The sequence below is a fragment of the Sorex fumeus genome, unplaced genomic scaffold (genome assembly GCF_029834395.1).
Source record: "Sorex fumeus unplaced genomic scaffold, SorFum_2.1 ptg000044l, whole genome shotgun sequence".
NCBI lineage: Eukaryota > Metazoa > Chordata > Mammalia > Eulipotyphla > Soricidae > Sorex > Sorex fumeus.
This window is the reverse complement of record NW_026606101.1, coordinates 52,405,340-52,510,941: the sequence shown is the minus strand read 5'-3', so window position 1 is coordinate 52,510,941 and position 105,602 is coordinate 52,405,340. Positions and strand designations below refer to the sequence as shown.

General features: G+C 42.5%; 3 protein-coding genes and 1 non-coding gene across 5 annotated transcripts; 2 read left to right on the top strand and 2 right to left on the bottom strand.

The window, feature by feature from the left end:
• Nucleotides 1-20,172: 20,172 nt before the first annotated feature.
• Nucleotides 20,173-40,987, bottom strand: DNAJB11 (DnaJ heat shock protein family (Hsp40) member B11). The gene is made up of 10 exons (XM_056121447.1): nucleotides 40,756-40,987; nucleotides 38,743-38,899; nucleotides 33,887-33,984; nucleotides 31,885-32,017; nucleotides 25,817-25,959; nucleotides 25,067-25,149; nucleotides 24,151-24,208; nucleotides 22,134-22,245; nucleotides 21,596-21,755; nucleotides 20,173-20,636 (listed from the first exon to the last, which is right to left on the bottom strand). Exons 1-10 carry the CDS (start codon nucleotides 40,821-40,823, stop codon nucleotides 20,572-20,574), a joined length of 1,077 nt encoding a protein of 358 aa, XP_055977422.1. The 5' UTR covers nucleotides 40,824-40,987; the 3' UTR covers nucleotides 20,173-20,571.
• A 3,301-nt stretch (nucleotides 40,988-44,288) lies between these two features.
• TBCCD1 (TBCC domain containing 1) lies at nucleotides 44,289-62,435 on the top strand. Of its 2 annotated transcripts, XM_056121443.1 has the most exons (9): nucleotides 44,289-44,334; nucleotides 46,916-47,013; nucleotides 47,665-48,046; nucleotides 49,994-50,146; nucleotides 54,249-54,615; nucleotides 57,604-57,790; nucleotides 57,968-58,465; nucleotides 60,262-60,412; nucleotides 61,864-62,435. In XM_056121443.1, the coding sequence occupies exons 3-8, from the start codon at nucleotides 47,708-47,710 to the stop codon at nucleotides 60,389-60,391; spliced, it is 1,674 nt and encodes a 557-aa protein (XP_055977418.1). In that variant the 5' UTR covers nucleotides 44,289-44,334; nucleotides 46,916-47,013; nucleotides 47,665-47,707; the 3' UTR covers nucleotides 60,392-60,412; nucleotides 61,864-62,435. The 2 variants fall into 2 exon arrangements, with proteins under 2 accessions (XP_055977418.1, XP_055977420.1); XM_056121445.1 differs by lacking the exon at nucleotides 46,916-47,013 and having other exon boundaries at nucleotides 44,316-44,334.
• LOC130030851 (U7 small nuclear RNA) lies at nucleotides 46,280-46,343 on the bottom strand. Its single transcript, XR_008793525.1, has one exon. It is a non-coding gene; the product is annotated as a U7 small nuclear RNA (small nuclear RNA).
• A 1,405-nt stretch (nucleotides 62,436-63,840) lies between the features above and the next one.
• CRYGS (crystallin gamma S) lies at nucleotides 63,841-78,987 on the top strand. The gene is given in 5 exon segments (XM_056122036.1): nucleotides 63,841-63,847; nucleotides 77,005-77,140; nucleotides 78,672-78,804; nucleotides 78,806-78,866; nucleotides 78,869-78,987. Coding segments are annotated over 5 exon segments (456 nt in total).
• The last annotated feature ends 26,615 nt before the right edge of the window (nucleotides 78,988-105,602 follow it).

Sequence of the window (105,602 nt, the reverse complement as noted above, 5' to 3'; positions counted from 1 at the left end):
ATTTACTAAATGAAAAGGATACACAGATGAAAGTGTGATTCTTGCTTTCAGAATATTCACCATTAGGTGTGGCTTCATTGTATTTTGTTAGCTTTTGAGAGCACATAGAGAAGTATCCACTGTGGTTCCTGCCCTCAGTTTGCTTTGAGTACAGAGGAACACGAGTCAAGAGTTGGAAGGGTTCACAGAGGACAGCTGTGGCTTTGCCCTTCCTGTCTTGAGTCCACAGTCCCTGCCTCCTGCCCAGCAGACTGGGATCTGTACATGCCAATGGAGGGGCTCTAGACCACCCCCTGACTCAATTCAGAGACTCCCTTCAGGGTCTAATGTCTGCTGGATATCACATAGAGAACCCTCTCCACTATGCCAGTAGCACCTTTTATGTCAAAATCATTCAGTTAGGAAAAATACTTTCTTTTTTCCCCCTGAAAATATTTTGCCCCCCTTTTTTTATTAATCATGTCATCTAACACCAATTTAAAAACAAATATGTGACTGTGATATAAAAATACTACCTGGGAGTTTACGCACAGTTGCAGGCACAGTTCTCTCACAGAATATGTATTTGGAGAGCTGGGGGAAGGAGTTGATTTAGTTTTTTGCTTCTCTTTTAAAAAAAATTCACAGCAGTGCAAATTGGGCTTGGAAAGGGCCAGTGGGGTGGAGCGGGGGGATCAGGAAGAAATGAGTGCTGAAAGTAGGTAAAGGGATATACATGATAACCTTTCAGTATCTGTACTGCAAACCATAATGCCCAAAATGAGAGAGAGAGAGAGAGAGAGAGAGAGAGAGAGAGAGAGAGAGAGAGAAGTAAAGTGCCTGCTATAGAGGTATGCAGGGCTGGGGTGGGAGGGAAACCGGGGACATTGGTGGTGGGAAATATACACTAGTGAAGGGACAGGTGTTGAGACATCATACAACTGAAATCCAATCACAAGCAACTTTAACCATGTATCTCACTGCAATTCAATAAAATATAAAATATAGAAATTGAACCTAATAAAAAATGTATTTCCTTCATGTCCGGTCAAAATCCCCCACATTCTTCCCTCAAGAATTATGCAAACTGGGGTATCAGGCATCACAGCTGCTGGGGCTGGAGCAATAGCACAGCGGGTAGGGCATTTGCCTTGCACGTGACCAACCCAGGTTCAAATCCCAGCATCCCATATGGTCCCCTGAGCACCGCCAGGAGTAATTCCTGAGTGCATGAACCAGGAATAACTCCTGTGCATCACTGGGTGTGACCCAAAAAGCAAAAAAAAATAGAATTATGCAAATTAAATCATCAAATATGCCTAAAATTTTGATATTATAAGGCAGCTATATGATATCCTATTACTTTTTTTTCCTTTTTTTTGGTCACACCCAGCGATACTCAGGGGTTACTCCTGGCTCTGTGCTGAGGAATTATTCCTGGAGATGCTTGAGGGACCATATGGGATGCTGGAAATCAAACCTGGGTCAGCTGCGAGCAAGGCAAACACCCTACCCGCTGTACTATCGCTCCAGCCCCCACTTTTTGACCTTTATCAAACTTGTTCCTTCCGTTGCTTCTCCGTTAATTTAATCTGGGGGACCACATTGTCATCTTACTCAACAGGCAAGACTGGAGACAGTAGTAAAGAAAGCAGGAAGAATCACCTTGAGACTGAGAATCAAACAAATTATATAACTATCTAAGTGGGTGAGGACTTGAGTGTGTGCATGTGTGCAGGAGTGAAGGATGATAATTCAAGAAGACAGCAAGCCTTGCACTGTACAACAGAACTATCCTGGTTTCCAGAGATTTATGCAAACTCTCAAAACAATGAAACCAACAAACCACCTGAGAGTTCGTTCATCTCCACCAGTTACTTTAATTAGAGTTCTTGAATGTTGAGAAAGAAAATGTCTGAGGCTTATGAAAGATCTGAAAGGAAAAACCAAATCATGCCATCTCTTGAATCTAGCAAAACGTGTTTTTGTTCTGGTGTTTTTGTAGAACATTAGATGGCCAAAACTTGAAACTGAGACAGTTCTGATGATAGGACTGGAGAAAGTAAAGTACACAATTTTCTCTTATGTGCAAAGATTATATAAAACAAAGTGACGTCACTAGGTGAGTTGGTGGGTTAAGCAACGCTTGAGTCTGGGGGTGCTGCTCAGGGAATAGAGTAATTATAGGCTTTGCAAGTGTGAAGCCCTGGGCTTGATTACAGCACTATGAACCATCAAATTTCTAGGCATAATCCCTCGAGACCAATTTTAAGGCAACAACTAAGCCTCTAGGGCTCTGTCAGACTTATCAAAAGGGAGGATGGATAGGAGTAAGAATATGATGAGTAGGTGAGCAGAGAGCAAGAATGTGGGATCGGCTAGCTTGGCAAGAGGTGAAGCATAGACTGTGTTTCGGTTTTGTTTTCCTTTGTGGTCACACTCATCAAGGCTCAGGGTTTACTTCTGGCTCTGTATCAGGCATCACAGCTGCTGGGGTAGGGGCACCATCTGGCATTCTGGAGGTCTAACTCAGCTACGTCTCTAACCCAGCTACATCATGTGCAAGACAAATGACCCCCCCGGTGCACTATCGGTCCATCCCTAGACTGTTTAGGAAATGGCAAGAAATCCCAGTAAAGGTGGAGTCTTTATTTATTTATTTAATTTTTTTTTCTTTTTGTGTCACACCCAGTGATGCAGAGGGGTTACTCCTGGCTCTGCACTCAGGAATTACTCCTGGCAGTGCTCAGAGGACTATATGGGATGCTGGAAATCGAACTCAGGTCGGCTACGTGCAGGGCAAACGCCCTACCTGCTGTGCTATCGCTCCAGCCCGAGTCTTTATTTTTGAGCAGCTCCTATTTGGGTTCTTTCAAAGTGCCCAGTCCAGCTTGTCTTTCTGGGAACAGCTTTCTTCTTTATATCTTTCTCTGCTTTTTTCTCCAAGGCCTATTTGATTACCTGTACCTGTGCAACTAATAAATTTAAATTTTGGTACCTGTGCAAGTAATAAATTTAGTCATAAGAATCAGAAAGCAGGATAGAGGTGGGTTTAACAAAGAAAGAAAAGGAAATCTCAACTGAATAGTAGCACTGTAGCACTGTCCTCCCGTTGTTCATCGATTTGCTCGAGCGGGCCCAGTAACGTCTCCATTGTGAGACTTGTTGTGACTATGTTTGGCATATCGAATGCGTCACGGACGACTGAATAGTATTATTTTTAAAATAAAATTTGAAATATTGAAATGAATTAAATAACAAATCAAATATAGACTAGAAGAAAATCCAATAAGGAATCCCTATCTCTGACTTATTCCCTCTCCATCTTTTTTTATTTTGGAGTCACACCTGGCAATGCTCAGGGGTTGCTCCTGGCTCTGCACTCAGGAATTACTCCTGGCGGTGTTCAGTGGACAATATGGGATGCTGGGAATGAAACCTGGGTCAGTCGCGTGCAAGGCAAATGCCCTACCGGCTGTGGTATCACTCCAGCCCCCCTCTCCATCTTTTTATAACCTTTGTTAAAAAAAGAGTTTATTAGTAGGCAAATGGTGGCTGGAAGCAGAGTTTCTACCCAGTGTCCACCCATGTCCTCTGCCCACAGCTCCACTCTGCCATAACCACCATTTTTTCCTATAGAAATGAGCCTGAAGTGGTCCAGAAAACAGTAAAAGGGTTGGTACTCTTAGAATCACTTAGAATCATAATGCAAACCAAATGAGAGACACAATGCAAAGGATGTTTATTTCAGTGTCTGCCAACCTCTATTCTCAACTTTATTATCTTGAAGTTTACATTCACAATTTTATTTTGGGCTGGAAAGATAACTCAACAGGTTGAGTACATACTTTGCAAACAAGAGGTCTAGGTTTGATCCCTGGTATCAAATGGTTCCCTGAGCACAGAGCCAGAAGTACCAACAGAACACCACTAGGTATGGTCCAAAATAAAAAATTTAAATAAAATATTAAACATGTTATTCCTAGTAACAACATAGAACACGAATGATGTGCCAGCGCATTTTGTTGAGTTCCCATTTGATTTGCATAAAAATTTAATTCTGACACTTGATTGGCATATTTTGATTATTTCTTTTCCAATATAAATGTTGTATAGCTTGAACAAGTTTTAACTCCCACTCCTGAATTAAATGGGACACAGCTGCATGATTAGCTAGTAAGGTTTAGCCTGCATGCTCTAAGGTTAAATGGCTCAAGAAAAAAGTCTGGGTCACTCAAATCTATCGCGTGACTCATCCCTACTTGAAATCACTCTGAGTCCTGTTAGAAGAAGGAAATAAAGAGGGTCTGTTCCTAGAAGGTTTCAGGAAGTTATTGTTTTAATGCCTCAAGGCAAAGAGCAAAGAGACCGGTTCCCACAGTCCGTGCAGAAGCTGAACCTGGCTGTTTCCCTGGGCTCAAGTAGGGCAAGAGAGGGCAGTTCCAGCAATGGGGCAGGTGCCCAGGACAAGGGCCAGTGGTGCCCAGGAACAAGCAGAGAATCCCTGCAGAAGACAGTGCAAAACTAGACACGACAACAATAGTCTCTGTGTTATTAAGTCGCTGTTAGAAAAACAATATGCATTGACTGTGAACAGCTAATGACAGTATATGTTATACTGATAATAAGACATTTCACATACTCATGCATACACACATGTGCAAGCAACAAATTAGGAAGGACTGGGGAATTGGTGACCCATGAAAGATTAAGCTAACAGAGACTACACAAGAGAGAGTGGGTGGTAGGGCAGTCTCTTTGTACAAAATCCAAAACTAACAGTTCAAGGTTGATTTACTTTCTGATGAAAGAAATGCAAGTCCAAAGTCAATTTGTTATTCCTATATCCTCTGACCATGAGCCCAAAGATAAGGCCAGAGAAAATTGATTGACCTGAAGACCAAAGGCCCAAGTTGGAGGGCACACCAGGCCCCCCTTCAACATCCCCCAGCCTTGGATGTGAATGGCCGACATTTCCTCCATATAACATAAAATCCTATGGAAGAACCACTTCATGACCTGTCAGCTCAGCACCAACCCGCATCTCTCCCCTCCATGACATTTCTGAGTAGAAATCGCACCCTACAGCTCTTGCAGCTCTTCCGGTTCTCTTTGACAGCGCCCATCTCCCAGAGGCCAGTTCTCACCATGCACCGTGGAAGAGGCCATTTTCTCACAGCACACACGCACGTTTGCACATACCCACATAGACACACGTGCAGCTCTAAGGGTGTCTAAGTCAGAACATAGAACCTCCTAACATTCTTTCCACCATGATCATATGCCAACTATCTCAATGGCTTATTTTGTTCCTAGTAAAAGTAATTTACTCAGTATTTTAATAACTAGGATTTGCTTTTCACACAGTTATAACACCATTTAAAAGTAAATGCTTGGGACTGGAGCAATAGTACAGCGAGTGGGGCGTTTGCCTTGCACGTGGCCAACCTGGGTTCGATTCCCAGCATCACATACTCCAAGCACCATTAGGCGTAATTCCTGAGTGCAGAGGCAGGAGAAACACTGCACTATAGCACTGTCCTCCCGTTGCTCATCAATTTGCTCAAGCAGGCACCAGTAACGTCTCACAACAAATTGTGAGATGTGTTGTTACTGTTTTTGGTATATCGAATACATCACGGGGAGCTTGCCAGGCTTTGCCGTGGGGGAGAGATACTCTCGGTAGCTTGCCAAGCTCTCTGAGGGGGTGGAGAAATCGAACCCGGGTCGGCCACATGCAAAGCAAACGCCTTGCCCACTGTGCTATCACTCCGGGCCCTGTGCATTGCTGGGTGTGACCCAAAAAGAAAAAAAAAAGTAAAAGTAAATGCTTAAGTCAGGAAGAAAGTATCCTTCAGGGGTCAAAGAAAGAGTATAAGGATTAAGGCACATGCCTTGCATGTGGCTGACCCAGTTCAATTCCTAGCTCTATATGGTCCCCCTAACCCTGCCAGGGTGGCCCAGGTAATCCCCAGGGGTGAAGCAACACAGCATTCTCAGCTCCTTGCACTGAACCAGCGACCAGTTGTCTGAGAATCAGAGGAGAGTCTCAAAGCCTCCTGAACACCATCTGAGAGGCCTCCTCCTCAAAAAAAGTAATCCTCTTTCAAGAAAAGTGCCTGCCTTAGAGGCAGGGGTGGGGCGGAGGTGGGGGGGGGGGGGGGGGGAGGAGGGGACAGAGGGAAACCGGGGACATTGCTGGTGAGAAATGTACATTGATGAAGTGACGTGTGTTGGAACATTATATGGCTGAAACTTAATCACGAATAACCTTGTCACTGTGCTTTCATTAAAAAAATTAAAATAAAATAAATAACCATCTAACTTTCAGACCTTTACACAGAGGATTTGCATCCCTGGGAACTCACTTGGGGCCCCTGGCCGCAAGGACTGCATTGCCACGGCTCTTCTGCTCAGAACTGCTTTATGTGCTGTGTAGACAGCGGGGTGGTCGAACTCTGTGCCGTCTCTGAGAGGCACATGATGCCACTTCCACAGAAGAATATCTGTGGAGGAGGAGCAAGGGGAGGAGGGAGAGGAAAGCGCTATCAGGCTGTTCCAAAAGTGGAGGAAACATCAATGAAGAGTGTTGTGGCTGGACTCAGCCATCAGGGTGAGTCCAGGTAGGGACCCATGAAAGGGGGCGAGATTTCTCTTGTGTCCTGACTGGTTTGGATAAAGCTGAACATTTTCCCCTTCAAACTGCCTTCAGTAAGTAATTTCATAAGTTTCAGTATACTGAAAGAGTCAGTCTTTCCTTTTCGCACAGAATCCCAGCCTGATCTTTGAAGTGTAGATTCTGGGCTCTGACCAGCCTAGTCTTTGGGATGTAAATCTCAAATGCTTGCCCAGTTTGCAGATTTCAGGTGCCAGCCCACTTCGTCTTTGGGATACAAACCCAAATACTTGTAGCCCAAGGAAGTTTTCTATTTTGGTTGCATATTTCTTTCCTTAGGCCAAAATGCACTGGCCTGCGGATACAAGGAAACAATACATGATTTGCTGCCCCAATGTTCTTTCTGTAACTTCTTTTGATGACATCACAATATTGCACCCTTTAGAGGTACCACGATCAATAAAAGGAAATTTCTGGGCTCTCTACCTTTGTCGCAGGTCTGAAAGAACCTGGGCTCTCCATGACATAAATTTCCTTGTCTCAGTGCCTCCCACTGGACAATCATTCACGCAACGGAAGAGGATCCTCCCCTGAGACTCTCTTAGCAGGCCTGGGCTAAGGAGAGCCCCCTGGTGCCTCCTTGGACACCTGCATGTCTCTTTAGTAAGCTTTTAGTAAAGAGTTCTTTTAGCAAAGAGTTCTGTGGTGGGCAGGAGTCTGAACAGGAGAGCAGTCAAGAGAAGGGGCAACAAGTCTGCGTCCCGCCCTCCCTTCACACGGAGCTTCTTGAACCTTCCTGCAGGGACTTCATGTACACAGCAACTGCTTGATGAATGTTGAACAAACCATTTATTTCCTCTTATGTTTTCCTTTTTGTGTGTTTTTTTGATTTGGAGCCAAAAGTCTGTGTCCTGCATGCAAAGCATGCCCTTTTGCTACTGAGCCATGCCCCAATGGACCTTGTGTTTTCCCTTTGAAAAGTCACCAATTGCACCTAATTACTGCTCTTTTTTTTTTTTATGCCAGGGATAAAACCCAGACTCTCACCCATGTGCTTCATGTGCTGTATACTGTACTACGTCTTTAGCCAACCCTCTAATTGCTTTTATAGAAAATGTATCCTATAGAGTCTTCCAAAATCCAGTTCTCTCTTCCTCTTTGATATACCAGAGACTAGGTTTTTCCCCTGGCTGACCCCAGAACAAGAGGGGCCCCTTTCCATGTCATAGGTATGGGCTGGACACGTATGTCCAATCAATAAAGGCAACTAAATTGACATAAGCATAAACGGGACACTGGCAGCCTTCAGTCAGGATTCCCATCCAAGTGCTCTTAAAGCACTTGGCAGGGTGGACGTCAGCCCCATCACTTGCATAGTAGACAGCGCCCTCTTGTGGAAACAAGGGAACCTCTTTTACAAGGTTCCCAGCTGGGCTTTCTTCCTGTCCACACAACCTCTGTCTGTCCAGGACTCTGAGCCAGTGAGCTGCAGATGCTTCCTGTCAGGAACAAAGTGGGCTGGAACACTGAACTGGAGTAATATCACCATTCTCAGAAACAGGACCTGCATTTTATGACGTTAAATTGAAAACCCTAAATATGTGTCTTCAGAAAATGCCTGACTCACGACTGACTCTATGCTCAGGGATCAGTCCTGGTGGTGCTTGAAGAACCATATGCTGTGCCAGGGATTGAGCCCGGTAGGCCATGTGCAAGGCAAGTATCCTACCTGCTGTACTATCTCTCCTGGCCCCATGATCCATGATTGTTCTGCAGTGTTTGACACTGGAGAAAAATCACACAGCATAGGCATTTTTAAAAAAAATTGTGAATCACTGTGAGATAGACACTTAGAAAGCTGTTTGTGATCAGGTTTCAGTCATACAGTTTTCCATTACCAGTATCCTCAGTTCTCTCTCTCTCTCTCTCTCTCTCTCTCTCTCTCTCTCTCTCTTTCTCTCTCTCTCCCTCCCTCCTTCCCTCCCTCCCTTCCCTCCCTTCCCTCCCTCCTTCTCTCTCTCCCTCTCCCTCTCCTCTCTTTCTTTTGGGTATTGTGGTTTGCAATACAGATACTGAAAGGTTATCAGGAATGTACCTCCTTTACCTACTTTTAACACTCAGTTCTTGTCCAACGTGATCATTTCCAGGTATTATTGTCATACTGTTCCCCTCTTTATCTTACTTACCCTCCACCCCACACACACTTGTGGTTGATTCCAACCATTCATCAGTCCTCCTAGCCCCTGTTTTCCCTGGCCATGGATATTAGGCTTCTGATATATATATATTAGAACTGAATGCAGTCATTCTATATCTGCCCCTCTCCTTCTGATTCATTTCACTCAGCATGCTACTCTCCATGTCAATTCATTTATAGGCAAATTTTATGACTTCATTTTTCCTAACACCTTGTAGTATTCTACTGTGTAGATGTGAGCATTGGCATTTTAAAATCACAATGTTTTTCTGAACTACAAAAACAAACAAACAAACAAACAAACATTGTCCTCCCCTTGTTCATGGATTTGCTCGAGTGGGCCCAGTAACATCTCCATTTTGAGACTTGTTGTTACTGTGTTTGGCATATTGAATGTGTCATGGGTAGCTTGCCAGGCTTTGCTGCGCGGGCGAGATACTCTCGGTAGCTTGCTGGGCTCTCCGAGAGGGGCGGAGGAATCGAACCCGGCTCAGCGGGGCTGGCTTCGCTCAAGGCAAACGCCCTACCACTGTGCTATTGATCCAGCCTATGAACTATGTTACTTCAAAAAATAGTTTAATTGTAGTTATTCTTTTGTTGTTGTTTTGACACACCCGACTTTGCTCAGGGCTTACCTGGCCCTGTGGTAAGGGTCTCCTGGCCACATTCAGGGGACCATATGTGGTGCCGGGGATTGAACTCAGGTCGGTTGTACGCAAGGCAAACACCCTACCCACTGTACTATTTCTCTGCCCCCTAACCACAGTTATTCTCTCTTTTTTTTTAAATGTAGGAGTACTGCTATTTATTCAGCCATTGATTTGAATTGGGCATGACCTACACATTACTTTTTTTTATTGAATCACCATGAAATATAGTTACAAAGCCTTCATATTTGAGATTCAGCCGTACAATAATTGAACCCCCATCCTTCCACCAGTGCACACTTTCCACCACCAGTGTCCCCAGTATATCCCACCTCCCCGCCACCCCACCCCATCCCAGTCCTCCCCCTGCCTCCATGGCAGACAATTTTCCTGATACTCTCTCTCTACTTTTGGGCATTATGTTTTGCTTGAATTTTCCCACCACCATTCAAGCCTGCCTGCCAGGGGCCGATGCTAGATCATTTATTGTCCATTGCTCATTTTGAATTTCTTGGGTGCCACAGCCACACTTTTCTGTAATCCTCGATCATAAATGGTTGGGTTCCAGAGACATCTCTGTAGGGCACTAATCCAGTTTGGGATTCAACTGGGCGTCTCTGAACCTGGGCTGTTGGTACACTAAAATGGCCCCCAGAGGCACATTGTGGGTTTGACATCCAGGCGGGGTGGGCAGGAAGCCGGGAAGAGACAGCCTGGCACCTCTACTGCCATGTGGCATGGAGATTCAATCCCGGAACCCTCTTACCTGGACCTTGCTTGTGGAAGCTCTTGGTCGCTGAGATTCCATCTGGAGTAGGCAGCAGACTGCACCTGCTCCATCTGGGGCTCCCCGGTGAAATTGGCTCGGAATGGGGCCCAGAGAGATCTCTGGCTCAGTGGTGTCTTCCAGGACTTGCTGCTGTGTCTCTGGCTTTTGATCTCTTTGGAGATTTATTTATGGGTCTCTGAAGCAAGGCCAGTAATAGAGTTTATAGCGTGGTGCTGGAGTTGGTTCGTGGGAGTGACTTCCATGTGTGTTGGGAAGTGGGGAGAGGTAACCCACCCCAAGTCTGTGAAAGCCTGGGGATTTTAGTCACAAAACCCGCATACCCAAATTTTCAGCAGATTATATCTTAGAGTCATTTAATGAGTGTTTACTACACACCAGGGCCTATGCCACTTGTGGCACATTGCACTGGTGGTTCACACTTTAGATGTGTCTTTAACACAGATTGCAGTGTGCAGCAATGGGCGTTTAATCTTTGGAACTTGAGGTGGGTGAGAAGGCTGAGATATAGAATGGTTAACATCATTGTTGCCTGAGGTCAAGGACTGATTATTAGCAGAAGTACGATTTGAATTTGAAAAGTCTCCCTACAGAGGCAACCATTGGATTCAGAATAATCCCACAGAAGCAAATTGCTGAAAACTAGATCAGTGCATGGAACTGGGGATGGGGGGTGGGGCGTCATCAGGGAATGTCTCCCTGGATCTGTGTCACTGACCACTCAGTTTCTATGGCAAGCATTAAGTCAAAGAGATGATTAGCGTGCACTTTTGAACTTAAGGATCACCCAGGTTTTGACGAGACAATCCAACATTCCAAGATCATCCTGGAATTCACCAAAATTCCAGGGACAACATGTGTCTGGAGAGCAGCCTGTCATTACATCTTAGCTCTGCCAGCAAAGTGAGTCACAACTCTCTCAGATCTGCCACATGGAGTGAAGGATTAGGACAGGAGTTTCCAGGACTGACAGTCTTGATACCTCCTGAGATTTTGTCTCTCAAAATCATCAAGGGGCCAGAGCGATAGATAGTACAGTGGGTAAGGCATTTATTTGCTTTGCATGCGGCTGACCTGGATTCGATTTCAGGTGTCCCACATGGTCCCCAAGCACTGCCGGGAGTGATTCCTGAGTACGGAGCCAAGAGTAAGCCCTGAGCATTTCTGAGTATGACCAAAAAAGCCAAAAAACAAAAACAAAAAAAACAAAACACACAAAAAAACAAAGCAGCAACAACAAAATCATCAAATATTGAATACATTTAAAAAATATGTTTGTGATGGGAGGGTCACAACAGTGTTCACGGGCTATTCCTGACTCTGTGCTTGTTGGTGAGCTCTTGTGATGCTCAGGAGAACATATGTGATGCTCAGGGATTCAAACCAGGGTCACAACCATCGTAGCCACAAGCAAGGAAAGTACCTTAGGAAGCATGGTGTGTTTTGTTTGTTTGTTTGCTTGTTGTTTTATAAACTGCTAGAGTGCTCTCTTTTACATCCCCCTCCCTGAAGAAATTCTCTGCATGCAGCTCAGGTGACCTATGTTTTGGGTTCTTGCCAAGAGTTTTGGAGTGTAATTGCACATCTTTGGAAAGTCTCCTTTTTGTACACTGTTGCTTATGAGTTTGTTAGCAAACCATCCTCAAAGATCTTGATCTTGGGGTTTCTTTTTTTTAAAAAAAATCTCTGGACTTCTTTTATTTAAATAAGTATTTATTTCTATTAGGGTTCGTGATTTACAAAGTTATTCATAATTGAGTTTTAGGCAGGCTGGAGCAATAGCAAAGAAGTAGGGCATTTGCCTTGCACGCAGCCAGCCCGGCCGAGCCAGGTTTGATTCCTCCACCCCTCAGAAAGCCCGGCAAGCTACCGAGAGTATCTCGCCCACATGGCAAAGCCTGGCAAGCTACCCATGACATATTCAATATACCAAACACAGTAACAAGAAGTCTTAAAATGGAGACGTTACTGGGCCCACTTAAGCAAATTGATGAACAACGGGAGGACAGTGACAGTGAGTTTTGTGCATGCAGTGTTTTAGCACCAATTCCCCCATCCCCCCACCCAGGTTCCCTCCCATCCCTCAACCTACCTCCTCGATGGGCACAGTTTTAATTCTGATGATTATTGTTTGGATTGTGTGCTTTCTTTGTTGATGGCTTTCTAGTTTGGATATATAGATATACCACCCCTCATCTCTTTTCCTCCCTCAATTGCTTTCCTTATTTATCCTTCTCCCTCAAGTTCTCTGGGGCCAAGGGTGATCTAGGTATTCTCCCTTTAATGCCTTGTATTCACTCATGCAGTTATTTTATATGCCACAAGTAAGTGAGATTGTCCTAAGTTTGTCCTTCTTCTTCTGACTTAGTTCACTTTATGTATCTTCTAGTTCCATCCACGTTGTAGTGACTTGCATATTTTTGTCCTTATTTTGAGGTCAAACCTGATGGTGCTCAGAGCTTACCCCTGGCTCTGCACTCAAGGATCATTCTCAGTGAGCTCAGAGGACCACACGGGGTTCTAGGGATTGAACCCCCGTGGGTTGCGTGAAAGTCAAGTGCCCTGCCAGCCACACTATCATCCCAGTCCATAACTGCTACATTTTATCATTCCTTGTAGCTGTATAGTGTTCCACATCTTCACTATCCGCTCATCTGCCATTCAACACTAAGATGCTTTCATAACTTCGCTATTGTACTAAATGCTGCAATGATAGTGATGTATATATGTCCTTTTGAATGACAGTCTTTGTGACCTTGGAGTAGATATTCATAAGTGGAATCTATAGGTTGTATGGCAGCTCAGTGTTTTCTTTACTGAGAACTCTCCATGTTTTCCATTCGGGTGGAGCCAGAAAAAATTCCCCTAGCAGTGGATAAGAGTTCCTTTTTACCATATCTCCTATACCGATGGTTCCCAGGGGGGTTGTTTATTTGTTTGTTTATATGTATCATTCTCACTGGTGTGAGATGACATCTCAGAGTCATCTTGATTTGGACTTCCTTAATAAGTGATGACAAGCACTTTTGATGTGCCTATAAGCCATCCATCTGTCATCTTCTTCTTTTTTTGTAGAAGTACTGCTATTTATTCAGCCACTGATTAGCTGATTGAATTGGGCATGAACTCCACCTTACTTTTTTTTTCGTTTTATAATTTTATTTATTGAATCACCATGAGAGCAGTTACAAAGCTTTCAGATTTAAGTCTTGGTCATATAATGAAACACCTGTACCTTCACCAGTGCCCATTCTCCACCCCCCAAAACCCCAGTATACCCCCATCCACTCTCTCTACCTGTGGGGCAGATGATTTCCACATTACTCTCTCCTTTGATTACATTCAATATTTTGACACCAGACCCACCATTATTATTTGGGATTTTACCCCAACACTCAGATCGGCTGAAAAGGCAACAGTAGACAATTTGCTTTCTATTGCTGGTTATGAATCGCGTGGCTGCTGCAGTGGCTGTGCGATTTTGAAATTCTGAAATTTTTAACAATTAAACCTGGAGGGATTTCTGCAAAAACCTGCTGGGTTCCAAGATTTGTTCCTGAGTCTCTTGGATCATGGCCGTTAAGCAGCTTGATCAGGGGCCAGAAAGGCCATTCATGGGCGGCGACTTGGGTTCTTGTTGGTTAGGGGAGAAAAGGGCCGGCTCCACCCCCATCCCGTGAAGCCCCACATGTCTCATCACTGAGGGCCCGAAACTGACTGTCCAATGGCCTCTGGAGGATGACAGCCACCGAGCCACCTAGGGGGAGCAGGCGGACGGACAGCACCTTTCTCCCCCTGGAATGGCCCGGCAACGGTAACCTACTGAGTGGTCGGGATGCATTTCTGCCAAAAGCCACTGGGTTTCGAGATTTGTTTCAGAGTGTCTGGGATCATTGCCGTTAAGCAGCTTGATCAGGAGCCAGAGATGCCATTCATGGGCAGCGACTCGGGGTCTCATTGGGATGGGAAGGAAAGGGCCAAATTCACCCCATCCCGTGAGGCCCCACGTGTCTCTTCACTGTGGGCCCAAACCTGACTGTGCAGTGGCCTCTGGAGGATGGCAGCCACTGGGCCACCAGGGGGAACAGGCCAAGGGACAAAACCTATTCCCACCTGGGGTGGCCCAGCTCCCATAATCTACTGCAGAGACTGGACGCATTTCTGCCAAAAGCTGTTGTGTTTCTAGATTTGTTTCTGAGTCTACGGCCATACCACCCTGAATGTGCCCGATCTCGTCTGATTTGTTTCTGAGTCTCTGCGATCATGGTCATTAAGCAGTTCGATCAGGAACCAGAGAGGCCATGCCTCCAATTATATAGCTGAGCCAAAGGTGGTTTGTGGGTTTGTCTCCCACATACCTAACTTTTGGCTGTTTACTTTCTTGGTAAACATTGCCCCGAGTTTTTGGGGTCTGGCCAAAGGCACAGCAGCAATTTTGGGGTATCTGGAAGTTTGAAGGTGCCATCAGGCTGCTGATGCACTCGCCTCACAGGTACAGATTGACCTGCTGGTGGCAGGTCATACCCCCATGTCATCTTCTTCTTGTGGTTAGCTTCTATTTTCATGGTATTGTATGATTTCTAAATTTAGGCAGGTTTGGGGTTGGAGTGACAGCACTACGGGTAGGATGTTTGCTTTGCACGCTGCCAACCCAGGTTTGATTTCTCTCATCCCTCTTGGAGAGCCTGGCAAGCTACAGAAAGTATCCCGCCCATACGGGAGAGCCTGGCAAGCTCCCAGTGGCGTTTTGATATGCCAAAAACAGTAACAACAAGTCTCACAATAGAGACGTTACTGGTTCCTGCTCAAGCAAATCGATGAACAATGGGAGGGCAGTGCTACAGTGCTATGCAGGCTTGAGTTACGCCGTCATGTGATATATGCTAGGAGATATTCCATGGGCACTAGAGAAGAATATGCATTCAATTATGGGGTCATGAGAAACCCTGTAAATTTTTTTTCATCCTAGTTCTTCTAGCTTCTCATTTAGGGTCTTGTATCTTTAGTGATATTCCCTCTGCTAGATCTGTGTAATGGGGAAAGTGGAGTGTTGGAGCCTCCTGCTACTAATGTGTTTCCATTGATGTATTTCTTGAAGTTTGTGAGCAGAAGCTCTGTGAACTTTGCTGACCCTTCATTCAGTACATAAATGTTTACAAGAATTAGTACTTTTTGATCAATTGTTCCCTTAACCAATAAGTGTTGTTCATCCCTGTCTACTCACTTTAGACTGAGTGCTAGTAGGTCTGATAAAAGTATGACTGTACCAGCAATTTTTTTGTTTTTTGGTCTATGATTGGCTTGTATAATTGTTTTCCATCCTTTTACTCTGAGCTTGTTAGCTAAACTGAGTTTAGGTGTGTTTCCTGTAAACAGCACGTAGATTTTCTTTCCTCATCCATTCAGCTACTCTGCCTTTTGATAGAAGAATTTAGTCCACTAACATTGAGAGAGATTATTGATATAAATGACTGTGCTGCCATGGGGGGTTGTTATATTTGCAAATGATTGTTTGCTTTTTTATGGGTGCCCTTTAAGTAATTCTTGCGGGATTGTTCTAACTGTTGTAAGTGTTGCTGAACTTTCTTTGGGAAGGTTTGTACCCCTCCTCCAAATATAAATGGGCACTTTCTAAAATCTAACCATTGAAGTGCACCAAAAAATTCATCTTCCCTTTTTTTCTTCTTTGTTGTATTTTTTTAATTTCTTTTTTCTTTAAATTCATATTCTCAACGTCTTCAAAGTCTTATACTTAGCCTCAATGTCTAAAATGCATCCCATCTAAGTCCAATAGGGCATTTGCCTTGCATGCAGCCAACATGGCCAACCCGAGTTCGATTCCTCCGCCCCTCTCGGAGAGTCCAGCAAGCTGCCGAAAGTATCTCGCCTGCACGGCAGAGCCTGGCAAGCTCCCCGTGACATATTCGATATGCCAAACACAGTAACAACAAAGTCTCCAATGGAGACGTTACTGGGCCCGCTCGAGCAAATTGATGATCAACGGGAGGGCCTTTACCTTTACCTTTACCTAAGTCCAATGGATGCCTCACAAGAGGATGGGACAGAGCTTTAGCTGTTTACTGAACAGCAGACTGGACTTCTCAGTTTATGGCACAAATTCTGTGAGGGTGGTTCGGGGGATGTGGCATAGCAGTGTTCTCTCATTCTTAACTAGATGTATAGCTCACATTGTATTTGTGTTTATGGTGCTGTGGCAACCAAGTCATTGCTCATCGTGGGAGAAATTGACTGGTACCTTGGGATAAAGGGTCTCCTGATCACCCCTATGCAATAACCTTTCATCCAATTCAATCCTGTGGTTCAAAGTTAAGATGGGATACCAACTCAATCATGCAGTACCTGTCTGTGCCTCTCCACTCCATTTTATCTAATCTCTGTATTGGTCGAAACATCAAGACTTTTGTCCAACAGTGAATCAAAATGCTGACCAAAGAATGATAACTGACCCCTTGGACTTTGCTTCTAAAAACTTCTCAAAGTTGTCATTACCAAATCATTGGGATAAAGTCCTATCATTCTCCTTGAAAAGAAATTTTTCATTTAGCCTTACTTACTGTGTGCAAGAGCTTGCTGAGACACCGTGTTGAAATACTAGTATAACAGTCCTGTCTGACAGGACTGTCTCTGTAAGCCCATCGTGGGTCCTACGGGCCAACATACTCACATATTTTTTCCTTTTCCTAGAAAACTGGAGTTCCTGGTGGCCAACTGGCTTGCCCAGTGTCACAGAGGTGAACTTCAATCCCAGGGCAAGAATCCTCTCTGAGCATTATGTTTCTCACTTATTACCTATATTCCTTGCAAGATTGAAGTCACAATTATCTATTCTCCTACCATCACGATCACAATCACGATCATCCTGTTGTTCATCAATTGCCTTGAGCAGGCACTAGTACCGTCTCCTTCTTCCTAGCCCTGAGATTTTAAAAGAGCCATATTCAATGCTCTTTCAGGTTAGGAGAATGAGACCCATCATTGTTACTGGTATTTGGCATACTGAGTACAACACGGGAAGTTTGCCAGACTCTGCCGTGTGGACAGGATACTTTTGGTAGCCTGTCGGGCTCTCCAAAGGAAAAACGAGATAATAAGATGTTGCGTGGCCACAAATGCAGCCACACGCTTCCAGGAGCTGGGTTTTATATTCTCTGCGTCTTCGCCGTTGATGGGACCAACCTGGTGCTGGCAGCAGCTGGTGAGTGTGACGCCTACCTACTGGAAGATGGGGGATCTGGGTGGAGAAGGCCCAGTCCCAATCCGAGCAGGCTTGGAGATCTCAGCCCGGGGATCCACATGCCTGGGTTCCTCTGCCAGTTCCTTCATGCATGAGGCTTCTCCGGACGTGTGGAGAGAGGTCTCAGCATGACTGTGGCTGGTTCTGGAGGTCTTTGACTGCTGGGGCTCTGCTGGGGGGGAGGGAGGGAGAAATCAACCCACCTCCCTCCATGGGGCCCCGGCGAGGACAGCCAGGCATGGGGGCAGGAGACTCTCCTACCATCATGAACTAGAATTCTCCTACAGTGTTAACTTTTCTCCACGTAATAGATTCATGGCAAGAGAGACGTGCTTGAGGCAGACCTGGGTTCAAATGCTGGTCAATAACTTGTAACTTATGAAAGGTAACCCAGTTTCTTCAGTTTGTCCCTTTTCCATGAAAACCAGCTCATCTACTTGAACAGACTGTAGTGCACAGCACGCATGTTTTGTTACTCAGTACATACACATTTATTTACTTGAAAACCCTGTAATCCAGTGTGGTGGAATTATATGAGTAATCATCACTAACAGTAATGTAAACTACAGAATCTCAATAAAAATTAAAAAGAAGACCCTGCAATTCATAGAACCTTCTGGCACTGCGGCATTTCCGGTATTACTACCACTTTGTAAGCCAGGAACCTCTCTGCAACATTCCTGGATGGATAGGTATTTTTCATCTCTGGTGGGGAACCTTTCCATTTTCGGACAGCTCTAACCATAGTGTAAAAAGCTTGGTTTGCAATCCTGGTTTTATGACCTTTCCATCTTCACGCCCGTATCTCTATTTTATAATAAAACGAAAGGATCTTTTGTTACTGTTCATACCTGTTGGTGTTCAAGGGCAGCAACTTGCAGCACGTTGCTCAGGGGTAGTTCCTGGCAGTGTGAGAAATAGCACACAACACCAGGGATTAAACCCAGGCTTCCTGCACCAAACACAATGATCTCACTTGCAATCACTTTGATTAAAAAAAAAAAAAAACTTTCACTTTAAGCATTCAAGGGCAAGCTCAATGCAGTCAAATGATGAATTAGTTTTTTTTTTTTTTTAAACATGGTAGCCTGCAGATGGGTAGAGATAGTATAGGGGTTAAGGTACCTGTTTAGCATACTGCTGCCCCCATTCAATCCCTGGCACCAGAGATGGAAGTAGCCGCCAAGCACTGCTGTGTGTGACCCCCAAACTACTCCCCATCCCCCGTCCCCAAAAAGGAAAAAGGGAGATGAACTATGAATGAGTGACAAATTTCCAAGAGAACTTTTTTTTTGCTTTTTGGGTTACACACAGTGATGCTCAGGGGTACTCCTGGCGGTGCTTTGGGGACCATATGGGATGGCGGGAATTGAACCCGGGTCAGACACATGCAAGGCAAATGCCCTACCTGCTGTACTATCGCTCTGGCTCCTCCAAGAGAATTCTTATTTGTACCAAGACTCTAGGGTTTTGATTAGTAATGGCTTTTAGAATGTGAATGATCTGCAAAATTCTTGGATACAGGGAGAATGAGTAAATGCAAATAATGATTCACAGTTGTGAGTTAAGATTGTAGAGCAGTTTAAAAGGCTGCGGGGAGCAAACTCTTAAACTGTAAATCAGCCTTTGGCACTCCCAGAAAGAATTCAGAGATAGGGCTGTCACCCTAGCAACTCATAGTGGTGGAACTCACACTTTTATAATTTGAGTATGAACAAAGGGGAGTAAAATGAGGCTAAAGAGAGCTGGGGGCGGGGGGGAGGTTGTAGGGGAAATATAGCAGACTTCTGATATCTATTACTCTAATTGTCCAATTAGGACAACTCAGTACATAATATAAAATGTATAAAAGATTCACAAAACATATATATGAGTATGTTGTTTCATTTGATTTCTAAGAGTTTAGCATTTTGAATAGGTTGCATTTTGTTCTTTACCTTCGCAAGTAAACATGGTTGGACTACTCAAGGCTAACAAAAAATGCAATGACAAAGGTAAATAGTAGAGCTGGCCCCAGAATAGTCAAGTGTGGGAATGTTGCTAGAACTACAATGATGACTGGAAGGCAACTCCACAGACATTGCGTAAGAAACTGTTCAACATCACTGAGCATCACTAGCTGAAGCGAGAAGTCTGAAAGTATATGAAAAGTGGGGTGTGGTGTGACTGTAAAACAAAGTGGAAGAGTTAACCAGTCAAAAGCCCAATCTTTTCAAGTCACATAGCATCTAGGTGACAGTGGCAGAGACAAATGCAATTTGCAACTCTGCTTTAAATTCATTTTCTAGAGTCGATGGAAATCTTAGCTTTGAACACAAGCTAGAGGTTTTTAATCATGAGGCAAATTGAGATTAGGTAGGAACAAAGTACTTTCTAAAGAGTAAAGTACCAGAGCAAGCCCCACTATTTCCAAATTAGAGGACAATAGAGCTTTGTGTACCCTGAATTCAACTACCCCCACCCTAATATAACCAGTTCCTTCAAGCTCCTTCCTAGAAGATGATGTATATGTTTAATTAGCTGTGGGGAATGGTCTGCATCAGTTCTTTGCAGGACTGTGAATCCACCTTGTTTGATGGGAGACAACCAAACTAATGTATAAGCACTAAGGAGGGAAACCAAACAAAGGGAAAGTGACCAATATGGAGATGGAGGAGACAACAGAATAGCTAAATCAACAAGAAACAGGAGTCAAGGAAAAAAATAACAATAAAATGTATTTAAAACAGGCTTATCCAGTTGGCATTTTAGTGAAATAGCTAACAATGAACTCCAACCCTTTTTTTTTTGTTGTGTTCCTTTAGCTCCTGAAGTCCTCTTGCTTCTTTAATTCTGGAAACTCAGGTGGCAGCACCAGACATTAAATCCCCAAAGGGAGAGGTATTATTGAGCCTTTTGCTGGTCATTCTTTTCTGAATTCAAATGGACAAATTCTTAGGCCCTCTTATTCACTTCATGATGATCGTTGGAAGAAAAAATGTAAGCCAAACTTGAATATTGAAAATAAAAACACACCAACAAAACATAACCCCCTGCAGATAATAAATATCACTGATTCACTTATTTTAAACAAAGTCCAATTTTATTCACTTAGTATCCTTGCAGTCCATTGTATACCTTCTGCACTGATCCTTGTTTCAGTAGCTGTTTGATACCTGAGGAAAGAATGAACAAGACTATATTAACAAACAAAAACCATACGTTCTAGTTTAAAGAGCTGATTTGGAAGCTGGAAAGACAGAACAGTAGTGCTTGCCCTGCAAAGGACCGACCAAGGTTTGTCTCTGACACCACATATGGTTTCCCTGAGCACCACCAGGAGCGATTCCTTGGGCACAGAATCAGGAGTAAGCCCCAAACAAAGCCCGGTGTGGACCAAAATCCAAAAAAGTGAAAATCAAAACGATAATAAAGAGCTAATTTCACGGGGAAGCTCCATATGGCCTTTTGACATCTCTGAACTAGAAAGAAACAGCTATCAATTTCCATTTCTTCTTAGGCGGCTACCCAAGACATGCACATTCATGGGGATCCTTTTCTGTCTCTTAGGCACATACAGCCCACACCAGCCCACAAAAGCCTAACACAGGAGTCATGAGAAGAGGTGCCCAAAATAGAAAGAAGGCTCTCCATATGCCTTTCCTTCTTTTGGTTGTGTCCTCAGCTCTGACCTCTGCTCCCACACTCTTTTTCACTTAGGGCCCAGTAACTGGGTCTGCTTCTCAGACATCCAGACCTCATGCCTAAGCCTCACATTAGTTTCTCTTTTTTACAGTTCAGACCAGCTAATTAAAGTGATTCTGTTTTCACAGAAAACACAACCAGAAAACCTACCACTCCCTGAGTTTCAGAGTCCAGCTCACACCATCTTACACCATCCTTGTGACATGGTGACACAGGGACTTAAAATGCCTTTACAGAGAATGGTGAGTTCACAGCTTGTTCTATGTTCACTGGTGTTAGTGGGACACACTGGATGTCACTGCAGGGGTTTATATAGCCTATCCTCTTTTAACTGCACCTTTTTCATACACTATTCAGTGCGCGCGTGCGCGCGCGCGCGCACACACACACACACACACACACACACACACACACACACATGCATACTTACCTTCTCTGGCTTCCTCTGTTAACTGTTCTTTTGGAAAATCCACATCAAAAGTGATGATCAAAGAGCCCTTGATGTTGTTGTTGTCAAAACTGGGGAGTCCTTCCCCTTTCTTCCATAGCTTAGCTCCTGGTTTAGTGATCTTATCTCGGGAAATATGCACCTGGGAAGGAAAAGGGAATGGACTGGAGCAGGACTGGTACTTTCAAACCAGAGCTTTGAGTGAAGTGCTGCCCACAGTTCATATCACAGCTGAGTGAAGAAGCCAAGATGAAGGGGCAAGGGAACCATCACCAGAACACCGTGAGCTCAAGAAACAGTTTTCAAAGGAAAAACCACACTGGCAACCATTACGAACAAAACTGCCTAACCCAGACAACCAGTCCTGGGCAGCTGAAAGGTGTGAGGCAATGTTGCTGCAGTGGAGTGAGTGAGAGAACAAAGACTGGGAGAGGAGCCTCCACAGACAATGGTGACACAATCACAAAACCGCAGACAGGAGGGCTTTCAAGGGCAGAAGGAAGGAAGCGGGTTTGCTTACCTTGTGACCATCCAAGTGTGCGATCTCCATGTCAAATCCCACCAGAGACTCAACCAGGGAGATGGTCACATTCGTGTATAAGTCATCTCCTCTCCTTTCAAATATCGGATGTCTGAGAAACATAACAGGGCATGAAAATCATTGGCTTGTTTCTTTGGAAGTTCTTCTTTTCAGTTCCCTTTTAAGCAATTCTAGCCCTAGAATTGCCCAGGGGTCACCTCCTGAGACACTTGGCCAACTGAGCTGGGTGCTCAAGCCTGAGAATGAGCTGTTTTTAGACCCTGTGGTGCTGGGAAACCAGTTGTGTTTGGGGATTCCCGCAGGGACCTGGTAGTGCTTAATACGGCATAAGTCACAAAAATCTTAGGAGAGGATATATACCACACAAACCATACATGCTTACTTGCTAGCCACTCCACTGAATAAAGACTATAAAATTGCATGAAATTTACTGAAACCTCTTCTTAAGGGGCTGACAATCAGAAATAAAACTGCAAGTATTAGGCAAACGAAAAAAAATATTCTGGCACTGAGGGTTGAGGAACAGGTTTGGGGAAGTTTCCTGAGCTGGGCTCGGGAGGTCCTGTTGGCTATAAAGAGGCAGATAAGATGCGTGCAGGGAAGGATGGGATCAGCCGACAGAGAATTCTGTCAAAGACAAAATAACAAGGACTTGAGAAGATGTCATATTTACAGAGAATGACTCCTGCATTCATGTTAAGTTTCTCTGTTGAGGTGTTGAGGAAGACAAGGTGGGTATGGAAAGCTGAGGAAAAGGTGGCTTCAATGAAAGAGAGCTGGGAGGCGGGAGCCCGAGGCACTGGGGACCCACTTTCCCAGAGTAAGGAAGAAACTTTCAAAGAATCCCAAGAAGTAGAGGGATCTCTGCTTTCCAAGAAAAACAAACAAACAAACAAACAAACAAAAAACAGAAAGTGTGACTCCCAGGCAAAATTCTCCTTTTCCTTTTTGGTAATTTTATTTTAGATACCAGTAGGGTTTCGTAAATAAAACATTCCAACACCACAACCTCCCCCAGAAGGTCGGCTTCCCTCCACTATGTCCCAGGGCTTCTCCCCACCACCCCCCTTCAATGATACGCTTAGGAAGTATCAGGTCTCAGTTTCCGTTACCAGGTAAAATTCTTATAAAAGGGCACCTCACACTTAAGAGAAGGCAATAGAAAAAAATGCCTTCATTGCAGAGAAGCTGCAGGTTATGGGATAAGAGGGCCTGCCTGTGTGAGGTCTTACATGGAACCACATGTTTTTTCTTTCTTAGTTTATTATTTTTCTTTTTTGGGGGGTAGGGGGTATCACACCTAGCAGCGATGCTCAGGGCTTACTCCTGGCTCTACACTCAGGAATTCCTCCTGGTGGTCTCAAGGAAACATACAGGATGCTGGGGATTGAACCCAGGTAGGCCACACGCTAGGTAAGCGCCCTCCCCCTACCATACTATAGCTCCAGCCCCATGAAACCGCATTTCTGCAGCTGCAGTCTCACATCTCCTGCATGCCTTTCTTTGATAAGGCCTCACTTGTCTTACTCATTCATTTGTACCTTCTCTCAGTTTTTTTGGCTCCCCTGCCATGGGGCCTCCCAAACTGTGCTCAGCGGGTCTGAGGGCCAATCCCAGCAGCTGGCTGTGGGATCAGTGCTCGGTCCTAGTGATTTGGTGCCACTCAAGCCCAGTTGGTGCTGGTGGGGAAGAGGGAGGCACATGCTGCCTGGGACTCAACTCAGGGCCTAGCCTTGCCTCAGGCATGCCACAGCCCTTTGAGCTATTGTCCCTGCCTCTCCTTTCAACAGCTTTTCGATTTGCACACCATGACCTTAAGAGAGAACTAGGATCGATCCTTCAGTTTAAGTCTTGCTGTAGAGTTATCCATAACCATTTAGGGGAATAGCATGAGACAGAAAATTCTTGTAAGAGCTCTGATTGTTCCCCGTATTTCCTTAATATAATTTATCTAGAAAGTGGAGCTATAAATGCGCCCTGGAATTAGATGACTTACTTGACAACTTTGATTCGGAACCGTAAGTCTCCTGGTTCCCCATCCACGTGAGGCTCACCTGGTCCAAAGAGATTATAGTCCATTGTGATTCACAACAAATTTAGTGCAACACTAAAAAAGTCTACTAGGCACATGAAATAAATTTTGTTTATTTAAAATTAACTTATTTTGGGGGCTATACCAGGGACTATTCCTGGCTCTATGCTCAGGAGCGACCTCTGGTGGTGCTTAGGGAACCTTATGTTGTGGGGGACCCAATCAGGGTCAGCAGGATGCCAGGCAAGTGCCTTAAATCCTATACTAGTCTCCTTAAGAGAGGGTACATCCAGAGGTGCTGAGGGGCTCAGTGATTGAACATGGGCAGAACTTCAGGAATACCAGGGCCACCATGGTGCTTAGTGCTAAAACTGCTGTTAAAATACAATCAGGCCACACACCCTAATTTTCTCCCCTCTTTTTGGGGTGAAGGGGGTACATCTTGGTGGTGCTCAGGGGACCATGTGGGGCCCCAGCTCCCTTATGCAAAGCATGTACTTCTGTCCTTGGAGTCACCTCCCTGGCCCATGGACACCCTAAATTTTGGGTTGACTTAGGCTACCTGAGAGTAATTACTGGCCATGATAATCCAAGGATAAGCAGTAATGCTACTGCTTAACAGATTGGTGCTGGCACTTACCACTAGTAGCTCACACTTGGATGTAGCTTAATTAACACAAATTGCAGTGCTGGCTGTCAGTGTGCTAAGATTACTAACTTGATGACCACAAAAACTTTCCTGCACTCTAGACCTAATGGAAGATTATTAGAAATTATATATGCATAAACTCTGAGGCCATTAAAATAGCTAACAGGTGGTACTGACAAGCAAGAGAGAACAGAAAGTTGTGATAATAAAGCATAAATATCACTATTTCACCTTCTCCAATAAAGGGGTATTCCATGCCATCTCTCACCCCAGGTTCTATTTCTACCTCCAGTGTTCGTTCTTCATTCACTAATCTGAGACAAAGAGAATATTAAAAAAAAAAAGTGAAAATATAAACCAACCAAACCCCAAACAAATCATTCCAGTTTTACCAATTTGACCAGTTTTTTCTTGGGACAATCCTGCCTCTGGAGATATCGGATATCCCGTTTGCATCTTCTACACACCAAGGGCCAGGCAAGTTACTAATAACTGTGTATCTGCTACCTGCATCAGACTGATTACTATAAAGTGAATGACAGAAACAGATACAACCAGTCATATATGCACTAAGCAATCATTTGTAGCTGGAAGGCAAGACCACATTATCATAACCCAGAAGGAAAGGTTATCCTACCTGATTCTGTTCCTAATCCTAGAACTAACTTGATAGTTGTGTTGCTAACAATCAACAAATGGTAATTCTCTAATCTGAAATGTTACCTGGATTTATAAGATTGTTCTAGTATTCCAAGTAAGAAAAAAATGAAAGATTAACATCTGTCATGTATACTCAGAAATAAAGGGCAATTCTTACTAAGTTAAGAAACATAAAAGGAAATATTTAGAAGACAAGCTTTTAGAAATAAAAATGAAACCTCCATTTCTTGGTTTTATCATCATCCAGGCAGGGGCATTAGCATTTTATTCGACACATGAAAAGGGCAGTGTCGCTGATAGAACGAAGATGCTTGCACTTACTTGACATTAGGACACTCATCACACACCACCTCTTGGGTCATCTGGAAACGCCCTGGGCCCAGCTGGGTCGTTCGCATCTCTTGACGACAGTTGCATTTTCGTTTGCCAGGAGCCTGCCTTGCCACAGGTTTGTTTCTAACTACCTAAAAAAGGCACAAATAATGTCAGCTCCTTGTGCCGGTCAAACAGGCTCCACATGCCCCAGTCTGTGAGAGTGCCAGGGATTTCTGGCCAGCTCGGAGAGACCGAAAATCAACAGAACACTTGGAGAAGTTACCAATCTGCTCTCAGCTGGGAATGCGGGAAACAGATATTTCAATGACCCGATTTCCAAAGCTGGAGAAAAGAGAAGGGAGTTTGAAAGAAGAGAACTGAAAAATACTGTGTCTGATACTCACCATTTCTTAGCCAGAACTCACTACTGAGTTAAAGTAGTTCACAGCATTACTGTCTTGTAGGAAATCCGAGCTGTGTGAAGCAAACACCGTTGTCTAAAGAACAACCACAGCCTTCATAAACTACTATCAGAGGCTTAGCTCTGATTAAACTCATGAAAATGCCTCCTTGTTTCAGGCCACAGAACCTATGACTGTTTCCCAGTGCTAATCTTAATTCAGAGACTTTCAACATAAGTAAGCATTTCTTTGCACCTGACTATAGTCACTCTGCCCCCTCTGTGTACGTGGACATTAAAACACACGAAGAAGGGGATATTTGTTTCTGCCTGTCGAATTAGTAGATGTCTAATTGCAAGACACATGCCCATGTAGCAGGATGACATAAGTGACTGGACAACATGGAAAGCCAGTTCCACAGAACAATGGCAGTAACGAGAGCACACGATGGCAGGTACTACATTGTCAGCAATGCTTGAGTCACTTTCACACACATGGCCTATCAAATCCTTCCACCCTGTGAGGCAGGTACTTTTCTTAACTCCATTTCACAGAAGAAGGCAATCGAAGCATAGAAGGCTTCGGAAACATAACCAACCTTACACAGCAGAGCCAGGATCCGAAACCAGGAAATCAAGCACCAAAAGCCCGTGTTTCTAATCACCATGCCCTCTCAAGGAAAATTTTTCTTAAATGAATTTGTCATGGGTTATTTAAGTAGCAAGGTCATTATGCCTTTTACAATAAGTAGGTTCAACAAGAATTTATTCAGGAATACAAAAAAAAAAAAATGACCGAAGGAAAGAGGTCTAGAAGGGAACAGAGTTAATTTGGCTCACCTTTTCTGTTTCATCTGAACAATCTCTAATAGGTATTTTGGGAAGAAATGGAAGACGGTAATTTGTCTGTCTAACCTCTTTTGTCTCACTTGAACAACTCATGACAGGAAGAGATGGAAGAAGGTCCAAATATCTTTAATACCCTTTTCTGCCATTCTGAACAACAGTATTATAAGTCAGCTGCATCTCCTGGAATAGACAGTGCCCTCCTTCCAACTATTCAACAGCCACGCTGTGAAAACACTTCTCGTCAAAATGACACATATGCACAGCACTGGCTACCTCCTCCAGAATCCTGGAAAAACTCCAAGAAAACATGGCATCCAGGGCAATAGTTACAACACAAAATTTATAGGAGAACTCCAGGGATAGAAGGCTATTTTGAACCGTGGGGGCTATAGTTAGGGTAACAAGGAGGTGAGGGATTAGGAAAAGGCAAAGTTCTGCTCCTACCCCTCTCCTAACTAATCCTTTTCCCCAGAAAACAATAGACACCCCTCCCAACCTGCCCTCAGATACTTCATGAAAGCAAGTGCTCCGAATTAACCACTACATCAGTTTAATAAATCTTATGAGAGAAAGAGAGTGGCCAACACACATGGGAATGCAGACTTCAAAATCAAAATAGCTACAGCCCTGAAGAATCCAATTCTCAGACCCAATGACCACAAACTGCAATAATTTTATTTTAAGCAAATATAACAGAGGACAGATAAAATCTGAAACAACATGGTAATAGTTAAAAAGGAAAGACATTAGTGAAATGAAATAAGAAATAATACACAGGGGTTGAAGCGATAGTACAGCAGGTAGGGTATTTGCCTTGCATGCAGATGACCCGGGTTCGATTCCCACCATCCCATATAGTCCCCCCTGAGTGAATGAGCCAGGAGCAACCCCTGTGCATTGCCGGGTGTGACCCAAAAACAAACAAAAAAATAAATAATACACAACTGAGCCAGATAGTAAAATGAAGCAACAAAAGATGAATGATGTTCTGAAATATTTCGAACAAAATATGGTATGGTAGGTTGTTAACTTACTTTTAACATTACATGTTTGTTATTTCAAGTAAAAGCTTTATGAGCAAATAATAATTAAAGAATATAACACTTGAGCAGAAATGCTATGTATAAATATGAGCTGAAATAAAATACATCTGCTGCCATATTATTAGTGTGGCCAGAGCTGGAGACAGAGGACTGAGCTGGAGGAAGAATGCAGCGACTCCTAAAAAGAAGCAGTGAAAGAATAGGAAAGACAAAGAATTTTGTTTTTCAGGGCCAGAAAGCGTAATGTAAAAGGTGCTTGTCTGCATGTGGTTGCTCTGAATTCGATCCCTGACACCACCAAGAGTGATCTCTGAGCACAGAGCCAGGAGTAAGCCCTGATACCATTGGTGTGGCCCAATAACAACAATAGCCTGGTTTTTAAATATTTATTTTTTTAACTTTTTTATTGAATCACTGTGAGATAGGCCCTTACAAAGCTGTTTGTGATTGGATTTCAGTCAGACAGTATTCCTGCACCCATTCCTGCACCCATCCTGCACCAGTGTACATTTCCCAGCACCAGTGTCCCCAGGTTCCCTCCCATCACTCCCCAACCCCTGATTTTTAATATTTAAAAGAAAGGTAAAAGCAGACAGAAGTAGAAGGCCCAATGAAGAGAAACACGTTTAAAAATAACAGCAATAAATTTCAAAAACGAAACAAGATGAATACCCTCAAATTAAAAGATCCTTAAATTTTAGTAAAAAATATAGGTGCATCAACTGTGGTAAATAAAGTAACAGAACGGGAGTCTAACACCCAAGAATAGTAGAGATAAGGACCAGGAGGTTTACTCCAGGGCTTGGAAGCTGGCCTCAAATGCTGGGGGAAAAGGCAGCTCAGATAGAGAAGGGAACGCCAAGTAAAGGGTGTTTGGAGGACCCGCTAGGGTTGGGAGATGCGTACTATAGATCGTAGTGCTATAGATGCGTGCTCTAGATGTGTAGACTATTGACTGAACACAATGACCACTCAATACCTCCATTGCAAACTATGACACCCAAGGAAAGAGAGAACTAAAGGGAATGCCCTGTCCCAGAGGCAGGGTGGGGTGGGGGGGGTGGAGTGGGGGTGGGATACTGGGATCACTGGTGGTGGAGAATTGACACTGGTGGAGGGATGGGTACTCGATCATTGTATGACTGAAACGCAAGCATGAAAGTCTGTAAGTATGTAACTGTACCTCAGGGTGATTCCTAATAAAAATAAATAAATAATAATAATTAAACAAGCAAAAAATATATATATAGGTGCAATGCTTTCTGATTTGAGGAAAAAGAAGAATTTTTAAAACTTGACTCAAACACTAACAATAAAAGACTAGGGGCTGGAGCAATAGCATAGTGGGTAGGGTGTTTGCCTTGCACGCGGCCGACCTGGGTTAGATTCCCAGCATCCCATATGGTCCCCTGAGCATCGCCAGGAGTGATTCCTGAGTACAGAGCCAGGAGTAACCCCTGTGCATCGCCAGGTGTGACCCCAAAAAAGCAAAATAAATAAATAAATAAAAGCCTAATAAATTTGACCACATTATCATTCCTGTTCATTTAAATAAATCTTCAGTATGATAAGAAAACAAGTTATAAACTGATGGGAATATAATTTATATCATATATAACAAAAGATTAATAATAAAAATACTTTTCTGAGAAATCAATAAGAACAAATGAAAAATGGCCAAAAACAGGTACATATTGTACAAGACAAAAAAAAGTATATCCAACACACATATAAAGATACATATTCTAAGTACATATTCTATTTTTGGGGGGGATGGAGGGATGGGGTGGGGTTGGACCACATTCCATGGTGCTCAGGGCTTACTCCTGGCTGTGCTCAGGGATCACTGCTGGTGGGTAGCCATATGGGATGCTGGGGACTGAACCCAGGTCAGCCATGTTCAAGTCAAGCATCTACCTGCTATACCTATTGCTCTGGCCCTACATATTCTATTTATTAATTAAGAAAACATTAATTATTACTATAATGAGGTATCATTTTATATTCCTTAAATGGGCAAGCATTGAGACATGTAATAATTACAAGTATTAGGGAAGTGGCAGCTCTACTGACTCTCTTATAACTTGCTGGTGGAAGCATTGGTACCGATCGAGAAACAACCATGTATTTTAAATTGTATAAATTAACAATAGTTCACATTACCCATTATTGCTAGTCTTGCATACAGTCACTCAAGAGAAATTCTTGCACACAGGCACTTGGATATACACACAAGAATGTTCACACAGGGCTAGAGAGCTAGCACAGGGGAGCTAACGAAGGCTGCCCTGAGTGTGGCCAATCCCAGTTCAATCCCCAGGATGGTACAGTTTCCCAGCACTTCTGGAAGAAACCTCCAAGCATCACCAGCTATGGACCTAAGCCCACTCTTTCTTCCACAAAGGAAGAAGAACGCTCATACAAAGTGAAGTTTGGAATTGAAAAAACACTGGAAATGACTTTCAAGTCTATTGAAACATGATGATGGTAACATGGTAATGACAATTTTAGTCATCAAAATTATAGCTATTGTTAGAAAAGACGAAGTCATGAAATTTACATACAAGTGGTACTACATGGAAAGTACCATGTTAAGCGAAATGAATCAGAAAGAGAGGGATAGACATAGAAAGACTGCATTCATCTGGGGAACATAAAGTTAACAAAATAGGAGACTAACACCCAAGAATGGCCAAGATTAGTACCAGGAATTCTGCTCCATGGCTTGGAGGCCAGCTACACATGCTAGGGGAAAAAGGAGCTCAGATAGAGAAGGTAGCACCAAATTAAGGGTGTTGGGAGGATCCTCCCAGGATGGGAGATGCATTCTGAAAGTAGACTATAGACCAAACATGATTTCCACTCAGTGCTTCTTTTGCAAACCACAACACTCAAAAGGAGAGAGAGAACAAAAGGGTATGCCCTGCCACAGAGGCAGGGTGGGATGGGGGGGCGGGAGGGGGCGGGATACTGGGATCAGTGGTGGTGGGAAATGGGCAACAGTGGAGGGATGGGTACTGATCATTGTCTAATTGAAACTCAAGCACAAAAATTTGTAAGTCTACAACTGTACCTCATGGTATCTCACTAATAAAAATTTAAAAAAAAATTATAGCTATCAGCAAAAATATTATGACTCTTGGTAACATAATAGTGGGTGAAAAAAAGTAAGTCCCAGGGTCTGGAGCGATAGTACAGAGGGTAGGGCGTTTGCCTTGCACACAGCCAACCCGGGCTCGATTCTCAGCATTCCATATGGTCCCGAGCACTGTCAGGAGTAAGTCCTGAGTGCAGAGCCAGGAGTAACCCCTGAGCATCACCGGGTGTGACCCAAAAAGCAAAAAAAAAAAAAAAAAAAAAGTTAGTCCCAGAAGATAATGAATGAAACAACCTATTTTAATCATTTTCCTATATGTAGTAAACAAGAATGCAAAGGAACAATAAAGAGGAAATTAAAGATAAAGTTACTTCTGAAAGGGAGTCAGTGAAACGGGTGGGGGAAGTTTATAGATAGATGAAATTTGTGATACTGTTGTTTTCAACTCTTGAGCTGCATGATGAATTCCTGAAACAGTAACTCTAACATGAACAAAGGATTATGACTAACTCAACTCTGTACATCTGATATTCTCCCTTCAAAGACAGAGAAAGTACCCAGAAAGAAGTTAAAAGAGGGGCTGGAGTGATAGCACAGCGGGTAGGGCATCTGCCTTACATGCAGAAGAACATGTGAAAAGGAATAAAACAATTCAGAATATGCATAGCTTTATTGTTGGACTTACTTCCACAAAATTTCCTGCATATACTTCTTCCAAAGTGACTTCTAGATCTACAATAATATCACTTCCTCTTGGTATATTTCTGTCTTGTTGACGAGGGTTTCCTCCAAACATGAAACCAAAATCTCCAAAGAAGCTGTAGGTAAAGTTTAAAATTATCAGGAACAAATACCAGAATTCATGGCTTAAAATTTAGTTTTCTTTATACTGAAAAACCAGGGCTTTATCTACACGTCGTACAAAACTAAGACTTTTTTTTTATACACTGGAATCATACATCTTATAAAATTTTCAATTTTGTCCTTACCACCAAAATTTTTTTTTTTTTACTTTTTAATATAGTATGGTCCAGACACATAGTTCAAACACAGGTTCAACCACTGAAACTATAATTTATGTCAATATCAAGAAGTATTTGGGTATGATCCTGAGAAAGGGTACAGTCAATAAAACACATGGTAACTTTGTGTACTGTATTCACTTTAAATCCTTATTAGACATTATATTTGATAAAAGTAGCTACTGCTCTGTATAAAAATCTTGGGTCATAAACATGCTAAAAAGTTTCACCCTTGGTGAAACCTCTAGACCTTAGAGAACAGAAAGTATTAGCATATCCACTTGATCAAAGTGAGTTTTTTTTTAAGTAACAAACAAAACTTCAGGATGAATACAAACAGTGGCTTAACTGTGCAGGCATTCTAATATTAATTTTTGGTGTTAGGAAGCATCAGCTATTAGCATAGTAATGATGGCAACTACATAATTTATCCCCCCAAAAAACAATTCTATGGAATTTTCAAAACCTTAAATAAAAAACCTAGAGGAAGGATTGAGCAGAGACGGTGAGGGGAATAGAAACTTGTTCTCTTTCTGCATCCCTTGGTAACACTTTTAATAGCTAAGGGAAGGAAAAACACCCTTCCACATTGGGCTAAAACAGTTAAAATCAACATGAAAAAAGAAAAGAATATCCCGATCCTATGTATTCACACATCTTCAAAAGTTCTAAAAATTTAAACTGGTCTCTTTAACAATGACTATGGTAGTTACATATCCCACAGTGACTCTTACTCTTGTGGAGATTTCACAAAACCTTTGAGAATCTGAAGAAAGCAAAAGAACTGTTCCTATAGAAATACAAACTCAGCCATCCTTTTATTATACTATAGGCATACTCAAATATCTTGTGTTTGTCTTGAAACTCCAGATGAGTTCCTGGTATATGGCACCATTAGAGTACATGGAAATTCAAAAGCTCAACAAAGAAGGGTTCAAAGAGCAGAAAGGAAAGAAGTATTTATTACTCCAGTCACCCAGCATTCCCTAGAGGCTGCACACAGCAGGAGATAATGGTATATATACCGTATACCCTAAAACTTTCTCCCAAAGCCTATTAGCATAATCATCCCTCTCCTCTGAGTACAATGTAAGAGAAGCAGTTCTCAAGGTCCAACTGTATGTATGTATATCCACATGTATATATGTATCCTGCCTTACATGTGGTCAACCTGGGTTCGATCCCCAACACCCCATATGGTCCCCCAAGCCTGCCAGGTATGATCCCTGAGTGCAGAGCCAGGAGTAAACCCTGAGAACTTCCAGGTGTGTGTGTTTGGAGTGGGGGAGGGAGGAGAGGGAGGGAGAGAGAGAGAGAGAGAGAGAGAGAGAGAGAGAGAGAGAGAGAGAGAGAGAGGAATTTCTTACATCAGAGTAGGAACTTCTCTCTCTGCCTACAAGAGTAGCTCATGAAATATTTTGCAGGTTCTAAGACAGCAAGAAGCTAAGCCTGAACAGAATTTCTCCATATGTCCTCTTCAAAATTGTCAGAGCTGATCTGACTTATACGATTGGCTACAGGGGTCATCCTCTCAGTGGAGCCTGTCTTTTCTGGGGCTTTGTGAGCATTAAGATGAATACTTTCCACTTTTGATCAATATCAAATCTTCTGAACAAGAAAGCAGTGAGAGCTCCTCTATATATTTCAGGTGGGTAAATTACTTACTGTGAAAATATGTCTCCATGGGAGCTCTGATGACCATCTTTTAAACCTTCTTCACCGTAAGTGTCATACTGTTTCCGTTTCTCACTATCTGACAGAACCTGCGGATAAAAACCAAGGAAGGAAAAGCTCTTCCATAAGTTATGTTACAGTAAGAAATGTAATTTTCCTTAAGTATGGCATTAAGTACATTTATAAACTTGTTTTAATAAATAAATTATTCTATGCTCTCTTCATTAGTAATTTCCACATTGTCCAAAAACGTTTTCAATCAAGTCACCTAGTCACATAAAAATCTTTTCTGAGGGTCAGAGAAATAGTAGACGTGTAAGGCATTTGCCTTACATGCAGCCAACCCTGGTTTGTTCCTCTGTACCTAAAATGTCCTCTGAGCATCACCAGGAATCACTCCTGAGGACAGAGCCAATTATAAGCCCTGAACACTGCTGAGTATGGTCGAAAATGACCAAAACAAAATCCTATCTGAGATTAACAATGTGGCTCTGAAGGAGAAGGTGGTAGTAGGAAAACGTGAGATAAATTACTGAGACTTATTTCCCTTGTAGTTAGATTCCAGTACTTATGCTATTCATTATTATGCTATATTATCAAAGGATCTGACTATGATAGGTGGTCATCTGGTGACAGAAGCAGCAAATTAGAACACTCCTAAAACTTTTTCATCCCATGAATCTGCTGAAAAATCCATGTGGGACTTGTGACTGAAATCTCCAGGCTCACAAGGAGTAGGGAATGCCACCCCCCCCCCAATCTCCCTGCACTTCTGGGTCCCCAGCAGTCAAACCCACAAACTGCCTCTGGGCATCATATTAGCACATGGTCATGATCCAGAAACTCACAAATAAATCTTGGAAGAGAATAACACACTGCAGAGATGCCTCCAGATCCCCAAATTACCATCAGTTAAAAATTTAACTCTAGTTCTAGCACCCTATTTAAAATTTTTTGAATTCTTGGAGCACGTGGCCACTTCCACGACTGTGTAACATCTCATATTTTATGCCACTGATGAATATAATAAATTGTGAACAACTTCACAAAAATAAAATTTAAAATAAAAAAATACAATAAAAATTTTTTTTCATTCCTCCATTTCCATACCATAAACCTATCTTTCTTCCTGACCATACTCTCCACACCCTACAAACTCATTAAGAGATTGGCAAGTCATAGGAATTAAATTATAGGCCTTCTAAAAGCTCTATACAGCTATGGTTTCATATTCTTTTTTCATTTTGGGGTGAATGAAGAAATCCATTTGTGGAAAAAAAAATATATATATATTTGCCATACTTTTGTTTGGAACATCCTGCATTAAAATTTCAGAGTAAAAAAGGACAACTGCTCCATGAAGTGTGTTCAAGGTCAATTTCACAAGTTGAAAAGACTTTCTGAAATTTCAACAGGTGCAGAAAACTATAAACACAGACACAGCTCTCATTGTGTCCACACCATATAGACCTCTGAAGAATGCAAAAACAAAAGTAAACTTCCATACCTTTCAAAATTTGCCTTCACTATGCTAATAAAAAAACTTCCCTTCTGTTGTGAACAGTTTGATATGTATTATGGACCTGTATTATTTATTTATTTTTGCTTTTTGGGTCACACCCGGCAATTCACAGGGGTTACTCCTGGCTCTACACTCAGGAATTATCTCTGGCAGTGCTCAGGGGACCATATGGGATGCTGGGAATCGAACCCGGGTCGGCTGCGTGCAAGGCAAATGCCCTACCCACTGTGCTATTGCTCCAGCTCCTGGACCTATATAATTTAAAAATAATTATGTGCTCAGGCTCTTTCTTTGACCCTTCTAATGTCCTATTTAAACAGCCAACTCTAAGTTATTTTGAATACACACTTATGTTGGCTCAAGAAAGTGTTTAGAAGTAGATAGGGCTTGCTGAAAGCAAGAAAGAGAAGATCTGATTGGTATATTCCAGTAGGACATATATTTGGCTAAGTGTTCACATGATGTGTAAATAGCCACAGCAAAAATTTACTGTGATATTTTTAGAAGGATAAATAGAAATTGAGTGTACAAGAGAGTGAGTACTCTTGAGAGCAAAGACAAATAAATAGATGTGTTCAGAAGTGACTAGAGGACTCCGTAAAGCTATCATGGCAGGCCAGCTAAGAAGAATATTTTGGTAAATGTCCTAGTCTCTTTCCTTGGTCTTACTTTGGCAAAGAAATGAATGTCACATTTGGGTTTAAAAAAACTTATTTCCAAACTTCTAAACAAAGACTATTTTTTTTAAATATTTTTTGCATTTTGGGGCCATATGTGATGGTGCTGACACTTGGCTCTGTACTCAAGAGATCACTCCTGGAGGAGCTAGCAAACCACCTGTAGGGGCCAAGGATCCAACCTGGATTGGCTTCCTGAGGGCAAATGCTCTACCTGATGGTATATCACCCAGGCTTCAAGACTATTTTTAAATCAGTTACAAAACAGCATAATCTCTCCCTCATAACCTTAACATTACCTATCACCATTCACTTTTCTTCCTCACTGTATTTGGGGGAAATTCAGGTGGTTGGGCCACACCAGGTGGAGCTCAAAGGCTATTCCTGGCTCTCTGCTCAGGAGTGACCCCTGGCAATGCTTGGAGGACCAGATGTGTTGCCAGGGCTTCAAACCGGTGTCAGTCAGTCACATGCAAGGTAAGTGCCTTACCTTCTCTGCTATCTCTCAGCTGCTCTACTTTTCTCACACCTAAGGAATTCAACTATAGCCCATGTTTTGGAATTTTTTTTTTAAGGTTTTTCAGTTGATTAGTCAGTCAATCTCACAGAGTCTCAACTAATCAAAATGCCAGTAGCACATCATTAATCTCAGTTCAGCAGAAAAACCAGATGCGTACTTAGAAAAAAAGTCTTCAGCTTTACTGGAATCCTGATTTGCAAACACCAATTTATCTAAGAATCAAAGGTAATCAAGTCTGAACAGAACTAAGGAAAAAAAGTAAATTTGAACCAGTAATTAGGCAGTTTCTTAAAGCAAAGATGCAACCTCATGAACAGCCCATGAAAACAGTCTGCTAGATCATGGCTAAAGAACACGGTAGATTTTTAAAAAAGCATAATAAGGCTGGGAGATAGCCCACAAGGCCTGGAGGTTTCCAAACTTCCTTGGTGTACCATTCCCTATTCAAAAAAAAAAAATAATTTACTTGGCATTCCTCGGAAAATTTATCCTTTCTTTAAGTAAACAAACAGAAACTGCACCCCAACTGTACCTGAGCATACTATCATGTCTGCCACAGTAGCCTAAATCATTTCAGCTCCCCACAAGGGGCAGTAATACCCACTTTGAGACTGTTCAAGGTGTGAGTTCCATCTGTGGCACCATGTGGCCCCTTGAGAATGAAGGGTGTAGCTCTGGTTGGCTCCCAGTGCCTCTGGGTCTGCACAACATCACTGAACATAGTCCTGACAAGAGTGGGCCCTGCTGGGGCCCTGCAGCACTACTTACTGGGTAGTGCACTGTTGCCTCTAACTGTTCCCCATTGCCCCCAGTAAAGTACACAGTAAATTCTTAACAGTTTTCCAAGAAAATACTTTTTGAGTGTTGGGATCCTAGCAAAGAGCGAGACTGTTCATGGGAAATACAGTGCAAATTATCAACAAGAAATGAAATGTTATATAATTTGATTGTTCATGAACTAATTAGGAATTTCTGTCTTTAGGATTCCTGAAATTATCAACACAAGAAGAAGGGGGAACCCATTAGTTCTAGATTTTAACTGGGGATAAATCATAGCTTTCATTCAGCATCACCCTTAATTTAGGAGAGCTTGGAACTCTTCTTTCCTTTCCATCCTTTTCACTACTGAAATATTTTCCATATTTGTTTCTAGTCTTATCACCATATAAGATTTTTTTTTCTTTTTGGGTGACACCCAGCAATGCACAGGGGTTACTTCTGGCTCTGCACTCAGGAATTACCCCTGGCGGTGCTCAGGGGACCATATGGGATGCTGGGAATCAAACCCGGGTCGGCCACGTGCAAGGCAAACGTCCTACCTGCTGTGCTATCGCTCCAGCCCATATAAGATTTTTAACTTAATTCAGAAACTCTAGTTCTATGACTTTTGGGGCTAAATTAATTTTGTATCCTTTCAGATAATGAGAATGGTGACTATAATTGACAACATGGTATTACATATTGGACATGTAAAGAACTAAATGAAAGAATCCATAATATATTTCAAAGCATCTCAATGTACACTTGAAATATATTATACTTTAATCTGTCAATTTTATTTCAATAAAGCTGGAAGAAAATAAGATCACAGATATATTATTCTTTTTTAAGAGGAAAGGCAAATACCATATATATAAAAAAGTTAATAGATATGAAAAATTATGAAAAGCCAATTTAGTATTTTTTAACTAGTGATGAAATAGATTGTATATAGTAGTTTTTAAGGAGCAGTTCACTCAGAAATTAATACCTCTGTATTGATTTAAAAAAGAGAAATGAAAACAAGAATAAGTCCAAATCAACTATACTTCATGGTTTCCTAGTGAAGATTAAATTAGATGATATGTATGAAGGCAGATCATTAGACTAGAGACCACAAATTCAAACTATACTCGCAAGTAAAAAAACTGATTTGGCAAGAGGGATTGTACAGGCCTTGCATGCGGCCCACTGGCCCGATCCCTGACACTGCATATGATGCCCTGAGCAGAGTGATAAGAGTAAGTCCTGCACACCACCACATGTGGCTCCGAAATCAAGGAGGGAAAAATCCAAAAAAGGAAATATTTCTATTTTACATGATTGTTTCTATATCTGCACTTTTATTTATACTTTATTCCCAACTCACCTCATAAGCAGCACCCAGATCTTGAAATTTTTCTTGAGCTTGTGGATCATCGGGGTTCCTGTCAGGATGAAGCTGCAGGGCTAGTTTTCTGTAGGCCTTTTTAATATCCTTTATAGAGGCACTGCGAGGCACACCCAAGATCTTATAGAAATCTCGCCTGGGGAGAAAATAGGAGAGAACACTTTATTTTATTTTTTCGTTACATCGAGATTTTTGTCTAAGTAAAGAGGTTAGAAAAATGAAGATGTGATACACACACATGACAAAGAACTAAAAAGGAACACACTGGAATGTTTAGAGTCATACATCTATACTGAAGGCATCAGAATGAGAGATTATGTACTTTGAGCAAGGTTACAATTATTCAAAACACCTGCAGCATTCTTTAATTGAGAAAATCATTTTATCTTATGGCGACAGGTTATCTTCAAGAATAATCCAATAACAATTTAACTCTCCCCTTTCCTCTACTTAGGACTTCAGATTACCTTCGCTTGCAAAAGTCAAATAAACACCCCCAAATCTGATTTTCCTATGTTATACATATGTTCAAATAGTTGTACTCTTCAAATGTTAAAAGATGAAGCAACCAAAGTTAACGTCAGAGGTTATAAGGCCAAAGGCCAAATAAAAACTTTGATAAGAGAATACAATTGGATAAATGAGTTACAGTATTTCTGCAAAAAGAAAGAGAACGTATCAATTTTTCAGTCATTGCTAGTATATTTGTGTAGGATGAGTCTTAATCATATAGACATTTGCTAAAGCCCACATGCACAAACCTGAACATCTCAGGGCAGCAAATATGCATATGTCATGAGCTGGAAGATTAGGCAGAGATCCACTGGCCAAGGACTACGGTTGGATCTAAGTTGACTGTAAAGAGGCACTTTGAAAGAAAGGCAAATGGGAAGCTAGCAAAAGAGGAAATTAAAGTGTCAAGGCAAGGATCATACCCAGTTCAAAAAAATAGCATCAACCAGAGTTCCCAAGAGCCTCCTTTCTGAAGTTTATGGCTGCAGTATTAACATTTACCTTGATGTTTCGTTTAAAACCTCTTAGGATGCTTTTTAAGGGTAAAAACCATAAACAGAAAGCATTTAGGAAAACCAATAAAACACTGCTTAGGAGGTGATTTTAAAGGCAAACCTAAAATCATTCGTAAAGAAAAAACGAGTCATTTATTGAACAGAGAAAACGCATTTGGACATTATGGATTTTTGAAAGCTCTGCACTAAGGTGACACTTTCTCTAGCACAACCTACACAGAGTTAAAAAGCTGAGACTTTACTCTTCCCTGCGTTCCAAAACGTGAACTTGGCAAATCTCATCCTGTGGCTACTGGACTTCGAGGATCATGAATCTTAAAGGCTCCCCAGGCGCTCACGTGGTCCAACTCCCCTTCTCCCAGCCGGAGCATTATCATCAAGTTACCCAGGACGATTGAGGTGGCCCCTTCAAGGTCACACCATTCACGAGTGCGGGACGGGAGTCCACGGGCTACGATGCTCTGACCCTCATAATAACCCTCAGGAGTCCCCAGGATGGACCTAAGGAGCCGCGAAGCACGATGACAACCGAGGCTCCAGGATCGCAAGAAGCGGCGAACTTGCAAGGTTCTCTAGCGGGTCGGCCCGGGCTCATTCGACCCAATCTCCTCCGGTCCCAGCTCGGTCCGGGCACCTGCTCTTCCCACTTGGAACGTCAGTCCAGCCCCCGCCCCCAGGGCGCCTGGCAGGCGGGGGACCGGATCGTCCTCGTCCCCGGCTCTGCAGCCCCCGACGCCGCTCCCACGGCGGGAACGTCACTGCACCCACCTCCCACTCCTCGGGGTAGTCAGGTCCAGCTCCCCTCACCCTCCGGCTCCGTGGCCCTGTCACTCGCGCCCCCCACGCCGCTGGGCCCGGTGCACCCCGTTGCCCGGCCCCGCCGGTGGGTCGCCCCCGCCCGGCAACGTCCCGCGTCGCCTCCCCAGCCTCTCCCGACGGCTCGGACCGGCCGCCCGCTGCTCACCCGGCGAGGACGGCCCCGATGAGGTACAGCAGCAACAGGCAGAAGGTGCCCAGGTTCTGCGGGGCCATGGTTCCCGTACCGGTTCGGCGCCGGCCCCCGGCCCCAGCCCCCCTCGCTCGGCCTGCGTCCGCCGCCGCGTCGGCTGGCCCGCCCCCGAGAGGCCGCCTCACGCCGGGCTCGTCGCTCGCTCCCTCGCTCGCTCGGGCCGCGGCGACAGCTGGCTGGCGAGCCCCCCTCCGCGGCCCGTCCACTTCCCGGGAGTCCCGAGTCCCGGCCAGAGAAGCCCCCCGGGAGCCGGGAGCCAATCGCCGCTCGGGACCTCACGAGCGCCCGGCGCGGCGCAGCCAATCAGCGCAGTCCACTTCACCGTCGAGGCGGCGCGGGCGGCCAGTGAGGCGGCGGGACTGCGGCCGCAGCACGCGACCAATCCGGAGAGGACACGTCAGAGCATCGCGCCGCCGCAGGAACGCTCTCGGCCCCGGCGTCCGCGGGTCGGAGGAGATTACGTAAAAGGGAGCCGGGGAGAAGGAGTGCCCGGCCGAAGCACCCGAGAGTCGCAAAGTTTTCCCGGCCCGCCCCCTTGGACTCTTCACCAATCAGGTGGCTCTTCTTCCAAACTGTCCAATGACGGGGCAGAGACTTTATCCGGGCTACGAATCTCGGAATTTCATTCATTGAGAGCGGGATGCGGGAGACCGGGGCTTGAGTGACAGGGGCGGGGCCAGTTACTCCAAATTGCTGACAAGACTCCCGCATCACATACGAGATCTTATTGGGCCTTTCCTGATATGTCCAACAGGTTCTTAATCGGTCTTTCCGGACATGTCCAATAGAACATTTTTTTGTTTTCTGGAGACAGAGAGGTTGCAATTCAGATCGCAGCCCAGTCTCAGCCTAAGCTTTTAAACATTTTGTGGAAATGTGAAAAAAATCGGGGGTGGGGGGCTTTTTGGGTCACACCCAAAAAGCTATGCTCAGGGGTTACTCCTGGCTCTGCACTCAGGAATCACTCCTGGCGGTGCACAGGCGACCATATGGGATGCTGGCTATTGAACCTGGGTGGGCCGTGTGCAAGGCAAACGCCCTACCCACTGGACTATCGCTCCAGCCCAGTGTGAAATTTTAATGAGAGAAATATCTGCAAGTCGTTAGCAGAGTGTATGGATAACCTGACAAATGCATAGTAAACACGCTGTGAATAATTAAGGCAAGAGGATACTTCTGATCTCTCTGCTCAATCTGTTAAACTGCTACGCCTCCTCCCCCATGCCTCTACTTTCAACGTCTTAGTTCTGCCCACCTCCCATATAGAAGTCTACTCACGCTATTCCCTTAAAAGCCTGGAATGGGTTTTCCTGCACTTAGAATTAAAACACCAACTTTTTCTTCTTTGCTTTTTTGGATCACACCTGGCAGTGCTCGGGGATTACTCCTGGCTCTGCACTCAGGAATTACTTCAGGCAGTGCTTGGAGAACTATATGGGATGCCAGGGATGGAACCCAGGCTGGCCATGTGCAGGGCAAATGACCTACCTGCTGTACTATCTCTCCAGCCCCCCCAACTTTTTTTTGAGGGGGGGAGCACACTCTGAGGTGTTCAGGGATTACTCCTGGTTCTGCACTCAGGGATCACTTCTGGTGGGCTCAGAGGCCCATATGGGGTGCCTGTAACTGAACCCCATGTGGGCTGCATGCAAGGTAAATGCCCTGCCTACTATACTATGGCTCTGGCCCCAAACACTAACTATGCTAGCTTTTAAAACCTTATCTGTCGCAATGAAGTTAGATGTGTAATGCATACATTTATCTAGTGTACTCCTTACCATATTCCAGCAAAACTGGTTTCCTACCTCTTTTGGAATGCACCAAGCTCATTTCTGTACACAGCATTTATTCTATCTCTTCCCTTGTATTCTAACAACTTAAAAACTCCTTAAAAACTCAATTATCAAACTTAAGTACACCACTGCAGAGATCACTTCCATGACCAACTAATAACCCCCCCCCCCCTTATCGAGTCCTTTATCCTTACTGTACCTGACTAATTTCTACCTCATCCCCTACATTCGCACAGAATGCCAGTTTCCTGAGAGCCTGAATCTGGACTGTTCTGTTGAGTATTATAGACCAGCACCTTAGAACAAAGCCTGCCACAGAATAAAGTTGCTTTGACTGTGATCTTCCAATGCTGGCTTATTTTCAGGCCTCAGCTCAAATTCAGCACTGGGTATACCCCTCTCCCCCTCCCCCACCAGCATTTCTTACTACTAGAAAGTATCCTTTTTTATTTTCTCAATATACATTATCTATTCCCTCTATTGTATATACACACCAAGGAAGCAAGAATCTTGTTCCTGTCCCCACTGCCTACTACTCTGATCTTAAGTGTCTAGCTCTGTGCTAGACACAATAATTACTGTTGCAGAAAACAAAGGTACAGATGAGGACATCTGCTCATTGTCACGATCCACTTGGTGGTGCAACCTGATCTTCATCACCTGTTGGAATCCAAGTCCCCTGCTCTTTACCTCTTGACACTATGCAGAATGGTTACTGCTTCCAGGAAGACACTCAAGGTGAGAGGTCAATAAAAGAGAAACAAATTTCGTTATGTGGTCTTATTTACCTTTGCAGCTTCCACACCCAGAGAAGCCATAAATGGACTAAGGAAGTAGGAAATAATCCAACAAATCAGGAAGCAGAGGTTTGAAGGACACTGTGATTTTTCCCCCACTCCCAGAGGGATTTCATGAACGGGGTACCAAGGAGCGAAAGTTAACAGAACAGAGTGGGGGAGTTAATGACCCTGGATCCTGCTTCAGATGGTCTGAGCTTTTATTGATTCAGTCTGGGGCCACACCAGGAGGTGTTCAGGGCTTACTCCTGGCTCTGCATTCAGGGATCACTCCTGGTTCAGGGGGACTATATGGGATGCCCAGCAATCAAACCCGGGTCGCAGATGGGCTGAGTTTTTATCTTTGCCAGTCTTTTGCAGCGTGGTCTTGTTAAAACTCTGACTCTGTGGTAAAATTTTGGGCACCTGCCTAGCCAGCCTATAAACAGTCTTGGGGGTGGGGGTGGGGGAATAGGGGTACTGCCGCTTTGAATTCTCTATAGGCAAATTCCTCAACAGTGGTGATACTTTTAAAGGGCTTTTGGGAAGACGGCGAGAATGCATGCTAAAGATGAAGCATACTGTCATCCCACAGCAAGCATTTGATAAATGCCATCAACCCCTAATATTGCTGATCAAAGCGTGCTGACTTTCCAGTAGCTGTTGAGTAGCCACAGTGTTATGGAACAACAACCAAACTTCGTACCCTCACCGGGCCTCGCCTCGAGTTGTAAAACCAGACACTCTGGAAAGCGTCCGCTTGTCTTCTAGCACGCGGCACGCGGAGAAACCGAGGACACTCGGCCGCCCTGGCGGGTCCGTCTCGGTGCAGCCGAGTGGCCGCTGGCCGCTCTAGCCAGGCCGCCCGCGGGATCTCGATGGTGCGCGACGCGGCGCCTGCGCAGTGGGTGCGGAGGGTGCGGGCGGGCCCGGAGCGGGGCGCGGAGGCGCGCGGGCCCGTGCAGGTAACCGGGAGGCGGCTCGGGCTGGGTTGAGGAGGTCGCTGTGTCGCTCGCCGAGGCGCGGGGCGGAGTTCGGGGGGGTCCCTGAGGGGCACTTAGGAGCCCACTCGCCCGCGTTTGACTGCTTGTTGCGCACGGCCGGCCGGCCCACGCCGCGTTGTCGCCGGATGCGGGGCGACGTCGCTTCTCGGCCGGAGTCCCGGCTGCCCCCGCCTCCGACGAGTGTTTGAACGGGAAAGACCACCCTCGTTCCGACTCGAGCTGGCTCACGAGCCCCCGCGTCAGACTCGAGGCTTCGTTCGGACCGCGGGCTGTGGAGACCTCCTCACGTCAGGGGCCGGAGCGCGCTTCCCTCAGCTCACTGAGCGGCCGATTCCGAGCTCCCTCGCCCAAGTTTCCCTTCTTTGGTGGCTCAGAAGGCTCCCCCCGCGCCAGTTCCAGCCCCAAGACAAGGTCCTGTGCATCCCGGGTCCCCCGGAAGCCTTTGCGTTCATCCCTCCGCTTCCCGCATCTACTAAATCCTCTTCTGGGTCCATCCACTCACAATTTTTTTTTTCCCTCCTGAATTCTAAAACTCTGTTATTTTTTTTCCTTTCTCTTTTTTTTTTTTTGTTTCTTTTTGGGTCACACTCGACAATGCACAGGCATTACTCCTGATTCTGCACTCAAGAATTACTCCTGGTGGAGTAATGGGACACTGGGAACCGAACCCCGGTCGGCCACGTGCAAGGCAAACTCCCTACCTGCTGTGCTATCGGTCCAGCCCCTAAAACTGTGTTCTTTAGCAACTCAAGTCAGACAGACTTGCATTGCACTTCGTGCTGGGACCGCTTAAAGATGTAACTGGATTGTCACTGTCACTGCCCTCCCGTTGTTCATTGATTTGCTGGAGCTGGCCCAGTAACATTGTGAGACTTGTTACTGTGTTTGGCATATCGAGTACATCCTGTGTTTCTCCAGGTGTTTCTGAGGACAGAGGAGGTGAAGTATGCAAAACTGGTGCAGCAGCCCTGAATTGTTGTCAGTTCTTGTGAACCGATAATTAACCCCAACGAAGTACAGTTTGCTTAGAATCAGATACAAAGTGCAATAGTATAATAACCAAGAAACATTTTCCTGTACAAAAGGACTTCTGGGTGGAGGTGGGAGTGGGGGTGGGGGTGGGGAGTTGAGTGAGTTAGGCGGCACCCAGGGGTGCTCAGGGCTGATTCTTGGCTTTGTGCTTCAGGGATAACTACTGGGATTGTTTTTGGGATCTCAGTGATCCGAATGGTTGCAAGACAACTGCCTTAACACCTGGACTGTCACCTCTCCCCCCCCCCCCCAAGGCAATCACATTTTTAAGCTTTGTTATTTAATGTTGAAGAATTCTTCCTGAAGAAGGTACTTTGGCCACATACAATTTGATGCATTCATTTTGGAAAACATTTTAGATATGTCAGAAGCTTCAGAAATATCAGTTACTTCACAATGCATATCTGAATTTTTGCTGCAAAGAATCAGTATAGAAGACATACAGAAAGGGTAACTATAGCGTGTGTAACAGTGAAAATCTGAAAACTTTTTTATAATAGAAAATTTTAACACACAAAAGTGGAATAGGGAAGTGAACCCATGTGCTTATCACCCAGCTTAGTGGTTGCCATTCCTGTAAGTTTAAAAAGAGAATAACTGGAATAAGGTTTTATATATATATATATATATATACACATACATACATACATACAGAACCTGGCAGGCTACCAAAAGTATCCTGCCCGCTCGGCAAACTTCCTGTGTCGTACTCAATATGCCAAATACCAGTAACGATGATGGGTCTCATTTTACTAATCCTGAAAGAGCATTGAAATGGCTCTTTTAAAATCTCAGGGCTAGGAGGAAGATGTTATTGGTGCCTGCTCGAGGAAATCAACGAACAATAGGATGATCCTGTTACATATATATTAATGGGGGCACTTTCCGATAGAAACTGGAAAACCTGCAAGACAAGTTCTCAAAGAGCTTTAACGCTAAGATATTTAGGGTTTATGTACCTTTCAAAGTAAAGTAAAGGCCCTCCCGTTGATTATCGATTTGCTCGAGCGGGCTCAGTAACGTCTCCATTGGAGACTTTGTTGTTACTGTGTCTGGCATATCAAATACATCACGGGGAGCTTGCCAGGCTCTGCCGTGCGGGCGAGATACTCTCGGTAGTTTGCCGGGCTCTCAGAGAGGGGCGGAGGAATCGAACTCGGGTCGGCCATGTTGGATGCGTGCAAGGCAAACGCCCTATCGCTGTGCTATCGCTCCTTTCAAAATAGTACAGAATTAGTCATATGGTATTACAAAACTATAAAGATTTGAAAATATTTAGTTCCTGTATAGATAAAAGGTAGGATGTACCATAAAGTTACTAACTGGTTTCCCATTGATGTTAGGTCTGAAGATAATTTCTTTCCCTTCAAGTTTTAGATATTTTATAAGTATCATATAACAATAAAACAAGGAAAAGTACTGACCTGAGCCAAGCATAATAGAAGTTGATGTAGCAACTTCACTGTAGCAGAGTAAAGATGCTTTAATTTCTCTTGATTTCTTTTTGCAGTTTATGTAAGTGTTCATGTCTCCTGGCTTTATTGCTTCATACTGAACTTCCGTGGCCAGCGAAGACCCCCAAATCTTAAACCAGTCAAACTCTTATGTGTAAGTGATTTGACTATAAAATTTCATTGTGCTTATTTTAACCAGCATCCATCTTCAAGGAATAACAAGATTTCCCATGTAAGATGACTTTTTTTTTTTGAACCTTTTATCCTGTGCAGGGTTGTAACTCATATCTCATGCATTCACACACTCTGCTTCATCATCCACTTTGAACAATTAAAATAATTTCGTTTCTTCACAATAAATCATCTTGCTCAGGAGCCAGATACAGGGACTAAGGCACTTTCCTTCCAGGCAACCAACCCAGTTCAGCAGTTCAGTCTCCATCACAGCATGGATCCTGAACATTGTGGGGGGCATTGTCAGGTGCACCTCCCCCCATCTTCCTGAGCCCTGCTTGGGAGTTTCCCTTACCCCCTGTTTTCTTACTCAAAATAGATCATATAAGATCTGACCCAAAAACTTGATTCTGGTTTTAGTTGATGAACTAGATTAAGCTTTTAAAAAGTCATCTGTGCAATGCAAGACCTGCACTTTACTACTGTGCATAATCCCCAGCTGCCCCCCCCCCCATCCCCCAAATGACTTTTAGAAAGATACAGCACATTTAAAAACAGAGGCTCATCATAAGGGAGAATACATAAAAGACCTTTGTTGCTGCACCATTTGTGAAGAAACTTTGTTTCCTAGGTATGCAAAGAAACCTTTTTACACAGATGTCCTTAAAGATATTATGGATCAATGCAGAGGAGTTCTCCTTTGGGTGAAAGCAGAACCCTTTATTGTGGGCGCCTTGCAGGTGCCCCCTCCATCCAAGTTCAGTCTTCACTATCTCAGGAAGATAGCTACTTATGTGCGAGCCCGAGCCTCCGAGGGTGCATACCCACGCCTGTACTGGTCTACATGGAGGCACATTGCGTGTGGGAAGCTGCAGTTGGCTAAGGATCTGGCATGGCTTTACTTTGAAGTATTTGATAGTCTGGCCGTGAAGACACCACAGGAGCGCCTGGAATGGTCCGAGATTGTGTCCAACTGCTTGTCTGAGGAGGAAGTTGAACAGAGGAGAAATCAGGTATGGGTTTAGATGTATGTGCGTATATATAATTATTGTGGGGAATGAACTGTTTATTTTGGTATTAGCTGTACAGTGTTTCAGGTTAGTGACTGTTGTGACTCCAGAGTACTATTTGAGCTTTAGCAGTTTCCAGTTACAGTGCTTAATGACTTAGTCCATACTTAGCAATCCTTATTCACCTACTCCCAAGACAGTAATACTACAAAAATTCGTTAATTGAAAGAGAGAAATGTTTTCATTGACTTGAAAAATATTTTGAGTTGAGGGTCTGTGAACCAACCATTGATAATACTTTACTATCAGAACTCCGGACCATTTCATTTTTTGTTGAGGGGGCACACCAAGGTTACAATGCTCAGGGGTTACTCCTGGCATTGCTGGGGGCCCCATCTGGGATGCTGGGATCAAACCTGGGTTGGTCGGGTGTAAGGCAAACCCCTACCTGCTCCACTATCATTTTTAAATGTCTTTACCATGTGCTAGGGTTTAGAAATGAGTACATCGGCATCTGTGTCCCCATGAAACTCATAGACTGTAAGGAAAGCTGGTGTGCAAAAATAAATAAATAAAAGTGCTGTTTAGGGTCCAGGAGACAGCACAGAGGACTAGAACACATGCTTTGCATATGGGAGGCCAGGTGTGATCGCTGACAGCACTTGTCCCCAGGCACTACTGGGTAAGACCTAAAAAGAGCCAATAAAGTGCTATTACTAGTGTAATATATACAATAATAACAAAACAAAAACAAACACTGTCTTCCCGTTGGTTGTTCATCCATTTGCTCGAGCAGGCCAGGAGCATCTCCATTTTGAGACTTGTTACTGTTTTTGGTATATTGAATATACATCACAGGTAGCTTGCCAGGCTTTGCCGTGTGGGCGAGATACTCTCGGTAGCTTGCCGGGCTCTCCGAGAAGGCCGGAGGAATCGAACCCGGTTCGGCTGGGCTGGGTGCGCACAAGGCAAACGCCCTACTGCTATGCTATCTCTCCAGCCCATATAATAATAAAACTACATGAAATAAGATACATTAAAAAAAATAATAATCCCGTCAGGAAATTTTGATGATCAGAAAAGATTTTTCAGAGAAAGTATATTAATCAGATTAGGCTCATCACATTAACAAGCAATCCCAGCATTTCATTGACTTAGCACAATAACTTTCTCATTTGTGCTGTATGGAAATGGGTTTATGAGCATGAGCACAGTCTTCAAACAAGAGGTTAAACCATATACTTCAAAAAAAAGAAATGACTTATAAATACTTATCAGACCAGTAGTTTTTTTCTTTATTAAATTAAACACTTCTTTAAAAATTTGATGAGAACTTAAAGTTCTCCTGAAAATGCTTGAATACTAGAAATTTGCATGTAATTTCAGACAATGCACTAATATCTGAAACTTCCTTGATACATCTCTAAATCTTCAGTTTAATTAATCCTCTTTATCCTAACTAAAATTTTCTTATTCCATTCCTTCATTTATTTTTCAAATTACTGAAGGTTTTGTTTTTGTTTTTGGTGATACCCAATGTGCTCTGGGGGTCATAGACCACACAGTGCCAAGGATCAAACCCTGGGCTCCCACATGGAAAGAAGGTGCTCCAACCCACTTAACTATCCCTGACCCCGAAAGGTTTTTTGTTTATTTGAACAGTTTTAAATTTCTGAAATAATGTACTTTTAATGTCTGGATTTTTTTTTAAATCCATTTTCTAGAGAAAAGACTTGGTATTAGAAGGACAAAGGTAGCCTGTGGAGGAGGTAAATGATTATAAGTCAGTTCCAGAAGCTCCTACATTGGAATATCAGAGACATCAAGTGCTGACAACGTTTTTACAGTTGTTTTAAGATTAGTAATCTGTTGTAACTTTATTTTACTGTATCTACTTGGTGTTGGTTGACTAATGATTGATGCAGTCATCATATACTTTGTTTTTTACAGCTTTCAGTGGACACCCTGCAGTTTCTGCTTTTCTTATATATACAGCAATTAAACAAGGTCTCTCTGAGGACCTCTTTGATCGGAGAAGAGTGGCCTAGTCCTCGAAACAGATCTCAGTCTCCTGACCTCACTGAAAAGTCCAGTTGTCCTAAGGTATAGTTACATTTTCAGCTCATCATATAAAAGGGATAATTTATAAGCAAGCTGGGGCTTGTTGGAATTGCTTACATAAGCCAGTGATTTGCTTGCTTTTATTTGCTTTTTACTTTTCTGCATGAAATTACAAAACAAAATCCTCCCTTGTTCATCAATTTGTTTGAACGGGCCCAGTAACGTCTCCATCATGAGACTTGTTATTACAGTGTTTGGCATATTGAATACGTCACAGGTAGCTTGCCAGGCTTTGCCATGCAGGTGAGATACTCTCGGTAGCTTGCTGGGCTCTCCAAGAGGGGTGGAGGAATTGAACCTGGGTCACCCGGGTCAGTCGTGTGCAAGGCAAACGCCCTACCCGCTGTACTATTGCTCCATAATCTTAATCAAAATAGAGACGTTATTTTTGTTCCCTCACTGACACAGAAATCCCATACACAATTTTGGGAAATCATTTCCATACTTTTTTTGCATTCCATTTTTTTTGTACATTGATGAACTTAAATCTGCTTCTTTGATGAAGTGTACATGAGAAGACATAGTATTTACAAATGTTGAATTTGTTGAATTTTCTGGCACATTTTAGAAAAATACTCTCCTATGCATAAGTAATTTGCCCAAACATATTTAAACTCAGCATGCTTGAATAATTATAAATGATGTGATAACCTAGATGTTAAATTTAACTCCCTTACATTGTGAGTTTTAGAAAATGTTCTCTCTCTTTTTTTTTGCCCCTTGTAATATAAAGGACATCAAACCTACTTTGGGAAAAGTATTTTCTGGTTTTTTGTTTGGGTTTTTTTTTTGGGGCGGGTAGGGTGGGGAGTGGCACACCCAGCAATGCTCAGGGGCTCTGTACTCAGGAATTACTCCTCTTGGTGCTCAGGAGACCAGATGAAGTGCCAGGGATTGAATCCGGGTTGGCCACATGTGAGGTGAGCACCCTACCCACTGTACCATCACCCAAATTTTCTTTTTTGGGGCCACATCTGGCAATGCTCAGGGGTAACTCCTGGCTCTGGATTAGGAATTATTCTTAGTGGTGCTCGGGGAACCATAGGTGAAGCCTGGAATTGAACTTTTTGTGGGCAGCATGCAAGGCAAGGGCCTTACCTACTGTACTATCACTCCAGCCAAATGAATCATTTGTTTTTAATTTGTTTTCTGTATTTTTTTTTTATTCTTTGGGCCATACCCTGCCATGCTCAGGGCTTACTCCTAGCTCTGCACTGAGGAATTAGTACTAGCATTGCTCTGGAGAACATATGTGATGCCGGGGATTGATTCCACTTCGACTGTGTGCAAAGCAAACACCTTATCTGCTGTACTATCAGCCCAGAGTTTGGGAAAAGTATTTTGAAAAAACTAATTAAAATTTGGAGTTCAGTTTTATTGCCATGTATAGGCTCTTTAAACATGTTTTAGGCCTTAATTTTTTTTATATTTGGTTCTTTCATAATCTTTTTAAGTTCTGTCTTATTTCATGACACTGTTCTCCAGTTCTGCTTTGAATTTTTCTCACTCTTCTTAAATCCCTGACAATTACTTGTTACTTCTCCTTCAGGATTCTGCCTCTTGCAAATTTCTCTCCTTTATGTGGCATCGTAGTTTCTCTTCTCACACTTCATATTTCTCAGTGACTCCTGAGTTTATGTCCAGTCTTATATTTTCCCCTTCACATAGATGTCCATCTTTACCTCAAATTCAGAATATTCAAATTCAGCATTAGAGATCTCAAATTCAGTATTAGAGGTGCAATTCATTGCCTACTCATTCCACATGTTGTTCCTGCTAGATTGTCACCATAAGAGCTAGAACTATTGTAGCCTATATTCAGATCTTGTTCTGCCTCTAATTTTCACACAACTTGAGTTATCAGTTAACTTCTCCAGTCCTCTGCTTTCCTCTTTAGAGGAGAAGGATAATAGTGATAAAATTTCAGTAAAATATTAGTATAATACTTCTTTGCATTCCTATATTAAAATCTCCCTTTCTTTAAACTATATTGCCTTTATAGATCAAAGTGGACCACCAGCCACTGAGACTTTTCTTTTAATCTATCTAGTATCTAGTTTTTATATCTCACAATTCTACTTCTGAAATAACTCTTTAAAAACCTGTTCTTTCTCTCCTTCCCCTCCTCCTCCCTCTTCTCTGATATAGGTACTAATGACTTTTGATGGGCGTTGTGAGAGGAGGGATTGATCTCTGTAATTAGATCCTAGCTGGTCCCCAGTCTGCAATCTTCAAACTGTTCTATACTTTTTAAATTGCATCTCCTATCTAAACTCCATCTCTGGATTCTAGTTGTCATAGTTATTTTCCCAGTGTTCTTCAAGTAGTCATCCTAGGGCCTTCTGTGGTTGGGACAAGGAAAGGGGGCATGTGTAACAAGAACAGGGGAGGATGTGAACAGCTCTGCTTTGGTAGGTTTTTTGGCCTCTGAATGGGAGTTTATTAATAACATAAAGTACAGCTATTTAGAAACTAGTTTGAAAGACCCTGGCATGCAAAATAAAGTTCTGCTATTTTAGTATTTCACACAAGGCATAATGTGTTTGGTCCCAGCTTACACAGCCCCTTCCTATTTTTTTTTTTTCATTTCATCATCCTGTTATTCGTCGATTGCCTCGAGCAGGCCCCAGTAACGTCTCTTTCATCCAAGCCCTGAGATTATATTCAAGGCTATTTAGGAGAATGAGACCCATCATTGTTACTGGTATTTGGCATATTTGGTACGCCACGGGGAGTTTGCCAGACTCTGTCCTGTGGGCAGGCTACATTCGATAGCCTGCAAGTTTGTCCAAAGTAGGAATAAGACAATAAGATGTCATAAAAAAGTTTTGTTAAGATGTCGCGCGGCCGCGACACATACCTTCATGTGTGCGGAGAGTGGTCTCAGCATGGTGGTGGCTGGTCCTGGAGGTCTTCGGCTGCCGTAGCCCTGGTCGGGGCGGGGAGGAAAGCTCAACCCGCTCCCCTCCAAGGGACTCCGGGAAGGAACACCCAGGCGCGGGGGCAGAGACTGCACTGTTCTCGTCCGGGATCTGGATTTTATAGTCTCTGAGTCTTGGCCGCTGATGGGATTACACGGCGCCAGGGGGCCAGGTGGTGGGTGTGACCCCCGCCTACTGGAATTTGGAGGATCTGGGTGGAAGATGCTCGACTCCAATTCGAGTAGGCTTGGAGGTCTCGGCCCCGGAACCCGCGTGGCTTTGTCCCTCTGCCAGTACCTTCATGTGTGCAGAGAGTGGTCTCAGCATGGTGGTGGCTGGTCCTGGAGGTCAATTAAGAATCTATTCAAACAGGACTCCACTGTGGGTTTTTTTTTCTCCAAGTGCAGTTCATTATTTTTCTCATGCTCATAAAATTTCTTTATGACTCTTTGCTATATGATTAGTTGTTTTTGTTTTATTGTTTTTTTTTAAAGTACATTATATAAACTTGAGTTCCTGGAGGTCAGAACTATTTAATTTTCATAATTCATCACTTGATATGGCTCATAACATGAAAGAGGAATTCAAAAAAATATGTCGAGTGAGCCAAATCTGGGAACATCTGCCAACAACAGGAAGTTTATTCCCAAAGTTGTCCTTTTCTCTTAAACTTAGTCACTGTAAGACCAGTTTCTTTGTTTCATCCAGTAGAATTTGAAATCTGTTGATTTGAGAAGATCAATAAACCCTCTGCTTCATGAAATAAATGAGATGGTTATTTGAATTCTCTTTTTAAACTTTAAGGAGTATTCACTAGGCATGCGACTTTGAGCAAGTTCTTTACCTTTTCGTATGTGTATTTCCTCAATGATATAATGAGTGTGGTAATGGCATTTATCTTAAGATTGTAGTTAGCTTAAAACATTAAATTTATAATATTGTGTTTTGGCACACGGAATTGTTAGTATTGCTTTTGAATTTTCTGAGTTGGAAAGAGAATGTTTATACCTACCATATGCACAAAAATTTCATAAGGTTTATATTCCCACCTTCAATACTTCTTTGGGAATGAGGCAAAGTCAAACACAAAATAATGAAAATATTATGTTTCAGGTCTTAGAGAACCTGTTTTGTTAAGCATGCTTTCTTTTGATATTTTTTAGAACTGGAATGATTACAGTCATCAAGCTTTTGTCTCTGATCATCTGTCAGATCTTCTTGAGCTGCTTTTAGATCCAGAACAACTCACTGCATCATTTCATTCAACCCATAGTAGTCTAGTCTCTCGAGAGGCTGTTACGGCACTTAGCTTTCTTATCGAAGGTACAGTAAAGAAAGGCAGGAAGATATATCCACTTCATGAAATTGCGCTATGGCAACCACTGCATGCGGAAACTGGTTTCTCAAAGTTCTCTAAGACCTTTTCTTACTACAAGCTGGAAGCCTGGTTGAGAGCCTCTTTGACTGGTAATCCCTTTGGTACATCTGCTTGCCTCAAGTCTGGAAAGAAATTGGCTTGGGCTCACCAAGGTACTTTCAAAATGTTTTCAATGATATTCAACTGAATGACAAGTTAGGAACCTAGTGTTTTCTGATGTATTAATACATCTTCTGTAGGAGACCTAAAATAATTGCTACTGTAAAAGAACAGAGCACCATCTCTCTTTTGTATGTGACTTTCCTCTCAAGGCAGCAACAGCTCTGGAGTTGATTTATTATCCCAGGTTACTTTGGTTGTAGTTAACAGAAATTCTGGCTTTAGTGTGCCTTCTCTTTCCACTGCTTTTCTCATTTCTGACTTTGGCAGGGTGGGGTAGGCCTGGCACATCCAGTGCTACTGTGGGAACCATAGAGTGCTGAGGTGCCACCTGAAACTCCCATAAAGCAAGTACTTCAGCCCTTTGAGCCATCTCCTTGGCCCCAATTTTCTACCTTTGTCTCTCTCTCTCTCTCTCTCTCTCTCTCTCTCTCTCTCTCTCTCTCTCTTTCATATGCTTATTGACTTGAGGTTATTTTCCACACAGCATAGCAGAATTTGGTCATTCCACAGTTACAACCTTAGAGACTTGATTAGAGATGCGTTCCCTTTTTAGCTACACAGATACAAGTAGATGAGAGGTTTCTAAATTGGAATTTAAATTTAGAGAGAATCTGACCTTGGTTCTATCTGTATCTATTTCTGAAGCTCAGTAACGGCTAAAGGGGTATGATGTTATAATCTAAGTGTATATTGGAAAAAAAAGGGACTGGGCACACATTTCAACACTAAGGCAAATGCCAGGCAAATTAATGGGAAGAAAAGAAACCCAAAACACTAGAATATATTGACACAACCTTTCAATTTCAAACATAAAGAAATCTCTGCTCTAAGTAAACATTTAGAAGAAAATATGAGTTCTGTACTTGTATAAAAAAATCCATTTTGTATCAGATTTTTATAATACAAAAAATAAAATGTATTGAGCAGTTATCTTTAACAGAATCTTGAAGCAAAGAGTCTGTGATCCTGCAATTTCATTTCCTACCAACGTATTACTCTAGTATGAGGTCAGAAAGTCTTATATTTGTAAGGCTCCCATAGTATGGAAAAGCTGTGACATAATTCTTATTATTCAGGTCAGGTAAAGTTTGAAACATTGTTAGGTTAGGCACTTCTAGGATAAAGGAGGTGTAGATAACATTTTAGGATTATACTGAAATGTTACTGCTGGAAAATAGTAGGGTTACAAATAATTTTGTTTGGTTGTGAGTCATGTCCAGCTGTCCTCAGGGCTAATTCCTGGCTCTGTGCTCAGGGATCACTTCTGGAGAACTTGCAGGACCATATGGGGTGCCAGGGATCGAACCTGGGTCAGCTGTGTGCAAGCCAAGCACCTTACCTGCTGTCTATTTCTCTAGGCCCCAAGATTTCAAATAGTTCATCTTTTACTACTGTATTTAAATTTTTCTACAATAAATATATTTTTAATGAAGAACTGATAGAAATTATTGCATAATCTTTAAATTACTTATGAAGTAAAATTAGCGTATAAGAATGCAAATGTTTACAGGTTTTATGTTCCTGTTACCCTACCACACCCACCACCTGAGGCCAGTAACCCACTACCATAGTCCATAGACCCTTCTTTCCAATCCCCACTTCTGCAGACTCTTTTGTGAAAGTCTGTGATTTTTTTCTCATTCGATTTGTTTATTCCCTTGCTTTATTTCTTTAATATATTGTCTGTAAGTGGGGTCACCAGGTATTTTTTGTCTTCCTCCCATTGTCTTACTTAACTTGGTACAGTACCTTACAATTCTGTATTTTGTAGCAAAAAAACAAAACTTCATCTTCTCTTGCAGCTGATTAGTATTTATAAATTAATTTAAAAGAAGAATACGCCCATTACCCAATGCTGGAGGATCATATGGCCAGAGCAGGCCTAGCTACAGTGCTTAACTATTGGGATAACCCAATGCTTGTGTGCAGGGAGAACAGAGACCCACATGTCTTATATAGGTCTTAACATTTGGCTACTTTTCTTCACAAGATTGTGGGGCTTATGTTTTGGGGGGACATACAGTCTGCGAAGCAAATCACATAATTGCAGAACAGTATTTTCAGAATAACGTACAAGGATTTATTGTGTATCTGCTTTTGCAAGATACCATGTATGACAGGAAGATGTGCTCTTTGTACTTTCTTGGGAATAAATACATGAACCCAAATGGAAATGGCACAGTAATTAATTCAGGCGAGGCTTAAAATTAGTATTATAAAATGGGTATTCGATCATTGTATAACAGGAACCCAAGCACAAAAATTTGTAAATCTACAACTGTACCTCATGGTGTTTCACTAATAAAAATCTAAATAAAAAAAAATGGAATAAAAGGAGACCTCTCTGAAAGTCGCAAAAAAAAAAAATTAAGATATTGCTTAGGGGTTGGGATATAAGTTAAAACTTGTAAGAGTAGACATCATTAGTGAGTCAACTCTGCCATTTGTTGGCCATATGGCCCTGGGCATTTTGCATAATTTGAAAGACTAGCACTGTAGCACTATCCTCCTGTTGTTCATCCATTTGCTTCAGCGGGCACCAGTAACGTCTCACAACAAATTGTGAGACTTGTTGTTACTGTTTTTGGCATATCAAATACGTCACGGGTAGCTTGCCAGTCTTTGCCATGAAATTGAGATACTCTCGGTAGCTTTCCGGGTTCTCCAAGAGGGGTGGAAAAATTGAACCTGGGTCAGCCACGTGCAAGACAAATGCCCTACCCACTGTAATTTTCAATTTATGGGCAATACTGAACAAACTGGAGATATAAAATTGGTGTTTTTTTTTTAACAAAAGTTGTGAACTATGGCAAACATAATAGAGAAGTGGTATAGGAGAGACACCACCTGACTCCCAAATATAATGTTTTTGTAGCTTCACGTGCATTTAGATTTAAACATGTTTACATGAAGATACTTGTAATTGTGTATAGAGTTGTCTTGAATTGAAACTGTCCCACTCATTTATTTTTAAATAGTTGAAGGGGCAACCAAAAGAGCTAAAATTGCTTGTAATATTCATGTGGCCCCTCGGACACACCGCATGGTGGTGATGAGCCAAGTTTACAAGCAGACATTGGCCAAGAGCTCAGATACTCTGGTGGGTGCACATGTGAAGATCCATCGCTGCAACGAATCTTTTATATATCTGCTCTCTCCCTTACGGTAAGCACTGTCTTCATACTGTTCTAACATTATGACATTTTCTTTTGACTATGATTGATCTTTCTTTTGCCATCAGAGAGTAACATTATAATAAAAAATTAGTAATGTTATAATGAGATATTTTGTATCTTACCTCCTATACAGAGGAATTCACTTTTTTTCCCCCCAACGTTTTAGATCTGTAACAATTGAGAAGTGCAGGAATAGCACCTTTGTCCTGGGCCCCGTACAGACTGCTCTTCACCTCCACAGCTGTGACAATGTTAAAGTCATTGCAGTTTGCCACCGTTTATCCATCTCTTCTACAACAGGCTGCATCTTTCACCTTCTGACACCTACTCGCCCACTTATTCTCTCTGGGAACCAGGCAGTAACTTTTGCCCCCTTTCACACCCATTACCCAACGCTGGAGGATGATATGGCCAGGACAGGCCTAGCTACAGTGCCTAACTATTGGGATAACCCAATGATTGTGTGCAGAGAGAACAGAGACCCACGTGTCTTCCGGATTTTACCCCCCTGTGAATTCTATGTGTTTGTTACTCCCTTTGAAATGGAAGGGGACACAACTGAGATCCCTGGGGGTCTTCCATCTGCATACCAGAAAGCCCTGGGTCAAAGAGAACAGAAGATACAGATCTGGCAGAAAACTGTGAAGGAGGCTCGACTGACAAAGTGAGTCTTTTCTAGAAGTAATTCTGTGTTCAATGTACAACTCCATGGGAAAGCAAGGTATTGTGGATGTGCTTAATAGCTGTGCTGAAAACAACGGTGTATTTTGCTAAAACTTTTGATTGGAAAATGAGAATGGGTATTTGAGTTTTGGGTTCCCTTCTTTTATGAAGCTTTGGTTTAGTTTGCAGATATGATATATAAATGAAGGAGCCTATATAGAATATGCCACATAATCCAATAATTGAATTAGTTTTAGTTTTGTATTTCTCTGCCCTACCCCCGGAGATTCTCAAACTTGCTTGTGCAATATAATCATACGAGGAACTTGTTAAAAACAGATTTCTGGCTTCTCCACTTGGCCGACAGATTCTCCATGGGTGGATTCCTAATGCAGCTGCTCCATAAACTAATGCCAGTTTTTTTTTGTTTTGTTTTGTTTTTAGGTTTTATTTATTTTTACACATAATTAAAGTGATATTACAAGGCATATATTATTTACAACTGTGCAAATGTTACATAATGTGAGTTTTTAGCAGAGTTTTCCTAAATCAATAGTAAAGAGTAAAAAATAAAAACAGTATTTTAAAAGCCAAATTTAGCCATTATAAATATTATCTTTTATTCTGAGATTGTTTGCTTCTTTCTACTGGTGTACAAAATATTTTAAATAATAAACTTGTGATAGTGGATGGTTGCAGTTTATTATGTCTACCATGAAATTTTATTTCTAGGATATTGGTCTCTGGATTTTAAAAGCCAGGGACATACTCTATGGTCCAATGATTCAGAAGACATCAGTGTTGTTAGTCAGACATTCAGAGGATTTATGGAGGGAGCAGGATTTGTTTTTATCTTTGAAGAGTTTGTGTAGAAAATGAGGACTGATGAAATTTTTTTTTTAAGGCTACTGGACTTTTATTCATTTTTTTACAATTTTGGACACTGGCATTTACAGTACTATTAATAATAGGGTTTTGTGCATGCAGCTAATACCCCCAAAAAGTAGGCGGTAAAGCAAATAAGTTTGGAAACCTCTTGTCTAGAAAAAGAAACTGGAACAGATAATAGTTATACCAAGACCTTACTGGTCTTGAAATGGAAAGTGGGGCATCTTCTCTTTCTTATCTTGAATGTTTATAAATATTCAAATTTAGAGTCTTGGCAGCTTCTTGTTTCCTCTGTCTGGAATGTTCTTCAGATATGTCTTTTACTAAATCTATTACTTTGATCAGATCTCTGCTTTACTGTCATTTTAGGAATGAATCTATTAGGTGTTCACTTGTTTTCTACAGTAGTATTCCTGATACTCTTTTTTTTTTTTTAACCCTGATGTATTTTTCTCCTCTTAAGTATTTAAAAAATACTAAATTGTGTGTGTGTGTGTGTGTGTGTGATGCTTATCTTTTCTGATAGAATATACAATCCCCTAGGAGTGTAGACTTCACCCATCCCAGTGTGAGCTGTACCTTCCAGAGTCATGCAGTTCCTGTCTCTTCTCTTTTCAGTAAGCACTTATCCCTGTCAGAGCACTATAGGTAAAACGCTGGTCAGCACCACTGATCCTCAGCAAATGTTTAATGAATAATCACAGCAGAACAAAATGTGTAATTACTAATAAGACTTTATAAGGAGTACATTGTATCTGAACAATCCACAGTGCAGAGTTTTACAGGGCAGCTGTTTGTAGAAAACAAATGTATAACTAGAAATCATTTATCCTGTTTTATGAACACTTGGCATAAAGTCAACAAGAAATCATGTTTTTCCACCTCCCCCCCTCCCCATTGCAATCTTAGGGAGCAAAGAAAGCAGTTCCAGTTGCTTGTGGAGAACAAGTTTTATGAGTGGTTGGTCACTACAGGTCATCGTCAACAGCTGGATAGTCTCGTGTTGCCTGCAGCAGCCTCAAAACAAGCAGCAGGATGAAGTTTCTACAGCAGAATACTGGTAGGCACTTATAAAGTTAACTACTTAAAAATAAACTATTCAGGGAAATCTTGGTAGTACACAGCAAACTACACAGAACAGTGCGTTACTGACCAGTACCAAAGTTTTTTACCACCATTTGCTTCACTCTTACAGAACTGATAACTATTTCTGTTTTGGTCATTTTATTTCCTGGTACATTTTACCAAGGCTCCTTCCTCTGCAGTCCAAACTTCAATATTTTCTCTTCTCCACAGTTCTGTGTAACCACAAACCTACTTTTTTAGTTTAAAAAAAAAAAATTATGTTTTTTGTTTGGGGGCCATGCCTGGCAGTAACCAGGGCTTATTCTTGAGTCTTTGCTCAAGGTCACTCCTGGTGGTTCTTGGGGAACACAGGTGATGCTGGGGACTGAGCTAGGGTCAAAGCCAGGGTAGCTGCATGCGAGGCAAGTATAAGTGCCTTATCTCCTGTACTGTCTCTCTGTGGCACAAATCTACTTTTCTTTTATCAATTCTGAACATTTCATGTGAATGGAATCATATAACATGAGGCTTCATGCTTTCATTTAGCATGATGTTCTCAAGGTTCATCCACATAGCAAGTCCCAATTACATAATTTCTTTTATGATGTAATATTTCCATCGTGTGAGTATGCCATATCACCTTGTTTGTGTGTTTATTTTTGGTGGGCATTTAAGTTGATTTTACTTTCAGCTACGCTGAAATAGGTCATGTGTACTTGTTTGCAAGTTTCTACCTAAGCTTATGTTTCATTTCTCTTGGGCACATATCTAGAAGTAAAACCGCAAAATCATGTTTAAGGTTTTTAAGAACTATTCAAACTGTTTTCCAAAGCTACAAAAGTTTTTATTTGTTTACTTTTTATATTATTTACATTTTTAAAAGCATGTACAATTTATTGTGCATTTGACAATATTTTGTTAATGTTGAGATTAAGAATTAGAAATCTAATGAGAATTGGAGCTAAGGAAATGGAGCTATGTGAGGGTAACTTTTTAATTTAGACTAATCCCCTGCTATGTTTATATATCTTTATGAATTTCTTCTATTATAATTAATGTGACAAGCTAAATTAATTACAGGGTAGCCTGGCAAGCTACCCATGGCGTACTCAACATGCCAAAGACAGTAACAATGATGGTCCTCATTCCCCTGACCCTGAGAGAGCCCCCAGTATGCCATCGGGCTACACTAGCACGTGACAGGGATGAATGGAGACGTTACTGGTGCCCGCTCGAGCAAATCGATGAACAGTGGGATGCTAGTGATAGTGATTAATGTGACCCTCAGGAAAAAGGAATATAATTAACATTAAACTTTATGTGCCTTACTGTTCTAAACTACCAGTAGTTATTGTTTTATGTCATTTTATAAATGGAAGCTTTTTCTTATTATTTCCATGAAGACAATAGAAAGTTGAGTTATTGGTATTTTTCTTTTATCTTCAGGACCTTGGATTCGTAAGGATGCTTGATAGATGGTGTGCATCTTGAACCTCAATTGGAATGGTGCTCATGCTTCTTAAAAGACTTTGGGCGTTGAGGGTATTTTTCCCTTTGTTTAAAGATACTCCCTGGATTTCTGTTCCATACTAATTTATTCCTGTTTAGGTTGAATTGTAACTAATATATTACTGTTAATAGGTCAGCAGAAGGTTCATCTTTGCAGTACTAAATAGAAAAGGTGAATGAAATCAGTCTTACTGTTTACATGTTAATATTGACCTGATTGTAGGTTTGCCAGTGATTCACATTTAAATGTGTTATTAAAGGGTTCCAGCCTTTCTAGAATTTAAAGAAGAATTTTGTTTTTTATAACTATATAAAAAATTGTTACTACTTTAAAAAATAATTAGAAGGAAATTTTGATGTTTGATGTATAAATATAGTAGAAATAGTATTTTACAAGGTAAAAACAATGAAATTGTGTGAAGTTTTTCATTTTCTGGTTCAAATTTTCAATAAACAAAGTAATTTTTTCTTTTGATAAGATAAAGCTTTATTTTTAAATTTTATGTTACAGCAAAATAAAGTTTACATTTGGTTGGGAGAAGGACATGCTCTTTTATTTCTAAAGTGAAAAATAACCCCATAATATTTATTCATTTTAATTGAAGTTTTCATTTTTTCTACTATAAGATAAAATTCAAGAAAACAGCATTACCACATGAAGTAATACAAGTCTATTTTAAAATTAATAGTATTTAGTAGATGTTACTGGACCCGCTCGAGCAAATTGATGAACAACAGGAGGACAGTGCTACAGTATTTAGTAGATGCTTTTTTCTCTTTTTTTGCTTTTTGGGTCACACCTAGTGATGCACCGGGTTTACTCCTGATTCATGCTGGGAGTCAAACCCAGGTTGGTTGGTTGGCTATGTACAAGGCAAATACCCTACCTGCTGTGCTATTACTCCAGCCCTGTAGATGCTTTTATAAGTTTATAAAAATTAGAAAACCAAGCATTAACATTGTTACTCAAAGTTTCATTTCTTAATTTTTATGTTAAGACATTTGCCATTTTCTGAAATGATTGAAATGTATCCTGAGTGTATCCTATTTAGAAAAATATTTGTTGAGGGAGCTGGAGAGAGAGTACAGAGTTTAAAGATGCTTGACTTGCATGAGACTGGCCCTGGTTTGGTCCCCACCACCACATATGAACCCTTGAGCACTGCCAGGAATGAATCCTGTGCACTGAGTCAGGAGTAAGCCCTCCACACTTCTGGGTGTAGCCCAAACATTCTCTCTCTCTCTCTCTCTCTCTCTCTCTCTCTCTCTCTCTCTCTCTCTCACACACACACACACACACACACACACACACACACTTGAATTTTTGGTATAACTTTGTTAGTGCAAAGAGGAAGCTTTTCTTTTGACAAAATAGTTGAAAGTTATACTGAAGAAAAGTTGATTTGGGGACCATACGTGTTTTGTTTAAAATTATAATATCTTTCCTAAAATCAGAGGTGCCAGGAAATATTCTCTAAATAGGTGCCAATATGATATCATAGCAGAAAAGGGCTACCTACCAAGTAACAAAGTGGGCTTAAATATCAACCCTTTGTAAATTCATGATTTGCACAGAAACTTTAAGTCTATCAAAGTTACTTACTGTACAGCACGATTTCTTGTTGATTAGAACTTGTATATGTTTGTGTGTTTTGGAAAAAATCAGAGGTAAGAACAATGACAAGAACCTAAATTTCCACAAACCCTTTGTCTAGAAGCACCAATTGCTAACATTTTGCCACTGTTACTTTCTACCACCAAATAGTAGTACTACTATTGCTCCCAGTTTTAGAGTAGGTAATCTTGGGCATTTAGTCCTGCATACTCCTGCATACATTGGCTTGTTCTTTCCAAAGATAGGGGTGTTCTCTTACATAGTCATAGTACAAATGATTGAATTCAGAAAGCTTAACAATGGATGGTATAATAATCTTATCTAATTACTGTCCAGTTTAAAATTTTCACTAATCATCCCCAAAATGTCATATATTACGATTTTTTTCTGTGTGTTTCCTTGCCATATCATTGTGTTGCTTTTGAACATGTTCTTTTCAGTGCATGGGGGCTGCTCCTAGTTGTGTGCTTGGGCTTGCTCCCAGCAGTGCTTGGAGACCACATGGCAACAGCCACTAAACTCCCACATAACAATGCATGAAGTTAGATATTGAATTCCCTCTTTTGGCCCAGCACATGTCACTTTTTGTTCAAAAATACAGGGTGACTTTTGACTCATCTCCTGCAAACTTTAAAGAAAACAAAAAAGGGATTTCGAGGTGGCTATTTTTTAGAAAACCAAATTATGTTAGGAAAGAGGGACTTTTTGTTATGTTTTTTAACATAAAAATCTGTGCTGGGTTTTGCAGAAAACCACTCAGCAGTCTATAGTTATATGCAGCAATGTCTAAAATTGGAAACTAGGTAAGCAAAAGGTTACTCAGATGTGAGCCTACCGGCAGAGACAGATGAAAAGAGAATCAGAATAAACTACAACTAATACCTACCAGCCTGGCCCTCATTCCTTCCTCCACCTGACCATCGCCATCGACCTCTCCGGGGTGGGAGAAGGGTGAGACTACCGAACGCGGGTGGTGGGAGAGATAGAGCCACCGCCACTGTGTGCTGTGCCCCGCCTTGTGCAGCCATTCAATGTAAAGCTGGGGATAAAATGCTCTCCAGGTGTCCCCCGAGATGCCTGAAGAGAAGCAGTTTTGAGCGTCTGCCCTGCCCTCTTCACTCCTGACCGCGGCGCCCATCTCATCTTAAATCCAGGACCCCAGGTGTCCCCCAAGATGCCTGAAGAGAAGCAGTTTTGAGCGTCTGCCCTGCCTTCTTCACTCCTGACCGTGGCGCCCATCTCATCCCAAACCCAGGGTTCTGTAGAGGTGTGACCTCCTCAAAAGTGGGTGTGGCCTCAAAAGTGGGCGTGGCTTAATTTCCGGCGGTGTATTGTTCTCCCATACTAAGGAACCTAGTCCCCAAGGAATCTAGTTCCCAACCTACTCAGCAATTTGAAGAAACAAAGAAAATCCCCACCACAAGGGGAGAGCAACGAAAACAATCTAGAACATTCCGTTAATACAGCTCACCTAAGGGACCTCTCTGACATAGAATTCAGATATGAAGTCATCAAGATGTTCAATCAACTCAATGAAACAGTCAGACAGACAGCCAGTAACACCACAGAAAAAATCGACAAATTATGAGAAGAAATGAGAGCAGAAATGTCACAATTAAAAGATTCCACAGATGAAATGAGAAACTCAGTTTCTTCTCTTAAAAATAGAATGACCACAGCTGAAGAGAGAATCAGTGAGCTGGAAGATCAGCTGCAACAAGCCAACACGCAACAACAAACAGTGGCAAGGGACCTCAAAATGGCTCTACAGAGAATCAGAGTCCTAGCAGATGATTCCAAGATGAACAATATTAGAATCATGGGACTACCTGAAGCTCAGGGAAACAATCCCAACGAAAAAAACACCGTCAAACAAATCATTGGATTTATGACCTCAACATCAGACCAGAATCCATAATGTTTATTGAAGACAAAGTCGGCAAAACTCTCCATGATATTGAAGCTAATGGTATCTTCAAAGATGTCACACCACTGGCCGAGCAAGTGAAAACTGAGATAGACAAATGGGACTATCTTAAACTAAGAAGCTTCTGCACCTCAAAAGAAACAGTGACCAAAATACAAAGACAGCCTACAGAATGGGAAAGGATATTCACCAAGTACACATCCGACAAGGGGTTGATATCAAGGATATACAAGGTACTGGTTAAACTCCACAAGAAGAAATCACCCAACCCCATCAAAAAATGGGGTGAGGAAATGGACAGAAACTTTCGCAAAGAAGAAATTCGAATGGCAAAAAGGCACATGAGAAAATGCTCTACATCACTAATCATCAGAGAGATGCAGATCAAAACCACAATGAGATATCATTTCACACCACAGAGACTCACCCACAACCACAAGAACAAAAGCAACCAATGCTGGCGCGGATGTGGCGAGAAAGGGACCCTCCTTCACTGCTGGTGGGAATGCCGACTGGTCCAACCCTTTTGGAAAACAGTATGGACGACTCTCAAAAAATTAGAATTTGATCCGCCATTTGACCCAGCTATAGCACTCCTGGGAATATATCCCAGAGAGGCAAAAAGGTATAGTCGAAGTGACATCTGCAATTGTTTGTTCATTGCAGCACTCTTTACAATAGCCAGAATCTGGAAAAAACCTGAGTGCCCAAGAACAGATGACTGGTTAAAGAAACTTTGGTACATTTACACAATGGAGTACTATGTAGCTGTTAGAAAAGATGAAGTTATGAAATTTACATACAAGTGGTACTACATGGAAAGTATCATGTTAAGTGAAATGAGTCAGAAAGAGCGGGATAGACACAGAAAGATTGCATTCATCTGGGGAACATAAAGCAACAAAAAGGGAGACTAACACCCAGGAATGGCTGAGATTAGTACCAGGAATTTTGCTCCATGAATGGAAGGCCAGCCACACGTTCTAGGTGAAAAGGAAGCTCAGATAGAGAAGAGAGCACCAAATGAAGGGTGTTGTGAGGACCCTCCCAGGGTGGGAGAAGCATGCTAAAAGTAGTCTATAGACCAAACATGATTGCCATTCAATGCCTCTCTTACAAAACACAGTACCCAAAAGAAGAGAGAGAGAACAAGGGGGAATACCCTGCCACAGAGGCAGGATGGGATGGGGGGGGATGGGGGGGGAGCTGGGACCCGTGGTGATGGATGACGGGCACTGGTGGAGGGATGGGCACTTGATCATTGTATAACTGAAACCCAAGCACAAAATTTGTAAGCCTATAACTACCTCATGGTGTTTCACTAATAAAAAAAGAAAAAAAAAGATGTGAGCCTACCCACTTTTTTTTTCTAATGAAGAACATGGAGCACTGTAGCACTGCCCTCCCTTTGTTCATCGATTTGCTTGAGCGGGCCCAGTAACATTTCCATTGTGAGATTTGTTGTTACTATGTTTGGCATATCAAATACATCACGGGTAGCTTGCTAGTCTTTGCCGTGCAGGCGAAATACTCTCAGTAGCTTGCTGGGCAGAGGAATCAAACACGATTGGCCCAGTCAGCAGCGTGTAAGGCAAACATCCTACCCGCTGTGCTTGGAGAACATTGCTTTTTTTGTCTAAAGGTAAATATGCAAGTGGGTAGAACACTGGGATTGAGAGAGAAGAAATCTTTTTTTTGCTCTGCTAGCATCTATTCTAATAAGTACTTTGTTGTGGGTTTGTTTAAACAGTTTATTAAAGTGTTATAAATTAAACACTTTCCTGGTGTGATGTTAAACACTTTATTGGTATGCAATAGGTAAATATCACATGATTTTTGTCTTTCAGCAGCTAGCATTCTGTGAATTTTCACCAGAGGCAGACATGCTGATAAGAGAATTATGTGAAGCAGAAAATTTAATATTCAATTAAAAATGTATGAAATTTAGCCTCAGTCATTAATGTTCTAAAAGATATATCAACCGATCTTTTGACTCAATCATATGAACCAAACATATGAATATATGAACCGGAAAAGGGTATATGAACTAATCAAGCTATATTCTGCATATCCCCTTCTTTTAAGCAATTACTGCCATTCTGTTCCCTAACATGCTTAAGTTAGGAAAGTTGCCCCTAAAGTACTTGATTCAGTTATTGAACAGAAAATTAATCTCTCATGCAGGCAATATATAACTTCATTCTTTTTTTGTTGAAGGTTCTGAGAGGCCCACATTGGGTAGTGTTTAGGGCTTAGTCTTGGCTTTACACTCAGGGATCACTTCTGGCAGTGCTCAGGGGACTATATGCCGTGCCTAGAATTGAACCCTGGTCAGCTATGTGTAAGGCAAGTGCCCTACTCTCAATACAATCTTTCTCTGACACGGTTGTTTAAAAAAAAGTCATCAGTACTTGATTTCTTTTTTCATCCTAAAGATTCACTTTCAAACTTTAAACCCACTGAGTTGGAAATATTGGACAAAATATATTTATATCCTTCACTTATATTCTCTAGTTAATATTTTATCCTATTCAGTCTCTTTGCTGAACCACCTGAAAACAAATACCAGACTTCCATACAGTTCTCAAATATAAAGACATTCACCCATATAAACTTAATTTACATTCATATCTCAACTATCATAAATGCAGTAAGTGATAAGCTAGATTCAGACTTCCCCCAATTGTTCTCCAGAATGATCCTCACAAATCTGGGTTTTCCCTGCTGTAAGATCCTGCAAATGACCATGTTTGGTTTTGGTTGTTGTGTTTCTTTTCTTTTTTCTCTCTCTTTTTTTTTAAGCCCCTTTGATATGCGGTAATCTCACATGTCTTTGTTGTTTGAGACATTTGCAAATCTCAGACTAGGTTTCTTGAGGGTCTTTTCCTGAAACCTAGATTCATTGATTGCTTCTGGTTTTGGCCTATCCGGTAAGAATTAGTGACGTAGGCAGTGCCTGTACATACTTTATCCTTTCAGGAGACATACGCTGTCCAATAGTGGGTCAGTGATTGTTTTGTTTTGCATTTGGAAAACATCTAGGATCCATACTGTCATCCAAAGATTTGGGGAGAAAAATGAAACAGTATCTTTGAAAATCCCTAGAAGGATATCCCTGTCCTTTGAGGGTTGTTTCAGAACCACTTTAGGCAAAAACTGTGCCACTTTCCAAGATTTCCAGAGTTACTGTGGGCACTTTTCTTGTCTCTGGGCTGAAATAAGTTTGCTTACTACACCAGAGGAGATAGTAAATTCTCATATGCTTACTGTTTTTTCCTTCCCCCTTTATCTTGATAGCAATTTAGAACTAAATTTAAAGCAGAAGACTTTTACTAAGTTTGTTTTATCATCTATGGAATACCCAAGGCACTTTTCTTTCTGATATATGGGAATAATATGCTATTTTTAAAAAAATATATCTGAAAATGAGAGAAAATTTGTAATAATTTCTGGGAAAATTATGTTCACATCTCTGTCTTCTTTGCAAAATAATTTTTTTTTTAAATAGGAGCCTTTCTCAGTGGACCTGGGAAGGGAACTACCCTAGTGATGCTTGGCTTTGTTGGCTCAGTGCTCCAACCTGGCACTGTGGTCTTCAGATTCAGTAGTATGTGGGCCACCATGGCTACACGCAGACACAAATGCTGCAGAATGAACTCAACGGTGTGCCCAGGCAAGGCAGGTGCTTTATCCATAGTCCTCATCCCCTCTGCAAGAAATTTTACCCGAGTTTTCAACCAGACCGCCTCTGTGCTTACTGGGTACATTTCATGATCCATTAAACATGTGCTCAGGGTTTGTCAAGGGCTAGTTACAGGAGCTTCAAATTTAAGTAATCTGAAGCCTTGTCCTTAGAAGAAGTCTGGTAAGAAGAGTCTGGGAGGGGAGGCAGACAGAGAAGGGGAGATAGATAGATAGATAGATAGATAGATAGATAGATAGATAGATGTATATATATATATATGTATATATATATATATATGTATTATAAGCACAACAAGAGGTGAGAATAAAAAGAAGGAAATGAGTAAATCCAAAATTGCTGAGTATATGTAGGTCTAACATTCTTTGGGCCCTGAGATTTGGCAGGATTTTGACAGTACTTGGAGTACTTGGTCTAGAGCAGGTAATGGTTCTAGAGCAATGCTTGGGCTTGTTTTAATCTTGGGATGGTTGTTGGCTGATGGGCTAGGAGGGTGGGCAACCAGGTGATGGTTGTTGGCTGGTGGGCCAGGAGGGTGGGCAGCCAGGTGACCTTGTAGAATAGAATGTGTATTTCTACCTCTCAGATACTGATGTTAGCCTGGGGGAAGGTATGATGAACAATAACTCTAAGAAACAATGAAGAAAGAAAGTAACAATTTCCTGTAGCCTATCCCTTACTAAAACTCTCTGGGCTGGGAGGAATAAATCTCAGGGCTGGGAGGAATAGAGACATTACTGGAGCCTGCTGGCGTAAATCAATGAACAACGGGATGACAGTGATTCAGTGATTCCTTACTAAATCTGTGTTGGTGAGTTGTTGGCCAAACCCAAAAGTAAGTTGAACTCAGGGGTTGAAAATCTATTATTAAGAAACTACTGTAGTTTTTCTTAAAAGAATCTCCATGGTTTTTTTTTGGGGGGGGGGGGTTTGAGTCACCATGAGATAGACAGTTAGAAAGCTGTTCATGATCAGGTTTCAGCCATACAATGATCCAACACCTATCCCTCCACCAGTCCATTTCCCACCACCAATGACCTCACTTTCCCTCCTACCAACCCCATCCCCCAGCCTGCCTCTATGGCTCTATAGCAGGCACTTTCACCTCTCTCTCTCTCTCTCTCTCTCTCTCAATGTTTAGCTGACATTGTTACAGTGTTAATATTTATGTCTTATGACATTGATATACACATTAATTGTAGCTTTATGGACAGCTATATGCCCAGGATCTTCTATCACAGTCATTATGTCACTTTTAGTCTAATTGCATATTTTGAAAACTCAAATTTCTCAAGTGCATTCTACATTGAAAATATATTGCATGGTTCCATAGACTAAGTAACAATCATTACCATATTTACTATTAAAATTTACATATATTTGGCTGGATATACAAGAACAATAGTTTGAGCATGGATTTTTTTTAGAAAACTTCCCTGAATTTGAGGTCCTTAGACTCAAGACAGTTTCATTCTAAGCGTCAGTGCTATGCATTTGAACAGATCCGGCTCCACAGGTTGGAAGATAGCAAAGGAAAATGAACCTCAGATTACTAATTAGGAATTTTCTCCTCAGCTACACTGGTTCTCTTGCCATCAACAATTTGCAACTGAAGAGATGGCACTTTGCAGAGTTTTAATGGCCTGTCCAAGTCACAGGGATTACCTAGTACTGGGATTTCTTTTTTCACCTGTAAACTGGGGTCATGTATCTTTAAATCTGTGCTTTGCTGAAAAGGAAAAGGAACCTGGAAGAAATGAAATGAATTTTGTAATAGAAGAAAGGAGATGAAATAGGTGATTTGCGGGTTGAAGTGGGAAAGGTCTCTTTGGGAGAACAGGAAATAGAAGTGTTAAGAGAAGATGTGAAAGGCAAGGCAAAGATTAAGGAAGAATAAAATATTTGTTAGCAGATTACTTTCAGGAAAGACCTGGGGAAGAAGGGAATAAATTTTTATGCTTGTTTGCAAGTCATACTTAATTTCTTTCAGTCCTTCATTCTAACATCCAATTAGCTGCCAAATCTTTAATTCCTTCTGATTGTTTTCTCATCACCACTCATGTTGCAGTGCTTTTTGTTTCTCAGACTAGCCATCCATCCTCAGGAAGACTCAAAGGGGTTCTGCTTATCTCAGATGAAATGGCTGATAAGAGTTTCTCCTTTTGAACTGATCGTGTAAATTATCCACAAGGTGGCAGCCTAGTGCCAGTAAATTACTGGAATTGAGGCTACCTGTGGTTTCAGTTTATCACCCCTACACCACCACTAAAAGTGAGATTCCCGGTTGCACCACAGCAGCAGAGAAGGGAGAAAATTACAAACCAGATTTTCAATCTTTTGTCCTTGGCTTGTTGGACAAAGAGAGAGAAACTCTATGTTCCACTTGGTTGAGTGGGTTTAAGAAACTGCTTCAAAAACTAGAATTTCCTGTGAACTCCATCTCTTTCAAACAGAAAGGTTAAATTTTATTTTGCTGTCAGTTTCCAATCTAGTCCTTTCACTAGACAGAGGGAAACTGGAGCCTGAGAGAAAGTTTGGCTAACATTAAAGATCCGCTGGAGAGATTCAACTGCAGAACCCAGGTCAGTCATTTCCAGTTTCCCAGTGGTCTGTGTGAGTCCCAGAGCTTATTTGCCAAAGTAGAGGGCTGGTAAGGGTTCAGAGAAAATGCCTTCTTTTCTCTTTTCTCTTTTTGGTTTTATTTGGCTCACACTCAGCTGTGCTCAGGGATCCCTCTTGGTGGTACTTGTGGACCACATACAGTGCCAGGAGTTGAGCCTCAGGGAGACAAATGCCCTGTACTATCTCTCCAACTTCTGTTGCAATAAAATAATATAGGACACAGCATGCTGTACTTTCATGCATCTGTGCTCTCTTCTACATCCATGTAAAATAAACTTTCTGAAGCTGAGTTCGGAGCCCTATTTATCAGCTGGTCAGCTCCTCCACATCACCTAGAATAAATTTCTGCGTTGCGAAACCACCCATCTTCATCATACATGTGCTCAGGGTTTGTCAAGAGCTGCTTAAAGGAGTTCAGAGCTGAAATAAGGCTGAAGCCTTGTGGTTAGAAGTCTCATAAGAGTCTGGCAGGGGAGGCAGACAGAGAAGTGGAAAAATTATATTTATTATATAATGTAAGTAGAGCAAGATGCAGGAATAGAAAATAATGAATGTCTCAAATTTCTGACATATTTAGTGCCCTCTTGTTCTGCTATATTTTAACATTTTTATAAAGAAACTCCTCACTCCAATTGTTGACAACCAAAGTTGTCTGCTGGAAGGTAAAGGTTATGAGGAGAAAGGAGTTTTGTCAGCAGATAAAGCCACCCATCTTCGTTCTCATTGTCTGCACTGTGCTTCAGATTACCTTGTATGACGGGAAAAGATTTTCAAGGCCACCCCTAAGGAAAGAAATAATAAAATTTAGAGCAGAAATTAACAACATGGAAACCCAAAAAACAATCCGAAAAGTCAATGAAACCAAGAGCTGGTTCTTTGAGAAAATAAACAAGATTGATAAACGACTAGCAAGACTCACAAAGAAAGAGAGAGAGAGAACCCTAATAGACCGAATCAGAAATGAAAAAGGGTGGAGGTATGGTGCCGCCAGTAGGTCAATCTGTACCTGTGAGGCGAGTGCATCAGCAGCCTGATGGCACCTTCAGACTTCCAGATACCCCCAAATTGCTGCTGTGCCTTTGGCCAGATTCCAAAAACTTGGGGCAAAGTTTACCAAGAAAATAAATGGTCAAAAGTTAGGTATGTGGGAAACACACCCACAAACCACCTCCGGCTCAGCTATATAAATGGAGGCATGGCCTCTCTGGTTCCTGATCGAACTTCTTAACGGCCATGATCCCAGAGACTCGAAACAAATCGCAAAACCCAATGGCTTTTGGCAGAAATGCGTCTGGTCCCTGAGTAGGTTACCAGTGCCAGGCCATCCAAAGAGGGAATAGGTTTTGTGCCTTGGCCTGTTCCCCCTGGTGGCCCAGTGGCTGTCATCCTCCAGAGGTTACTGGACAGTCAGGTTTGGGCCTGCAGTGATGAGACACACGGGGCCTCAGGGGATGGGGTGGAGCCGGCCCTTTCCTCCCCATCCCAACAACATTCCAAGTCACCGCCCATGAATGGCTTCTCTGGCTCCTGATCAAGCTGCTTAACAGCCATGATCCCAGAGACTCAGGAACAAATCTCAGAACCCAGCATGTTTGGGCAGAATTCCCTCCAGATGTAAGTGTTAAAATTTCAGAATTTCAAAATTGCAGCCACTACTGCAGCCACACGACATCTTATGTTATTCATAACCAGCAATAGAAAACAAATTGTCTACTATTGCCTTTTTGGCAGATCTGAGTGTTGAGGTAAAATCCCAATAATAATGGTGGGTCTGGTGTCAAAATATTGAATGTAATCAAAGTAGAGAGTAATTTGAAATCATCTGCCCCACAGGTAGGGGGAGGGTGTGAGATGGGGGTGTACTGGGGTTTTTGGTGGTGGAGAATGGGCACTGGTGAAGGGACGGGTGTTTCATTGTATGACCGAGACTTAAAACTGGAAGCTTTGTAACTGCTCTCACGGTTATTCAATAAATAAAACTATTAAAAATGAAAAAAAAGTAAGGTGGAGTTCATGCACAATTCAATCAGCCTAATCAGGGGCTGAATAAATAGCAGTACTCTTACATAAAAAAAGAAAAGAAATGAAATGAAAAAGGGGACATCACAACAGAAACCAATGAAATTCAAAAGATCATCAGAGACTACTTTGAGAGTCTGTATACCACGAAACAAGAGAACCTAGAAGAAATGGATAAATTCCTGGATTCCTATAATCTCCCAAGATTGAACCAAGAAGACTTGGGATACCTGAATAGATCAATTCATATCAAGGAAATTGAAAATTAATCAAAAGTCTTCCCAAAACAGAAGCCCAGGCCCAGATGAATTCACTAGTGAATTCTTGCAAACATTTAAAGAAGACCCGTTGCCAGTTCTCCTCAAGCTTTTCCAGGAAATTGAAAAAACAGGAACTCTCCCAAACAGCTTCTATGAGGCACATATCTCCATAATACCAAAAGCAAACAAAGACACCACCAACAAAGAAAACTATAGACCAATATCTCTGATGAACAGGATGCGAAGATCCTCAACAAAATATTCGCACATAGAATCCAACAACTCATCATACACCACGACTAAGTGGGATTCATCCCGGGGATGCAAGGATAGTTTAACATTTGGAAATCAATCAACGTAATCCATCATATTAACAAAAGAAAAGATAAAAACCATATGATCATATCAATGGACCCAGAGAAAGCTTTTGACAAGATCCAGCACCCATTTATGATGAAAACTCTCACCAAAATGGGTTTTGAAGGAACTTTCCTCAAAATAGTCAAAGCCATCCGTGACAAACCCAAAGCAAGCATTATCCTCAATGGGGAAAAACTAAGATCAGGGACAAGACAAGGATGCCCACTATCACCACTTTTGTTCAATTTAGTACTGGAAGTACTTGCATTAGGCAAGAAATTAGAGATTAGGCAAGAAAAAGACATTAAAGGCATCCAGATAGGAAAGGAAGAAATAAAGCTCTCACTATTTGCAGAAGATATGATACTATATCTTGAGAATCCTAAATCCTCTACCAAGAAACTCCTAGAAACAATAGACTTGTACAGTAAAGTCTCAGGCTATAAAATTAATGCCCAAAAATCCATGGCCTTCCTATATGCAAATAATGAGAGAGAGGAAAGTGACATGAAAAAAACAATCCCGTTCACAATTGTGCCCCAGAAAATCAAATACCTCAGAATCAGCCTTACTAAAGAGGTAAAGGATCTCTACAATGGAAACTACAAGACGCTACTCCATGAAATAAAAGAGGACACGAGGAAATGGAAACATATCCACTGCTCATGGATAGGAAGAATTAACATTGTCAAAATGGCAATACTCCCCAAAGCATTATACAGATTCAATGCGATCCCTATAAGGATACCCATGAAACTCTTCAAAGAAATCGATCAAGCACTCCTGAAATTCATATGGAACAACAAACGCCCACAAATAGCTAAAGCAATTCTTGGGGGAAAGATGTGAGGAGGCATCAACCTCCCCAAGCTCAAAATCTACTACAAAGCGGTAATAATTAAAACAGCATGGTACTGGAACAAAGGCAGGGCCGCAGACCAATGGAACAGGGTGGAATATCCATACACACAACCCCAAATGTATGAACATCTAATCTTTGATAAGGGAGCAAGAAATGTGAAGTGAAACAAGGAAAGCCTCTTCAACAAATGGTGCTGGCCATAATTGGACAACCACATGCAAAATAAAATGGGCTTAGACCTTGACCTAACACCCTGCACAAAAGTCAGATCAAAATGGATTAAAGATCTCAACATCAGGCCAAAATCCATAAGATACATTGAAGACAAGGTCAGCAAAACCCTCCACGATAGTGAGGCTAATGGTATCTTCAAAGACGATACTCCACTGACCAACCAAGTGGAAACAGAGATAAACAAATGGGACTATCTTAAATTAAGAAGCTTCTGCACCTCAAAAGATACAGTGACCAGAACACAAAGACAACCTACAGAATGGGAAAGGATATTCACCCAATACCTATCCGATAAGAGGTTGATATCAAGTATATACATGCACTGGTTGAATGCCATAAGAAGAAAAAATCCAACCTCATTAAAAAATGGGGCAATGAAATGAACAGAAACTTTCTCAAAGAAGAAATCCGAATGGCAAAAAGGCACATGAGAAAATGCTACTTCACTAATCATCAGGGAGATGCAGATCAAAACAACAATGAGATATCTCACACCACAGTGACTGGCCCACATCCAAAAGAACAAAAGCAACCAGTGCTGGCACGGATATGGCAAGAAAGGGACTCTGCTTCACTGCTGGTGGGAATGCTGACTGGTTCAGCCCTTTTAGAAAACAGTGTGAATGATTTTCAAAAAATTAGAAATTGAGCTCCGTTTGATCCAGCAATACCACTCCTGGGAATATATCATGGAGAGGCAAAAAAGTACGGTCAAAATGACATCTGCACTTCCATGTTCATTGCTGCACCATTCACAATAGTCAAAATCTGGAAAAAAACTGAGTGCCCGAGAACAGATGACTGGTTAAAGAAACTTTGCTACATCTACACAATGAAGTACTATGCAGCGGTTAGAAAAGATAAAGCCATGAAATTTACATATAAGTGGTACTACATGGAAAGTATCATGCTAAGTGAAATGAGTCAGAGAGAGACAGACATAGAAAGATGGCATTCATCTGGGGAACATAAAGTAACAAAATAGGAGATGAACACCCAAGAATAGCCGAGATAAGTACCAGGAGGTTCACTCCATGGCTTGGAGGCCAATTGCACATGCTAGGAGAAAAGGCAGCTCAGATAGAGAAGGGAGAACCAAGAGTGTTGGGAGGATCCTCCCAGGATGGGAGATGCATGCTGAAAGTAGACTATAGACTGAACATGATTGCCACTCAATGCCTCTTTTGCAAACCACAGCAACCAAAAGGAGAGCGAGAACAAAAGGAAATCCCCTGCAACAGAGGCGGGGTGGGGGGGGGGGGTGGGGGGGATGGGAGGGTGGGAGGGATACTGGGATCATTGGTGGTAGGGAATGGGTACTCGATCATTGTATAACTGAAACCCAAACACAAACATTTGTAAGTCTATAACTGTAACTCATCGTGTTTCACTAATAAAAATTTAAATAAAAAAGATTTTCAAGGCCACCACTGTGACCGTGACAGCGATGGTGCAGATTTCCACATGCCCCTTCAGAGTGGAAGGAGGTAAACTGGGCTGTGTACAAAAAGCCTCACTTGGCCGGGTATATGTATGTCTTGCCTCAGAGTGAGAACCCTGACTACCAGTATTGGCTGGGCCTCAGTGACCACCTGGGCTCTGGGAGGGCTATCTGTCTGCTAAGTGTGGAGGCATACTTTCTCCTTCCTCCCTTATTATTATGACTACTATCATTGCTTTTATCTTGGCCTGGGGTGGGGGCAGAAAAGAGGGGAGGGGTTGGACTGAGGGACGGAGGGGGAGAGAAAGAGATTGATTCAGTGGGAACACAAGCTCTGCATGCAGGAGGCATAGGTTTGATACCCAACACACATGGTCCCCTGAGCATGACTGGAGTGACCCCTAGCAATGAGCCAGAAGTAGCCCCTAGGTAGCTCCTAAGTAGCCTCAGGTGAAAACAACAAAAACTGTCCTGCTTTCTTACTGTTGAGGAGTAAGAGGAATAAGTAACTTTTTTTTTTTTAATATTTGTTGTTGAAGTGATATTACACTGTAACATAGTTTCAGATGCGCATCATTGTAAATTGACATTGTTAGCTAATGTTTTGCTGTAGAAGAAATCCTTTCCAACTTTTGCTATGCAATTGACTGCTATTTTTGTTTTTGTTTTTGAGTCACCCCCAGCCTATTCTGAGCTTACTCCTGCTCTATATGCTCAGGGATCTCTTGTAGTTGTGCTCAGGGAATTGAATGCAGAGCTGGGGATCAGAACCTGTCACCATATGCAAGGTGAGCATCTTAGCTCCTGCATTATCTCTCTGGCTCCTGCAGTTGACCACCTTTACCCAATTTTTCCCATCCGAAAACTCTTAGCTCAGGGGCTGGAGTGACGGTACAGTAGGTAGCGTGTTTACCTTTCACGTGGGCAACCCAGGGTCCATCGCAGGACCATATATGGCTGTGTGAAAACTACTGGGAGTGATCCTTGATCTCAGAGTCAGAAATAAGCCCATATGCACTGCTGGTTGTGGCCCCCAAACAAAACAAAAATAAAAAACAAAAACCTTTAGCTCAGTTTATCATGAGATTAAATAAATATATTTCAGTAGTGCTTTCTCCACATTGAAGATATTTTATGGAGTGAATTTTTTTCTAGCAAAAGTCAGCTGTTTCAGTGCACAGTGAGGATGGGGGTGATGATCAACTAGTTTTCAAGATGACAGGTTCTGACTCATGAGCTTCTCTGAGTTCTTCACCTGCTGGTGATTTCTGCCATGGTTGCTGTTCTTTTCTTCCTGTGTTTTTTGGTTTTGTTTTGCTTTGCTTTGCTTTTCTGTTTTGTTTTGTTGTTGTTGTTGTTGTTGTACCGAGAGTATTCCACCTGCATGGCAGAGGCTGGCAAGCTCCCCAGGGCATATTTGATAGGCCAAAAACAGTAACAACAAGTCTCACAATGGAGACGTTACTGGTGCTGCTCGAGCAAATTGATGAACAACGGGAGGACAGTGCTACAGTGCAGTGCAGCTGTTTTTTTTTTTTTAGCTTTTTGGGTCACAGCCAGTGATGCTCAGGGGTTATTCCTGGTTCTGCACTCAGGAATTACTCCTGACTGTGCATAGGGACCATATGGGATGCCGGGGAATTGAACCCAGGTCAGCCACTTGCAAGGCAAATGCCCTACCTGCTATACTATCGCTCCGGCCCCATCTTCCTGTGTTTATTTTTAACGGAAACCAATATAAGATTCAGATTTTTGAGAAAGGGGATTTTAATTGTAAGATGAATGAAAGTACTGAAGACTGCCCTTCCATCTTGGAACTGTTTCACATGCATATGAGAGGTTCACTCCTGTAAGGTGCTGGCAGGGGAAAGGGTCTGACTTTCTTATGACCTACCCAATTGCTGTGTTGGCAGTACCTCCTGGACAGGATGAAGTGCCAGAAGCCCATTGATTGGGGTGCTGCCTCTGCAGGTGTCCAGTCCTTCTGCTGCATTGTGGACTATGTAGATGGGCCATAAGCTTTTTCTTGGAGGCCAGACACTGGCTTTCCTTGTCATCTCAGTAAGCAGCATAAATAAAACAATTGGCAATCATTCCACTGTTGACTGTAATGCTTCTCTTTAAACACTTTAGGGCCAGTCAAGTAGGCAAGGGCCCAGTGAGCAGCTAGACACAGAAACTCATATTTCAGCTTCCAGTCAGCCACTTGGTGCCAAGGAAAATGGGATTATGCCCAACATCAGATGAGTGGACAAAGAATTGCATTAAAGGGTTAGAAAATCATACTGCCATGTAATGCTTCTTGATTAGTTTTTTATTCAATAGATATTTACTTAATGGCTAGTTATTGAGTGCCTTTATTATCTCATTTTCTTCTCACAACAAGCTGTCGATGGAGGAGGTTTTCTGCATATTTTCCAACTAAGGAAGGAGCCTTACAAAAATTTATACTTACCCAAGAATACCAACGTGGTGAATTGGTCCAGAATATTTGTTTCTAAAAAATACTTCCTCTTTTCTCTTTATTTCCAACTAACTCTTCCGACATATATTGGCTAGGGTTTGTGAGCATAATGTAAGTATAAAACCCTGAAAAAAAAAAGGTGAAAAAAAAACCCAGAGTTCTTTGATGGTCTGGCCAAGACATAATGCCTACCAAGAATGACCAGTGAAAACAGGGCTGCCCTGGAGAAGAGACACATGCCACCAGAAAATCATTGTTTTAGAGCCAGAGAATCCTGTGTCAGTTATTTCTCAACTGTCCTTTCTGTTTTTCTGTAAAAGGAAAGGACAGGAGAGTTTTCAGAGTTTTAGAACAGAGCTTTTCTTTGACTCTGCCATCCCACTCCTGATACCCCCAAAACACTAGAGCTTTAATCCAAAATGACATATGCACATCTGTATTCATTTCAGCATTATTTACACTAGTCTAGATCTGGAAACAGCCAGGTGCCCAGCATCAGGTGAGTGGTAAGGAAACTATAATTTCTGTACATACTGGAATATGACTCAGCTATGAGATAAGATGAAATCATGCAGTTTGCTGCAATTTGAATGGAACTGGAAGAAGTCGTGATAAGTGATGTGCGTCAAAAAGGAAAAGTGAAACATCAGATGATCATTAATTTGTGAAATATAAGGAGACAAAGCAAGGGATTGAACAATTCTCAATGGAAACAACTTTGAGATAGGGTCAATAGAACCGTGATTTTGTGGCTGTGGGGTGAGAGAATAAAGTTGGGAGTATCCAGGCACTTTGGTGTAGGTATAGTAGAGAAACACTGCACATATAAAACAATAAAACAATGATGTTGCGGGGCTGGAGCAATAGTACAGCAGGTAGGGCATTTGCCTTGCATGCAGCCAACCCGGGTTCGATTCCCAGCATCCCATATGGTCCCCCGAGCACCGCCAGGAGTGATTCCTGAGTGAGAGTCAAGAGGAACCCCTGAGCATGGCCGGGTGTGACCCAAAAAAGCAAAAATAAATAAAATTGAATAAAATAAGAAATAAAATTAAACAAACAAAAAATATTGTTGGTTCTATTGCTAAAGAACAAATCATTAAAAATAAAAGGCAAACATCAACAATGCATCTCTATCATAGTTGAAATGGCATTTTATTGAGTTTTACTTTGAACAACCACTGAAAATTTCTTTCCTTAATTTTAATGAAGAGAAAAATAGCATCCCTGGGAATATTTAGTGAGAATGCATGTCAATTTTGGGATGTACTAAATACACCTGTCTTTAAAGGAAATGGCAAGCCCCTATCTCTGAGTAACATCACCAAAGGACAAACTAGAATTGCTAAGGATTTTCTTTGTTTATTCTAGTTTATACTCCAGTGTGTGGGGCTTACTCTCTCCCAAACATTTTCATTCACTTTGTTAACTTTCCTGCTTTTTTGTTTGTTTTTGAACCACACCTGTCAGTTCTCAGGGTTTATTCCTGGCTTTGTGCTCAGGGATCACCCCTTACGGAGACCACATGGGGTGCGAGGGATTTAGTCTGAATCTGCTGCAAGCAAGGCAAGCTCCCTACTCACTGTACTATATCACTCTGGTCCCGAGTTTACTGATATTTTGTTCTGTCTGTTTTGGGTGAGGGACTAAGAAAATTAAGAGGAGGTTGTGGTAGGGACAGTGGAGACACAAGGAACCAAAGCAGAGGAATGGAGGCCATTTGAAAGGTTGTTCAAGTTCTGGACCTGGTCAACCTATTTTGAAGCCAACTTTCCTGATCTCCAAACTGAGGGGCTTGAACAGAATGAATGCTTGCTGAAAATGCTTATCTGTCAAATCTAAATGTTCTAAATCTCTGGAGGACCAGATACTAAAAGACACTGCTGAAAACCAGAGAGCACTCATTTTTATTATTTTTTAAAATTTTTTCATCTTATATTTTTTTATTTATTTATTTTAAATTTTTATTAGTGAAACACCATGAGGTACAGTTGTAGACTTACAAATTTTTGTGCTTGGGTTTCAATTATACAATGATCAAACACCCATCCCTCCACCAGTGCCCATTTTTCACCACCACAGGTCCCAGTATCCCTCCCACCCCCCCCCCATTCCCCCACCCCACCCTGCCTCTGTGGCAGGGACTCCCTTTTGTTCTTTCTCTCCTTTTGGGTGCTGTGGTTTGCAAAAGAGGCATTGAGTGGCAATCATGTTAGCTCTATAGTCTACTTTCAGCATGCATCTCCCATCCTGGGAAGATCTTCCCAGCACCCTTTATTTGGGAGAGCACTCATTTTTAGAGGCAGTTTCTAAATGTGGTCTCAGCGGCCCTGTCCTTCCTTTTGTACTGGGGAAACTTAGTTCGTAGTAACAGAGCTGAGGACTGTCTCTTTTCTCGTACCAATTGTCACCATGTTCCATTCGCTGGTAAGTCAGTCACAGTCTGTCCAAAACAACAGAGAAGCAATTCTGGCAGCAAGCTAAGAAAATAAGTGTCAGGATGACTAAGCACAGTCTCAGAGAAGCAGCAAGTGGCTTTTGACAGATAGAGAAGAACTGTAATTTGAGGATGTTGTATGCTTCTTGGTTCATGCCCTGACCCAAAAAGAGATCACCCCCATTTTCCCCAGCTGCAGACAAATCAGTCAACATGCACTTAAAAGGGCATTTTACTAGTGATTGATGTGAGAGGTCGAAAGCACTACATCATTATCAATCTATCCCAGTTCTGGTAGAGCCAGAAGTCAATGTACCACACCCAAAGTTTTTATTCCAAGATAATATCCCTCTACCATTTTGTATTGTTGGACTGAAATGGGGGCCTGGACAGGGTACATTCAGATCATTTTGGCCCTTTTTCCATCTTGAACATTTCTTACAGAAGAGTCTGGAAATACTTCTCAAATATGTAGCTCACTTCCTCAAAATGCAACATGAGGGCCTCCTGTTTAAAGCCCCTAGAGTAGGATTACCAGAATAAGTAGTTCAGTCTTCTTCATAAATCACAAGTATCACTTGATCAGTTCATACCCCGTTACTCATCAATTTGCTCGAGCGGGCTCCAGTAAGGTCTCCATTCAACCCTGTTGTGTGCTAGCATAGCCCAAAGGCATCTGCTCATTCTAGGAACATGAAGAGCCTCAAACCAATCATTCATGGTCCTGACGAAGAAGTCTCACCATCTCGTAGGTGGGCGTCCACGCGATCTTTTGACGTGCCGTAGAATCCAGTCTGTAATGGCTCTAGTCCAGCGGTCGTCTCTAAATCTCGTTACGTGTCCAGCCCATCTGATTTTCAACCCCTTGGCAAACGAGACAGCGTCCCTGATTCTTGAGCGTTGATGGAGGTCAGAACTCCAGATTCTCTCATTTGAGTGAAGCGTGATACTCCAAGCATAGCTCTTTTGATTCCTCTTTGAGAGACCCGAATAGCGTTCTCATCCTGCTTTCCTAAGGCCCAGGTCTCTGAGATGTATGTTAATGCAGGAAGAACAGTGGAATCAAAGAGATGTGCTTGGAGCTGGAGGTTCTTCGTCCTCTTTGTTATTTCTTCGACGCTCACAAGTATAGGCACATAAATTTGAATATAATATAAAAAGCATGGCAAATATTGCCTGGATCATAATTAGAGTACAGTAAGTTATTTATCTTTTGCAATTCAAATTTATCTTTGCATCTTTGTCTTTTTATGTATTAAGTCTGTCCACCCTGATTCACAAGCAAGCATGTATGAGTGATGTGGAAGTCTCAGAGAGGAAATATTGGCTGTGAAAATGATAGTACGTGCCCCACAAAAGGGCATTCAAATGAAATATTTAGGGCGAGGAATAGGGTCAATGGAAGATCACCTGCTTCACATACATGGATCTTGCTTCAATTCCCAGAATCACACACACAAAAATATATTTCAAACAAATACTTGGAGCAAAAACAAACAAAAAACCAGAGAGAAAATGTGTATTGAGATTTATCTTGTGAACTATCATGCAATGAGCAAAAATCTGTTCCCTGTAACCTTCAATCGGCTACATAAGTTTTTGTTTTCTATTTTAGTTATGCACACAAACTAGGTCTTCCAGTAAAGATCTCACTTATTCACCTCGACGCTGTCATTTCTAGACTAGCATTTCCTCTTCCTTCAGTTATTTTCCTCTTGATGTGGTTAGTTCCCAGATTCTCCCCCTTTCTGGTGCCTCAATTTACTGATTGCAGGTTGTCTTTCTCACCTGTTGTGCTGTGGTTTAGCTAGAGAAGACTCTTTGGAGTTCAGTTTCATTCACTTCCTTTCCCTTCCTTTCTCAGATATTCAGCTGCTAACGAAGCTCAGATCTGACTGTGCCCTCTTACCTTCCCTAAGACAGCCTTGTCACCCTCTTGCAAGGACTGGTACAGTCCAAGGTCTCGAGCATTCCCTTCTCCTCTGGGGAGTTAGAGAGAAATGGATCCTAATTCTGCCACTTCCTGGTGGTAGCTCCAAATCACATAATCTACTGAAAATAATCACAATTTCCTTATTCATAAAGCAAATCACAACATATGGGCATTAAAATGAGATGAGGTGTGATTCTTGTTATTTGTAGTGGTTACATCCTACAAAAACTCTGAGCACTGGATGGTGAACACCGAACCAGTATTGCTAGAGGCAATAAAGGGCTAGGATTCTATGGGCCTGTACTCACATGTTTATCAACCATTCAGTTCATAGCATTTTTCCAGGGGCCTCCTAAGTGATACCTAGGAGTCCCAGGGATCCCCCCCAGAAATTTTCTGCCAACTGGGCTGGCAATTCAGTGAAGGGCCTGAGGTTGCGGTACGCCACTGTGATGCTGAGAATTACCTAAGGCCACAACAGGGGTGCTCTGGAGCCTGCAGAGTTTTATATAGCTGCTCATGATTAGGTTTCAGTCATATAGTGCTCCAACACCCATCCCTCCACCAGTGTACATTTCCCAGCGCCAGTGAGCCCAGCTTCCCTCCCATCACCACCTCACCCCGAGCCTGCCTCTATGGCAGGTACTTCAATCTCTCTCTCTCTCTCTCTCTCTCTCTCTTCTTCTCTCTCATTTTAGACATTGTGGTTTGCAATACAGATACTGAAAGATTGTTGTATATATCCCTTTACCTACTTTTAACACTCAGTTCTTGTCCAGCATGATTATTTCCAACTGTTATTGTCATACTGGTCCCTTCTCTATCTTACCTACCTTCCACCCCACATACAGTTGTGGTAGATTCCAACCATAGACCTTTTTTTCTCCTGGCTTTGGATATTAATCTTCTACTATGTATTTGTTATACACTACAAATGAATGTCATCATTCTATATCTATCTCTCTCCTTGTGACTCATTTCACTCAGCATGATACTCTCCATGTCCATACATTTTATAAGCAAATTTAATAACTTCATTTTTCTTAACAGCTGTGTAGTAATCCATTGTGTAGATGTACCATTGGTTTTTAACACATCATCTGTTCTCTGGCACTCAGGTTGTTTCCAGATTCTTTCATAACCTTTTTTTTAAGTATGTGTTTCTGTTTAAAGAAACTTATTGAATATAGACTCATGTTGATTGATTACATTGTATTCATAGCCAACATGTACCTGATGAAGATTAACATACTCTTTTCTCTGAAGAAAATCTTCGTGGGGCAAATTTCTTGTCCTTAAGAACAGTTGACGGCATTTCAGCATAGCTTTGGGATTGTTATATACAATGAAAACACCAAGAGAAAACAATGCAGAAAATAAAGGACTTTGTACACTGCTCAAAGGACACTGGTTTATAGTATGAATAGAGAGAAAAGAAGGCAGGGTGTTTACCCTTATCTGGGAACATGTACACTGAGAAAACTCACTTTTCCACTGCTCTACACACACCCATTATCAATGAACTAGAAAGCCCAATGACTACTGGTTTGGGGATTATAAATATGTAATCAGAGAGGTAGTACAATAGGTTAGGCACCTGCCTTGCATTTTGCCAAGTCGAGTTCAACCCCCAGAACCACAAGAGTGCTCAGAATTCTTTCATGACCGGTCTCTGAGCACAGATCCAGGGTAAGCCCTGAGCATAGCCAGCTGTGGTCCCAAAACTATATACATTAAAAAAATGCACAAACAGTATCAGCAAATAATGAAGATCAACAATACTATTCTCCTATAGTTACTTTAGGGCAAGTTCCTCATACTTAAGTTCTCTGTTACCAAGTTGTTTGGTTTCCTTTCTTCTTGTTTCTTTAAACTTGTCTAGCAACTTAATTGGAAAGGGGGAAAAGCCAAGCCACCCTTCCTCATGGCCCTGATGGCATGGCCTCAGGATCAAGAACTCCAGGTGTCCAGGTGTTTAGTTTTTTCAAAAATGCCACTTTCTGGGGCCAGAGAGATAGTACAGTGGGCTTGGCGCTTGCCTTGCACACAGCTGACCCAAGATTTTCCCCTGGTACCTCATATATGGCCATCCCAGACTGCCAGGAGTATTCCTGAAAGCAGAGTCAAGAGTAAGCCCTGAACACAGCCAGGTGTGGCCCCAAACAAAACAAAGTCTCTTTTGTTCCCCAGTTTCTTTCAAAAGAGCATCTATGTGTTTTTTGGCAGATGCTTTATTGTTGGGAAGAAGAGCAGACACCCAACACTACCTTTGAGAAAATGTCACATTTTACTAGGAGTCAGGCTATCACTTGACTTCTTCCTGGTTCAAGCTCCCTACTGGTTTCTAAGGTCAGCAGGTTTTCCTAGAGTCCATACAAAGCCTTCTGGTCATCTAACTTTTATTCAGTGTCCCTTCTTTGATATCAGCTCTCAAGTGACAGAGGCAGTGAATCACCCAGATCTCCGTCCAGCCCTTTGGTGGGTCATCCCGAGAGAGGATCTGAAGTTTGACTTCAGTATAAGAAAACCACTATGTCCCTCATACAATGTCCATCCTCTACCTCTGCATTCAAGCCTCAGATCTCAAATTCATGCCCTTTTTTTGAGGGGGAGGGGTTGGGGTCTTCGACAGGCATTGTTCAGGTCTTGCTCATGGATCTGCACTCCGGGATCCCTCCTGGCAGGCTTGGGAGACCATTTGGAATGCCAGGGATTAAACCCAGGTTGTCTGCATGCAAGGCAAGTGTCTACCCCCTGCACCATTGCTCTAGCACTTTCGTGTACTTTTAGAACTAGAGGAGTGATACCGGGGTAGGGTTGGCTTCCCGTGCACTGTATAACAGAGGTGAGATGAACTTGCTTCCTCATCACAGACAAGGATCTAGGGTGCAGAGAAGCTAAACAACTTGTTGAAGATCACTAGTTCTAAAGCTTCTGTTTCTCAACCTTCACCAGATAGAACCTCACTCCCTTGTCAGTTCTCAAGTCAGATAGCACTTGTAGCACTGTCCTCCTGTTGTTTATCAATTTGCTCAAGCGGGCACCAGTAACGTCTCCATTGTGAGACCTGTTGTTACTGTGTTTGGCATATCGAATACACCAGGGGGAGCTTGCCAGGCTCTGCCGTGAGGGTGGGATGCTCTTGGTATTCTTTGATAATAGCTTTATTGAGATATAATACCTGGTTCACTCATTTAGAGCATACAGCTCAATTTTGTTAGTAGATTAACAAATACAAGCAAATAATTTTTTTCTCTGTTAGAATAAATTGGGTTTTAAAATTCGATAAGATCTGATCCCAGTGATTGGGGAGAATTACATCCTATAAAGGTGGTGTACTCTGATGAATGTTGAACCAGGGATCCTAGAAGAAATCAAGGATTAGGGCCTTTCATCAGCCAATTTTAGAACATGTTCTTTCCTTTTTTATTTTTTTTTCTTTTTGGGTCACACCCAGCGATGCTCAGAGGTTACTCCTGGCTCTGCACTCAGGAATTACTTCTGGCGGTGCTCGGGGGACCATATAGGATGCTGGGAATTGAACCTGGGTTGGCTGCATACAAGGCAAACACCCTACCCGCTGTGCTATCGCTCCAGCCCTTCTTTTCTTTTTTAAAAGAAAACTTTGTCTTTCATTTTATTCAATTTTAATGTCTTTTTGGTAATATGTCTTTTTAATATGTCAATTTTAGTATGTCTTTGTGTTGGGGGCCACACCATGTGGTGCACAAAGGCTATTCCTGGCTCTGTGCTCAATGTGACCTCTGGCAGTAGTGATCAGGGGACCATATAAAGTGCTGGGGATTGAAGTGGAGCTGGCTGTAAGGCAAGCCTCCTGTACTAGCTCTCTGGACCGAATTTCAGACCATCTAGGAAATAACTCTGTATCTTTTAGGGTTCACCGCTGGTGCTCGCTCGAGCAAATTGATGAGCAACAGCATGGCAAGTGATACAAGTGAATATTTTATATATAACATTTCCACTTCTCTTAAGTATATGCCTGAAAGTTCAATTGCCAGGAGCAAAAGCCCTGATTGATTTGAGACTCTTTGTGTTCCTAGAACAAGCACATGCCATTGGGCTACACTAGCACATGACAGGGATGAATGGAGATGTTGCTGGCACCCACTTGAGCAAATCGATGAGTAACGGGATGTCAAGTGATCAAGTGATCAAATTTTATTGAATCACCATGAGATAGTTATAAGCTTTCATGTTTGGGTTACAATCACACAATGATCAAACACCCATCCCTCCACCAGTGCACATTCCCTACCACCAATATCCCCGGTATATCCCCCTTTTCCCTCTGCCTCCATGGCAGACATGATTCCCCATAATCTCTCTCTACTTTTGGGCAGTATGGTTTGCAATACAGACCCTGAGAGGTTATCATGTTTGGTCCTTTATCTACTTTCTGCACACATCTCCTATCCCGACCGATTCCTCCAGTCATCTTTTTCTTAGTGATCCCTTCTCTAGTCCAGCTGCCTTCTCCCCTTTGCTCTTGAGGCAGGCTTCCAGCTATGGAGCAATCTATTTGTACCGTGTATCTACTGTCCTTAGGTGTCAGCCTCATGTTATGTTGTTTTATATTCCACAACTGAGTGCAGTCCTTCTATGTCTGTCCCTCTCTTTCTGACTCATTTCACTTAGCATGATACTCTCCTTGTCTATCCATTTATAAGCAAAGTTCATGACTGCATCTCTCCTGACAGCTGCATAGTATTCCATTGTGTAGGTGTACCAAAATTTCTTTAACCAGTCATCTGTTGTAGGGCACTTGGATTGTTTCCAGATTTTGGCTGTTGTGAACGTGCTGCAATGAACATATAGGTACAGATGTCATTTTTACTGTGTTTTTTTGCATCCTCGATATATATTCCCAGAAGTGGTATTGCAGGGTCATATGGAAGCTCAATTTCTAGTTTTTGAAGGACTGTTCATATTGTTTTCCAGAAAGGCTGGACTAGTGGGCATTCCCACCAACAGTGAAAGAGTGTCCCCTTTTCCCCACATCCACACCAGCACTGTTGCTTTTGTTCTTTTGAATGTGTGCCAGTCTCTGTGGTGTGAGATGATATCTTATTGTTGTTTTGATTTGCATTTCCCTGATGGCTAGCAATGTGGAGCATTTTTCTATGTGCCCTTTTGCCATTTGTATTTCTTTTTTGAGGAAACTTCTGTTCATTTCTTCTCTCTCTCTCTCTCTCTCTCTCTCTCACACATACACACACACACAAACACACACTTGATTTTGGTGCTTAAACAATTTGGTGGTATGTTTGCTGCTGTGGATTGCACTTCTTAACTCTGGTGCTTGTGCAGATACTGGTTATAGTGTTTGCCTGGAGTTTCTGTGAATATGTCTGAGCAGACATATTCCTGGTCACAGAGCTCCAACATCTTCAGTTGCAGTGCTCACCAGGGGTATGCACCTTAGCCAAGGTGCTCACAGGTACCTGGCTGCAGCGCTCTGGAGATCACACACTGTGTTGACCCTATTTTGGCTCTGGGGATGGCAGGGACAGACAGCAGAGTTGTGCATGGAAGAGACACTGAGCATTGAGCACTGAGTCTCATGCTTGCCAGTCAAATGCTCCATGCCATTGAGCCATCCCTTGGAGCCCTGAGCTTCCTTCTTAAACGTGAGCAGCATGGTGAGGTCCTGAAACCATCCAGATTCCATTCAAGCTTCCAACTCTCTGTGTAGGATTTCATTCCAACATTTCTCCCTTTACCATGACTCTTTCATATGTGAAATCCATATAGTAATACCTACTTCCCAGTGGTTTTGTTGGCACAGAATGAGAAGAGCATTCTTAGCTCAAAGAACCAACCAAAGGAGCAGGTACTCAAAAAAGGCAGCATGGGTGAGGAATTTGCTGGTCTCTCTGGCTTTCCCATTTCATGGGCAATGACAGAGGTATCTGGAACTAGATCCCATTTAGAAAGTGGAGGGAAGGGAAGAGGGGGGCTTGCAGAGAGCCAGAGAGCTCTATGCAGCTGAGAGCAGAAGCAAGTTGCCCAGAAAATGGCAAATTAATTCCTCTCATTTCATTCTTGCCCACCTAACATGGCCCTCTTGGTCTTTAAGGATCTCTGCTACATGATCCCCTTCACTTCCATCCTGTCTCTTCAGTACCAGTGGGGCCCTTTGTGAGTTCGGCCTCAGAGGGACCATCCTGGTTGAGTGACTGACTGGAACTGATGAGCTCCCAGAGAAATCCTGCCGGGAGGTTGCCCCTGGGAGCACAGCTGGCGTTGTTATGCACGGCAACAGGGCATTGTTCGTGCCCTGTTGCCGTGAACTGGCCCATTAGCTAGTCCACTGAACCACAGGGCTGCACAATGGGAGGCCCAGCTCTACTGCTGAGCGCTGTGAATTTTCAGGACATGCCAATGCCTGGCTGAGCTCCAGCCAACCTGATGAGCCCACCCAGACTGTGGATTTCAGGATCCAGAAGAGAAATCTTTAGATGAGGTTCCTGTCTAAGGCCCTCCACAGAGGGTCTGCCTGGAGGAAAAGGGTGCCCTGCACACTGGTTCCAAAGGGAAAATAAAACGGACCCCAACTGCTAACAGTTTTGGGGTTCTGCTAATTCCTTTCAAGGGCAGGAGTCACGTTTGCGTGGGCCCTGGCTGCGTCTTACATCCACTCAGCACCAGCCACATTGACGGGCATAATTTCAGAGTGCGTAAAGCACTTCCCCATACAGTATCTCCTTTGACCTTCACTTATGAGAAAAGGAGAGACAGTTACTGAAAAGTGACTCACGGAAACTGCCTGACATTAGGGGGAGGGGCTGCAGACTTCCTGGATCCCTTGCTGTCATGTGTTCTTGCCAAAAGGCTTCCCTATGAGATCACGTTTTTTAGAAGCCATTTCTCCCGTTTTATCAGTACAAAGCGTTCTTTCAGAGCAAGTGTCACCCATGATTATAGGTAATATTAGTGAAATGCAAGTGAGTGGTGAAGAGCTGGGCAGGGGGAAATGTATCTCTTTCAGTGAACAGGCATCAAATGTGTGGTGTTGTTTGTGTTTTACATTACCTCCTCCTGTTCTGGCCTCCAATCTCTCTGGTTTCCTGTAAGGTTTTGCCATAATGAAAAGACACACAAAGAGTCTGTTAAGCAAGTAGGGGCTGGGGGAGGGGTACTGTTCTTAAAAGCTTACCCTTCGTGGATTTTTTTTTTTCTCTTTTTATTTTGTTCTTTAGGCCAAACCTAGCTGTGCTCAAGGTTTATTTCTGTCTCTGCACTCAGGGATCATTTGTGGCTGTACTCGGGAGACCATATGAAATGCTGGGTACTAAACCTGAGTCAGCTACGTGCAAGGCAAATGCCCTAGTTGCTGTACTATCACTCCAGCCAGACACTTACCTTTTAAGCAAATGCAATCTATGAGAAATTCCAAATTTCAAGACAAGGAAATTAGACAGAAAATTTTTACTTAAAATGACTATTCAATCCCTCTGCTTTAAAAAAAAAAAGTGGAACTCTTATAAAATGCAGATCTAGAATTTGAATCAAAATTTGGTGCTCATAAAAGGTTTATTTTTAAGAGCTGTGTGTGAAATGAAAGAGAGTCTATTGGGTGGCAAAAGTTAAAGCAGACCCAGATCTGAGTTTCTTCTCTACAGCATGCTCATATATTCTCAGACCCTGGAAAGACGGCAGTGGGATGACTCAGGTCCCACACTTAGGAAGTTTCTAGACTTCACAAACTCCAAAATAAAAAATCATCGTGTTTTTTCTTTTCTATTTCTTATTTTATTTTCTTTATTTATTCTTGCTTTTTGGGTCACACCCGGTGATGCACAGTGGTTACTCCTGGTTCTGCACTCAGGAATTACTCCTGGCGATGCTCGGGGGACCATATGGGATTCTGGGAGTCAAACCTGGGTCGGCCTCGTGCAAGGCAAACACCCTACTTGCTGTATTATCACTCCAGCCCCCTTTTCTTTTCTGTCTAAATCTGTCTCTATCTCTATCTCTTACTCCTCCATTTGTTTTCTCTCTTTTTGTATCTTTCTCTGCTTTAATGGTCAATAGATTAAAGAGTAATTTCAGGAAAAGTTTACTTGGATGAGAATGGAGCCCATAGATTGGGAGATTCAGCTCGGAATAGTGAAACAGAGGATTGAGAATATCAATTTTTGTCCTCAAAACCAGAGGGAGGGAGGGATGGCTGATCAATTGGTCTACATGTTTACTTTTTGGGGAGACTAACTTTATTCAGGTATCATTTATAAACTATAAAATTCACACAGGCTGGGAGATACAGCAGGGGTGAAGGTATGTGCCTTGCATGCAGCCAGCCCTGGTTCTATCCCTGGTGCTTCACCTAGTCCCCTCAGCACCACTAGGAGTGATCCCTGAGCACAGTACCAGAAGTAAGACCTGAGCACTGCCAGGTGTGGCCCACAAACAAAAGAACATATAAAATTCAACTTTTTTAAGACTTCAATTTGATGAGCAATGACAACAACACACATTTGCATAACCACCAACATAATCAAGATAAGAACATTTTCAACATCCTTTGCAGTGTGACCCTTGATTTTGCTTCCTCACAAACCATTACTCACCCCACCAAACTTTCCCCAATGTCAGGTAGGTACAATAATGAGTTTGTGCTTCCTTCAGTTAATATAATGCTTTTGAGATGTACCTCTGTCATTAAATATCTCATCATTTATTATTACCATTGAGCCACATTCTTTTCTATGGATGTAGCACATTTTATTTTACTCTTTACCAGGTGGAGGAGACTGAATTATTTCTAGAAGTTCTGCTTTATTTATAGTTACTTCCAGTCACTGAAAGTGAGTAGTACCTATGGAAGTTTTCACAAGGCAGCTAAGTTTTTTCCCTTCTCCACCTGGTGGATGTGCTTTGCTGAGGTGCTTAGCTCTTCCTGGAAAGCAGCAGCTGTTGACAAGACATGCAAGGAGGAAAAAGCCAATTTCCTTGGCTTCCTGGAGCTTGTGTCAGTTTTGACCACGGGCTTCGATGGTCTGTTCATCAGTGGGTGTTCCTGCACCAGGTCCAAATTCTGTTCCATCACGACTCAGCAGATCTGGACCACCCCTCTGGCTCACGGGGCAGAGAGAACCGAGGGAACATTGGCCACTGTTAGGTCCCTGGGAAGGATTGTGAGGTTGTGGATGGAAATCACTTAATTTATAGTTTATAATGTTCAGACATTCTGTATAGTTTATACTCTAGCTGGAGCCTTCTTTAAGTGTGCTGATACAAGCAAGTCACTGTCGTGGTGGGTACCACAGGGCATCAGGGAGCTGGATCAAGCCTCTGTCTGTGCAGTTAGCAGCTAGCTGCAGGGACACCAGCAGCCTCTAGTGGCTTCGAGGTTCTGATTCTGTATCTAAAAGTACCTGCTCTGCTCCCAGTATGGAGCTTCTGTGCTGGCAGAATCTCACCTCATTATTCCATCTGGTACTCTGAGTGACAGCAGCTGTCAGGCCAGGAGAAAACAATCCGTGCTTGGCAGTCCTTCCCGTGTCCCCAATCAACTCCCTCACCCACTCTCATGGCAGCTGTTTCCTCCTTGTTCCCTCAAGTTCCCCACTCTCCCCTGCCCCCCTCCTTTGCCAACTCCATGGCTGGTCTCTACTGCTCCCCTCTTCTCAGTGGGAAGAAGGTACAAGAGGGTCAGTGTTTGCTCAGCTCCTTGCCAGTTCAGGCCACATGATTCCAGCTCTGAAATACCAGCTTTGTTCTGCATTCTCTTCCCATTTTTCTTTCTAATGGATTTAACTGATCTCTCCTCCATAGATAGGGTTCCTGATCGCTGTCTGCTCAGACACCGTATTTGAATCCCAGCACCCAGCCATCATCCATCCTCATCCTTTCTTTTCCCTTCTCCCTTGGTTACCAAATCCTGCACGATCTGCCTATGACAGATCACTTCAAGTCTTCTTTCTGCCTCAGCGCCTAGCCTGTGCTTCTGCTCTCACTCCTCACTGGGTCACCACCTCTCTGCTTTTCACTTAGTCTATCTGAACACAACTGTGACTGCATCACCTTCTTGATCCAAACCCTTCCAGTCTTCCAGATTATTTCTGTTCTGAAGTGGATCCGTACATCCTGGACCACGACTCATGGCCAAGGTCTCAACATAGGTTGCTCAGAACACTGGTGATTCACCCTCAGGTGCTCCATCTGACCCCAAACAGCCCTTCTATCTTCTTGCCCTAGGCGTTCTCATCCTGTTTCTTTCTTTGGGTCCCCTCAGAGGAGTCTTCCTCCACAAACTTCCTTTTCCTGAAATGGCCTCTGTGTGTTCCTATAACCCACCCCTCTATCAAAGTCTTAGTTGTGGCTATCTTTCCATGTTTCTGTTCCTCTGTAGACCATGAACTCATTGAGGGTGGCGTCTTGTTCTGATGCCACCAAGTGTCTGATTTTACATGGACACTCATCTTGCACCTGTTATGTGTTAGGTGGTTTGCATATAGCTACACATGGGCTAGGAATTTTAAAGATTTCTTTTTGGGAGGAAGCAAAACTGGAAAGGATGGGTTATTCCTGGCTCTGCACTCAGGAATCACTCTTGGTGGTGCTTGGGGGATCATATGGGATACTGGGTGGGGGGGGGGCTCAAACCTGGGTTGGCCAAGTGCAATGAAAGAGCCTGGCCCACTGTACTATCTCTCTGGCCCCAAGATTTCTCTGAAAGATGACAGCTTAAGCATAATTTATCGAAGATCACACAGAGACCCCCTCAAAGTCATCTTACAGAGACTGAAATTTGTCACCCCCTTTGAATTTTAGTGTACTGGTTGAAAATAAAAAGATTCTGATGAGAAGAAATGAGTGATGGCAGGAGGGAATCTACTCTATTAAGTCCCACTGTCAATCATAAGGGTTTCAGGGTTCAGGTTCCTTAGGAAGCTCTTATTCCTTAAAAATCATCATCTTGGATTGGCCTGTCTTCTCTGTGTGGATGAAACAGCTTTACCCAAGATATTCTGTGAAACTCTTAGAACATAGGCAGCATCCCCAAGAGGTGACATGTCAATGAAGCTCTGCACTATGAATAAAAACTGGTTTTACTTAGAGACTCTCATGTAATGTTAACCATACGGGCTCTGGGGAAGATGACACAGATTTGAAGTTTGATGGGTTATTTCTTCTTTGTGCCTTCATTTACTAAAAATGGATAGTATGAGTACATACTTTGCTATCATCATTTTCTCTACACCTTAAGCCTATTCAATTTTGATGATGTTTCAGCCAGAAGTTCTGAAGATGAGAAAACCAAACTGGAGAGAGAGAGGAAGTTACTGGCTCAGAGAGCCACAAGTAACAGTCCACATCCAAATCCTGCCTGTTAATTCTCTTCTCACTACCTAACCATGGACCTCCATCTATGCTCACCAAGCTTCTACTTTAACTCATCCTAACTTGCCACTGGCCCCTAGAAAAACCTCCCGCCCACTTCCTGCAGCCCATCAGAGTAGGGTCCTTCAGAGTTCCCAACAGGTTGGTGAAGTACATATCCATGTGAGCTGGTTTCTTTCTGGTGGACAGAGTTGTCTGCCATTGTGTGTTGGCATAGACTTCTCTGTTTCTAAACACAAAAACTTTCTATTTTAATCAACTCAAATATGATTTCAAAACCATCTAAGGCAATGATAGCCTGAAGTGCAAAGCCTCCCAGTGTGCTATTAGCAATTTGGCATTCTTATTTCCCAGAGGACTGTTCATGGCACTCAAGCAGTGGCTGAATTACAGAGGCATTGTAATTGTGGAACCATAGAAGTGTGAACCAAATTCAACATAAGAACAAATGCAAATACCCCACCAGAGTCTCTTGTCTGTGTGTCTCTGTTGGCTCCTCCTTCGTGACTTCCATCCCAATCTCGTTACAGGGATCACCATGAGGTTTTCTAGCACCTGAGATGACTGGAGCTATGGTAGACATGAGACCATCTGCCCTTATCCCTACCCTACGGAAAAAGAAGTGTGGGCCAGAGTAGAGACAAAAATGGCCCATAATCACAGAGTTCATGGGGGCAAATACCAGAGTTGGATCATTTTCTCACTCCCAGATCAGGACTCTCTTGTATACCATGTTGCCTCTATAGGGAAACTCTGAGCCTCAGTTTTACTCTCTGTAAAATGATGACTTAGTCCATTGGAGCTGCTGTAACAAGTCATCAGAGTCTGGTTGGCTTCAAGATTAAGGTACTGGTAGATCTGGTTTCAGTTGAGAAGAACCCACTTCCTCTTCTATCTTCTCGAGGAAAAGAACAACAAGGACCAATCTCTGGTCCAGCTCATGAGGCCCTTCACAGATAATCATGTCCCAAAGGCACCACATAATGTCATATAGGGAATTAGTTTTCTATATCTAAATGTGGGAATCATGATTACATGACTGAAACCCAATCATGAACAACTTTGTAACTGTATATTTCATTGTGATACAATTTTTAAAAAAGAGAAATTAAAAGAAAAAATGTGTGTGGGGGGGTCACGAACATTCAATCCATGGTGAATGGGAATAAAACATAATTCCCAGATTTCATGTTTTTGTTGTTGTTGTTTTGGGGCCATGGTTTGATGCTCAGGGTTCACTCCTGACTCTGCACATAGGAATTACTCCTGGTGATGCTTGAGGGATGACCATATGGGATGCACGGATTGAACCTGGGTTTGCCACGTGCAAGGCAAGCTCCATACACACTGTGCTATCTCTCCAGCCCCAGATTTCAGGTGTTGAAGATTAAAGGGGATCATTTCTGAAAACGGTTTTTTGAACCATAGGAATAATATAGTGAAAGGGAGTCCATGAAAGGGAGTGGAAAACACACATCTTTAGAGACCAGCCTGATGGGAATCCTTATCTCTGCCCCGCTGATCTAAGCAGAAACTTTTTTAAAAATGGGGGTAATCCCATCTCTTGCTTAAAGTCTTTATAACATTTAAATAAATAACTTGATGTGAAATTCCAATTCTTGGTCAAAATAACAAATTCTGGCTTCTCTGCCAAAGATAGAACTAATTCTCTGCACCCCGCCTTTTGAAGGAAGCACTGAAATTAGACATTGGGGAATGTGTTCGGAATAGAAGAATGTTTGTTGTCATAGGAATGGGCCTAAATAGAATACACAGGCCCTTCCCTTTCCTGAGAGCACTTACTATTTCCAAAGGTGTCAGTGAAATCTACTTTGTGGCAAACAGGCACAATGGCATCCCATGAGGTTGACTGACGGTCAGGGTAGTAGGTTGACAGTCAGGGCAGACTCCTGTGTTCTCAGTCCTCCCGGCCAGTTGTCCATGAACTGCAGGGGCCTTATTTGCTTACAGATGGACACAACCAGGGCCAACCACACCAGCATCCAGGAGCAGATGAGCCTGCATGATGCTGGTGGAAGTGGAACCACTGCTTTCTCTCCTGGGAAAATGGAGAACAAACATTGCTCATCTGCAGCTCCTCCTCCCTTAAATGGAGCATGAAATCAGTGAGGGGCTCCTGATGACTTGTCTTATTTTTCCCCCAACCTATTTTGAGGTCTAGGGGATCTGTATACCTCTTCTTACTCCTTTACTTTCCAAGGCAACTACACACATACACACATGCATGCACGCACGCACGCGCACAAAAACTACAGACAAAACCAGATGGTATTCGGGCTCCCTCTCATCCTCCCATCCCTCTTCAAGCTTGACCCCACTCCCACTCTCCCCATACAGGCAGCTCCTCAGACAGTTTCCTTGTGTCTTTCTCCAGGGCTGTTCTTTTCGTTCAGTTCCCTTTACTCACTGAACTGATATTCATGGAGTGCCTGTCTACATTCCGGGGAGAGTGCAGAGATACACAGTGAAAAGTTCCTGCCCTCAACAGCATACAATATTCAACAGTACGTCCATCCTCAGTTCTTGGGTTTGTTTCTGTGCTTTAATCACTATGTCTACATACACTCCGGTGCATCAGGTATTCTTATTGGCCTGGAGAGATAGTACAAAGGTTAAGTTGCTTGTCTAGCATTGCTATTACAGATGTGAGCAAGGTTTGAATCCTGCTACTGTGCATGATCCCCCAAGCAACACCAGGATTGCTCCTGAACCCAGAGCCATCAATGGTCCCTGAGAACTGCTGGGGCCAAATAAACAAACCATGATATTTTATGACACCAGCTTTTCTTTAGCTTATTTTCTCACTTAGCACTATGTCTGTGAGTTTGATAAATGATGTATTTATGGGGCTGGATAGATAGATAACTCAACAAGGCAGGAGTGAATACTTTTCATGCAAGAGAACCAGGTTTGATTCCCAACAACGCATGGTTCCCTTGCATTGTTGGGTGTGGCCACTAATCTTAATTATAGTTTTAAACCTAGCCCAGAATTTTTGGGGCTGGGTTGCATGGTGTCAGCTACAGCCAGCAGGCAGGTAAAACCCACAAGTGATGCCTAATGGAAAAGAGAAGGGAAGGAAGGCACAGCATTCCAAAGTTGCCTTCTGGGGAAGAGATTTAGTAACTGGGTACAGATTCCTGCACAGGCTGACTGATGAATTGGTGAGGACTTTTCAGGTTGTCAAAAACCCACTTCAAAGGGCTTAACGGGAAAGGGGATCTCTGCTTTCAAAGCCAGGAAAGGTTGGTGGTGGGGAGACAACTGTCAGAGTAGGGAGAAGACAAAAGCAGGTTGAAGGCACAAGATTACCTCCAACTCTCCATCTGTCTCTCCTCTACCTTGCCTGTCTGGTTCCTTGGGCCTGCTAGCCTCCATCTGCACCCAGAAAGCAGAGCCATTGTGTTAGGTGAGGAACAGGGGTCAGTCAGGGACTACTGTTGGGCATGAGCTCACTTTTGTCCAGAAGGATGGAGCTAATTACTAGGAGATGGAAAAGTTCTTGCAACAATTCCCCACAGTTACTAACGTCCTGTTTAATGGGATTCTACACTCACTCCTCTCAGGCCCTGTTATTGCCAATCTAATGTGTCTTGGACCAAATGGCATGCTTAAAACTAAAGTTAGGATAAAATTTTTGAAGTTATTTTAGGAACATTTATACAGCATCTTTGTGTTTATTGAGCTGACATTTTATTATTTCATTGGTTCATTCATTCATGAAACATTAATTATGCATTTGCCATATGCCAGGCATGGTTCTGAACTTCTGAAGACATATGTATGAATGAATGATACTGATTTTCCCTGCTCTTTGAAAGTAGAATTATTCTATTTGGCAGAGTTGGTAGGTTACTTGTTTGTTTGTTTGTTTGTCTTTGTTTTCCGACCACATCCAGCCATGTTTAGGATTACTCCTGGCTCTGCACTCAGGAATTACTCCTGGTAGTGTTTGGGGAACCATATGGGATGTGGGTATCAAATCAGAGTTGACTGTGTGCAAGGCAAGTGCCCTACCCACTGTACTATAGCTCAGCCCTGATTTGGTATATCATTATTATGAGTATTATTATTACTGGTCAGGGAATGTTATTACAACTAATTTATTGTGTTTTTAATTCATAGTACCTGGTTTTTAAGTAATACTGACACAATTTTAATTTTAATTTTAAAAAAATTTAGCCACTGTGATTTATACTTTTACAATACTACCAATGGTAGGGTTTATGCATACATCATTCCTACACTGCAACTCCTCACAATAGTGCTCATTTCTTTCCACCTTTGTCTCTGGGGTTCCCCCCATTGCCATAAGCTTTGTTCTGTAGATCATTTCTCTAATCCTGTTGCTTTATGGCATTGTTTTTCTTACTGTGGGTTTTATATTCCATGTTTGAGAGCAATCATTCATCACCTGTCTTTTTCTTTCTCACTGCCTTGTCTCAGCACAAAGTCCTTCAGATCTATCCATGTAGATGTAAGTTACATGATTTCATCTTTTCTTATAGCTGAGTAGTATTTCATTATGTATACGCGCCATAGTTTATCTTTTCAGTCATCTGTTCTTGGAAATTAGTGTTGTTCCCATATTTGGGCTATCCTAAATAGTGCTGCAATGACCATAGGAGCACAAATTTCTTTTCTGAGTAGACATTTTGGACCCTTGGAGGTTGATGCCCAAAAGTAGAATTGGTGGGTCATAGGAGAGCTCAATTCTTAATCTTCTGAGAAGTGTCCAGTTTTCAGAAAAATTGGACTAATTAACATTCTCACCTACAAAGGATGAAGATTCCTTTTTCCCACACATGTAGGCAAACAGTGGTTTTCATTCATTGTGATGTATGCCAGTCTCATTGGCATCAGGTGATATCTCATTGTTGATTTGATTTGCATTTTCCCTGATACAGTGATGTAGATTAATTTTTATATATTTGTTGATCATCCATACATCTTGAGAAATTTTCTGTTCATCTCTTCTATCCATATTATGATGGTATTTACCGAGAGTATCTCGCCTGCATGGCAGAGCCTGGCAAGCTCCCCGTGACGTATTCGATATGCCAGACACAGTAACAACAAAGTCTCCAATGGAGACGTTACTGGGCCCGCTCGAGCAAATCAATGAACAACGGGAGGGCCTTTACCTTTACCTTTATTTTTTCTTGTTAAGGTTTACCAGTGCTTTATATATCTTGGAAATTAACCCTTTGTATTTACACAATTAAAAAATATTGCATTAATTTTATTGTATACTTAAATATCATTATGGTAATAATAAAGTCTTATTTTCATTAATAAAATTTAAAATATTGTGTGATAAAATATATTTGGAGTTATATAACAAGTAAGGCCTACATATGTAAATTTTTTCACCCCATACACTTTATTTAAACACTGTGGTTTACAAAGTTGTTCATGATGGTTTGTTATAGGCATCCAATATTCCAACACCAGTTACTCCACTATTATAACTTTCCCTTCACCATTGTCTCCAATTTTATTCACCAACCCTCAAGTCTGCCCCTGTAGAATGGCCACAGTAATATATTTTATATTGCTTATTACCAATAAATTGTGAATGGAATGATCAAAGAATATTTCATTAGAAAATAATTAGTATAAATTGTTGTATCTCACCGTGAGGACACTAAGCCCTTGTCTGAAGGATTATTAAAATGTTACTACAAGTTAAGCCTTCTGTGTTAATGTTTCTGTTAGTTGAGATTAGTTGGCTTCTGTGTTACATCCTGTCCAATCTGGTATTCGACTACTGGATTATGAGTGTTATAGAGTTTGGAGATGTCATATTTGTGGCTGTATGCTTCAAGAAATCCAGAATATTTAATTGTGCAGTACAGCTGGAGTGAAATTTTTAACTGGGTGGCAGCTTTGGGATGTGAACATGACTAGGGATTCCAGAAGTACGGGGAGGTGGAGAGAGGCAGTCCATCATGACTCCAAGAAAGCCTGGGGATTTCAGTCACAGGTACTCATGTACCCGAGTTCTTGGCAGGTTAATTTCTTTGTGAGGCTCAGTCCTGAACTGATGGAATCTGGCCAGAGATGTGGTGGAAACTTTGGAGTGTGTGGGGGCAAGCAGTTGCCAGGGCTCTGTTTGGATGAGCACTGACCCGTCCCTTTTCACGATGACCCAGATGCCTCAGCCAGGAACTGGTGCCTGAGAGATTTTGTGGCTAGTTGGATCTCTTTCAAATTTATTTATAGTCTCTGGAGTGAGGCCGGTTGGTGAGCTTACATGGCGCAGGAGGTGGTTCGTGGGTGTGACTTGACACAATTTTTTTAACAAGAAAAAGCTTTACCTAATGCTCAGAACCCATTTTTTGCCAAAAAAGGCATAAACTCTGTGATGATTATGTGATTAAAATGCAATATAAAATAAATGCAATATAAAATGCAATAAACAAGTTTTGCTCGAGCGGGCCCAGTAACGTCTCCATTGGAGACTTTGTTGTTACTGTGTCTGGCATATCGAATACTCTCGGTAGCTTGCCGGGCTCTCCGAGAGGGGCGGAGGAATCGAACTCGGGTCGGCCATGTTGGCCGCTTGTAAGGCCAACGCCCTACCCGCTGTGCTATCGCTCCAGTTTTGTTTATTCTGGTTTCTAATTGTGGAGGAAATCTTTCTGATCTCTGATCTTACTGATCTCTGATTCAGAAAGAGACACTTTTTTCCCCCCAAAGCTGAAGGGAAAGGAAATGGACAAATGATCAGTGTACTGCAGCCCAGCTGTGTACAGGTAAGCTAGCAACCATTGCATGGGGCAGACATCAGAGAATAGTCAGGGAGATAGGTCTCAGGGACTTGAGAAATTTATTAATTGGGAATCTTTGGGATACAGCAAATAGAAAGTAAATTTAGTTAACTTGAATAACCAAAGAATAATAATAGTCATAAGATTGTCATTACATTCTAGAATTCCCAATATCAAGACCAGGAGAGGCGAAGGTACCCAGGTGTTGGCGTGTCCCCTGTCTCTTGACTTTGCTTCACTCTGCTCGTCGATTTATCTGCCTATCTCTTGCCACTCACCATCTCCTCAAGACAAGCTAACTTTCATCTAAGATCCTCATGCAAACATGTGACATGGTCGCATGGAGGAGCACAGGATACTGAACGGAGTCTGAAATAGAGTCAGACAGAGCTCCACGGAAGAGTCCAGAAGTCTCAGTGGGGAACGCTCATCTGTAGACAGCATCTCCTGCAGACCAGGCCAGGCGAGCTTTCCCAGGAGACAAAATTGGGCGGGCTGGCTACACCATGCAGCCTGTCACAGAAAAGGGAGGAGGGTGGAGGGAGGTCAGTGACTTCTGAAGGAGAAGGGAGGGAGCAGTGCCAATTGGGCAAGAGCAGAGGATTCCCCACTGAAGTGGGACTCAGCTGAGACATTGAGAGAAGGGATGTGGAGGCGACCTTCCCCCTGAGGGACCAGCAAGAGCAGAAGGCAGCTACCCCTCCTCGACATGCTGCATACCACAAGCCAACAATTCTTGCTCGGAGCAAACAGTAAAAAAAAGAAGCAACTCTTTTCAGCCTGAGTTTGATACCACATGGCCTTGTTTTCCTGGCTTTTGGAGAAAACAATTAAGAGAAAAACTTTCCTCAGTGGTTCTGCAAAGTTGCCCATGGGGGAAAAGCTTACTGCAGTCAGGGTCCCAGTTCCCACGGCTGAAAAGCATGCAGAGCAGCGCTGAGTGACAAGTAAGTGAAGGTAGCTTTTCTTTCGATTCACTGAGCCAGAGCCCTGGTGAAGGATATGATGGCAAGGGACACATGTGGAGAAGATGTCATACTGATTTATAGCCTGGATTATGGAAATTCTGGAATCTCTCTCTCTCTCTCTCTCTCTCTCTCTCTCTCTCTCTCTTTCTCACTCTTCCTCTCTCTCCCTCCCTCTCTCTCCCCCCCCTTTTCCTCCCACTCTCCCTCCCTCTCCCTTCCTCTCTCTCACTCTCTCTCTCTCTCTCACAAACACACACACACACACACACACACACACACACACACACACACACTCCACTACACCACTTCAGCCCTGGCCCTGGCTGAGGGATTTTCCATAATTGGGCAGAGCAAATCCACATGTTGTTTACCAAGTCAGGAATGCTCCCAGCAGCCACTACATCCTCTATTCCTAACTAAATATTGGGGCAGGAAAATGCTTGTCCACCCTCAAATTATTCCCATCGCAATGGCAGAGGGGTCAACTGGATGTTCCTGTTTTATTTATATACTCAGTGGGTCTGCATTTGCTTTGCAAAACTTTCACTAACCTCTCAGATTAGATAGCCTGGGGTGGAAGGAAGTGAGAAGAAAGACAACCTCTTTGAGAGGCTCTGAAATGACCCCACTTTCCTCTGGGTGGGTGAGTTCATTTCATTTCTTCCCAATGTTTCATCTACCCTTCAGTTCTGTCTTTTTGATGGAGGCGGAGACCTCCATTTCTGAGGATCTAAGTGAAAAAGATGCTGATGGAAAGAGCGCACTGTGTGCTCTTTAAAATATGTGCTACGTGTGTTTGGTCCCCCCTTCTTCATGCCTCGGATTTGGAGCCCAGCATTCTAGGGTGGTGTGAAGGGACCAGCCAGATAAATTCAGCACTTACAGAAAATCATTTGTGAGCACCTGGGAGAGGGATCTGGGTTTGGATCTAGTTCAAAATATAAGTTCATGTCTACTGAGTCCAGATTCTATACTAAGCATTTTCCAGAGATGGTGCCACTTACTCCTTTCATATCCATTCAGGTAACTCAGGATAATGATCTTATTTAATAGAACAAGCTAATTCAGAGATGAGCAATTCACCTCAAGTTATACACTTTATAACTGGCCAGAATTCATAACCAGGCAGTTTAAATTCAGAACAACTATATATACCTATATGCCCCACTGTCTTACCCCTTAGCAGTGTGTTTGGGGCTGGGGGAATCAATTTTCTTACTAAAAGCAGAATCACAGGGTTAGCTCCATTCAGGGTTCCTGGGGAGCATTAAATGGGAAAAAAAATAATCTGGAGTTATCAGGTAGCAATTTTTTTGTGATGTTATTGTTTTATTTGCTTTTTGTTTGTTCTTTGCTTGTTTTTGGACCACACCCGGTGGTGCTCAGGGATTACTTCTGGCTCTGCACTCAGGGATCCCTCCTGGTAGCCTCAGGAGACCACATGGGATGCCGGATTAGGGAACCCGGTTGGGCACATGTAAGGCAAGTGCCTTACCCACTGTACTATTGCTCAGGTCCAATATCTGTGATGTTATGTATGGGTCAAGCATCCGAGATCTGAGGGGAAGCAGTTCCCCTAACCCTGTGCTGGCATCAGAAGGTCTGGTTTTGGGTACCGCATCTCAGCAGCAGGGGAGCCAGGCTCAGGGTGGATCTTCCCTGACAAAGGCTCCTGCAGCTTGCTGCCCTCTGCTCACCCAGTCTCCGCATACCCTGAGTTAGCCCCATACTTGGAGGGATGTTGCTGGGGTGTCCTGTATGGCTGCTGTGGGTGGTGGTGGGTGGCGAGTCCTCAGAGCTGGAATATTCCTAAGAACAGATGGGGCTCTCCCCGCGCATGTGAAGGAGGCAGCTTGATGTATATTAACTGGCAAACTGCTCATCCTGTAGGGGCGGCGGAAGAAGGCTGCAGTTGTGAGTGGGTGCAGGGGGTACCACGGAGGGAAGTTGGCAAGCCGACAGGCACAGTGTAGGCGAGAAGCTGGTGCGGTGCAGAGCTGGGGGGCAGGTCTGCTTGGAGCTGTGAGGGTGAAGCTGATGAGCCTTCCCAGCCCCCCAGCCCCGCTTATTGGGTAACATCTCCGCAGCACCCCAGGAATAGCCTGCAAGAGCCTGGAAGCAGGCAGGCCTTGGGGCTCCTTTGGGGCCATGTGCACACAGAAAATTGAGACCTAAGACAGGGTGAGTGACTTGGAAGCACAATAACTTGCCTGCATTCCTGTGGATGGTTAAAGGCAGTTTCTATAAAAATCCATTCATTCAAATTATATTTTTCTTTGTAAAAAAGTTTTGGTTGGGCAAGAGAGATAGATAGTACAGTAAATAAGATACTGGCCTTGCACACAGCCAACCCTGACAGGGCATACGGTCCCCACTCCCTCCTCTTCCAGCTCATGTCAGGAGTGAACCTTGAGCACAGAGCCAGGACTAGTCCTGAACTATCCCTAGTCCAGGGATAGCCCAAGCTTCTCCCTCCAAACACACACACACACACACACACACACACACACACACACACACACCTATTGGTTTTATGATCAATACAAAAGAAATTTTGCTGGAGCGATAGCACAGCAGGTAGGGCATTTGCCTTGCATGCAACCAAACCAGGTTCGATTCCTCTGTCCCTCTTGAAAAGCCTGGCAAGCTACCGAGAATATTCCACCTGCA

Coding starts and splice junctions, on each gene's coding strand:
- DNAJB11 (XM_056121447.1), bottom strand. CDS start 40,823: ATGGCCCCGCAGAACCTGGGCACCTTCTGCCTGTTGCTGCTGTACCTC. Junction 25,960..31,884: donor ATGCAGGAAATTTTGTGGAA/GTAAGTCCAACA, acceptor TGCCTTTTTTAG/GTAGTTAGAAACAAACCTGT. Junction 22,246..24,150: donor TTCCGAATCAAAGTTGTCAA/GTAAGTCATCTA, acceptor TATGTTTCTCAG/ACATCCGATATTTGAAAGGA.
- TBCCD1 (XM_056121443.1), top strand. CDS start 47,708: ATGGATCAATGCAGAGGAGTTCTCCTTTGGGTGAAAGCAGAACCCTTT. Junction 57,791..57,967: donor TATCTGCTCTCTCCCTTACG/GTAAGCACTGTC, acceptor CCAACGTTTTAG/ATCTGTAACAATTGAGAAGT. Junction 58,466..60,261: donor AAGGAGGCTCGACTGACAAA/GTGAGTCTTTTC, acceptor TTGCAATCTTAG/GGAGCAAAGAAAGCAGTTCC.